Source organism: Coturnix japonica, chromosome 13, assembly GCF_054131305.1.
Source record: "Coturnix japonica strain WE chromosome 13, WE-NBRP24, whole genome shotgun sequence".
NCBI lineage: Eukaryota > Metazoa > Chordata > Aves > Galliformes > Phasianidae > Coturnix > Coturnix japonica.
Genome location: NC_140675.1, coordinates 931,817 through 1,072,988, shown reverse-complemented (window position 1 = coordinate 1,072,988; position 141,172 = coordinate 931,817). Strand labels below are relative to the sequence as shown.

Below are 141,172 nucleotides of genomic sequence, written 5' to 3'. Positions count from 1 at the left end.
TTGAGGCACTGAATGCACAGGGAAATGCCACTCATATGTGCAAGGAGTTATCATCACAGTGATGTGCTTCCTCACCACAAAACCAGTCCTGAAGCCTGACTCTGCTGTGACAGTGGTGGTGCATGGTGTGATCCTGGCATTGAGTGGGCAGAGCAGTGAGTGGGGATGGCACTGTGCAGGAGCGACCCAAGGAGCTGTGCCCTACAGCAGAGCTGTGCAGGCAGTGCTCTGCAGGTTGGGGAGAGGTCTGCCTTGGCCTTTTTGTCATCAGTCCCAAGCAGGTACTTCCTTTGCTGGGCTTGTTACAGCAGGTGAATTATTTCTGGGGGTAACTACTCATTGTCATGTTCTAGTACATCTTGTCAATTGACTTAATTGATTTATCAACTAACTTAGTTGATTCAGGTGAGGGTTGGCCTCTTCTCCCACATAACTAGCAATAGGACAAGAGGGGCTGGCCTCAAGTTGCACCAGGGCAGGTTCAGGTTGGATGTCAGGAAAAAAATATTCTCTGAATGAGTGGCACTGGAATTGACTGCCACGGTGATGGAGTTACCTTGCCTGGAGGCAACATGTAGTGCATCACTAATGGACATAGTTCGGTGGGGAAATATTGGTGGTGGTTGGATGTTTGGGCTGGATGATCTTGGAGGTCTTTTCCAGCCTTGGTGGTTCCATGATTCTATGATTTTAACTTTTTAATTTTTTTTTTCTCACAGTTGGATTTGTTTACCAGTTTTATCAGTGCAAGCTGTTTCCAGGGTGCTCATGGATCACACATGCAGCCATCCCACCCAATCCTCCCAAACTGTCCCAAATCCACCCTGCTCCAGAACCATAAAGCAGAACAGGATTCCCTTAAACTGTTCCATGTTTTGATCTGCAGAAGTCTTTCGGGCTGCTCATAACATCTTTCCACTGTTCTTCAAACAAAGAGAAGAAAATTTTCCTAAGATCAGGAAGTCCATAAGAGTTAAACAGCCTTGCAGAAGAGACACATCATCCCATCCTAACACAGAGACAAATGCTGTCAGAGCCTTCATTAGCACTCTGCTTTGTTTTTCACTAATCAAGTCAGTGTGAATGATGCTGCTCATGATTGTGCTTGATTGTATTAGTGTTACAGATTGAACAGTCCATTTTTTAATCTGCAGAAAGCAGCAGCATTATTGCTGAACTATATTTAGAGATTTTATAGATAGCATGCTCTGTTCTCTTACTGCTTCCTTGTAATAGGATATTACATGTAGAGCCCCAGGGAAAAGGAAACGTGCCCTACACAGGTGGCTGCGAGGTAATTTTGCATGATGAGCATGTACATTTCTGAGTCATCAGTCATTTCACATCTTCCTGTCTGACCAAAGACCGTGATGGTTCCATACAAAAACACTGTCACCTCGGATGTTGGTACAGATCCTGCACAGTGGTGGGGGTTGAGGCAGAGCCTGGCAGATGCTTAAAGCCCAGAACCCTCTTCTGGAGATTGGTAAAGCCAGGTCAATAACGCAAAGGAGAAGGGAAATTTTATGATTTCTGGTGTAACTTCTAATAGTTTTATTAAACTGGGGGCAGTTTCAATGTCAGAAGGACGGAAGATTCTATATGCTCTCAACTCCTACATCCCCCACAAAGGTGATGAGAAGATTCTCTTAGTCCCACCTTTGTCAGGTGTCAGCAAGAAATAAGGTCAGTAACTGTGAAGAGAATAACCCTACTCTCATTTTAAAACTACTGTTATTTCTAATGGTACTTTCAGTTTAGTATTTTTGGATTCCTAAAATAAAATTAGGTAAGGTTGATAAGGAATGCACTCATAGGCTGCACAATCGCTGATAGAGGAAAAGATAATGCTCACCTCCATCACACTCTGACTTCAGTGCTGCTAAATAAAACCCAGAGGTGACACTATAGTTTTAAACCTCATAGACAAAATCACATTTTGTAAATCACATCCGCCTTGCCTGCACTTATACTATATCAAAATTAATGGAGACATTTTCTGCTCCAGCAGTAAAAAGTAATTTATACGTCAGGCCTGAAGTTATAATTGCAGGCAAAAAATACGTGAGCACGGGAAGCAGATTTCTATGTAGCTTTAATCACCAGCCACGGTCCTTCGAGGCCACAGAGGCTTGAAGGTGATGGTGCAGCACCATTGCAGCCATAGCAGGATTTATGGGCAGCTCCACATGGTTTCCGAGAGTGGGGAGCAGAGCCCTGGCAGCCCCCTGGGGCACAACTGGAGCATCGGGGCCCCCACCCCATTCTGGCCCAGAGCTCTGGCCAGGGCTGCAGTGTCCCATGGGGAGGGCCTGGAGTGGAGGCACTTCTTTGTGGGAGGGATGGCTCTGACATCTCTCCTTCACTGATGGCCCTTTGGGGGGCTGCCAGGACAAGAACCCCACTGACATGGCTCTGTGGGACCCCCTGCACTGACCACCAAGCACCTGCACCACATCTGTATCACATCCTGCCCTAACACCAACAGTGTGTAGAGGTACAGGTGCCATGGGACGCAGAGCCATACCTAATGCAGCCATGAAGAGAGGGAAATGGAGCGTTTGCCTCACTTTTACAAGGCTCCAGCTGATCCCTTTACACTGAGTAAATTGGTATGTTTGATTCCTCCACAGGAAGGAGCAGATAAGGAGACAAACAAAATCAAAACAAATATGCACAGCCAGAGCAGTAGATTTGTTTGCTTTAAAGAATGGAGACCATGGTTAAGATTCTAGACTATGAAGCTACAGGATGCTTGCAATGACATTAGTTGAATGGTTCATACATTTGCTCCAGTGAGAGGTGGGTACTGACATGTGTGACTCCGGAAGGATGAAGGAAGATCTGGATCCTGCAGCTCAGCAGTGGAGGGGGGGGGGACAGACCCTCCTCAGCAGAACCTGCACACCCACCAACTGCCACTCTGCTCTGCTCAGGCTGTGGCACTTCTCAGCCAAAAAGGGCCATGCAACCATTCTCTAAACATCTTTGTACTCATTTACTAATCCATTTCTGTCAAATATTCTTGCCTGATGTCAAAAGCACAGTTTCTATTACTCTGCTCCTCACATTCACTTTACCTTAATGCTGTCTGTAAATACAGAATTTGCATAATGAATGGTATTTATGAAAACCAATTGCACTCTGTGCGGGTGACTCTGTGACTTCATCACCTCTGAACGCAGAGGTCTGCAGTTACACAACAGTGGAAGGGAGTAAGTGCTGCCAGCACACAGATGGGGCTGCGAGGTGGTGGGGAGGGTGTGACAGACACTAACGGGCTGTGGGAGCTGAATGCACAAAGCCAGTGCCGAAACAACACACAGCTGATGGGATGGGAAAGCACAGTCAGAGACCCACTTCTCAGCGACAGGCAGTTTGTTGCATTGCTACAGCAATTGAAAAGCCATTATTAGAGGATGATGCTTACAGACTTGTGTAACATTCAAGTATTAATGATGCCACACAGAGAAAAGTCATCCAATTTTGCCTCTTTTTCAGGAAAAATGAATTTAGTTGCAAACCGCATTCTGGGCCTAAGACTTTATTCATGCATTCTCTAATTATCTCAAAGTTTGTGAAATCAAGCTTTCTCCATTCACACGCTCCTATTTCCTATTACCCACATTTCTTTCTGTCTTTGTCATGCTACAAAAGCCTCAGTCCATCTTTATGAAGTCTCTGAAATAGGAAAAAAAAAATGAAAACACCAATGGAGAGTGACTGCACTGGAGTTGGGGATCAGCACTGAACCAGAGGGTCATTTGAGGGGTGGGAAATGGGAGCCAGGACCAGGCCAGGGGCTGAGGTCCCATTGCCTGAAGGCAGTTAATCACAGGGAAATCATCGTATTCTCAGCCCAGGCTCAGTCTTTCAGTGAGAAAGATGTGAGATAAAAATAAATTAAAAACAAAACAAAAAACTAACCAACCAAATAAAAAGACCCACCATAATGGCAGGTTTGGGTTCCTAGTAACTGCTTAGTGGTACCTGCCAAGAGCAATACGCATCTCCTTCATTAAGCTGATCACCTCTGGACTGCACCACAGAACGCTCACAGAGAAGCAGTGGGAGGTGGCAGGAAGGGCAGCCCCCAGCACTGCCCAGCCCCAACCCCCTACAAGGTCTAGGAGAAGGAACAAGGCAGCTCAGGGAAGGCAGAGGTCTACCCCCAGTCCCCCCGCTTGTGCCACAGGACCCCAACTCAACCTTCACCCCCTCCCCCCGTTGCCTCTGCAGAAAAGTTCCACAGGAGTCCTTGGGTTGCCCCGCCAGGTGTTTCGGATGAGTTTTGCAAGGCTGGGGGCTGCTGTCCTGGAGTGACATCGGGACATGCTCAGCCAACAGGCGTCTATGCGCTGTGCTGCTGCACAGCGTCCTTTCCATTTTAAATGCAATAAACATCTTGCTCTCCCAGTGAAGCAAGGGGAAGTACAAAGGAAACAGTAAATGTGCACTACTCGTGACACATAAATCACTGAACAATCCTGCAATTATTGTTCTTTCAGATAAGTCATAAATAATATAGCAGAAGGAACGAGGCCTAATGAGAGAAAAGGAATCCGCACTGAGATTGTTTATCAGCCCTGCCCAGAAGAGGAGCAATCTGTATTTCTAACAGTGAATTTCCAGGCAAGCAGCAGAGACTGCTTCAAGAAGTGCTGCTGCTGGTCTGCTTTGTTCATGTGCTGCAAGATGCAGTGCAGAATGTTTCTCAATTGTTTTCCTTCCCTCTTCCCATACCTTATCTTTTGCATAGACACCTCTTCCTTGTGCTGAAGAACTCCATTACATTTGGTTATGTCCTTTGTGAAGTTCACCATCACATTTTCCAGCTTGGCAGGATCATGGCTGCACAGAGCAGGGCAGAGGCCAAACCAGACAGCGCTGCCTCAAACTCTGAGTATTCAATTTGCCTCTTGCTGTCTCCAAGACCTGATTCAGTATCAAATATTTGCAGTGATGACATTTCATTTGCTTCTTGCAGAAATACCAGATACCTAGTTATGCACTGTGTACAGTTCACTATAAACCTCTGCCTTTTGTTTCAGCAGTATAAACTTCATCAGTGATTTTATACCTGATTATTTAAAGCCGACACCAAAGGCATGAAAGAAGGACCTCACACAACTAAGTATCAAGAGAGAAAGTGATGAAGTCCACTAGCAATGGAAGTTTTTCAGCATAGGCTGAATCATCTGCAGGCTTTGTGTTCCCACTATGTACTGAGTTTTCCAGGTTATCTATTGAAGGAGAAACAAGAATGAAGTGTCCTTGCAAAATAAAATTTGGGAAGGATATGGGGTCCCCTCAAAACAAGACATAGAAAAAGCTGAAAAGAAGAATTTCAGCCCCAAGGATCTGGTTAAGCAATCTTATCTTGTAAATATATGGCAGGAGATTCTAGCTTAGCACCTGCAAGTAAATCTTGTTTGCAAAAGCGAGACTTTACAGGATACAAACATGGTTCTAGTTGGGCAAAGCAACAAACTGGTGAATCAAGGAGAACGTGAACCCTGAGTAGCTCAGCCAATGGAGAAAGGGGAAGGGCTCATTAGTGTCGGGGCTCAGGGGACTGTGCTCCCCAGAATCTTGAGGCCCCACAGGGATACAAATACAGAAAGATGAAGGCTCTCTTCAGTCTCTTTCTGGGATTAAAAGACAACTGAGCAAAATGTTTGGAGCTGAAATTTTCCCAACATCTATGAACAATATATACTGAATATATTACGTAGAAACAAAAGACAACAAATGCTCTCTCCACACATCCCACAGCACTGTTACTTTGCAGAGAACATTTGGTGAGAACTTTATAAAAAACTTAAGGAAATCCAAATATGCTGCAGGAATTAGGCATCTCTGTGAACATTTTTTATTATTATTATTTTTTTAATCAGTAAAGGTAAGAGACAGCAGTGCTGCTTCCTGCAGCTCCCAACACACCTCACCCACAGCAAAACACTGACTGTGCTACAGGGCACAGCCTAGGGGAAGGAGTGATGCTAGGACACTGCTAGGACACAGCTGGGAGCAAGCAGCACCGTTTGCTACGAACAGACCGCAGGGAAGAACCCAGACCCAAAGCACAGGACAATGAAGAGTGGAGAGCAGAAAGTACACAGATCCCGAAGCACCAGCTAAGCAGAGAGGAGAGTAACAATTAAGGTAACATTATAATATAACATAATTAAGTAACAGCAACAATTAAGGGTTTTATAGCTGCAACTTGCAGGAGCAGGTGTTGTCCATGGGGTCAGGGGATGGCATTAGATTGGGTGGGATCCCAAGTAGCAAGGGTATCCCTGGGCAGCAGCAGCACAGGGTGGGGGAAGCACCACGTGGAAATGGGCAACATTTCTGTGGGGAACTGCATCACAACGATCAGAACTGTGTAAAGTCCATTAAGTGTTACACTTAAAAACTGAGTTTAATTGCCACCTTTCAAAATGAAGAACACTCCCCATGTGAGTACCAACTTTAGAGGAGAAAATCATGGTTTGTGTTACAACAGAAACACAATAGAAAGTGCAGTAATAACAGCACTGTAGGCTGTAACAGAGATATGCTCAAACAGAGCAGCTGTGTACACAGAAAAAAAAAAAAAAAGATAAGAATCTGCCTACTCTTTCAAAGCCTCAACTACACAGCGATCTCCAACAAGAAATACTCACCTCCACTGCCAGCCCGTTAATGAGGTCTGGGAAGGGGAGGATCCTGGTTCCACCTCTTTCAGTCAGAGCTCCCCTGGGTTGGCTCTGCCTTCCCACCATGTGCTCCATCATTGCTTCAGGCCACTACAGCATTTCCACTACAGCAACAAGTATTATTGAAGTAATACAACTTGTGTATGAGATAATGTTATTTGTTTGCTGTAGTCTTATGGTTCCCAGCAATGTTTTTGCACATGTAGCTGCAGTGGGCATCCTGCCTTTTCCCATGAGTAGTGGGAATGAGCAGGTGAGCGCCTGCTGCAGCCATGAGATCTGGATTATCATGAATCTGATTCCTAAGATTTCAATAATGCTCGGTAATGCCATGGTTTTGGTTATATATGAGGTGTGCCCATGTAAGTACAGCACACAGCTGGGCTCCAGTAACTTGTGTGACCCTAAGAGCCCTGGAAAGAGCAGCCTTGCCCCAGGGATGGCTCAGGCTACATACACTTACTGCACTTAGTACTCAGGAAACATCATATCTAAATCCCACAAAACTCAGGGGTGAAAACATCATGCCATCTTTGTGTCTTTCTGTTTCAGCAATGATGAACAGTTTCTCAGTTCAGTTAGTGCCTTAATTCTGACAGGACACAGAACTATAATGCTCTTTTGCTCTTTTACTAATGGAGGACAGCTCACTAGCAATTTCTGTCTGATTAGCTGTCTACCTTTACTGCTTTCATGACAGCTGTAAGAAAGTGCTCTTAAATGACAATCAACAGATGATGATTCCCACCTGACAATGCAGCATAATGAAAGGAAATAATTCTTTTCAGTTTTACTCAGGGCAGTTACACTGTAAAACAGACACCCATGCTATCTTTGGGCCAGACCCTTCTGTCCTAAAAAAGGCAGAAATGGAGAGATGGTGACACTCGGTGAAGCTAGTGTAACTTCTGTGAGGTCAGGGAGAGAGGAAATGGGTTATGGTCCAGGGGATTGGGTGATGATGGGAAGGGGCATCAGCACACAGGGGTTCATCCAGATGGACGGCAGTGGCAGAACCAGCTTGAGATAGCCATCATCAGGACATTATGTTGTATAAAAAATAGACGCACAGAATCATTAAGGTTGGAAAAGACCTTTAAGGTCATCAAGTCAACTGTCAACCCATCACACCATGCCCACTACACCACATTCCTATGATAAATACTAAGAAGAGAAGAGAAGAGAAAAAGAGAAGAGAAGAGAAGAGAAGAGAAGAGGAAGAGAAAGTTGGAGGAAGGGATTCCTCAGTGAGTTTCCACTTCTAGTAAAAGAAAGCTTAAATCAATCAATATTTTTGTTCTGTGTTCTGTTCCTTCCATTTTCTTTTCATCCCTTTTCCATTATGGAAAGATGGAAATGAACTGGGAGAAGCAGGCAATGGTGACCTGAAATTGCAGATGAGAAGGGGATTAGAACTGAAACATTTTCCAAAAAAAGAGAAAATTCTTCCCAAACTCTTGATTCTTATTTAAGCAAAATTTGAGGGGAAAAAAAAAAAATATGTTTATGCTTCATTTTGCTGAATTATTTATTTATCCTGGAGGAAAAAAAATAGTGTGTATTTCTGAGTGGCCGTGGTGGCTTAGGACTTTCAAGGCAATCATGAGACAAATGGGGCCTCCAGACTGCTCAGTGCTGCCAAGCAGAGTTCATGGCATGTGGAGCAGTGATAAATAGTAACTGCTATACAGTGCAGACTGAATAAATGCATACAAATTGGGAAAATAAATAAAGCACAAAGGGGACACCCGAATGGGAAAAACACACAACTTGGAGGCTCATAAAGTGGATTGTGAGCCTTGGGAAAATATGGAGGACAAGTTTTCAGTAATAGTTTATGCGATGTCTGTAATACATCAGATCTTCTTTGATGCATTATTAACTGTACCCACAACCGAAAGCTTGAATTAACACCTGTGCAGCAGTAAGTGTTGGTTCCTGGGCCATGATGCTCCCTGAGCTTCACCCACAGCCACTCTGCCATTCTGTGTGCAATGTGCTGCTGTTTTCATTTGGCACACCCTATGTTAGAGCACAGCAAAGCTCTGCTTATGGAGCTGTTCTGAAAATCACAGGAACATTTTGTATTTTTGGCCTTTTTACTTTTCATTCTGGCTTGCAATTAAAATGAAGCACGTAATTAGCCAGAGCAATCCCTTACATGTTTAAGGCTTAGATGCATTATCAGCAGCTCAGCTCAGGGTGAAAGGAACTTCTTCCTGGATGCATTGTTTTGCAATTCTAAAGCAAGAGAACACAAATGTTTCTGTCTTACAAAGGATTTTTATTATTATTATATTTTTTAATCAAATTGACACTTGCAGAAGAGTCAGCTTTGTGAGGCAGTTGTAGAAACCACTGACTGGGATTCCCCACTGGCTGTGCCCTTCCTCAGGACAGAAGCACCGCTGCCCATGTGAAGCACAGCACTGGGGCTGTGGTGCTATGAGGACAGAGGCGCTGAATGTTCACAGCAGAGGCAGGATCCTGTGCTTTGCTGCCTAATGCACTGGAAGAACACTGGCAATGTTTCAGAAAAAAAAGCTCTTCAGATCTGAAACTTCACCAACCGTATCAGTGGTTCTATTAAGAAATAAAATCTATCAACACATCCTTTACCATCTTTAGTGTTTAGATGAGGGCTGACATTGCTTTACCTCTGCAACATGGAAAACTAATCACATTTTATGTGTTGCGAAATGCAGCAGATGATGCAATTGGTTCTAATCAAAAGCCCACTAACATCTATCCACTGTGAGCTGAGTCTGAATCGTAGAATAACAAAGTCACAGAAAGGCCTGGGTTTGAAAGGACCATAATGATTATCTAGTTTCAATCTCCCCACCACATGCAGAGCCGCCAGCCTCTAAACCAGGCTGCCCAGAGCCACATCCAGGGATGGGGCATCCACGACCTCCATGGGCAACCTGTTCCAGTGCATCACCACCCTCTAGGTGAAAAACTTTCTCCTAATCTCTAATCTAAACCTCCCCTGTCTTAGTTTAAAAACATTCCCTCTTGCCCTATCCCTATTCATCCTCATAAACAGGCATTCCCCCTCCTAAGTGCTCCCTTCTAGTACTGGAAGACTGCAATGAGGTCTCCCTGGAGCCTTCTCTTCTCTAAGCTAAACAAGCCCAGTTCCCCCAGCCTTTTCTCATAGAAGAGGTGCTCCAGCCCTTTGACTATCTTAGTGGCCTCCTCTGGACCTGCTCCAAGAGCTCCATGTCCTTCCTGTATTGAGGGCCCCAGGCCTGGACTCAGCACTCCAGATGGGGCCTCACAAGTGCCAAGCAGAGGGGGGACAATCACCTCCCTCTCCCTGCTGGCCACCCCTTTTATAATGCATCCCAAAATACAGCTGGCCTTCTGGGCTGCAAGTGCACACTGATGGCTCATATCCAGCTTCTCATCCACCTCCTGGTGGGACCCCCAGGTCCCTCTCCGCAGGGCTGCTCTCAAGGAGATCTTACCTCAGTTTGTATGAATACCTGGGGCTGCCCTGACCCAAGTGCAGCACCCTGCACTTGGCCTTATTGAACTTCATTAATTTTACACAGGCCCACTTCCCCAGCCTGTCCAGGTCCTTCTGGATGGCCTCCTTTCCTTCCAATGTATCGATGGCACCACTCAGCTTGGTATCATCTGCAAACTTGCTGAGGTTGCACTTGATGCCACCGTCTGTCATTGAGGTGTTGAAGAGCACCAGTCCCAGGACTGACCCCTGAGGGATGCCACTTGTGACCGGCTTTTTCAACCTTGAAGATTTTTCAAACTGTATCTGAGAAAACAACCAGAAAATGACTTCAGGTGTTCTCACCACCTCCCAGAATGTGGGTGCCACACTCAGCAAGCAGTGCCAGCTCTGTCTGGGAATTGGGTGCTGGGGACTATGGAAAGGGGCACATTCCCCTCATATGAGTCAGATGGAGAGCAGGGAGGATAGGAAACTCCTGAGGCTGCTTGTTTTCTGCAGCATCTCCCCACATCCCTCCCCTACAGAAGGACATCCTATCCTCCTGGCCGTACTCAGGTACCAGAGACTCACACAGCTTCCCCTTTGCCCCCACTTTCACAGCTGCAGCTGGAGCTGCTGTTTCCTGGACTTTACCTGCTTGGCCCTTGGGCTGGGCAGAGGGACCAACGCTGTCCAAACAACCTGGTTGCTGATGGCAGGCTGGTGTGCAGCCTGTGCTTAGAGAGCAGACATGATCCTTCAAGGAGGAATCCAAGCACTTGAGAGCTATTGCACAAGCCTTAAATTCATTATTAACAATGTAGAATTGCTAATTGTAGAATTGTGATGTAGAATTTGGTAATTGCTTACTACACAAACACTTGAGCAATTTAAAGAACATATCTAATTACTGGCTTTCAACATAATGCAGGCTTGTAATAACACCAGAGCTGCGGAAGAGCACGGCTCAGCATCCCAGCGGACTCTGCAGGTGAAGTCAAGATGAAGTGGATCCGTGCTGAACTAAGAAGCCTTCCTCACCCTCCTCTTTCTCAGCCCACTCACACACAGTCTGTGCTGCACAGCAGGATGGGGCAGCCGCATGTCTCCCAGCAGGGCACCTGTACATGTTTTGTGTGAAATCCATGTTTGGTATGGAACTATATCAGAAATGAGACCAGGTGTTTTGTGTGGGTTCTCTTTTGTGTGTTTTGGTGCCCATCATGTTTGAAGATAAAACCAGGAATGTCAAAACTCTCCTCTGCTTTTCTGCTGGAAATATACACAGACTTACTGAGTTGCCATGGTAAATTTATTTTTTAAAAATGATTCTAAAATCAGATAGAGCTAATAAAATCTCTCGGAATGTGGTTAAAGATACTTCTTTCTTCTCTTGTTGTTGTTTGTTTTTGAGAAAGCAAACAGCTGTGTGGATCAGTCCCTGGGTGATGTGTGGCTCTGCAGCGGGGAGCAGGAAAGGCTTTGCCTGCAGTGAGTGGGGCCCACACGCACAGAGCCTTGGGGATGGGCTCTGAACCAACTACACAGGACACACATTTTTGGGTGTGCTGACTGAGAACATCTTGTCCATGAGTATCTGCACTTCTCCAGGAGGTGAAAAGCTTTTCTGGCAGCACACCCTTTTGCTATCCAGCCTGAAATCTGAGAGCGGAGTCATAAGAGAATGGACTAAATGGAGACAGTAGTACTTATTTCTTTACTGCACATAGACAGCCCCACTTTGATTTTAAAAAAATCCCTTCCTACTAACATGTAGCTGTGTGCAGCGCATTTAGGCTCCTCCACAAAAGGGAAAATTTGAGTGATGGTGCCTCAAATGGATGAATGTTTTAAAGAGGCCATAAGAAATGAGAAAACTTGCAAGAACTGGGGAAAAAAGCTTATTGACCATAGGGAAATGCATCCAGGATTCAATAAAAATCACAGAGGAAACAAAGGTTTCTAAAAGAAAAGTAAGAAGAGGTTTTGATGGAGCGTGTGAAGTACTATGAGAGAAGTGGAACAGCAAAGCAGGAGTGGAAGAGGGCTAGGGAACATGTTTCAGGTCAGCACCAAAGCGCTGGTGCTGCTACAGCAGAAAAAAGTGAATTTCTGATGTCCACTTTTAACAATAAAAATAATAAAGTCACCTGGGTTTTAGCAAGAGGGTGGGCTGAGGGAGCTTCACACGTCCCTTTCCACCCCTGTGGTTCTGATTTTGTGACATACGTATTCCCCATAGACTGCCCCATGGCACCATGAGTAGAAAATAGTTCCAAATGGGCTTTAAAATGTGCTTGCTGCCTGACTACGTGGGAGTGAATCCTCCATTGGAAACACTGCCACAGCTAAACTCAGTAATTCAAGAGTGTTCGGAAATTGCATAGTATCATCTTTATTAGATTTATCTCACAGCTCTTCCTTCCTCCTCTGTAGGGTCCTTTATTCAGAATTTGCTCAAATATTTTTCTTCAGAAGATTTAATATCTCAAAGTGCAAATATCCAAACCTTGTATCATTTTGTAATTTCATACTCCATGGTTCTTTCATATGCATATCACTCATTTGCTATCCCTTTGAAGAATGCAGCTTGAGTAATGGAAGTGAAAGAAAACCCACTCAGTGTTGATTTTAATTGAACAAGCTTGGAAGCTATGGGGATCCATGCCAGATTCCAGCTCCCTCTCTTTTGAAGAATTATTACAAGACTTCTTTTGCCCATGTGCCTCTGCATTATTTTTTTTTCCCCATTGGCAAATTCCTGACAATATTAGTTACCCCAGCATCTTTCCATTTCTACTTGTTTGGGATGTTTCTGCCTAAATCATTCTATCTAACTCCTTTTCCTGCCCAGTGGAATATTCCTTCTCTGGTCAGAAAATCATCAGACAGAATTAGACCCTGCCAGTACCTGTGAGTAAAATTTTGGAGTAACAATTGATTTGCTTTGATGCAACTTTGTCACTGAAGTGTGGTTATGCCAGTGATGAAATTCTCTAACGAAATTCTGCTTTAAGCTGTGACCACAAAGACTGTAAACCGAGTGATTATTATTTTTTTTTTTTAAACTTGTGTGCATAAATGGTTCTTCATCCTCCCACTCATCAGCTAATTGAGAGCCTTCAGCTGATTGGGTGGGTATAATAGATAGGACATGCAGAAGGAAGATGGAGCAAGCAGCTCAAATTACTCTTCTCCACTTAAGTCTTGGCCTAAGGTAAATGCTTGAATCAGCAGCTGGGAGACAAGCAAACCATTTTCAGTTCATGCTGTAAACCAGCCCTTCACCTGGCTGCTTCAGAAGCAGCAAGGATGCTCAGGCAATTCATGCAGGCTGATGATGCTGACTTTGCTACTTCCTATAGAGATGTCATCTCCACAAGGATAAGTCACATAAGGAATAATGTGAATAAGAAAGCATTAAAAAAATAAAAACAACCAAGCAAACAGCAACATGAAAAGAGTGCAAGTGTTAAGGGAGCTCATTAATAACTGCCAAGGGCACACCTAAGTACTGCCAGAAGAAGGGAAAAGGAGATGGGCAATGGAGCACATCCTTAACCCAGATGCTTGGTTTTATTTCATGAGCACAGGGGTGGCTGCAGTGTGTGGGACAGAGGCACTTCACTACAGCTGGGTGCAGCCCGTCCCATCCCATGCACTCCTCACCCAGCAGCTCTGCCTGCCTGAATGCAGTGGGAGTGCACTGACCCTGTGGTGAGCAGGCTGGAAAGGTGGACAGTGCTGACGGAGGCACTTGGAGTGGTGCTCTGTGTTCCTCCCCATCCTCCCCGTCCCCCATGCAGCCTGGTGCTGGGGCCACGCTGCTGTCCAACAGGCCTTGTGCTGGTACTGATCTGCTGGGTGGCATTTGTTAGATAAAAAGTGCTGAGAGATATAAACCACCATTTTGAAAGTCAGGTGCCAATTGGTAGAAATCTTCATTTTATCGCAGACGAGATTTAGAAATCAACCCAAAAGGTGTCAGTGCTTTGTTTTACTTCTTTCTCAGAAAGCGAGGCTGTTAGAGAACAAACAGTATAATACTGTAATCATGAATGTAAATCTAGGCTGAAAAGATTTGTAAAAGATTAAAAAACAAAACAAAACAACAACAAAAAGGCCCAAAACAAGCCACAATCAAACAAACCAACAAACCCATAAACTAAGAATCCCAAGGTGCACATCAGCAACCAAGCATCTATTTCACCTGGCTTAGTTTCAGCCAGGGAACCAAGCTGACCTGATGACCAGCCTGCTTCACCATCACCCAGCAGTGAAGCACATCCAGGGGCAATAAATGAGTCCGTGCTGCTGCTCGCGAACACGTGTACTGTGGGCTTCAATGCAACGCCAGTCCACTTTACATAGCGTTAGAGCTATTAAAGTAAGGAAGAGGCTTATCCAGCAATCCCTTCCGTGGGCCAGGCTCCCGCGGAGCCATCGCTGGTGATGGATCAGGTGAGCCCGGCCCGGGAGGCTCTCACCGCGTGGAACCGGGAGGAGCAGCCTGCGCGGTTCTTGTGCAATGCAACAGCTCCCCCATCTTACAGACCGCAGAACTGAAACTAGAATAATTTAAACCGTGGGAAACCAACAGCGATGAACCTGACGTACCGCGCTGCCGCCGCCGGACAGAGCGTCCCCTGTGCCCGATAACCGCAGTGCTCCCATTGCCCGGCCCTCAGGGGAGGACACACTGCATGCAGCGCTGCCCCGACATTTCCGTCACTGAGGCATTGAGCTTCTTGTAAAAATGAGTAAAAACCGCAGTTCCCAAACGCTTCTTGATTAGCCACAACAGACTACCATAAAAAGAAGCATTTACTCCCTCTTGCTTCAATGTTCCAACAGGGATGCTAAACCTTGCAGCCACCCATCCATTGCTGTTCTACCTCCCTGCACTGCTGTTGGTCTCCTTTAGGGTGTGTACATAGCACACTGCATTAGCACTCAGAGGTGGTTTTGGTTTGTTTTTAAGCATTTTGCTCAATCCAGTCTGTCTCCCTAATCTGTCACTTCCCCAGGCTTGCACACAACACCTTAGGAAAGTATTTCTCCTTCCTTTCCCCAAGAAAAACGCCTGCGTGCCCAGCTGCTGGGCAGCACTTCTAACTGATGGCATCTTCCCCAGCTGCAAGGCCAGCAAGGGGTTATGGTGTAAAGCAGGTGGGGACAAGCAGCCACTGTGCCTAGGGCTGAGTGGGGCACATGGCTCTGGGGGGCAGGAAGCACTTGGGCAGCATGACAGGTACAGCACGTAGCTGCAGCCTTCCATCTTTATTTCAGCCAAAAGAGACCAAAGTGATGTCTGTGAGCCAGTAATGTGCCCTCACAGCCCAGAAAGACAACTGTATCACAGAATCACAGAACTGTAGGGGTTGGAAGGGACCTCTAGAGATCATTGAGTCCAACTGTACCCTGGGCTGCACAAAAAACTGTGTGGTCAGAGACTGAGGGAGGTGATCCCACCCCTCTGCTCTGCTCTGTGAGACCTCACCTGGAGCACTGCTCCATATGTGGAGTCCTCAGTTCAGGGGAGACACAGACCTGATGGTGTGTTCATCCAGAGGAAAATGGTTAAATGGTTTCAAACTGAAAGACGGGATATTTAAATTGGACGTAAGTTTTTACAATAAGGGCGGTGTTGGCACTGCACAATTTGCCCAAAGAGGTGGTGGTGCCCCATCCCTGCAGGCCCTTAAGGTCAGGAAATGGGTTCTGAGCTCCTGACAGAGCTGTGGGTGTCTCTGTGCATTGTAGGGGAGGTGGATGGGATGACTTTCAATGGTTCCTTTCAACTCAAGCCACTCAGTGATTCTATCAAACAATTCTTGAATGATACCTACGAAAGGAGAATATAGGGTAACAAGTGGTCTTCTGTCAGAAATAAGGCATTTATCCTGTTCCTGAAGGCTGCAGTAAAACAAAGCTCCCTCAAGGGCTCGTGGGGAAGGGTGGAAGTGCAGGTACAGTGGCTGAGCTGTGGCACAGCGGGTGCTCCCCATGGCCACCTGCCTCTCAGCGCTCCCAGACCCTCTGGAAAAGAGCATTTTTCCCTGGGGATGTTACCAAAGCAGCAGGGCCATTTCAGGCCCATGCCCAGCATGAATTTTGAGCTGGCAGTAGCCCCTGCACAGCCCTGAGAGCAGAGGGTGCAGGATGTTCCTGAACCTGCCTGTGAGGAGGCAGCTGCTGGGAGGTGCTGTCACAGTACCTGTTCAGAGTGATTCTGACCCAGACCTGGTGTTTGTGTTGGATGGTAGCAAAGCAGTGCAGCCTCCACTATGAGCCTGACTTGGAACAAGCTTCTCCTGTCACCAAGAAAGTCATACCCAAACATTTGCTTCCTTTCCTCGCACCAGAACACAGCTGGCACCGCTGCTGTGCCCGCCCTGCTGCTCCTGGGCCAGAACGGAGTGCCAAGGCAGCAAATGCTGGGAATGAGAGGCCTGAGGAGGCTGCTCCATGTGGCAGAGGTCAGCCAAGACTGCAGATGCATTACCACAGAGCGCCTTCCTGTCTGTCTGCTCCCTCAAGGGAGCACACTGCTAATGCTAAGCAGGGCCAAGCATGGGACTGAGGAGCACCAAACACACTCCCTCCAGTTCTAAAAGACAGCAGTGATAGAACTGAAAATTAGGGATGCACAAGAAAACCCTGGCAAAGCCAACTTTCTGACATGGCTTTTCTCTTAGGGGAGCAGAGGAATCAGTCGCTCCCTTCCTTCATCACTTGGGCCTCTCTGCCCTTGTAACAGCCTGATCCTGATCCATGGAGCAGAGGGCTTGAAAATGGATAGAGGAGAGCTGCCCTCAGTGCCAATCCTCAGTTCCCAGCCCCAGGCAGCAGTTGCTGATAGGGCAGAGGTGGCCACTGCTCTGGGAAGGGCAGTTTTGATGGTCCACAGGCACAAGCTGTGGTGCTGATCTCAAAACAATGCTCCTTTTCCCCCTTAGAGGTTGCAAGAACTGTGTCCTCAGGCTGCACAGAGATGGGTCTGGGAGCAAAGCCGCATTCCCTTTCCTTGCTCACACTGACCCCAGGCGCTGGATCCCAGGGCAGGAAGGTTTCCAGGAGGAAGGTGTGAGGTGCAGCGCTGCAGCTTTCTTCTTCTTCTGGGGCTGTGCCCCCCCACGTGCGCACCCAGCACAACGCCCAGCACAAGGTATCCAGAAGCATTGCATCCACCCCGGCACAACGATGGGCTGTACCCACATGCTCCACAGTAACCCTGGCCCCACGCTCCTCCAGCTGCAGGCAGCATGAGAGTGGGGACAGCCCCAGCCAAGCGGCACCACTGCTGTCCCCACGGGAGGGTGGCCGAGGGGCCAGGGTTCATGGCCAGTGGTGGGGGCCTCTTTCCAGGCGCAGGGTTGCTGCATGTTGGCAAGGTACGGCGGCTCCTCTCCGGGCAGGCAGTGTTTGTCGCGGTGCTCTGCTCGCCGTGCTGTAACATCGCTGTCATTTTCTGAGAAAACCGGACCAAGGTTTCAAAATGTCAGAGCTGCACACTGCTAGGAGTCCTGGAGACAGGAAACAACCTCTAAAACCCTGACGCCTACAGAATTTATTGACCCCGGAGACAACGTAACCTCTCATTTCCGCGCCGGGCTCATCTCCTCCACCCAGCCGCGTGTCGGGGCCGGGGCCGGGCCGGCAGGAGACGGTTCCGCTCCGCGCAGCTCCGCGCTCGGCTTCCAACGCCGCCTCGAATCCGTGCGTGGCTCCTCCTGGCGCCGCAGCCGTTTCTGCCGGTTCCCTCAGCGGAAAAGCCGCTCGAAAGCCGAAAACGCTCCTGAGCGGTGGCAGCAGCATTCCTCTCCTCTCCTCTCCTCTCCTCTCCTCTCCTCTCCTCTCCTCTCCTCTCCTCTCCTCTCCTCTCCTCTCCTCTCCTCTCCTCTCCTCTCCTCTCCGCTCCTCTCCTCTCCTCTCCTCTCCTCTCCTCTCCTCTCCTCTCCTCTCCTCTCCTCTCCTCTCCTCTCCGCTCCTCTCCGCTCCTCTCCTCTCCTTTCCGCTCCGCTCCTCACGCACCCGCCTCCCCACGGGGCCCGGGGTCCCGCGTCCCTCCCGCATCCCGACCCGAGCGTTGGTCAGACTCGTGGCTCCGTGCTCCCTGTCGGCGCTGCCCCGCCCGGTGCGCGGCTGCCCGGCCCGCGACACGTCTGCGCGCGGTCGGGCGGCTGCGGCTCAGCCGTGCGTGCGGGGCGGGGAGCGCCCGCATCCCGTGCCCGCCCCGGCGCGGCGGCGCGGCGCGGGGGAGGCGGCGGCCGCCTCCGTGCTGCATCGCGCGGCGCCGCTGGCGGGGGCCGGGGCCGGGCGGCAGCGCTGGGTGCGGAGGATGGGCGCAGCGAAGGGCCGGGCCGAGCACCCCGCCCTGCCCCACCGCACCGCGCGGCGCCGCGGCTGCTCCGCCTGAGCGCGGAGCCGCATGGCCCTGCCGCCCGCCGCGCCGTAGGTGCCCCCGGGGAGGCTCCGCGGCCCCCCCCCCCCCCTCTCCAAGCTCCGTCGTTCCGCAGCGAAGCGCGGACACGCAGCGCTCGGCGAGGATTCACCCGGCTCGGCTCCACCGCGAGGTCGGCGGGCGCGGAGCGGAGCGGCGCGGGCTGCCCGCGGCGGGGCGATGCGAGCGGGCTCGGAGGGCTGCGCCGCTGCGTGCCCCGCGCCCGCGCCGTCCCCCCGCCTCCCGCCCGCCCGGCGCGGTGTGTGCGTGTGTGCATGTGCGCTGCCGCTGCCCGCGCCGGAGCCGGAGCCGGAGCCGGAGCCGAGCCGCCGCGCTCCATGGGGCCGTCCGTGCGGGCTGCCCTTCCCTCCGCGGCCGCCGGCAGCCGCCACCGCGGAGCCGGTCTAGGATGCGGCTGCTGAGCCATGGCACAGGGCAGAGAGGCGGCCAGCCTGCCTGCTGCGAGAGTCTGAAGCCCCGCCGGAGCCCGGCCGCGGCCGCCGCTGCAGGGGAAGCGCTCCGGACGCCGTCTTTCCCCGAGAGGCACCAGGTAATCGCGGAGCTGGCGGCCGTCGCCCGGCTCCCGCCGCATTGCAGCCGCCGTTACTTATTCATGGGGGAAGGGGCGCGGGAGGGCGCCAGCGGCGGGGTCCCGCCCGGCTCCGTGCAGGGCTCGCCCCGCATCGCACCGGGACGGGACGGGACGGGACGGGGTGTCCGCCGGCGCCTGGGACTCCCCTCCCGGGGGGGCGGCGGCCGCGGGGCCGCGCGGGGCGAGGGTGGGGTGGGCGCCACGAGCCGGGCCGGGCCGGGCCGCGCTCCCATCGCTGCCCGCGGGACGGCGCCGGCGGCCGCCCGCGGCTGGGGGTGCTGCAGGGCCGCGGATACCGCGGCGGCCGCCGCCCCCTCCGCTCCTTGGCGCGGTGCTGCCGCCGCCTGGGGAGCGCCGGCACCGCCGGGCCGGGCCGGGGCTGCGCGGTGCCGCCCGAGCCCTGCGCTGCCGGGGTCGCGGCCGTGCCCGCGGTCCTGCCGGGCGCTCGCTCGGGGGCACGGCTCGGCTCCTCCGGCTGCGGGGGGTTCCTGAGCTCCTCCGCAGGGAACGCACCGGGTGTGCGGAGATGCGGCTCCCGGCTCCCTCCTGCCGCCTGCCCTCACCGCGGGAGGCTCCCGTCAGCCGCGCCGTCCCGCTGCCCTCGCCCGGCACACGCCTCTCATTGCACCTCTGTCCTGGGAGGCTGTCGCTTGTCCCCGGGATCCCAGGATTTGTGTTAAGTGCCGTCCCTTCCCCTCCCCTCCTTTTTGTGTGTAGTGAGCGCTCCTCGTCTGCGGGAAAGCAAATGTAGGACACAATCAACCTTTTTTTTTTTTTTTTTTTTCTGATGGAAGGTTCCCGTTAGGGGAGACAGCACGGCAGTTGTTGAGGAGCCAGCCGAAACCTTGCAGCCATGTTGATGTCAGGAACAAACAAACCTCCCTGCAGGGATCGGCTGCAGCTGAGGAGGGGGCCACGGAGGGCGGCTACACGGAGGGGCAGTTCAGTGCTGCCACACCTGGGGAGCACGGGCAGAGGTGGGCGAGGAGCTGTCACAGCCCTTCGTGGTGTTGCTGCTTGCCAGGCGCTGGCTTGGCATCAGCATGGCATCTGCAGATCACGGCCACTGCCCTCTGTCATTTTCTTCTGTGATACAGGGCAGCAGTATTTCCTCTCCTGTGCTGTTGTCTTCTCTCTCTAGCCTGGTCTGTCATGTCTCCAGGGCAGGCAATTTTCATTGCATTGAGCAACTGGAACAGGAGGGTGTGTTGGCCTTAGCTGCTGGTGTGAACATCATCTGACCAGCCCCCAAACCAAGGAGGGGAAAGCTGGGAGCCTTTAGCTGGGGCTGTCCCTGCACGGTCTCTGGCTGTCTCCTACAGAGCTTGACAGCCCAGGATACCTATGCCTTTCTCGTCATGTTGCTGGTTACTGATCTTTCCCATTCACGTTTACATGTCCCCAGAGTAAGGTGGTGTCTGCTCATTCCTTCTGAGAATCCTTGTCTGAATGCTGCATGTCCAGCCCTTTTCAAGTGAAGGTCGACAGACAACAAAGCAGTGGGATGGATGGATCCTCCCTGGGTTGTTGGAGCCTTTTGGTGATAACTGTGTGTCAAAGGGTTTCTACTTCCTTGGGAGGGCTGGGCTGGTTCTGGCAGCACCCATCCTACCTGCAGCCATCGGCAGGAGCACAGTGCCCAGGGCTGTTGGGGCAGTGTGTGCCTCGTGTGTGGTGGGGCCTCTGCCTGGTTCCATTAGCTTGGAGTCATCCCCTGGAGCCGTGGGCTGTGTGTGGGTCTCCCCTTGGTGTCAGCCCACTGCTGTGTTTTACTGCTGGAATCTGTCCTGGTGGGGTGGAGCCGCTGTGCTCCAAAACGTGGAGCAGCGATTCCTCTCTGTTGGTCTGAGAGTCAGGTTCAATTCTGCAGGAAGAACCATACCAGAAACTGAATGCTCTCAGTGCCCAAACACCTTTCTGATCTACATTTCTAAATATAAGCTGTTCTCAAGGGATTATGCATTTGTTTAAATGCATAATAAATGCATTTTAATGCATTAAGGCTGTATCAAAATGCACACCCAAGCTTGCCAGCTAGGCCTCCAGTCACAAAGCTTACTAAGAAGCTTCCCATGGTATATTAGCTTGCATTTCTTCTTTCAGAAAAAGCAGTTACCAGTTTTCTCATGGCAATGCAGTCAGTGGAAATAAATCCTGGCTATTTGAAGAGTCTCGCATGAGTTAGAAGCTGAGCTGGTCTACCAGTTTTGTGGCTTACTAAAACCTACACAAGTCCAGGAATGGACTCCTTGCACTCATCAATCTCATCTTTGGTTTATGCTCAAGGAGGTGCAGTGTTATTCAGATGGTTTCTTGGGTGCTGTCTTTGAATTTGTTGTACAAATCTTTTGCCTGAAGAGATTTGTATTTGGCTGCATCATTATGAACATTGGTAGATGTTGACCATGAGGTAGAGGAAGAAGGTAAGGTGTTGTCCAACCTAAGAATGGGACTGATGAGGTATGTGGGGCAAAACAGGTGGGAACCCAAAACCAAATGTGTCAGAACAGCACAGAAAGAGGGAAACGGAGCTTCCCCAGGCCAATCTGTAACTGAGCTCCCCACGCAGCTGCCTTGGTGTACATTTTTTTCCAAAAATTTCAGAAGATGGGGATGGTGTTCCCGCTGGTGTGGTCTGGGCAAGCAAAGGTGCCTGCAAGCAGTGGGGAGATGGAGCGTCCGAAGGTACCTGGAGAGCTTGTCGGTCTGTTGGGGCACATGGGGATATGTTAAATGCTGAAAGGATAATGGCTTTCCATTGTTGATCAATATTTCCTATGCTTTCAGATGTGGTAACGGGTTTAGTTTATTAGAACAATCTTTGAATATTCTCTAAGCAAGCAACCCATCCAGAAAATCATGCTAATAGCTTTGTTATTAACAGGCCTGGCAGAATTTGAGCCAAGTAGAAAAGGCTTGTCTAAGTGCTGTTGCAGTGTTTGGGGCCAGGCAAATTCCATGCATTAGGAAAGATTTGTACTCCTTTGACCAGACATCACCGACTGTTGTCTATTTATATGCATCTAAATATATCCTCTGCAGACTTCAGACTCTTAGATAGTAGTAAAATTACTTTTCGATATTATGCTATTAAAATGTGCTTGCTGACACTACTTGATGAGTTTTATGCTAAGAGATGTGTGTGTATGTTTAAAATAAAAATTGTTCTTCAAGTTGTTACCTGAAATGCTTTGGAAGTGAAAGCGTGTTATGGTGCAGATGGAGAGCAAAAAGAAATACGGTTGAATTGAAGCAGTACTGGAGACATACTCAAGCCTCTAAGGCCAAATCCAAACAACTACAGGCTTTTGTTGCTTAAAAGTGAGCCATTCCCTCCATAAATATATATAAAATAATTGTTTACTTTGTGATACAATGGGAAGATTTGCTTCTGATTAGTCAGATATACCTTCTGACTACATGGTTCCTGCATGCTGAATACTGTGAAGTTTGAGACATCATTTTGGAAACAAATCCTGGAAGAAGCACCTTCTTGTCTGTTGTAGGTGTGCATGAGGCCCAGGCAGCCAGCCAATGTTCTTCAGTGGTGCTCCTGCTGGGGCCACCCCTCATCCACAACAGCGCTAATGTGGGTACCCACCTGTGCTTGGCAGCAGGGGAGCTGACAGAGAGGAGCATGAGGTTCTCCTGACCAGGTTAACTGATCTGTCAGCTCCTGAGCTCTGGGTGAGTGGGAGCTGTGCTGTATGCTGCCCCAAAGGGACACACCAGGAAGTAATTGCAGGTGGAGGGGCTGATCTCACTGCATGCTGTGGTGCAATAGTAATTGCTGTCCAGGTAGTGTTTTGGAACTGGCAGTACAGATCCAGGGGTAAAAGATGATACTCTAGTTCCAAGCTTTCATAAATGTTCCCAGTTAACCCTGCTGCAAAAGTGGTTGCGTTGGTGATTCTGTGTCTGACTGGCCTTCAGACTATGATGGAATGGTAATAATAGTAATTTTCTGTGGCATCTCTTGCTTATGGTTCTTGAAGTAAGAAAACCTGTAGAGGAATTGAGAGCAATTGGTATCTGTAGGATGTTGAGACGGGCCACAGAGAAGTTAAATGTATGGTTCTCAGAAAAGGTCTCAAGTCTGGTATTTGGTCCCCTGATGCTCAGGGACAGGTACTGTGCCATCTTCAGCTCCTTGGGTTGGATGGTATGGGTTGGAAAAGCTCTTAGTCATCATCTAGTTCTAATGCTTACATCTTTCTCTAGATCAGGTTACCCAAAGCCCCATCCAGCCTGGCCTTGAACAACTCCAGGGATGGGGCATCCATAGCTTCTCTGAACACCCTGTGCAGTGCCCTTACTACAATCATAGGTGGACAATCTGAGATCCAGACTGTTAGTCAGAGGAGTCCATTGCCCTGCCATGAACTGAGGTCATGGATTTCAGTGACAGCTGTCCTAGCTGCCAAATAGTCCTGTCATTTAGAAGGGTGTAGTGAAGTCTGTGATGCCTAAAGGGAGTAAGACCTAGGGGAAGGTCTGTGTCTGAGTGCACATTGACGTAGTGCCTGGTGCAGAGGAGGGTGGCAGCGCTGGCCACAGGGCTCCATTCCCCCGTGCCTGCCTTGCTGGCTGCCTGCTGCCTGTGGCTTGGGGCTGGAGCTGTTCTGCTGGCCTAAGCCAGTGTAGCAGTTCTCATGTTCTTGTGGGTTAAATCACTCTACAGATAATGTTTGTCCTGAGCAGGCTGAATAATGCAAAAGGTGATTTGTCAAATGGCTAATTCAGTGGCTAATGGGAAACCTCAGTAAAGGCCTCTTTAATTGCATAGCATGGGACTGGCAAACTGAGTGCTTGTATCTGGTTCCCAGTGCTGCAAAACCATGTCTCATGCTTTATTTTTGAGGTTGCTCTTCCTGCTGAGTTTCTCAACAAGAACTCCTATAAGATCATTTCCATGAGAACACACGATTAGCTGACTTGAAAGTTGAATGCCTGTTTTTTCCCTTGAAGTTTTTTGTTGTTGTTGTTCAAGTTTCTCTGTCAATGTCATGTTGGATTGTTGTTTTTGTTTTGGTTTGGTTTGGTTTATTACAGAGATGAATAAAGCTGTTTTCATTGCCAAAGCATTGTTACGTTGCCAGGTATCTGGTATTCCAGTTTATAATTCCTCATTGTCACGGAGTTCTCTCTAGAGCGCACTCCGGGACAGTGGGCACAACCCGGGGCAGCAGGAACAAAAGCCCCCCCCCCTTTTCTCTAGCGGCAATGCAGCGCGGCCCGGCCACGTGCGTTTAGGGAGACGGGGAAGGGAAGGGAGATTGCGATTAGGTCTAACAAAAAGTAAGGGAGAAAAAAAAGGTGATCTGAGAACGAATGGCAGTTTAATAACCTAATAATGCTAAACAGCAACAAGAGAGTTTCAACAAAGAGAATACCAAGTCCCAAATCTCACCTATGGAGCTGTGGAAGGCAGGAAGGTCTGACCACGTTGTCTCCTCGCAGGGAGCCGGTCCAGCAACGCCGTCCCCTTCCTCACTTCCCTTCCGGTGCCCCACCCCACATGCTCATTAAGGCAGTTCACAGAAAAAAAAACTTGTCCCCTTTACTCCCATTATTAGCATGGTGTTCTGATGTGGAATACCAACACCAACCAAATTGCAAAACCATAACATTCCACCCCTTATTACACATCATCACATCATGCCTAACTTTTATCAACATATAAACAGAACAGTAGTTAACATGCATTACATATGTACATACAGATATATATATATATATATACACACATGGAATCACAGGCTGCACTCCCCCAGCATCAGATTTCCCTGTGGCACACACTGAACATCCCCATCCTTCTGCATCACCCACCAGGTGCACCCAGGTCCCTGTGCAAAGACAGTTCCACGGAGGGGCCTCCCCTTTTCCAGAGGCTGGAAGGACCCAAACCGCTTTTCCCAGCATATTCTTTACATGCACCACAGGAACCTTGTCTCCCTCCACGGTACGCAGGGAGTTGGACTGTGTAGGGCTGTCTCAGTTGGCTGATCCTCGGGTGTTTACCAGCCAGGTGGCTTCTGCTAGATGTTTCTCCCAGTTCTTAAATGTTCCACCACCCATCGCTTTCAGCGTGGTTTTCAGCAAACCGTTGTGGCGCTCGATCTTACCAGCGGCTGGTGCGTGATAGGGGATGTGATAGATCCACTCGATGCCATGTTCTTTGGCCCAAGTGCTCACCAGTGAATTTTTGAAATGAGTCCCATTGTCTGATTCGATCCTCTCTGGGGTGCCATGTCGCCACAGGATTTGTGTCTCTAGGCCTAATATGGTGTTTCTGGCAGTGGCATGGGGTACCGCATATGTCTCAAGCCACCCAGTGGTTACCTCCACCATGGTGAGTACATAATGCTTACCATTACGAGTCTTTGGCAGGGTGATATAATCAATCTGCCATGCCTCCCCATATTTATACTTTTCCCATCGCCCTTCCCCCCAGAGAGGTCTCATCCTCTTGGCCTGTTTGATCATGGCACAGGTGTCACAATCATGGATGATCTGCGCAATAGCATCCATAGTTATGTCCACCCCTCGGTCTCTAGCCCACTTATGTGTTCCATCTCTGCCTTGATGGCCTGAGGTCTCATGGGCCCACCGAGCTAGGAATAACTCTCCCTTATTCTGCCAATCCAGGTCTATCTCAGCCACCTCAATTCTGGCAGCTCGATCTACCTGGTGGTTATTTTGTTGCTCCTCTGTTGCTCGACTCTTGGGCACGTGGGCATCTACGTGACGCACCTTTAGGACCATGTTCTTTATTCGGGCAGCAATGTTCTTCCATAGTTCAGCGGCCCAAATAGGTTTACCTTTCCGCTGCCAGTTGTTTTGTTCCCATTGCTGCAACCACCCCCATAAGGCATTGGCCACCATCCATGAGTCAGTATAGAGGTAAAGCACTGGCCATTTCTCCCACTCAGCAATGTCTAGGGCCAGCTGGACAGCCTTTACCTCCGCAAATTGACTCGATTCTCCTCTTCCTTCCGTGGCCTCTGCAACTTGTCGTGTGGGGCTCCACACTGCAGCCTTCCATCTGCGATGTTTCCCAACAATGCGGCACGATCCATCAGTGAACAGGGCGAACTTCTTTTCATTTTCCAGAAGTTCATTGTATGGGGGAGCCTCTTTGGCGTGTGACACCTCTTCTGCTGGTGGTGCTTCAAACTTTTTACCTTCGGGCCAGTCCATGATCACTTCTAGGATCCCTGGACGGCTGAGGTTCCCCATCCGGGCCCGCTGTGTGATTAGTGCAACCCACTTACTCCATGTGGCATCTGTGGCATGGTGAGTGGAGGGAACCTGCCCTTTAAACATCCAATTCAGCACTGGAAGTCGAGGTGCCAGGAGAAGCTGCGTTTCGGTGCCAATTACCTCAGAGGCAGCCCGGACCCCTTCATATGCGGCTAAGATCTCCTTCTCAGTTGGAGTGTAGCCCTCTTCCGACCCCCTATATGCTCTACTCCAGAATCCTAGGGGTCGGCCTCGGGTCTCATCTGAGGTTCTCTGCCACAAGCTCCAAGTGGGACCTTTCTCCCCAGCAGCCGTGTAAAGGATGTTCTTCACATCCTGTCCCATCCGTACTGGCCCCAGGGCCACAGCACGGGCTATCTCTTGCTTGATTTGCTCAAAGGCCTGCTGCTGTTCAGGGCCCCACGCGAAGCTATTCTTCTTTCGGGTCACCTGATAGAGGGGGCTCACAATGAGGCTATAATTTGGGATGTGCATCCTCCAGAAGCCTACCACACCCAGGAAGGACTGTGTCTCTTTTTTGTCAGTGGGCGCAGACATTGCAGTAATTTTGTTGATCACGTCTATTGGGATGTGGCGACGCCCATCTTGCCATTTCACCCCAAGAAACTGGATTTCTTGGGCAGGGCCCTTCACTTTGTCTCGCTTAATAGCGAAACCAGCAGACAGGAGGATCTGGATTATCCGTTCTCCTTTTTTAAAAACCTCCGTCGCTGTATCACCCCACACAACGATATCATCTATATACTGCAGGTGCTCTGGAGCACCGCCCTGTTCCAATGTGGCTTGGATCAGCCCATGGCAGATGGTCGGGCTGTGTTTCCACCCCTGGGGCAAACGATTCCAAGTGTACTGAACACCCCTCCAAGTAAAAGCAAACTATGGCCTTCACTCTGTGGCCAAAGGGACAGAGAAGAATGCATTGGCAATATCAATGGTGGCATACCATTTTGCCTCTTTTGATTCCAGTTCATACTGGAGTTCCAACATGTCTGGCACTGCAGCACTCAATGGGGGTGTGACCTCATTAAGGCCACGATAGTCTACTGTCAGCCTCCATTCTCCACTGGCTTTGCGCACTGGCCATATGGGGCTATTGAAGGGTGAATGGGTCTTACTAATTACTCCCCGACTTTCTAGTTGTTGAATGAGCTTATGGATAGGGAGCAAGGAATCCCTATTAGTACGGTACTGTCGTCTGTGTACTGTTCTCGTGGCAATTGGTACCCGTTGTTCTTCCACCCGTAGTAACCCCACAGCAGACGGGTCCCCTGATAGGCCAGGCAAATCAGACAGCTGCTTAATATTGTCTGTTTCTATAGCAGCTATTCCAAAAGCCCATCTGTATCCTTTGGGGTCCTTGAAATGTCCCCTTCTTAGGTAATCTATTCCAAGTATGCAAGGAGCCCCCTGGCCAGTCACTATGCGATGTTTCTGCCAGTCTCTACCAGTGAGGCTTATCTCGGCCTCCAATACAGACAGTTCCTGCGAACCCCCAGTCACCCCATGTATATGTATCCGTTCTGTCCCTTTGAAACCTGAGGGTATCAGAGTGCACTGTGCACCGGTATCCACTAGTGCTTTATATTTTTGTGGTTCTGATGTGCCAGGCCACCGAATCCACACAGTCCAATACACTCTATTATCCCTTTCCCCCCCCTGGCTGAGGGCAGGGCCCCTCTATTGGTTGTCTGCAGCGGTAGAGGCAACCTCAGTAGTGGCTGACCTCTTTTGTAATTTTCTTACCCGTGCTCGCAGTACAAAATTGGGTTCGTCATGCCACTTCTTCATATCCTCTCCATGGTCACGCAGGTAGTTCCACATGGCACCACGTGACATAGGCTCACTGCGGTCCTTCACTCGGACAGGTGTGCGTTTGCGTCTGACAGCTGAGACTGCCACAGGTTCACTGTGGTTCCTTGCCGCAGACCAGCTCTTCTGCATGTTGTCCTGTCTTTTCTCCATTTGGTCCATTCTATCCACCATTTTACAGATGGCTGCGATGGTGGTACGGTGTGGCAGTAGTGAGTATTCGATATTTTGCAGTGAAAGGATGAGCTCAAAAATTTCAGGTCTCCTATCCAGCTCATCATACCTGTTAGAGTTCGTTAATAGTATACTGGAATACTTCACTGGTGCTGACCGTATGAGTTTCTTGCATATTTCCGGAGTACCGCTCACCTTTTCTGGGTCATGGTAATCCTCTGGGTCCCCAGGGACAAACGTGGGATCGAACAGCATTTCTGCCACAGCCATTTCTCTCAGGTACTGGATACCTTCCTCAGCTGTACTCCATTTTTCCAGTACAGGCTCCAAATCACTTTTGAGAAGACAGGTTGCCTTTACAGCTGATAGAATCCTCTCCCAGAGATTGGCGACTCCATCGAGACATCTGCTGATCCCTCTATCAATAGATGAGTCTCGAGCAATGTTTCCTAATTGACGAGCCTCATCGCAGCTTAGAGACATGCAGGAGGCCCCATTGTCCCAACACCGGAGCAGCCAAGTGACAAGGCGTTCACCTGGGAGTCGGGCAAACTCCTTTCTCGCACTTTGGATTTCAGTAATTTTCAGAGGTTTACGAGTAGAGGAAGCAGTGACTTTTCCCTCATCATCACTATCTTCTCCGCGTCTGTTAGTCTTCTGGGTTGCCTTTCTCAGTGGTTTTGGGGAGGGTCCCTCACCAGGATCCTCCTCTACTTCCTCCATCCGTTCCAGACGTGAGGACACACGTTCCCATCTCTGGCCTTCCACTGGGGCGACTGACACTGATGCTGGTGCTTCCTGTGGTCGGCTGGGATTAACTTGTTGCCTTCCCCTTAGGATTTGGATCTCATTCTCGAGACTCTCTATCTTTTTCATAAGCCATTCGATCTGAGATCCCCCTGATCTCCCACACTCACTCAGGGGTTCTATTAATTTCCCAAGGTCCCTCTGGTGTTCAGGGGTGAGATTACCTGATACTGGGGGTCCCGATGCTTCTGGCCCTTTTCCTGAGTCTCTCTGCACTATTCTTTGCAAGTCTCTCTGCAATTTATAGTAAACTACTACAATCAGAGAGACTAACAACACAGTATTCCAATTGACACCCCAGTCATACTTAAGGAATTCAGAGCATTCGTGAGCCAGTTCAAGCACTGTGCCTGTGATGTTCGTTAGTCTGGAAGGGAGCCAGGCAGATATCTCTATCCCTGCCAGCCATCGGCTTAATAAATCTACCCCTACCCCCAACATCAGGAAGTCCTTAAGCCAGGACCACAGGAACCTACGGACTATCAGTCCTACATACAGGGCTGCTGAAAAAAAACACCTAATTACTGTCCAAAACATTGCCCTGAGCTCTGCCCGCATTCTCCACCAAAAATGTCACGGAGTTCTCTCTAGAGCTCACTCCGGGACAGTGGGCACAAACCCGGGGCGGCAGGAACAAAAGCCCCCCCCCCTTTTCTCTAGCGGCAATGCGGCGCGGCCCGGCGCGGCCCGGCCACGTGCGTTTAGGGAGACGGGGAAGGGAAGGGAGATTGCGATTAGGTCTAACAAAAAATAAGGGAGAAAAAAGGTGATCTGAGAACGAATGGCAGTTTAATAACCTAATAACACTAAACAACTACAAGAGAGTTTCAACAAAGAGAATACCAAGACCCCAATCTCACCTATGGAGCTGTGGAAGGCAGGAAGCTCTGACCATGTTGTCTCCTCGCAGGGAGCCGGCCAGCAACCCCGTCCCCTTCCTCACTTCCCTTCCGGTGCCCCACCCCACATGCCCATTAAGGCAGTCCACAGAAAAAAAAGAAAAAACTTGTCCCTTTACTCCCATTATGAAGCATGGTGTTCTGATGTGGAATACCAACACCAACCAAATTGCAAAACCATAACAGAGGTGCTCAAGAGCCACGGGTATGTGGCACTGGGGACGTGGTTAGTAAGTCCAGTGAGGGTGGGCTGGGGTTGGACTCAGCTATCTCAGTGGTCTTTTCCAGCCTTGGGTGCAACTTGTAAGAGGGAATGAAGCAGCAAACTGCCCAGCACTGAGCTGCATTCTTCTGACACGTGGTATCAGTGAACTGCTGTATTTCCCTATCTTCTCTGGAGCTATTCATCTAACCTAACTGAAAAAGTAAGCCTGAACCTAGATATAAATCAGGATCATAGTCACCAGTGGTTGCTTATATATTCAGAAAGATACTCTAGAGGGTAATTCAGTGCATCTAGAAATTAAAGTAGAAGTTCTTTAGTCAAAAATATTCCACAGCCAGGTTTTCAGCTCGCTACCACTACATTAAAAAGGAGAATCCAATTAGTGGTGTGGGTCATTGATATTGTTCCAGGGGGAACTGTGGCTGTTCCATGCCCACAGGGTAGAAGACAGCCAGTCTTCCTCTAAGCCACATAAACAGCTGCTTAGTGCTCCCAAAGCGAATGCTCACCAGTTGTTTCCAACTTGAAGGTCATCTTCTGGCCACCAGCCTCGCAGATGTATTCTCCAGCATCTTTCTTCTCCAGCTGCTCCACAACCAGAAGCCGTGTTTTGTCCACAGATTCCAGTTTGAACTGGTATATCAGCTATAGAGAATATCAGCTCTTCTGTTGAAACAAAGTGTCAAATCTAGGCAAGAAAGAACCTAGGAACTGAAGGAACCAAGAGGGTCCTTGAACACCAGTCCCATGGTTGCAAGTCACTATGCAAACATATTGAACCCAAAAGAACATCTGACCTGCAGGCAACCAAAACCTGAGTTCCTTTTACTTAAGACCCACTGTGAAACATCAAAACACATAAACATGTGATAGTCAAACCACTGGCTGCCTTTTCATGACCCAGAACAGTACTCCTGGCTTCCTGAACAGACTCCTCATGGCCTCTACCATTGCCACAACTGTGACTGTCAAAGGCACAAAGGAAATATGCTCACCAACGCAGTCCTTTGTTCTTTGTGTGTGATTTGCAGATATCTATCTTACTTTGAGCTCTGGGAATAGTCAGCTCTACCAGGTCTCTTACTGTGAGTAGCAGACTCACCTATCCAGATGCAGCCTCCAACATAAAGGCATAGTAAAAAGGCAGTGTACTACTAGGAGAAGTTCCTGCTTCTCCTGCCATGAAAGGCTGCACGTAGAACATGCACTCCAGCCTCACTGCACATACTTATCTTAGTCAAATGTTTCGGTGAACAAGAATTACAGTTTGGGATCTCAGGCACAGGAGAGATTTGAATAATATCTTGAATATTGCTTCCACTGTACATATATTACTAATTATTGTTCTACAGACAGACTGAAACAGGTCTTTGTGTCATACTGAAACCAAATACTTTCTACAAACCCAGGCAATCAAGCCTAGGGAAAAAACCTCAGCACAGACTACTGCACCTGGATCACTGTATAATGGAAACTAGATTTTACTTTACTGTTCTCTGCTGTATTTCATACAACACCTGTCTTACCTGTGACATCAGTCTTGAAGGTGAGTTTCTGGCCAGCAGCCTCGCAGCTGTACTCCCCTGCATCTTTCTTCTCCACCTGGCTCACCACCAGCCGACGCTGTTTGCCCTCTGACTCCACCTTGAACTTCTTGCTCGAGGTGATCAGTTTCCCCTCCTTGTACCACTTCACCTCCGTCTTCACCTGGGCCACCTCGCAGCTCAGCGTGGCATTTTCTGTTGGTGCAGCCTTCACCTCCTTCTGCACCTTCTCCTTGTTGATAAAAGCATCTTCTGCTTCTGGAATTGAAGGCAAATGGGCACATTTAAGACATGAATCTTTTCTACACAGCCTTCCCCAAATGCCCAAATTAGTCTTTGGACTGTACCGTTGAGGACAGCTTTCCCACTCACATTTCCTGACAGTGCTATGAACCGAATGCCAACATCTGAACTATATCAATTGCCAGTGAAGAACTTCCTCCCTGCCAGACTAAAACAGCTTAGATAGCCCTAAACTTGTTTTCATTTCCACCAGTATCATGTTCCAAAATCTTCAAAAATTAAAAAACACCCCTTTCCCCACTGTCCAGCAGCACACCAGCATACGCAGTCATTGAAAAGTCTGTTTCATACAAGGGGACAGGCATTAAATTGTCCAAACAAGCTGACAGTTGTAAGTTGCTTTGCCAGCAAAAGCCAGGTGAGGGGTCAAGGTTAAATTCTGTTTGTGATTAAGTCATAGTGAGGAAATGTATTTTTCTCACCTACTTATTTCTGAAAACAGTTCTAATATCTCCTGAGTTTTCAGAGGCAGTAATAAAATGGTTTCCCCTATGGAATCATAGAACGGTTTGGGTATAGAAGGAAGCTTTAAAGATCATCCAGTCCAACCTCTTGCCGTGGTCAGGGACATCATTCACTAAATGAGGCTGCCCAGGGTCCCCATCCAGCCTGCCCTTGGACACTCCAATGATGAGTCACCCACAACCTTCACTGGACAATCTGTTCCAGTGTATCACCACCCTCATCATAAAGAACTTTTCTCATGTCCAAACTGAGTCTACCCTCTTCACTTTTGAAACCATTGCCCCTTCTTATGTTGCTACAGACCCTGGTAAAAAGCCTTTTTCCACTTTCCTATCAGACTCTCCTAATAAATAGAACACCTGTCTTCCTCCATTTTGGAAAGAAAAGCACCAGCTTGAAGCCTTACTATTTTTAAGCATTTCTTTTGTACCTGCTATAGAGAAGAAAACAAAAGAAAATACGGGAAAACCTTTTTAGTTGCAGGTTTCTTTAATTTAATAGAAACCACCAATGCTGCCTTCTAGCATTGTGACCAAATGCTGTCTCTGAGACTATTTAGGAAGAAGCATTTGCAGGGGTGTGCTTGTGCCCTGAAGATATCTTTCATATTCTTTAATTTCCCCTGAAATTATTGACTTCTCATTTTGCTATCATTGCATCTACTTGAGATCCCCAGGGAAATTCCCAAATTATTTCCAGCCTGTCTTAAGCTGAGGCTACCCAAGTCCTAAGTGTTCATAGCTTCGGAAGGCAAACAGAAAAGCACATGAATGAAACAGAATTTAAGCACCGTCTACATCACTGAATGCTGGGGTTGAATGTGTCAAACCACTTAACTTTCCCCTCCTTCTTTGTTGGGGGGTTCAATACAGTCAAAACAATTTCTCTCATCTGTGACATGAATCTTGAAGGTGAGTTTCTGGCCAGCAGCCTCGCAGCTGTACTCCCCTGCATCTTTCTTCTCCACCTGGCTCACCACCAGCCGACGCTGTTTGCCCTCTGACTCCACCTTGAACTTCTTGCTCGAGGTGATCAGTTTCCCCTCCTTGTACCACTTCACCTCCGTCTTCTCCTGGGTCACCTCGCAGCTCAGCGTGGCATTTTCTGTTGGTGCAGCCTTCACCTCCTTCTGCACCTTCTGCTTGTTGATAAAGGCATCCTCTGCTTCTGGAATTGAACTGGAAAACATTGGGTAAAATATACATTAGATATGAACAACTTGTGACTGGAAGACATTAAAAGTTGCTTCTGTGTTGTATTGGACCATTTCCTGGAGCAACTCTGCTTCACAGTGTTTATCACACATTATAATGCATCTCAGCACAGTCCCTATGGTCATCCCATCCCTCTGGGTAGTCTTTACTATCAGCTTGGACTCCTAATTTTCAGATTTCTTCTAATGAAGACAATGACAGATCTTCATCTGTGTGTCTTTTTGATATTGCTCCACTCTGCACTGGATATCAGCCAAGTACAGCTCAATTATGAAGACCTCAAAATCAGGAAACCATAGAAATTTAAGAGCAGAAAAACATCTTTTGACTCTACCCTTTGGTAATGATATAGCCCTTAATATGGTGAATATTTGGCCTACATTAGATTTTGTAGCTCAGTTTTATGCATAAATCATGGTTTTGTACTCACAGCAACCCCTGATTCTTCAGAGAACTGGCTGAGGTCATCTCCTCTTAATACCTAACACATATAGAAGAAAGTGTTTAAAGCCCACCTTACCCTTTGTGTCAACAAATGGAGTTAGCATCAGAAAGATATCAAGTGTAATTAGTTAGGCATACACACTTCAGTTAAGGGGATTCAGTTAATCACTTTGCTAAGTGGGATCGATTGATACATTGAATCTTTTATTGATTACTTTAATGACTGTTTTATCTGATTCTCCTTTTACCAACAACTGGTTGCTGAGAGCGTTCATGCTAGTTCCTATTTGAGGCGTGGGAGAACAGATAAACCCTAAATAAATGGGCTTCCATTTCTATTCCATGGTTTGCCCTACAAAAGGCTGTAGAAGTGCAGAATATTTCTGACGCACTTACGTCATGGACTTTTCTAGTGCTAGCCAGCTTCTAACAGCAGAGCAATTTTGAATAAGCTTCCTATGCTTGTTTGGGTCCCAGGAAAGATCCCAGGGTCCTGATGCTGATACCAAGACAGAGGCTCCAAGCATGAATGCAGGACTAGCAGGTGTGAGGGGGATTGACATTGCCTTTTATTTGCAGTGGAGACATGGAAGACCACTCATTCAGATCATTCATGCAAGCATATTCAGGCATACCCAGCTCAGGTGACCGGGAAGGCTCCCGCTCCCCAGCAGTCATGGCAAACCCTTCCAGGACCTGTCCCCTATCTCCTTCCTCCCCGCTGTCACTCTGTGAAGCCTTCTGCTGCCATCCCTTTCCCTTCCTTCATGACTTTCTCCTCTGCATGCTGTCTGAATTCTGAGTGGCAGCAGCTGCCCAGGAGGGTAAGTTCAGCTCAAGTTGCTGTGCTGCTGACCGTTGCAGTACGTGCAATCCCAGGATTCACACCACAGCTCTACCACCAGCACTGCAGTCCACTGAAGGCGAGGGAGCAGGGCAGCAAGCCAATGCAAGAATGCAGTTGACACACACTACATTTGATCTCCCTGCTTGTATTGACTGCAGAAGCATCATTCTCTCCGCCCATCTTCAACAGCCCCTGTTTTGACTGATGATTTTCAGGGAAGGTTCAAGTTGGATGTTAAGAAAACTTCTTCTGAAGAGGAATGGTGATGTGGTGGCACAGCTTTGCAGGGAGGTGGTGGGGTCACCATCCCTGGGAGTGTTCAATAACCATGGAGATGTGGCACTGAGGGACGTGGGCAGTGTGCATGGTGGGATGGGGTGAGGCTGGATGTGGGGATCTTTGTGGTCTTTTCCAACCGCAATGATTTGATGAAGATCAGAAGGGTTGCTTATTAGCAAGACAACAAACATGGCCTAGACCAACCAGGTGATGCAAAACTTCTCACAAATGCAATGGAGTTTTGGCCCACTTCAAATAAGGATTTCAGCGTGCACCACAAATACTGAGATAATGAGATGGCAGAATCAGCCCTTTTTACTCTCGTTTTCTATAGGTTTCCAAGGTGTGCAGCACTTGTTTCTTTTAAGCAAGAAGGTCTAATCTGCATCCCGTAATGCTCAACACTGAGCACCTAACATTCAACATGTCCTTAAAATGGGATTGTTCTGTGCTACCAGTGGAACCCTGGGGTAGAGGAATTCTGAAAATCTTTCTGAGTGCAATGGTAAGAGGAGAAATTAAGACTCAGAAAGCCATTGCACTTTGGGAGAAGCTAGTAAGATGAGGATTTCTGTAGTGAAAGAGCCAACCACTCCAAGAGTACTCATAATCCCTCCTGACTTTCACACCACATCATTTTGCAGTGAGGGCTGGACTTGCACGTCATGTTACGGTGGTACACATGAGAAACGGTAGCTAGGCAAGCACTCTCCACGTATGGCAGTGGAGGAGGTATTACATTACCCTGTGCAGCCATGAGCTCATCCGGTCTGAAAGAGAACAGAAAACCTTTGGTTTCTGAGGCAAACAGCTAATAATAGCCCTCAGCTAGCAAAATTCAAGTGTAAAAGCACTACATTTCTGTGTTTTCTCCCTACACCTCTGCAATAAGACGTGGGCTGGCTTTGGCTGCTGAGGATTAACTTGGTTGATTCCAGCTGTTGCCATAGTCTTTCTGTCATCGTTCATATTTCATTTTCTCTGACAGATACCTCCCAAATCTACCCTTTCTGTAATCCACTCTTTGCTGAAACTGCCAATTTCCTGAGCCAAAAGCATGAGCTACACAACTCACGGAACAGATCCAAAGGCCCCAGAATCACATCCATGTGGTGTGGGAACAGTAAAAGCTGATGGTTTAGAGTCTACACCACAGGCAGCAGCAAAACTGTCTACTACAGGACCATTGCACACCAGGGACTGAAGGAGCAGAATGCCCCAAGATGGAGAGAGCAAAGACTGCAACCTTTACAAGGGAACAGAACGCAAGCTATGCCCTGCAAGGACACCAGGTCTGTGTGAGCAGAAAGGCAGTAGACTCCCAGTACAGTTGCTCCTCCACATAGCTGACCAAAAGCCAAACCTTGACCAGGATTAAGCTCCAATGTGTTCACTGCCATAAGAAAGAAGAGGAGAAAACAGATTCCCTGTCCTGATCAGCTCAGAATACAAGACGAGAACTATAAAGTTAACAGAGAACAAGTTGACTTATGAGCAAAAACCAGCAGAGTGCAGCTACAAATAAAACAGAAGACAAACCCTCGTCATCAGCCAGCTCACTAATGGTCACTCAGAATGCAGCTGATGTGCCCATGGCTATCTGGAGTCTAAGTTAAAATGTACCAGATCTTGTGCAAAATATACTGACACCAGAGCAATCTCTACTGCAGCTGGAGTGAGAGATCTGCCTCTGTGCTAAACTCTCAGACTAATGAGAAACGTACAATTAGAAAGGTATCAATGGATTCATGACTGGTCATTACATTTACAGAACATGGAACGAATGGTCGTCAACGTGGGATTCAACAAGCCAAAGGCAAGTGCAATGCCTCTGACTAAAAGTTCTTAGGACACCGACAACCAAACCTCAGTGCAGCCACAGTAGAGATCTGTAACTACTACTGTTGAAATATCAACTGGTAGAGCAGTGTTGCACATTGTACAAATCACAGTTGGACATCTATGGACAGCTCATTATAAAAGTAGTCGTAGGGGAAGAGCTGGATGAAACACTGTTAAAAACAAATAATCATTTTAGCTGCACGTTTGTAAGCATTTCTTTTCATCCTCCCCAAAACAGTTTCATGGCAGAATCAAGACACATTCACACAGACGTTTCCACAGCCAGACTATGGAATAATCAAAGAATATCAACCAAAATGTGTTTCCTACTTGTGACATTAATCTTGAAGGTGAGTTTCTGGCCAGCAGCCTCGCAGCTGTACTGCCCTGCATCTTTCTTCTCCACCTGGCTCACCACCAGCCGACGCTGTTTGCCCTCTGACTCCACCTTGAACTTCTTGCTCGAGGTGATCAGTTTCCCCTCCTTGTACCACTTCACCTCTGTCTTCTCCTGGGCCACCTCGCAGCTCAGCGTGGCATTTTGAGTCAGTACAGCCTTCACCTCCTTTTGTACCTTGTCCTTGTTTGTAAACACGTCTTCTTTCTCTGCAGGGACATCACAACAGTCACACCGTTTTGCTGTAGTCTGCTGCAGAGCTAACTCCAGTTCCCCATTTTCACTATACTTGCCCTTCACAGAGAGCATCGTGATGCCTCATTAAGACAGGAAAATGCATTCCCCTCTATTTTGCCTTGGGAAATGATAGGCATATCATTTCATTTCATTAATTTTCATATCATATCATATCATGTCATATCATATCATATCACAAAGCTAAATATTTCGCAGTCTGATAGCAGATATGGACATGAGATTTAGAACACCTGCATGCACAACTGAACCTCCTCCCTTATCTTTTTTTCTTCTGATGTCTCTCTACATTTCCAGTAAATCAGAAGGGAACGGCCCTCTAGAACAGGTTGCCCAAGGAGACTGTGGATGCTCCATCCCTGCAGGCATTCAAGGCCAGGCTGGATGTGGTTCTGGGCAGCCTGGGCTGCTGCTTGGCAACCCTGCACATAGGAAGAAGGGGGTTGGAACTGGATGAGCACTGTGGGCCTTTGCAACCCAGGCCATTTATGAGTCTGATTAGTGGCATTTTCCATCTAATTGTGTCATTCAAATTTTGTAACCAGTTCCCTTCAAACACCTCCCCTTTTCTCACTCCTTGCATGCCTGGTGTGCTCTTGCACTGTAACCCTGCAGACACCAGATGACTACAAGAGCTGCACAAGTTACCCTCCTTGCCTATGGTTTGTTGCAGTAATTCATTCCTGGATGGAAAAGCACATGTAGAAAAGTGTTGCTATGACACTAGATGACAAAGAAAGTCCTATAGCCAAAATGTTGTGCACCAGAGAGGCTGTAAGTTGATCCTCCAAATGCAAGACACGCAAAATGAAGCATTCCTTTATCTCTGGGATTCCAAGCATTTTCTCACCTCTGACTTTCACTTGGAATGTTGGTTTGTCATCTTTTGTTTCACAGCTGTAGCTCCCTTGGTCTTTCAGGGTCACATATTTGACCATGAGCTTGAGGTGCGTCCCCTGGGAAATGATGGTTGTCCTCTGGTCCTGCTTCACCTCTGTTTGATCTTTCTTCCATACGACAGCTCCGCTTGCAGCTGACACATCACACACCAGCTCCAGGTCTTCAGAAGGACTGACTGATATTTCTGGAGTCATTTTGGGCTTGTTGACAGAATTAATGGCTTCATCTGAAGAAAAAAAGAGAAAGTGGTTTACATCCTGACTCAGGCTTATTCAGCACAGCATTAAGATACAGTTAGAACTGATTGTAATGTCTCTGCTCATTACATTTGGGTGATCAAGTTTCACCTCTGGAGGTACTCACATACAAACATCTGCTTGATTCTCCTGTGTAAGGAAAGAGTAAGTTCTATGCAGACAGTTCTTATTTCTTTTAATCAGTTCTGTATTCTGCACATGTTCTTCTGAACCTAAAATGAAGGCAGATAAGTAACATGTTTGCAATACATGAACAAACCTATTTAACAACTTGTCTCTAAGCTAACAAGCAGCGTTTGATGAGCACATTAGTATTTCATGCCCTTCATTCCATCCACACAGAACCTGCCTGAGGAGCAAGCTGATGGCTGTCAGCTACAGGCAGACCTAGCTTAGTATTGCATTTCTTAGAGCAACAACTGTCGCTTTCAGTCACTGAATATACCAAGGCCAATTGCTATGCCAGGCACATTTATGGCATCAGTGAACAAATAATGCCTTAAAAATTGTAATAGACAGGAGACATCTATGCTTTTAAAACTAGGTGACCAAAGAAGAACAATCCCTCTAGAGTCAAGCTGTTAAGAATTAATAGCACCAACCAATATCACATACATAGATTACTTCCCTGCCCTAAGACCATCTTGTGACCATTTGGTGCTCCTAATTAAACCCTCTTGATGGCATTTTGTCTGAGCCATGTGACATTTTGTGATAGGAGTTACTGCTAGTGTTCCCTTAACCCAACACCAAAGTAGGAGGTATCCATTCTCAGGGAATCATGCAGGCTTCCTCTGTATTTGATGCTCAGAGACAGCCCCAGAACTTTTTAAATCTTAGCTTAGCTCTCATCCAATAATGTTCATCAAACAGTGCAACTTGTCCTTTGGGGATGCCTTTGTTCTGCATCAACCAGTTCCAACGGAGTCTTCTTGGCTTGTTTTAGATCAGTGTCACGGTTTGAACTAAAAATCCACCTGCGCCCGTGACAGGGGCCGTGGGCCCCGGAGGGGCCCTAGGCCGAATGGAAAAAGTTAATTAGGAAAAGAAAACAGCGGCAACGATCTAAGGAGGCACACTTATTTACTAAATACTATATCGAAATACAGGATAACACAATATAATAAAATATAATTGAAAATTGAGCTAACGAATCAAGCAAAATAGGAGAGAGAATGAGTCCCGTAACCGAGAGGCCTACTGTAAATCTAGGCGAACGGCTGAAGGCTCCCACACACTGCCCTGAACGCCAGAACTCGAAAGACATCAGTCTGTTCTGCGACAGAGTTAATATAGAGTCCAGGTCCCGTGACCCATCGTGTTGTTCCCTGGGAGATGTAGTCTTCTTCTGTAAGTTGCAGATTCAGTAAAATTATTCATGCTTTATATGATGTTATGATGTGTTGGAAGTAACCGCGGGAGACAAGTCTCATGCTATCATGGTCAACAAGCCTCGTTTATTAGGTGTTACAGCATCTCATTTATACAATCAGTAATAAGTTCATGCATATTGCAAAAGTTAAGCTCAGGATTGGTGAATTAGACATTACTTCATCTGACCTTTGTGGTTAGTCTTATAGATACTTTTTCTTTGCAGCTTTGTCTACACCTTGCTACACATCTTGCTTTTCCCTTAGGCCGTCCTTGCTTCTAGATACATATTTCATCTTTAGCTACATACCCTGTCTTTTCACATACTGATTTCCCCACAGCTGCTTAGCTCGTGACCGTCCCTAGGATAAACCGTCTTTGTCTTTAATCACATTCATTCTTTTACAATTTAACTAGAGGAATCTCTTCATGTCCTTTCTCATGAAGCCATTCTGCATAAACACTCTCCACATTTCCCCCGTTTTCTTTTTGGACGACCAAGGATACATTGTATTTTGAGTCAACCATTCTCATTAGTGCATTTTGCAAGCATTTAAAGAGGCAAGGAACTATTAATATGATAGCTATCAGTACCAGACCGATTGTAATCAAATGCTGTAGTAGAGAAGTAAGCCAGGGGCCTAAACCTAAACTTCTAAGCCAGTCATCAAGACCAAAACCAGATTGCACCTGCAAACGGTTAGTTAATGCGTGCAGCGTTTGTATCTGTTTATGTATAGACACGGAGTGGTCTGATAAGTTCATACAACACATGCCTTCGAACTCCTCACATCCGTGCCCCTGTGCTAGTAATAGAAAATCAATTGCTGCTCTATTCTGGAGTGTAGCATGCCTTACTGAATCCACATCCATCAGTAGTTGAGATAATGCCTCTGAAGTGGCATTCGTTTGTTTTGCTAGCCAGCAGCCTAAACCATTTAGCATGGCTAATGCTTTAGCAGCGGCAACATTAGCTGACAAAATAGAGGCAAATATTCTTCCTGTTGTAGACCAAAATTGTACCTTATCCTTACAGTCTGGGGTAAAGGCATGAGTCACCCTTTTCACTCTAGAATGCTGTCTGTGAATTTGGAGGATCATAGAAGTATTTGGAGTAAGCAGTGTTAAACGACCTAATGTGCATGGTCCTCCTATTATCTTAGAGGGGACTCCTGCCCAAGCCCGATCCCCACATATCAGAAACACTCCATAGGGCAATGTTATAGGGTTGTTAGATGAAACAGATATACTGGTGCTTGTATAGTTACACCATGCTGATTGATTTCTATATACAAGCAGGCTAGAATTTACACTTCTTGGTTTGATTTTTGATTTGTCAGGCCCAATTCGATAACTGCCGGTCCAATTAAAATATATGCACCAATCGGCTTTTACTGATCCCAAAATTTCTAATTCTTGTGGTTCTAGAGGGGCTACAGGAAAGTGTGGTATATATGCATCCCAATGGTCTGCGTAGCCCTTTGTACCTTTTGATTGGCAAGGCAGAACACCTTCTGGACATGGAGGAGTGTCCAAAGGTATGCCTACCAAGCAGGTAGAAAAAGGATTGCCAGGAGATGACAATGCTAAACATATGGCATCTTGACCCGTCTTGTTGGCTAACGTAACCCAGACATTTTCCTTAGGCTGCGGAGGGGCCCAAAATGCACCACAGCATTGCAGCCAGACCAGAACTCCTAGGGCTGTTAGGCCCCAAGAGCTCTGACTGTACCGCCGCATTGATAGCTTATGATGCGAGACCTCCTAGCAGCTCGAGCTCTCTGAGCGAATCTCTTAAGCACCCAGCAAAGACGGGTCACTGATAAAATATCCTCCGGTTCTGAATCTAGCGGTTGGTCTTCTGCACACCAGGTTTTATCACACTCTCTGCACCACAGATAGTGTTGGTTAATGTAAAAGACTGATTGGTGGTACCAACCCAATTTTCCACAACCACCACAAAGAAGCAACGCTTGAGCCTGATGCTCACGCACACCACATCCCCAACACCTGTAATATCTATTAGATGGAATCAGTCCTCGTATGTTAACCAACGCATGTATCAGTTCCATATATGGACCATAGAAATTTTGAGTCACTGTTGACTGAACATGCCGAATGAAGGTCTGGAGTGGCTCCTCAATCAGCTGGAGACACTCTTCCAACTTTTCTGCAGTCACCGATCTGTAGTCAGTCATCCAGGTTCACTGTGCTCTCCGGGATGCGATGGCGTCACCGGCTTGGTCCAACGAGCAGGAATCCACTCAGAACCTGTAGGGGTTGAAACACAAAGGTAGCCTCGCCCTAAATAAAGCACTCTTGCAGGGCCTTTCCATTCCCCAGTTTTCAAGCATCTATACCTAACCCACATTTCTTCTTCAAGATGCTTCTCTGATTCTGGGCTCTGTAACTTATGTTTTTCGGCTGCAGGACAATCTGAGGATCCTATTATGCATAAATGATTCAATACAAACAGTGCCTTAGCAAGCCTTTCCTGCATGTCCTGAATTTCTGAGAATTTCTTGAGATAAGTTTTCAAGGTGCTATTTGCTCGTTCAACTATTGCCTGCCCTTGTGGATTGTGTGGAATGCCAGTAATATGTTTAACACCCCATTGTTGTAGAAAACGTTGAACCTTTTGACCTATGTAGGCAGGACCATTATCTGTTTTTAACTGTTTGCATACTCCCATGACTGCAAAACATGCTGTGAGGTGTCGGGTTACATGGATGCCTCTTTCCCCAGCCTGAGCTGTTGCCCAGATAAAATTGCTGTAGGTGTCAATGGTGACATGCACATATTTTAACCTTCCCAGACTGGGTTCATGGGTAACATCCATTTGCCATATTTCATTGACTGATAAACCTCTAGGATTAACTCCAATTCCCAGACCCATTCCATTGTTGTGATTTGCACAGACTGGGCAGCTTCTGACAATGGCAGAAGCATCTGTTTGAGAGATCTGAAATTGCCTCTGCAGTCCTCTGGCATTCTGATGGAAGGTAGCATGAGCTTCCCTTGCCAGAGTAAATTGTGACATTGGTACTGCAACTGATACCAGCCGATCTGCCCTCTGATTGCCTTCTCCTAAACCCGTGCTTAATTTATGACTCCTGATATGGATAATGGAGTAAGGCTCTGTTCTGTTCCTGAGGGCTCGCTTGAGTTGTAAAAATAACTCATATAATCGCTTGTTCTGAACCTCCTTAACAATTGCATCCTCAATTCTTGAGGCCACCCCTACTACATAGAGAGAATCTGAAACCACATTCAAAGGCTCAGTGATATTAGAAACAGCCCACACTACAGCAAGAAGTTCTAGTGTTTGTAAACTGTCTTCAGGGACCGCCTCCAGTGTGTGTTGCTGCCAAATTCCCTTCTTTTGCCAAACAATAGCTGCTTTGCGTGTCTTTTTCCCAGCGTCAGTGTAAACAGTTACAGCTTCCGAGATGGGTTTGTCCCTTCGCAAAGGCACGCCAATCCAGCTCCATTCACCGATCCATTGCAATGCTCGTGGAACAAGTGGACCTGTTTCTATTTTAGCTCCCAAGGCTAAAAGCGCTTCAGCTAGATCTGGCGAATTCAGCAAATACCAGTCTAGCGTTGCTTTTTCCATGGGAAGATAAACTGTCTGTGGTTCCAGACCGCTAATTTCCAATATACGCATGCGGCCTTTTTTGACCACTGCTGCCAGATTTTCAATTTTTGTGGTTATTGTTTTCCGTTTTTGAAGAGGTGGCGAAATCCACTCCAGGACCCTTTCCCCCGTTTTCTTTTTATGCTGAGTAACTGCACCAAGGAGATGCATATCGCTGCTCCAAATGGTAAGAGTCAATGGTACTGTAGGGTCCATGCGGGAAACGAACCCTTTGGTAATACAGTCTGAAATTTTTTGTAGCACCTCCTTTTGTTCTGGTATAAGAGTCACTGGGGTGCAAGGGTCCGTGCCTTTCAGCAGGGGCAGCAGTTTTTCTAGCAGCACATTTGGGAGACCTACTATTGGTTTTAGCCATTGTAAGTCTCCAAGGAGTTTTTGTGCATCATTAAGGGTAGAAATGTCTGTAGCAATGGTTAATTTTTGCGGTTTCACCTGCTTATTGGTGATTTGCCATCCCAGATATTTCCAGGGCATGGATTTCTGTACCTTTTCAGGAGCTATAACTAAAGAGGAGGTTGCCAGCACTGCTTTGATATGTTCAATCTGAGAGTCTGTGAATGGATCCTTTTGAGCCAGAAGAATATCATCCATATAGTGATAGATAATAGTGTCCGGCATTTCTCGGCGTAACGGTTGCAGTGCTGCGTCGACATACAGCTGGCAAATGGTTGGGGAGTTACGCATTCCTTGTGGTAACACTGTCCATTCAAATCGCTTGTCGGGTTCTCCCCTATTTATCGCTGGCAGAGTAAAAGCAAAACGTTTTGTATCCTGGGGGTGTAAGGCAATTGTAAAGAAACAGTCTTTCAGGTCGATGATGAGGATGGGCCAATTCTCGGGAATCATAGAAGGGTTGGGTAATCCGGGTTGTAGCGCCCCCATGGGCTCCATCTGGTCGTTGACAGCCCTTAGGTCGTGCAATAGACGATATTTTCCAGATTTCTTTTTGATTACGAATATCGGAGTATTCCAAGGGCTAGTAGACAGTTTCAAATGCCCCTGGGCAAACTGCTCCTGCACAAGTTGATGTGCTTGCTGAAGACTTTCCCTTTTTAGTGGCCACTGCTTAACCATGACTGGAGTTTCTGTAGTCCATGTAAGTGGTAGTGGGAAAGTCCAAGCAATGGCCATTATACTAAAGGGTGTTCGTTGGTAAGAACAAGACCCAGTTGAGCCAGCACGTCCCTGCCGATAAGGCAGGATACCGTAGGTGGAAGTAGTGTAAGTGAAAAAATTGCTGTGGCTCTCCTGCCATCTATTTCCACTGTGAGCATGGGGGTTCGGCTTGCCAGTGTCATTCCTCCGACCCCTGACACTGTGGTAGTTGAAGATTGAAGCGGCCAGTCAGACGGCCACTCCCCTGGGGTGATAATTGATGTATCCGCTCCTGTATCCAAAAGTCCTGTCAGAGTAATACTCTGATCACGGTAGTGCAAAGTGCACGATTTTTTCGGGCGCGTTGATAAATCAAGAGTAAGCAAAGTTAATTTCCCAGTTGAGCCAAATGCTCCCTGTTTTCTTGGCTCTTGTTTAAGGGGAGTCAGTCCTTTTGCTAATTGCGGCAGCGGCACTAATTGAGCTAGACGCTGCCCTTTAAGTATTTTTACAGGCGGGTAAGGGGTGTGTACCATGATCATAATTTCCCCTTGATAGTCCGCATCTATTACTCCAGGTAAAACAAACAGTCCCATCATGCTGACAGACGATCTACCCAATAACAGTCCTCCTACTGCTTGTCCATTAATCATGACAGGGCCAAATAGTCCAGTAGGAATCCGATAGGGCTGATTAGTCAAAATAGTAACATTTACTGAGGCTGCCAAGTCCAAGCCGAGGCTCCCGCTGGTGGCAGGTTGGGGTTGTTGCTGTTGGGGGTTGCCGATACTGCAGCTGCTACTTGTGTCCGAGCGCGGCTGCTGCTCGCGCTGCTTTTCGAGTTTCCCGACCTGCAGGCAGCAGCGTTGTGAGTGTTGGATCGACATTTGCTGCACCAAATCCCAGTGGCTTGGCAATCGCGACGAAAATGTCCAGTTTTTCCACAACGGAAACATTTCATACGGAGGCTGTTCTGCGAGCGTGGGTTTGTAGCGACTGCAGCTTGGAGGGGTGCAAGGGCTGCTAGAACCTGAGTATGTGAGGATTTTGATTGCTCCTGAAATGCTTTTGCCTGCTCCTGCAACCCCTCACTAATTTTCTGCAAAGCACTCACTAAGAATGCCTGGGTTCCAGTTGGAACCGAAGCAGCCTTTTCTAACAACTCAGGGATCGACCAATCTCCGGGCAATGTATTGACCAGGGATCGGGTTGAGGAATTACCATTTTGAAGCACACATTGTTTAATCAAAGCCCCTTGCATATATTCCGGAACACTAGCCTTCTTAATGGCATCCACAACTTTATCTATGAAATTACCTAGCGGCTCCTCACGTCCCTGTTTTATTCCCATGTAAATGGGCGTTCCTCCCGGAGCTTTTATACTATCCATAGCTTTCCTGGCTAAATTCATAGTTTCTCGCAAAACTTCAGGGTCAGAAATCGCCTGAGCCTCTATTCGAGTCCATGCCCCAAGACCCAACAATTGTTCCATTGTTACACCTGCTAAGGGGTCTCCTGGTCCTCTCTGAACTGCTGCAGACGCCACAGCTAACTGATGCCAATGAGCATTAAACAATATTAACTGATGAGGAGTATAAATCAATTTCGTGATACTTCTAATATCTGCTGGGAGAAGGATATGTGCACTAAAAAGATAATCTAGCATTTGCCTGGCCGGTTCACTAGTCACTCCATATGACCCTACAGTAGCTCGCAACTGTGATAACATCTTCCAGTCTAGAGATTGAATCTCAGCCTGAACTCCTCCCTGCGGCAAGGGAGCATAAACAACAGGAAATGCAAGATTCTCAGTCGCTGCCTGTACTAATTCATTATCACCATCCTCTATTCCGCGCCTTGCCAGCATAGACCACAACTTGCGTCTTTCCCTTGCAACAGTCCCCACAAAATCAGACCCAGCTCCAGAGATCGGACCCGACCCGCGCAGAACTGACAGCTCCGGAGCTACCGAAAGCTCAGAGCAGCCGGACGGCTGCGGCTGCGGCACAGACGGTGCCGAGACAGGGAGCGGCGCCGAGTCGGCTCCGGACGGCGGAGCTCCGGACAGCGAAGAGGGGGGGCTAGAGGAGACCTCTGCGGGCTCCGTTGCTAGGTCAGCCTGCACTTCGCGAGGGGGTGCAGAGGGCACTGCGGCTGCAGACGGCAGAGTAACGGAAGAAAAAACAGGGGGGTTTGGAACGCTAGTGCCCCATGGCAGCCCATAATCTTGATTCTGTTTTTGCGCAGCTTGAGCTTCCTGAGCTGCCCTTTTTTCCGCCTGACTCATCAACAACTCATTATGCACTGCTTTCCACAACTTACTTATCTTTTTTGCCGACTTATCATCATCTAAAACTAACTCCCACAACTTATCCCCATACCGCCGCCACTCCTCTAATGTATGCACTAAGTGGGGGTTTGCAAAAAAGCCATATGAGACCGCGTGGCTCAATAAAGCAGGGAGATCCTTTTCTAAGTCTATACCCTTAAACTGTCTCCGCCTAAGAAAAGCGGAAAATAAATCATATGCTGCTTGCCTGTCCATTTTTACTCACGTCGGTACCGTTGCAGCCCTCCAGGCTTCGGCAGCACGTGTCGGTCGAGCCCACCTGTGTGGTCACTCGAGACGCGGAGCTCCAATTTTAGCTCTTTCGTCGTCCGTCGGGCTGTGAAATCCGGACCCGAACCCAACGCAGTTCTTCACCCGTGGCACCCTTTTTTCCTTATCACGTCGGGGTCACCATTTGTTGGAAGTAACCGCGGGAGACAAGTCTCATGCTATCATGGTCAACAAGCCTCGTTTATTAGGTGTTACAGCATCTCATTTATACAATCAGTAATAAGTTCATGCATATTGCAAAAGTTAAGCTCAGGATTGGTGAATTAGACATTACTTCATCTGACCTTTGTGGTTAGTCTTATAGATACTTTTTCTTTGCAGCTTTGTCTACACCTTGCTACACATCTTGCTTTTCCCTTAGGCCGTCCTTGCTTCTAGATACATATTTCATCTTTAGCTACATACCCTGTCTTTTCACATACTGATTTCCCCACAGCTGCTTAGCTCGTGACCGTCCCTAGGATAAACCGTCTTTGTCTTTAATCACATTCATTCTTTTACAATTTAACTAGAGGAATCTCTTCATGTCCTTTCTCATGAAGCCATTCTGCATAAACACTCTCCACAATGATGTGGAATACTGATAGCAAAAAATACAAAATTATTAAACCATGACATTCCACCCCTTATTCTACATCATTACATTATGTTTATACATACATACACACTCATATGTATAATTGTGAATAATCAGCAACCTTATTTTTCTCAACAATTTATATTTATTCCATACAAATCCCTAAGTTGAGAACAAAACTCTATAACCTAACCTACTATTTATTAATTTTGAGAAAATGGCAAAACTGCCAGAAAAAGGAAAACACGTCAGCGGTAGAGGGGAAAGGCAGCGCTAGTAGGGCGTCCCCCACATCAAGGTGCACTCATCCTTTCCCAGCCACCACAGCAGATTCCCTTTTGACTTATACTTCTTTCCATGTGTGCTCTACACATGCATGGCCAGTGCAGGATATAGAGTCCAGATGGAAAACTTGCTTACAGAATGCCTAATTAAGGTATATAGAGAAAAAGTGTTTCCTTAACATTAATCCACTCTATCTTAAGTCCTATACCTAATTGAACTATTCTGTATCTAATTGAAATATTTTCTGAGACTCTACCTATATATTTACAGGAAAATCATTGGCTGCACTCCCCCAAGATCAAATTCCCTTGTGGTACACATTGAACATTCCCATTTTTGTCCATCACCCACCATGTGCACCCAGGTCCCTGGGCAAAGACAGTACCCCGGAGAGGTTTGCCCTTTCCAGACGCTGGATCTGTAATGCAGGCTGCACGTGGGCGCTATAAAATTCTGCATTTCTGTAGTTGTAGTAATAAAAGCACTGTACAAGAATCACCATGGAATATATTGTTGTGGTGACCCAATCCCTAGTAAGTCTTGACTTATATTTATTTTAATACTTAAAGTATGCATATTATGGAATGGACGTAACTGGATTCTAAAGCAATGATGAAATACAGCAGAAGTCGCTTTTGATAGAAAGAAAATGCATGTGATTTTAGCTAATTGCTCACCAGTTAAAGAAAAAAACAGCCCCAAGCTAATGGAATATTTATGGAAACTTGAATCTGCAAATTTGTACAACTTTATGAGTGAACTTTATATGCAAAAGAGTAAGTATGGACAGAAGTAGGAATCCTCATATTTTGTTTAGAGATCAACTGAATAAGAGAGACAGATATCAACACTTAAGTGATCAACTTGTCCAGGGTTTTATCTTTCTTTTGAAAGTAAGAGGACTGTGAGTTGGAATGAAATTTCTTAGAGAACTGTTTATCTACCATTTAAATGTAGATGGAGTGATTCCTGGCTGCCTTATAGGGATTGCTGAAGCACGGAAGATAGAAAGAATATAGCTGTGAATTATCTATCTCGTTCCCATGTTTCTTAAATCAAATTAGATTTTCTACTGGTGTGGAGTGGAAGGTTTGAGTAGTGCCATGGTAAAAGTGTTCTTCCAGACTGAAAACCTTTTGCTGTTAATTCTGTATAGAAATCTGAGGCACCTGATTACGTGTTCAGAGGACTTGAATTCCTTCACTAGTATCAAATACTATGTGATGTGAGGGCATGGCTTGCATATTACGACAGTTTTTCACTTAGAAGTTGCTACTTGGTGTTGTGAACTGCTATGTAATAATGATTTTAATCAATCTGAGCTACATTCCTTTTCCCTTTTTTGTTTGTTTGTTTGTTTGTTTTACAGTAGTTGTAAATGAGAGAAAGAAAAAGAACACTGTAGAGCAAAAGAAAATTGAACACATGAAACAAAAGTGCTCCACGTACCGAAAGGAAGTACTAGCACTGAGGGAAAGAACTGAAATCTTGGAACGTCATTTAGCTCTGCTTGAAGAACAATGCAGCAGAGAACAAAATAAAAAAGAAGATTTCAGTAAGCAGGTAACAAGCCTGCGTATTCAGCTTTCTTTTTCTGAAGAAACAGCTGATGCCCTCCGTGAACAAATTCTGCAGGGTCAAGCTGACTATCGGGGAATTGCTTCTAAACTGGATGAACAGAAATCTATAAATATGACACTTGAAAACAAAAATGCCCAACTAACTAACAACATAGAAGTTGCCAAAGAATATATAATTGATAAAGTGTCACAAGTAAAGAAAATGCGGACCAAATTAGATGAATTATACAAATGTCACTTAGAGTTTCACGCCATCGGTACTGACTTTGTCAGTGTAAAGGATTCCTCAGACTCAGAAAAAGATGAGCCAGGGACATCTCAAATTAGTTCTGCATGCATTCAGTCACAGACTTCTTCCATCTCAGATCTTGTGCAGGACCTCTCCTTTAACTATAGTCTTGAAAGGATTTGGGAAGTATGCAGAAGTATTGTTGATGTTTCCTCACAAAAAAGTCAGCACATCAAAGCACTGCTTCAAGACAATGAAAACCTAAAGGCGGGACTGAATAATGCTGAAAATCATAATCGTCAACTTGTAATGAAGCTATGTGAGATTACAACTCACACTAGTCAGGAAGAAGATCTTGTGAATCAGTTACATGAGCAAATAGAAAAGAAAACTCAGGAGTTTGAAGAAAAGACTGCAGAAGATCAGAGAGTGATTGCACAATTTCAGGAGGAAGTTGCCAACTGTGAGGTAAAAATAAGAGAGCTTGAATATCTCCTGGAGGCTTCCAAGACAATGGAAGACAATGTGTCAAAACTCAATGAATTACTTAAAGAAAAAGAATCTATTATTGTTAATCTAGAGACAGTTACAGCAACTCTGCAGGAGAAGTCTGCTAATGCAGACAAAAAGGTTGAAGAGTTAAGTATCAATGAAGCAAATCTGATTCAAGAAGTTATGCAGCTGAAAAACAGCTTGGAGCAGATGAAACATTCTCTTCGGGAAAAGGAAAAGAGTGAAATGGAGAAAGTGCAACGTATAGAATCGTAAGTAACCACTGAGTTAACTTAGAGCCCTTTGAGAATGAACTAGAGTTAAAAATAGTTAATGGGAACATCCCTTCGACTTAATGCATTTGCATGCTTATCAATGGCCAAACTACTACTTTAGGATGCTTTGGTATGCTACTTGAGTTCCAAGGGAAAACAGGAGTGTGCAAGGAAATAAAGAATAATATGGGGATTTCTGGTGGTTTTGTTGTCCATCCCTCAGAATAGCATCTGAATAATTTATTGCTTCAGCATCTGATTATGAGAAGCAAGCTGAAATTCAAAAGTAATTGTTTAAATCTTGTCACTGGTCTAGATAGATTTAAGAGTCTATTTACAAATAGAAACCAACAGGCAGGGCATGGATTAAGCTGTAATTGCTGTTTCCATGAGATGTGTAACAGTAATGTTCTTTGTGTCTTTATTTTTAACATAAGGCTAGAAAATATTCTTTCTGAGAGTTCTGCCCTTGTACTGAATTTGAAAAAAGATTGGCAGAGGAAAGAAGAAGAGTATGCAGATCTAAAAGACAAACATTCTGATGCCGAGAAACAAATTCAGCAAGTACAAAGCGAGGTTTGTAGTCAACTGAGCTATTTTTTTCTGTAAGATTATGCTTGGTTTTCTGCTGTTAAAACTTCTCAAACTTTAACTATGAAGCTGGAAATTTCACACTAGTGTGACTAGCAGCAAATCTTAGGTAAAGTTGCCATTGAAGCTCTAGAGGGGACCACAAGTTAAAACATGGTTTCGCATAGATAATGAACAGAGGAAAGTAAAGTTGGTTGGTAGTCTGGAATAAGGTTTGTGAAGAGAATAGCTAATCTGCCTCTGGAGGGGACTTGTTATTATCTCTAAGTTACTGGTGACTTGCCATTGGTATCCGTGGTAACTCCAAAGCCTAAAACCTAAGTCTTGTGAAAAAACGCTGATGACTGGGAAGAAGAATGCTATTTACTTGAAGAGAAATAGACTAATTTCCAGAGGCTCTTTAATATAAGCATGTATATTTTTTTCTTCAATTTCAGCTTCAGTGATGCTAATAGTTAAAATTTAATTATTAAACAAGAAGATATCTTAAAACCCATTTTGCAGGATCTTAGTCTGAAAGTTTATTGGGTGTGCTTGGGGTGGAAAATTGAAGCTTAAAAATGAATTCATGTCTTCCTTGGTAACCTTGCACTTGCTGTCGTTTTCCTACTCAGCACTTGTTTGTGAATTCCTCTTTATTTAACAAAGAAGTATTTGGCCAGGTTGGATTACAGAAGTCTTTTAATGAACCGTGAGCTGTGCTTACATTACAGGTGTCCACGATGCGTTCTGTGGAGGAATCCCTCAGGAACAGGATGGATGAACTTGAAAGGATTAATAACCAGTTTAAGGATGAGCTGGATTATAAAGACTATACTATCCAACAACTTAAACAGGTATTTTTCTTGCTCTTATTTTTTATTAAATGAATGATGCAGGTTTTCCAAGCAACAGGAAAAAGGTGAAAAAAAAAATTGGAGCAAAATGAAAGTGGCCAACTGAAATTAGTGGTAGACCATGAAAGATATTCAAATAATTAGTCACTACAGAGCACTGGCAGATTGCTTTAAATACAATAATCTGCATAGTAAATACATATGTAATACATGCATGTAACCTGATCTTGTTGAGTGACATCACGATATGTTAATTGAAATGTCTTACCATAAACTCTTTTTATCAGCTTGAGTCCTTATTTATGCTATATGAAAAACTTATTAATTCTAGGCTGTCTTAAAAATTCTGCTTGTTTCTACTGTGTATGCTTTTCTATCATCATGAAATATAGGAGCTGGAGGAAAAGGACCATAATCTTCAAAAGTGGCGTGAGGAGAGAGATCAGTTTGTTGAAGCTTTGGAAGAACAGCTCAAAACTTTGGCTTCTAATGTCATACAAAAAGAGACAGAAATAGCAGAACTGAGACAATCTGCCTTAAAGGATTCAAGCAAGGTCAGCTCTCCTTTCCTCCTACCTGATTAGCTACCCATAAATTCTGTAAAACTCCTGTACCTGCTCTTTGTATTCTGGGTGTGCTTCTGTTCTTGAACACTGTCGTATTGACATCATGTGCAAGTAACCAAAAAAAGCACCAGCTTTTATTTTTGTTCTTCAGAAACAGAATTTCTGTTAATTACTAAAATTTCAAATTTTTCAGTAGTTCAGATAAGCAGATGTCAGTTTGATGCTTATGATCCTACAGTCAGACTGGACATCTGTAGCTTTTTCTGATAATTCACAGCATTTCCGGATCCCAGGCTAGGCTCAATACTCAGACAGTAGTTCTGTCTCAGGTTTCTTACTTTCTTTGCTTTCTCTGAGGTAGTATCTACAATGGCATGAAAAGACAGAAGGGGACGTGGAGAGAGATTAAGGGAAGCATCAAAAAGCAGAGGGGGGATGATCTCTGGAAGTTGCATTTCTTATTTCAACATCCAGCTTTTAATCAGGATAGCCAATCTAAGCCGTAGCATAGAATTTCAGAAGCTAAACAGAAGACTAAATGAGTTGTGCTCTTTTGAGAATGTTTGGATTCACTTTCTCTGAGAAGAAAGATGTTCTCATAGCAAAACTTCCCCTACAACTGCCGACTTTCTCACAGTACCGAGGATTTGGGAACAAATAAAAGCTCGGGTTATTATATCTTAAGAGAGATGAAGGCTGAAGCACATAAGTAAAATAGAAGAATCAAAATATATTGTATTACAACTTCCCAGGCAATTCTGTGACTACTGCACTTGTAACAGTGACCGTACAAATCCGTGAAATGTTACTGTTCTTGAATAGTTAAGTGTTCTAGCCTGCAATTCTAAAACTGATGCTACTAAGTAATTGCAATACTGCTTGTGTGTGTTAATTCCTTTTGCCAATCCCACAACTCAGCAGTTTTTACTGTTTATTAGGATAATGCAACTGTGATAGAAGAGTTAAGAAAAGAACTGGCTGACAAAGATGACTTTATAAAGGAATTAAAACAACGCATTAACCACAGTAGCCCTCAGTGTTTGCCAGAAATACCTTTACTTGAAGAAAGACAAAGTAGAAGGAATGACTCTGTAAATGAAAAGGTATGATTATATTTAGAGAAAGTCAGTACTTAACATCTTGTTAACCCCTTTTTGTTCTTCTGTTTTCCTAGGAGATACTGGAGCTGGAATCATTTTTCTTAGCATATAGTCCTTTAACTACATATTCAGTGATGAGTACTTGTTGGTTCTTTTTGTCTTCCACTCAAACATGAGCTCTCATCTTCTCAAAAATATTTTATTTACTAGAACACCATCTCTCTGTGTACATTATGGAACTTTTCCATGCAGTTTTCCATGTATTCATATGTGGATGCTGAAGATTAGGCAGAGGTTTAGCCTTTGGTGTTCTAACATAGCAGCTGTGAGCGTGCAGAGTATGGGGGGTATGGATGACAAAACGACCAGCGTTACAGATTTTGTCCCTAAATAATGTCTCGCTTTCTCTCTTTTGGAGGCAGAATACTGCCTGAGACTGTTAGTGAGACTCAGTAGGGTGTATCTGAAGATCACACAATGAATAGATGTTACTACCTTCCCACACTTGTGCTGTGTTTCAGCTTACGTGTTCATGTGGCGTCTGAGCTTGAGGTTTTACACTGTAACTTTAGAAAACTCGAGATATTTTGGAGGTCTAATGCATAGCCTAATCTTTACTCCTTTTAAATATTTACAGCCTAGGAAACAACAAAGCAAAACTAAAACTGGAGAAAGTATTCCATTAAGATGCAAAGCTGAAGACAATTATTTGTCACGTCGATGTACTAGGAGCCTCACTTCATTAAATGAATCTGAGGTTAGTATGAAACTTCAGATCTGAAAATGTTGTGATTGTATTGCTTTTGATAAGGAATGAGTAGGAAAAGATCTCATGTTCTCTAAACAATTCCCAAGTTTTAATTTATTTATCCCTTTCAAGGTGATCAGATCACCTGTTTTTATAGCCTTTGATAGGAATAAAAGCTGTTGAAACAATTGTGTGATGAATTTTTGTCAGGTGCTGTTGAAAACTCTCCTCATGTTAATGCTTATGAAGTGGCTCATGATTAGATAAGTTACTTGGAAAAAATTCATGGAGCCACTGAAACGGGCACAGCAAATTGAACTTATTTTCTTCCTCTGCAGGATTTCTGGATATTGTTTTGTTAGCAGATGATGTTAATCATTCCTATTTAAGTTTTTAATTGCTAACTTTCATAAAATAGCAGTTACATATATTTTAAAAACAAAGTATTTATTAACCAACTTAATTCTTGGAAATACAGTGGGTGGTGATACTCCATTCAGATTCTTAGCAGAGCCTGATAAAGTGGCTCTGACTACTTTTTGTCTTTCTACAATCTTTGGTAACTTTTTGAGAGGAAGAAGACTCCCCTCAGGGGGTCGGAACAGTGTAAGCAGTAAAAGCTGCTAGTCTGTGTTTGGGACACTGGAGTTTGCTAGTTACTAGCAGCAGTAGAAGCAGCCATCTACCATTTTCTGATGCCCTCAGCAGCCTGTCTTCCATGTGTTCAACCAGCATCTGAACTCATTTTTGATATGCTAGCTGAATTCCTGCCATAGAGAAGGAGGAGTCCAGGTGATCTCAGTTCTGACTTTGTTGTTCCTGTTGAGAAAAACAGGATTGGGTGGATTGTGGACAGTAAGTGCTGCTGGGGAAATGCATACTGACATTTCCCTGTCACTTAGCTGTGCATTTGCTGCCATTTGACCATGAGCAGGTACATGATAGCCTTCAGCTTAAGTACGGTGTCATTGCTTGAATGTCTGTATTCTCTCCAGGGAAAAGATAGCAATGGAGTTCTTTAATGACTTGTACTGGGCTTGCACCTTGCCAGCTGGACCTTACTTATGTAAATAACATCTCTAGTGTAGAAGAGGAAGGGCAAATTCCCTAAGATTAAGCTGGAAGTTAATCGAACACTTGAATCAAATGCTCCTGTTCCTGCCCAGTTCTGACGCAGCAGAGTTGAGATGAAGAAAATCGTGTCAGTTCTACCACCATTCTCTATTAAAAAAAAAGTGTAGTTGTCTGTGCCCTTGAGAAAAAATGACTTGTAAAGTATCAGGCTCAGTTTAACATGGAGAACTTTTTTTGTGATCATAGATTGGAAATAATTTTAAATGTAACAAGTTCTAGGAAAGAGGGGTAAAACTCTGCTGTAACTGAAATAGACTCCTTCTGTTACAAGTGTTCTTACAGCAGGAAAATTGAATGCTTACATATCCTTTTCCAGATGCTTTATAGCTTTTTAATCTCATGGCTACCTTAACACTTGCACTTAAAATTCTTCTGTGCTATCAGGAGCATTTGGAAACTGTCCTCGACTCTTCTGGAGTGTCCGCAGAAAATGGCAAAACTAGTCGGTTCCCAAAACCGGAGCTGGAAATCCCACTGACACCTCTGCAACCTGATAAGACGGAGATAAAGCAGCACGGCAGCATGATACCTTTAGGAGTGAAAATGCCTAAGGCAAAAAAGAAAAGAAGTGATGACATGGATGAGGTATGACCTAGACCCAACAGAAAACAAAATATCTGATGCCTTTTTACCATTCTCATTTAAGCATTAAAAAAATGCTATTTCTACCTCAGTAAAGTAGTTGAAGAATTTAATCAATGAACTGCTTTAATGAACAAAACTAATAGCCAAGCTCAGTGATAATGGTTTAAGAGAAGGGAATTTCTCTTAACTCCATTGTGTATTTTCTTTGAAACCTGTAGACATAAATCAGCTTTTTAGACATCATGAGATGTCTAATACTGATATCTTAATGTCCTGTTTTTATAATTGAATGCTTATTTATTATTTGATTTACAGTGGAATAGTTACCACTAGCAAATACTTCCCTACTATTAGCAAAGGTGTTTAAAGTGTTCACTTTTGTGACATCAATTGTTCTTTCCAAAAGAATCATGGCTGAAACTTGTCTTATTTTCCCAGGATTTTGTGAAAAGTGAGAACACGAAAAATACAAAATCTGTCATGGCTTTTAATTCACCCTCTGCAAGTGACGAGAAAATAGTTGGCTTTTGTTCTAGTTTTGAAGCTAGCTTGGGACTTCCTGTAATTGTGTGGTCACACGAAAGAAGCAGTGTCTTATCCTTATGTGTATACCTGAAAGGGAATCTTACACGCTTATGAGGTCTTCCTATTAAATTCCATAAGCTAACCAAAGGGCAAGTCAGTCTGTCCCCAGAGCGTGTAATGGCTGTACTGTGTAATGATTTGGAGGGAAGGATATAGCACACTGAATAGTTGGGAAGAGAAGCTTTAGTGTATTATCGTGTGCTTTTGTAAGTGAAGCCCTTGTATTAAACTAAGGTTCATATCATTAATATGCATGGCAGTTATTAAAAACAGATGTTCACATGTGATAGCAGTATCCTTGGCATGGTCAGAGTATGAGTAGTAGATTTTTCCCATCTGTTGTCTTCTGTTTTGTATGTTTGTTTATTTTATGTAATTAGAACAGCTTATGTAAGAAACAACTCCACAGCTTGGGAGCTACTTTTAAAGAAACTACTGCCTTATTAAGAAACTTTAAGAAACGTATGCCTTGAAATAGCTGAGATTTTGACAACTCCCTAAAGGGTATAAAATTGTCTACATTACTTGCCGTTGTGGTATCATCAGCATAATGAACAGAGGTGTCAGTAGTAAAGCTCAAAATGTCAACTTAAAATAACGTTGAACTAAAATGAAGTTTAAACAATGCTCTTGTTTCACATGTTCACATCTCTGTTGAACAGAAATCCGGAAAAGACTACTTCCTGAGAAAGCGAGTACATGCTTCAAGACTGACTAAAAAGAAGGATGAAACACTTCAAAAAGTTGGAGATTTTATTCAAAGCTCTCCTTCTATTATACACTCTAAAGGTTGGTGTAGAATAAGTTTTATTCCATGTTTTCTAGACATTGTGGAATGGCTTGTTTCTGCTGTAGGCTATTAATGTATGTGTTCTTAGAGAACTTGTCTGCCATGTTAAGTTGTCTTGTCCTTTGATTTATGAAGTAAATGCATTTATTCGTCTCTTCAGAGATTCATTATTACATTTGTGAAAACCTACAAGTATACAGAGAAAGTTGGTTCTGTCTTGTGCTTCTGTCAGCACGAAAGTTAGGCCTGTTGTTTAACTCCTGCTGAAGTTTCTGACTTCCAGCGACTTCTGAGCCATGATTGTCTTTCATACTCCATTTTAATGCGTGCTTTAAGCTGCCATACCTGAACCTATAAACTGTTTCAGCTATAGAAGCAATAAAGAACCTCGATGAACAAATACAATTTCTGAGTATTTTCACTTAAATTTTACGTGTCATTTATAAACCAAGTTTGTTACGAAGCTTTTTTTGCATTCAGTGATTTAAAGACTCACAAAACCAGTAAGTTGATTGGTTTACGTATCAAAACAAATTTCTTCTAGCCAAGAAGCTGATGTCAGCAGTAAGTTCTCCTAAATCAAACGAACCTGAAAGTCTCGAAGAAGGAGAGACCAAGCCAAAACGATCCAAAAGGAAGCTGTATTCCACTGTCGTTTCTGGCCCTCTAGATATACCTGCTTCTTCGGTAAGCGATTATAATGTAGTCTTGGCTTAAAATAAACTACTAAGGAGTCCAAACAGACTGGAGGTTTCATCTATTTGCAGGAGGAGGTTGAAAGTACTGAGGTATTTCTTTATTCTACCAAGTCATTCTTGTTGGTCTTCCTGCTGTTCTGTTTTAGTTTGTCCTCAAAGATCTCTGTGTTTGGCTGGCTTACAGTTTACTAAGTAGGTGATGTAGCAATCACGGAGATGTCTTCTAATTTGGAATCATAGATAATTTCAGTGTGTCGGAGTGGGATTATTCTACTACACGCTTTTCTAGAGCACAACTTAGACAGCTTTTTAGGTATGCTTAAACTATGATCTCCTGTCTAAGCCAACTTGCAAAGGATCTGATGTGCCAGTTTCATGACTCCGTCGGCAGCTATTGTGCTAAGAACATTCTTGCTCTGTTGGAACTGCATCTTTTAATTATATTAGAGTCCTTTTTCTGTTCAGCATAGTGATCATTTGCCCATACTGTAATATCCCTCTGAATTTTTTGATGATTTGATGAATGATAGGGGCAGAAACCAAAATGTTATTTTTTATGGTTAGAGGATGAAGAAGATGAGACAATTTCTTCTCTCACTGTAGTTGTGAGAACATGGAACTGAACCGAGAACTGAAATTCTGGGCAAGTCATAGCTACAGGGATTGAGGCTAAAAATGTTTTCTGAACGCTTCATGTTTCACAAAACAAGTATTATAATACTCTTTTGAAAACAAGTATTTCAAAATGAAAGCTGCCTTCAGGCTTTCCTCAGATGTGTGTGCTTTTTTAAGATAAACAGGATTTTGTACATTCTCCATATTTGTTCCTTGTGATTAAGCTGCATTAAAATGATCTCGGTATCCCATAGTTTTCTGAATAAAATATAATAAGCAAATGCCATTCTGAAATCCATTTAGGGGAAGAAATATGTTTGCGTGGGTCAAGAAGAGCTTGTCAGTCTTGTGTGAAAACATGAGTAACTTTTGAAATGTTTTCTTCAGGAATCTGAGGAACAAAAGAAGGAAAGTGATCATCTGATCATCAAGCGACGGCTGAGATCCAGAACAGCTAAAAAACCTTGAAGAAGCATGTTTGTTCCCCTTTCTCAGGACATACTTTTATCATATTATTAAAACTGGTTGTTAATAAACAGTAACAGTTACTCCGTTGTGTTCTTAAATTTGTATATAGGTGTTTGTTGCAGAACGGCGGGAGAAAAGCAGACGACCACACCTGTCATTGACATATGATCAGCGAATCTCATTTATTCCTTGCCTGCATGTACCTTTATAATACGGATAATTAGCTCATACATATTGCAAAAGTGGAGCTCATCATTGGTTCCCAATAACATACTATCCCCGAGTATCTTAACAGCTTGTTGTTATCAACTGAAAGCTACTCCCTTGCTGAGTTCCCAGAACCATGGCTAGTTTCTCACCATCCCAGGGCATCCTGTTGTTCTTGCTCTCCTTGCAGGTGTTATGGCTGCTTGCTTAGCTGCACCGTGTTTACGACCCTTCTCAGCTAACTAGCTGTAAAAAACACTCTCAGGAGAAAGGATAAAGCAACACTAAAAGAGAAAAGCAGCAGTGAAAGGGAAAAGCAAGACTAAAAGGGAAAAGCAGCAGTGAAAGGGAAAAGCGGCAGTGAAAGGGAAAAGCGGCAGTGAATGGGAAAAGCAGCAGTGAAAGGGAAAAGCAAGACTAAAAGACAACAGGGAAGTGAAGGTGACTCTTGTGCAGATGTCATGGTTTTGTAATTTTCATTAAAAACCAGTGAAGACTAATGTGGCCTCATAGCGCTCAATGGAGTCCCAGGGGAGATAGTGGGAATGAATAGGGGTTCACATCTGTATGCCCCGAGGCTGGTGCTCGCCTCTCTGACTGTGGCTTTAGGCTCCAGAGTTGATGTTGGCTTCCCTTACTGTGGCTTTATGGGCAGGGCCAGTGCCGGCCTCATGGGCTGGGGCTTCTGCCAGCTGGATACAGCTGCTGGCTGAACTGGCCAGGATGGAGCCTTCCCTGTGCAGCCTCCCATGTGCATATCCACCCCAAGAATGGAAGTCTTCCTTCTATGCGTACCCCATTCCACCACAATGAGGAAACCAAACCATTTAGGCACCTGAAATGCTTCTGCTCCTGCAGTCTGGCAGAAAGCAATGCACTCTGTCTCATGCCATCTCTGCACAAACTGGAAAGGAATGGGGAGACATATGTCAGATCCAATGGGACAGGACTTCACTGGCTGCAGTTTAATAGCAAATCACCCCACTCTTGTTGCCCTCTATTGCTGGGTACCCCTTGCCCCTGGCCACTGGATTTCCCCGCATGCATCCTTCCTTGGAGCTAAGTGTGCCTTTCCCAGCAGCAAGCAGCGAGCTGGAGTCAGCACCAAACCCAAAACCTCCTTGTGCCTTTTCCTGTCCTTCTTTCACACATCGTCTTTTAGTTTCAGAAAATATGGCCAGACCCCAACGAAACAAGAGCTCTAAAACAAAGCAGCTGCTTTATTTTCCTCCTCCCCTTTCCTCATCTACACCCCGCAGAAAGACCATTTGCCAAGTAAGGGATGCAGCGATCAGGTGTATTAGGGGCAAAGCGAATCAAGCTTAATTTCAAAGGCTTGTCTCTTCCACGTGACTTCCCTGAGGTCTGATACAATCGTACAGCCATAGAAAGTGCAGTGCTAAAGGTGTGAAGTTAAGGGATCATCACTGTCACGATAAAAGTCATAGCATGGAAGATTTAGCGATGGCGTGCTGACTAGAAGGAAAAAACAACACTTACCTTGGAGCTTGTTCATTTTCTCTCCTATCATCGGATATCTTATCATCATCTACGTAGCTCTGAGGTTGGCCAAAGCCTGTTGCCATGAGCTTTGGTAAACGCAACAGTGCTGTGGCTCAGAGGTATTACACCAGCACATAGCATAGGAGAACTCCATAACCCAAGTGTCAAGGGAAGAAGAAAGGGGAACTGTTACAATTAATTACGTTCACTAAATTGGTAATTGTAGGCTTCTTGTCACACACTACTGCCTACAGCAAAACAGCACAGATGTTGACAACTGTGATTTCTGCATACAAGCAACCACTCGAGGCTGAGCACACTCTCCTGTCTCTTTGCCATGCCTAGGAAGACCCAGAAGAGCTCAGTGTTCTCTTGCTGTTAGTTTACATCCTCCAAGCACTTCCAAAGGCACGCTGCTCTGTAGAAAAAGCTGAGCTGCCCAGAAAGTTTGTGCAGGAAGAAGGCAGCAGTGTCAGTGCACGTCATCCTGGGGGATCTGAAAGCATTTGTGAAGAGAACAGGGAAAGGAGAGGGAAGAGAGCAAAACCAACAGGCACTAGCACTGCTGCCCACAGGGGGCGGGGCTTGAGGCAGGGCCTGTGCCAGAGGGGGGCCTGGCACAGTTAGGGCCAGCTCAGGGCCCAGAGCAGAGGGGGAGCAGGCAGAGGCAGGGCCTTGGGGCCCAGGATGGAGGAGGACCAGGCACAGCTGGGGCCAGCTCAGGGCCCAGAGCAGAGGGGGACCAGGCACAGCTGAGGCCACTGCAGGGCCCAGGTGAGAGGGGAACCCAGCACAGTCGGGGCTGCTTTGGGGCTTGGGCCGGAAGGGGGCCGGGCACAGCCAGGGCCTATCCCCCTTTTTTGCACATATGAAATGCTCCCAGCTGTGCTGCACAGCAGAACATCTTTCAATGGAGATGAAAGCCTGTGAAATGAAAGAATCCTTTCTTATTTCTTTCACATTTGTGTTTGTTGACTGCAGTTCCAACCAGGTGGACTCTCAGTGTCTTGCAAGTGACACCTGGAAGCAGGTACAGACTGGAGACACAGCACCCTCAATGTCCAGGTGAGTAACAGCAGCCAAGGAGGCCTTTGGGCTCTGCAGGGTCCAAGTGTGGAGCATTACACACAGGAACAGCTGAGTATAAAGACAGTGGCAGAGCTGCAGAGCTTGCCATAGTAGAGAGCCACAGTGGCTCAGCTCATTTCCCACAGTAACGCAGGAAATAAGAGCCATGAGGGAAATGCAGATGCCTTCTGCCCCCATCAGAGGGGAGGAATGAGCTGCACTTCCACAGAGACATTCCTCTCACAGCCACTCACACCTCAGGTGTGGAGGGACAAGCTGGGGCTGCTGGTGGCAGCTGTGGAACACTGCCATCTGTGGTGCTCCATCCTACCTTGGAGGTGGGCATGTAGAGCTGAGGACCTTTGTCACTGCACAAATGACTGCAAGCAGAGATGTAGCAGAGGGAACATAAAGCATTTAATAACTTATACAAAGCAATGAGTAATAGAAATGACAGTATTTCCAACCAAATATCCCCCATCCTAGCAGTTGTATCTGATCTCTACAATCCCACCCAAACAATTTCCCAGCCCCCTCCAATTCCTCCTCACTATCCCACCCCTGAATTTCCTTCCCCCAATTCCCACACAGTAATTGCCCACACTAATTACCAGTATGCAGGGCATAGAGAACACCTGTTCCTTGTGTGCAGACACCTGGAAAAAAAAGAAGTGGCAGGGAACTGGAGGTCTGTAGCAGGTTGTGGAGGCTCTGCATAGAACGTAACCCCAGACCACAACCCCATCAGCTGCTGGAGCAGCATCATCCCTGTCATTGGGGGATGTTGCCAGTGGTGGATAGGGACACAGGGAGAAGCCACACCTTGGTGTAGCTCTGATCTGCTCATGTCCAGTCCAATCCTCTATAGCACTTTCCATCTTCTGTCCTTTGTTCTTAACCGTATCCTTCCTTCTCTTCTGCTCTTTTCCTTTCTTTTAGGTGTCTTACCTGTATCTGCTTTTCCCCTCTTCTGTTCTTTTACTGCTCTGGTCAGCCTCCAGTGTCTGCACCGCAACTCTAGGTTTTGGGATGGAGAAAGGTACACAGGGCATAGGTTTGTACAAGAAAAGCTCTCTAGCTGTGCCCAACAGATGACAAAAAGGAGTCCTCAGGACCACAAAGGCAGCTTGTTTCTCCAAAGGCCACAGCGTAAGCTCGTGTAACTGGGAAGGACTCTGTTATACATCTCCTAAAAGTGCCTTTGAATGAATAATTTTCTGGTCTTGTTTCCAATTGTTGCTCAGAGGAAATGAAGTTTTTATCCTTGTATCTTTGCAGGAAGACAGAGAGGATGGAACCTGTCTGGTGAAATGCTCAGGTGCTGTTTCCTTCCTTGCACCAACAGCCTGTTTGTGTCCACACGATGCCAGTTGTCCTCCTGACAGTTTCTACCGGTCCTTCTCCGAGTCCTTCTGCTAAGCACTGCTATTTCTGTATCCTCGGGGCCCTATTAGGACTAAAAAGAGGAGCGGATAACAGATGGAAGGATCTGGCCTTCTGCTGGGTGAAAGCCGCCTGCATGTCCTGTTCTTGCTTTCTCTTTTCCTCAGGTGGCATTGTGCTTCCCAAGGAGCATATGGACCTTTTAGATGGGAGTGCGCAGCAAGGAACACATGGGGTCTCATCTTCCTCCCTGCTCTACATCTGAGTGAGGGACACTGTGACCTGCTCAGGAGGCAAGATGTCATGTCAGGGAGGTGTGTTTGTGTGTTTTCCTTTTTTTTTTTTTTTTATATTTCTTTGTATTGCTCATTTGCAAGAGATTGTGAATTCTCCTGGTTCAAACTGCAGTTGGCTTAATCAAATGTGTAAGAAATATATAAGGGCTGCTGAGGCCAGGCTGGAGTTGCGTTTCTTTATGAACTGGGGTGTTGCTGCAGATGCACTTATCTCCTGTTTTGTCTCTTTTGTGGCTGTTCAAGAATATTAGATTGTGCTATGTCAGTGTTTGTTGCCATCCTTCTTTCTCTTCTCTGTCTTGCAGGTCAGCTCGTGCTGGAAGTTGATGGTATCACTGTATGAATGGAGGTCAGTTTAGGAGCAGCTGCTGATGGAAGGAATCAAAACCAAGCTAATAAATGGAAGCATCTCCTGGTAAGGTGTCAGAGGTGGCAGTAATGATGTCTGTCATCGTTAAAACCAGAGGGCAGGCTCATCCGAGTGCTTGCTGACTGATACTTCGGAGTATCTCGTTCTCCAGCTGAACGATAAAGCTAAACATGCTGAGCCGTTACAGCTTGTGCTGAAGTTGTGAATGTGCCCCCAGATGTTTCCTTTAGTGGTAAATCATGTTCTGGCACTGTGGTAGCCCTATCTCTGTCATGATCTGGAGCACCGTGTCTTGTTGCGAGCCTTGTGTGCCTGTTTCCATGAACTTTGCTTTCTTTCTCTCTTCAGAGTAAGGGCAGGGTGCTTCCTTGCTTTTGGTGGATTCATCCAGGAGGCTGTTAGAAGGCCAAATGCAATGTTCATTACATGGAGGGACAGGATGGGAATGGACTGTCGTTGCCACCAGGCAAAAGTGAGTTTCTTATGTCATGAATGATATAATTTTGATTGCTGTGCCTACCTGCCTGCTCCCTGTGCTTGTTCCTTTTACCTTTCAGTGCTTCTTTTCCCTTGCTTTGATGCTTTTCCCTTTCAGGGCTCCTTTTCTCTTTCAGTATTGCCTTTGCCCTTTATGTACTCCTTTTCCCTATCAGTGTTACTTTATGCTGTTCCTTTCCCTTTCGGGGCTCCTTTTCCCTTTCAAGGCTGCTTTTCCCTTTCAGGGCTGCTTTTCTTTATCAGTTCTCCTTTTCCCTCTCACGGCTCCTTTTCCATTTCAGGGCTCATTTTCTTTATCAGTTCTGCTTCTCACTTTCACGGCTCCTTCTCCCTTTCAGTGCTGCATTTTCTTGTTCCTTTTCCCTTTCAGTGCTGCTTTTCTGTGCTCCTTTTCCCTTTCACTGCCGCTTTTCCCTTTCACTGCTGCTTTTCCCTTTTAGTCTTGCTTTTCCCTTAGTCTTGCCTTTCCCTTTTAGTCTTGCCTTTCCCTTTTAGTCTTGCTTTTTCCTTCCATTGCTGCATTTCCCTTTCCCTGCTGCTTTTCCCTTTCCCTGCTGCTTTTCCCTTTCCCTGCTGCTTTTCCCTTTCCCTGCTCCTTTTCCCTTTCCCTGCTGCTTTTCCCTTTCCCTGCTGCTTTTCCCTTTCCCTGCTGCTTTTCCCTTTCCCTGCTGCTTTTCCCTTTCCCTGCTCCTTTTCCCTTTCCCTGCTGCTTTTCCCTTTCCCTGCTGCTTTTCCCTTTCCCTGCTGCTTTTCCCTTTCACTGCTGCTTTTCCCTTTCCCTGCTGCTTTTCCTTTTCCCTGCTGCTTTTCCTTTTCCCTTTCATGCTGCTTTTCCTTTTTCCTGCTGCTCTTCCCTTTCACTGCTGCTTTTCCCTTTCACTGCTGCTTTTCCCTTTTAGTCTCGCTTTCGCCTTTTAGTCTTGCTTTTCCCTTTCAATGCTGCTTTTCCCTTTTAGTCTTGCTTTTCCCTTTCACTGCTGCTTTTCGTTTTCACCGCTGCTTTTCCTTTTCACTGCTGCTTTTCCCTTTCACTGCTGCTTTTCCCTTTCCTTGCTGATTTTCCCTTTTAGTCTTCCTTTTCACTTTTAATCTTGCTTTAACCTTTTAGTCTTCCTTTTCCCTTTCATGCTGCTTTTCCCTGTAACTGCTGCTCTTCCCGTTCACTGCTGCTCTTCTCGTTCACTGCTGCTCTTCCCTTTCACTGCTGATTTTCCCTTTCACTGCTGATTTTCCCTTTCACCGCTGCTTTTCCCTTTCACTGCTGCTTTTCCCTTTCAGTCTTGCTTTTCCCTTTCACTGCTCTTTTTCCTTTTCACTGCTGCTTTTCCCTTTCCTTGCTGATTTTCCCTTTTGGTCTTCCTTTTCACTTTTAATCTTGTTTTTCCCTTTTAGTCTTCCTTTTCACTTTTAATCTTGCTTTTCCCTTTTAGTCTTCCTTTTCCCTTTCATGCTGCTTTTCCGTTTCCCTGCTGCTTTTCCGTTTCACTACTGCTTTTCCCTTTCAGGGCTGCTCTTCCCTTTCACTGCTGATTTTCCCTTCCATTGCTGCTTTTCCCTTTTAGTCTCGCCTTTCCCTTTTAGTCTTGCTTTTCCCTTTTAGTCTTGCTTTTTCCTTCCATTGCTGCTTTTCCCTTTCACTGCTGCTTTTCCCCTTCCCTGCTGCTTTTCCCCTTCCCTGCTGCTTTTCCCCTTCCCTGCTGCTTTTCCTTTTCCCTGCTGCTTTTCCTTTTCCCTGCTGCTTTTCCTTTTTCCTGCTGCTCTTCCCTTTCACTGCTGCTCTTCCCTTTCACTGCTGCTTTTCCCTTTCTCTGCTGCTTTTCCCTTTTAGTCTCGCTTTTCCCTTTCAATGCTGCTTTTCCCTTTTAGTCTTGCTTTTCCCTTTCACTGCTGCTTTCCCCTTTCACTCCTGCTTTTCCTTCTTAGTCTTGCTTTTCCCCTTTTAGTCTTGCTTTTCCCTTTTAGTGCTACTTTTCATTTTTAGTCTTCCTTTTCCCTTTCATGCTGCTTTTCCCTTTCCCTGCTGATTTTCCCTTTCACTGCTGCTTTTCCCTTTCAATCCTGCTTTCCCTTTCACTGCTGCTTTTCCCTTTCAGTCTTGCTTTTCCCTTTCACTGCTGCTTTTCCCTTTCAGTCTTGCTTTTCCCTTTCACTGCTGTTTTTCCTTTTCACTGCTGCTTTTCCCTTTCAAAGCTGCTTTTCCCTTTCCTTGCTGATTTTACCTTTTAGTCTTCCTTTTCACTTTTAATCTTGCTTTTCCCTTTTAGTCTTCCTTTTCCCTTTCACTGCTGCTCTTCCCTTTCACTGCTGCTCTTCCCTTTCACTGCTGATTTTCCCTTCCATTGCTGCTTTTCCCTTTTAGTCTTGCTTTTTCCTTTCCCTGCTGCTTTTCCCTTTCCCTGCTGCTCTTCCCTTTCCCTGCTGCTCTTCCCTTTCCCTGCTGCTCTTCCCTTTCCCTGCTGCTCTTCCCTTTCACTGCTGCCCTTCCCTTTCACTGCTGTTCTTCCCTTTCACTGCTGTTCTTCCCATTCACTGCTGCTCTTCCCTTTCACTGCTGCTTTTCCCTTTCACTGCTGCTTTTCCCTTTCATTGCTGCTTTTCCCTTTCACTGCCTCTTTTTTCTTTTAGTCTTGCTTGTCCCTTTCACTGTTGCTTTTTCCTTTCATTGCTGCTTTTCCCTTTCACTGCTTCTTTTCCTTTTCACTGCTGCTTTTCACTTTCACTGCTGCTTTTCTCTTTCACTGCTGCTTTTCCCTTTTATTCTTGCTTTTCCCTTTTAGTCTTGCTTTTCCCTTTTAGTCTTGCCTTTCCCTTTTACTCTTGCCTTTCCCTTTTAGTCTTGCCTTTCCCTTTTAGTCTTGCTTTTCCCATTCACTGCTGCTTTTCCATTTCCCTTCTGATGCTTTTCCCTTTCACTGCTGATTTTCCCTTTCACTGCTGCTTTTCCCTTTTAGTCTTGCTTTTCCCTTTTAATCTTGCTTTTCCCTTTTAGTCTTGATTTTCCCTTTCTGTGCTGGTTTTCCCTTTCACTGCTGCTTTTCCCTTTCACTGCTGCTTTTCCCTTTCACTGCTGCTTTTCCCTTTCACTGCTGCTTTTACCTTTACCTTCTGCTTTTCCCTTCCACTGCTTCTTTTCCTTTTCACTGCTGCTTTTCCCTTTCACTGCTGCTTTTCCCTTTTGTTCTTGCCTTTCCCTTTTAGTCTTGCCTTTCCCTTTTAGTCTTGCCTTTCCCTTTTAGTCTTGCCTTTCCCTTTTAATCTTGCCTTTCCCTTTTAGTCTAGCCTTTCCCTTTCAATGCTGCTTTTCCCTTTCCCTTCTGCTTTTCCCTTTCACTGCTGCATTTCCCTTTCACTGCTGCTTTTCCTTTTCAATTCTGTTTTTCCTTTCACTGCTTCTTTTCCGTTTCACTGCTGCTTTTCCCTTTTAGTCTTGATTTTCCCTTTTCGTCTTGCTTTTCCTTTTTAGTCTTGCTTTTCCCTTTCACTGCTGCTTTTCCCTTTCACTGCTGCTTTTTTCTTTTACTCTTGCATTTACCCTTCACTGCTGCTTTTCCCTTTCACTGCTGCTTTTCCTTTTCACTGCTTCTTTTACCTTTTAGTCTTGCTTTTCCCCTTTAGTTTTGGCTTTCCCTTTTAGTCTTGCCTTTCCCTTTTAGTCTTGCTTTTCCCTTTCACTGCTGCTTTTCCCTTTCACTGCTGCTTTTCCCTTTCCCTTCTACTTTTCCCTTTCACTGCTGCTTTTCCCTTTCACTGCTGCTTTTCCCTTTCACTGCTGCTTTTCCCTTTCACTGCTGCTTTTCCATTTCACTGCTGCTTTTCCATTTCACTGCTGCTTTTCCCTTTCACTGCTGCTTTTCCCTTTCACTGCTGCTTTTTCTTTTTAGTCTTGATTTTCCCTTTTATTCTTGCTTTTCCCTTTTAGTCTTGCTTTTCCCTTATAGTCTTGCCTTTTTCTTTTAGTTTTGCTTTTCCCTTTCACTGCTGCTTTTCCCTTTCACTGCTGCTTTTCCCTTTCACTGCTGCTTTTCCCTTTCACTGCTGCTTTTCCATTTCACTGCTGCTTTTCCCTTTTAATCTTGCTTTTCCCTTTCACTGCTGCTTTTCCCTTTCACTGCTGCTTTAACCTTTTAGTCTTGCTTTTCCCATTCACTGCTGATTTTCCCTTTTTGTCTTGCTTTTCCCTATCACTGCTGCTTTTCCCTTTCACTGCTGATTTTCCATTTCACTGCTGCTTTTCCCTTTCACTGCTGCTTTTCCCTTTCACTGTTGCTTTTTCCTTTTAGTCTTGCTTTTCCCTTTCACTGCTGCTTTTCCCTTTCACTGCTGCTTTTACCTTTTAGTCTTGCTTTTCCCTTTCACTGCTGCTTTTACCTTTTAGTCTTGCTTTTCCCTTTCACTGCTGCTTTTCCCTTTCACTGCTGCTTTTCACTTTTACTCTTGCTTTTCCCTTTTATTCTTGGTTTTCCCTAATAGTCTTGCCTTTCTCATTTAGTGTTGCTTTTCCCTTTTAGTGTCGCTTTTCCCTTTTACTCCTGCTTTTCCCTTTCACTGCTGATTTCCCTTTTAGTATTGCCTTTCTTTTTACTGCTGCTTTTACCTTTCACTGCTGCTTTTCCCTTTCACTGCTGCTTTTCCATTTTAGTCTTGCTTTTCCCTTTCACCGCTGCTTTTACCTTTTAGTCTTTTTTCCCTTTCACTGCTGCTTTTCTGTTTCACTGCTGCTTTTGCCTTTCACTGCTGCTTTTCCCTTTTAGTCTTGCTTTTCCCTTTTACTCCTGCTTTTCCCTTTCACTGCTGCTTTTCCCTTTCACTGCTGCTTTTCCCTTTTGGTATTGCTTTTCCCTTTTAGACTTGCTTTTCCCTTTGATTCTTGCTTTTCCCTAATAGTCTTGCTTTTCTCTTTTAGTCGTGCTTTTCCCTTTTAGTCTTGCTTTTCCCTTTAGTCTTGCTTTTCCCTTTTAGTCTTGCTTTTCCCTTTTAGTCCTGCTTTTCCCTTTCACTGCTGCTTTTCCATTTCACTGCTGCTTTTCCCTTTCACTGCTGCTTTTCCCTTTCACTGCTGCTTTTCCCTTTCACTGCTGCTTTTCCCTTTCACTGCTGCTTTTCCCTTTCACTGCTGCTTTTCCCTTTCACTGCTGCTTTTCCCTTTTAGTCTTGCTTTTCCCTTTTAGTCTTGCTTTTCCCTTTTAGTCTTGCTTTTCCCTTTTAGACTTGCTTTTTTCTTTTAGTCTTGCTTTTCCCTTTTATTCTTGCTTTTCACTTTTATACTTGCTTTTCCCTTTTAGTCTTGCCTTTCTCTTTTAGTCTTGCTTTTCCCTTTCACTGCTGCTCTTCCCTTTCGCTGCTGCTTTTCCCTTTCGCTGCTGCTTTTCCCTTTCGCTGCTGCTTTTCCCTTTCCTTGCTGATTTTACCTTTTAGTCTTCCTTTTCACTTTTAATCTTCCTTTTCCCTTTTAGTCTTCCTTTTCCCTTTCACTGCTGCTCTTCCCTTTCACTGCTGCTCTTCCGTTTCACTGCTGATTTTCCCTTCCATTGCTGCTTTTCCCTTTTAGTCTTGCTTTTTCCTTTCCCTGCTGCTTTTCCCTTTCCCTGCTGCTTTTCCCTTTCACTGCTGCTCTTCCCTTTCCCTGCTGCTCTTCCCTTTCCCTGCTGCTCTTCCCTTTCCCTGCTGCTCTTCCCTTTCCCTGCTGCTCTTCCCTTTCCCTGCTGCTCTTCCCTTTCCCTGCTGCTCTTCCCTTTCCCTGCTGCTCTTCCCTTTCACTGCTGCCCTTCCCTTTCACTGCTGTTCTTCCCATTCACTGATGCTCTTCCCTTTCACTGCTGCTTTTCCCTTTCACTGCTGCTTTTCCCTTTCACTGCTGCTTTTCCCTTTCATTGCTGCTTTTCCCTTTCACTGCTTCTTTTTTCTTTTAGTCTTGCTTGTCCCTTTCACTGTTGCTTTTTCCTTTCATTGCTGCTTTTCCCTTTCACTGCTTCTTTTCCTTTTCACTGCTGCTTTTCACTTTCACTGCTGCTTTTCTCTTTCACTGCTGCTTTTCCCTTTTATTCTTGCTTTTCCCTTTTAGTCTTGCTTTTCCCTTTTAGTCTTGCCTTTCCCTTTTACTCTTGCCTTTCCCTTTTAGTCTTGCTTTTCCCATTCACTGCTGCTTTTCCATTTCCCTTTCTGATGCTTTTCCCTTTCACTGCTGATTTTCCCTTTCACTGCTGCTTTTCCCTTTTAGTCTTGCTTTTCCTTTTTAGTCTTGCTTTTCCCTTTTAATCTTGCTTTTCCCTTTTAGTCTTGATTTTCCCTTTCTGTGCTGGTTTTCCCTTTCACTACTGCTTTACCCTTTCACTGCTGCTTTTCCCTTTCACTGCTGCTTTTCCCTTTCACTGCTGCTTTTCCCTTTCACTGCTGCTTTTACCTTTACCTTCTGCTTTTCCCTTCCACTGCTTCTTTTCCTTTTCACTGCTGCTTTTCCCTTTCACTGCTGCTTTTCCCTTTTGTTCTTGCCTTTCCCTTTTAGTCTTGCCTTTCCCTTTTAGTCTTGCCTTTCCCTTTTAGCCTTGCCTTTCCCTTTTAATCTTGCCTTTCCCTTTTAGTCTAGCCTTTCCCTTTCAATGCTGCTTTTCCCTTTCCCTTCTGCTTTTCCCTTTCACTGCTGCTTTTCCCTTTCACTGCTGCTTTTCCCTTTCACTGCTGCTTTTACCTTTACCTTCTGCTTTTCCCTTCCACTGCTTCTTTTCCTTTTCACTGCTGCTTTTCCCTTTCACTGCTGCTTTTCCCTTTCACTGCTGCTTTTCCCTTTTAGTCTTGCTTTTCCCTTTTAGTCTTGCTTTTCCCTTTTAGTCTTGCTTTTCCCTTTTAGACTTGCTTTTTTCTTTTAGTCTTGCTTTTCCCTTTTATTCTTGCTTTTCACTTTTATACTTGCTTTTCCCTTTTAGTCTTGCCTTTCTCTTTTAGTCTTGCTTTTCCCTTTCACTGCTGCTCTTCCCTTTCGCTGCTGCTTTTCCCTTTCGCTGCTGCTTTTCCCTTTCGCTGCTGCTTTTCCCTTTCGCTGCTGCTTTTCCTTTTCACTGCTGCTTTTCCCTTATAGTCTTGCCTTTCCCTTTTAATTTTTCCTTTCCCTTTTCGTCTTGCTTTTCCCTTTCACTGCTGCTTTTCACATTCACTGCTGCTTTTCCTTTTCACTGCTTCTTTTCCCTTTCACTGCTGCTTTTTCTTTTTAGTCTTGATTTTCCCTTTTATTCTTGCTTTCCCCTTTTAGTCTTGCCTTTCTCTTTTAGTCTTGCTTTTCCCTGTCACTGTTGCTTTTCCCTTTCAGTCTTGCTTTTTCCATTCAGTCTTGCTTTTCCGTATCAGTCTTGCTTTTCCCTTTCACTGCTGCTTTTCCCTTTCACTGCTGCTTTTCCCTTTTAGTCTTGCTTTTCCCTTTTAGTCTTTCTTTTTTCTCTTTGTCTTGCTTTTCCCTTTTATTTTTGCTTTTCACTTTTATTCTTGCTTTTCAGTTTTAGTCTTGCCTTTCCCTTTTAGTCTTGCCTTTCCCTTTTAATCTTGCTTTTCCCTTTCACTGCTGCTTTTCCCTTTCAGTCTTGCTTTTCCCTTACAGTCTTGCTTTTCCCTTTCACTGCTGCTTTTCCCTTTCACTGCTGCTTTTCCCTTAAATCTTGCTTTTCCCTTTCAGTCTTGCCTTTCCATTTCAGTCTTGCTTTTCCATTTCACTGCTACTTTTCGTTTTCACTGCCGCTTTTGTCTTGCTTTTCCCTTTTAGTCTTGCTTTTCCCATTCAGTCTGCTTTTCCATATCAGTCTTGCTTTTTCCCTTTCACTGCTGCTTTTCCCTTTCATTGCTGCTTTTCCCTTTCACTGCTTCTTTTTTCTTTTAGTCTTGCTTGTCCCTTTCACTGTTGCTTTTTCCTTTCATTGCTGCTTTTCCCTTTCACTGCTTCTTTTCCTTTTCACTGCTGCTTTTCACTTTCACTGCTGCTTTTCTCTTTCACTGCTGCTTTTCCCTTTTATTCTTGCTTTTCCCTTTTAGTCTTGCTTTTCCCTTTTAGTCTTGCCTTTCCCTTTTACTCTTGCCTTTCCCTTTTAGTCTTGCTTTTCCCATTCACTGCTGCTTTTCCATTTCCCTTTCTGATGCTTTTCCCTTTCACTGCTGATTTTCCCTTTCACTGCTGCTTTTCCCTTTTAGTCTTGCTTTTCCTTTTTAGTCTTGCTTTTCCCTTTTAATCTTGCTTTTCCCTTTTAGTCTTGATTTTCCCTTTCTGTCCTGGTTTTCCCTTTCACTACTGCTTTACACTTTCACTGCTGCTTTTCCCTTTCACTGCTGCTTTTCCCTTTCACTGCTGCTTTTCCCTTTCACTGCTGCTTTTACCTTTACCTTCTGCTTTTCCCTTCCACTGCTTCTTTTCCTTTTCACTGCTGCTTTTCCCTTTCACTGCTGCTTTTCCCTTTTGTTCTTGCCTTTCCCTTTTAGTCTTGCCTTTCCCTTTTAGTCTTGCCTTTCCCTTTTAGCCTTGCCTTTCCCTTTTAATCTTGCCTTTCCCTTTTAGTCTAGCCTTTCCCTTTCAATGCTGCTTTTCCCTTTCCCTTCTGCTTTTCCCTTTCACTGCTGCTTTTCCCTTTCACTGCTGCTTTTCCCTTTCACTGCTGCTTTTACCTTTACCTTCTGCTTTTCCCTTCCACTGCTTCTTTTCCTTTTCACTGCTGCTTTTCCCTTTCACTGCTGCTTTTCCCTTTCACTGCTGCTTTTCCCTTTTAGTCTTGCTTTTCCCTTTTAGTCTTGCTTTTCCCTTTTAGACTTGCTTTTTTCTTTTAGTCTTGCTTTTCCCTTTTATTCTTGCTTTTCACTTTTATACTTGCTTTTCCCTTTTTGTCTTGCCTTTCTCTTTTAGTCTTGCTTTTCCCTTTCACTGCTGCTCTTCCCTTTCGCTGCTGCTTTTCTCTTTCGCTGCTGCTTTTCTCTTTCGCTGCTGCTTTTCCCTTTCGCTGCTGCTTTTCCTTTTCACTGCTGCTTTTCCCTTATAGTCTTGCCTTTCCCTTTTAATTTTTCCTTTCCCTTTTCGTCTTGCTTTTCCCTTTCACTGCTGCTTTTCACATTCACTGCTGCTTTTCCTTTTCACTGCTTCTTTTCCCTTTCACTGCTGCTTTTTCTTTTTAGTCTTGATTTTCCCTTTTATTCTTGCTTTCCCCTTTTAGTCTTGCCTTTCTCTTTTAGTCTTGCTTTTCCCTGTCACTGTTGCTTTTCCCTTTCAGTCTTGCTTTTTCCATTCAGTCTTGCTTTTCCGTATCAGTCTTGCTTTTCCCTTTCACTGCTGCTTTTCCCTTTCACTGCTGATTTTCCCTTTTAGTCTTGCTTTTCCCTTTTAGTCTTTCTTTTTTCTCTTTGTCTTGCTTTTCCCTTTTATTTTTGCTTTTCACTTTTATTCTTGCTTTTCAGTTTTAGTCTTGCCTTTCCCTTTTAGTCTTGCCTTTCCCTTTTAATCTTGCTTTTCCCTTTCACTGCTGCTTTTCCCTTTCAGTCTTGCTTTTCCCTTACAGTCTTGCTTTTCCCTTTCACTGCTGCTTTTCCCTTTCACTGCTGCTTTTCCCATTCACTGCTGCTTTTCCCTTAAATCTTGCTTTTCCCTTTCAGTTTTGCCTTTCCATTTCAGTCTTGCTTTTCCATTTCACTGCTACTTTTCGTTTTCACTGCCGCTTTTGTCTTGCTTTTCCCTTTTAGTCTTGCTTTTCCCATTCAGTCTGCTTTTCCATATCAGTCTTGCTTTTTCCCTTTCACTGCTGCTTTTCCCTTTCAGTCTTGCTTTTCCCTTTCACGGCTGCTTTTCCCATTCACTGCTGCTTTTCCCTTTCACTGCTGCTTTTCCCTTTCACTGCTGCTTTTCCATTTCACTGCTGCTTTTCCATTTCAGTCTTGCTTTTCCCTTTCACTGCTGCTTTTCCCTTTCACTGCTGCTTTTCCCTTTCACTGCTGCTTTTCCCTTTCACTGCTGCTTTTCCATTTCACTGCTGCTTTTCCCTTTCACTGCTGCTTTTCCCTTTTGTTCTTGCTTTTCCCTTTTAGTCTTGCTTTTCCATTTCACTTCTGCTTTTCCTCTTTCATTGCTGCTTTTCCCTTTTAGTCTTGCTTTTCTCTTTTCACTGCTACTTTTCCCTTTCAGTCTTGCTTTTCCCTTTTACTCTTGCTTTTTCCTTTTAGTCTTTCTTTTCCCTTTCAGTCTTGCTTTTCCCTTTCAATCTTGCTTTTCCCTATCAGTCTTGCTTTTCCCTTTCACTGCTGCTTTTCCCTTTCACTGCTGTATTTCCCTTTCACTGCTGCCTTTCCCTTTTAGTCTTGCTTTTCCGTTTCACTGCTGCTTTTCCATTTCAGTCTTGCTTTTCCATTTCACTGATGCTTTTCCCTTTCTCTGCTGCTTTTCCCTTTCACTGCTGCTTTTCCCTTTCACTGCTGCTTTTTCCTTTTTGTCTTGCTTTTCCCTTTTAGTCTTGCCTTTCCCTTTTAGTCATGCTTTTCCCTTTCACTGCTGCTTTTCCCTTTCACTGCTGCTTTTTCCTTTTTGTCTTGCTTTTCCCTTTTAGTCTTGCCTTTCCCTTTTAGTCATGCTTTTCCCTTTCACTGCTGCTTTTCCCTTTCACTGCTGCTTTTCCCTTTCACTGCCGCTTTTCCCTTTTAGTCTTGCTTTTCCCTTTCACTTCTGCTTTTCCCTTTCACTGCTACTTTTCCCTTTCACTGCTGCTTTTCCATTTCACTGCTGATTTTCCCTTTCACTGCTGATTTTCCCTTTTAGTCTTGCTTTTCCCTTTCACTGCTTCTTGTCCGTTTCACTGCTGCTTTTCCCCTTCAGTCTTGCTTTTCCCTTTAGTCTTGCTTTTCCCTTTCACTGCTGCTTTTCCCTTTCTCTGCTGCTTTCCCCTTTTAGTCTTGCTTTTCCCTTTTAGTCTTGCTTTTTTCTTTTAGTCTTGCTTTTCCCTTTTATTCTTGCTTTTCCCTTTTATTCTTGCTTTTCACTTTTGGTCTTGCTTTTCCATTTTAGTCTTGCTTTTCCATTTTAGTCTTGCTTTTCCATTTTAGTCTTGCTTTTCCCTTTCAGTCTTTCTTTTCCCTGTAACTGCCGCTTTTCCCTTTCTCTGCTGCTTTTTTCTTTCACTGCTGCTTTTCCCTTTCACTGCTGCTTTTCCATTCACTGCTGGTTTTCCATTTCACTGCTGATTTTCTCTTTCACTACTTATTTTCCCTTTCACTGCTGATTTTCCCTTTTAGTCTTGCTTTTCCCTTTCACTGCTGCTTTTCCCTTTTAGTCTTGCTTTTCCCTTTCACTGCTCCTTTTACCATTTAGTCTTCCTTTCCTCTTTCACTGCTGATTTTCCCTTTCACTGCTGCTTTTCCCTTTTACTGCTGCTTTTCCCTTTTTATTCTTGCTTTTCCCTTTCACTGCTGCTTTTCCCTTTTTATTCTTGCTTTTCCCTGTCACTGCTGCTTTTCCATTTTAGTCTTTCTTTTCTTTTTCAATGCTGCTTTTCCCTTTTAGTCTTGCTTTTCCGTTTCACTGCTGCTTTTCCCCTTCAGTCTTGCTTTTCACTTTCAGTCTTGCTTTTCCCTTTTTGCACTTGCTCAGTGTAAGCACTGAGATGAGGCCAACCCCCAGCTCACTACATCCTCCCTTCAGGAAATTCTAGAGAATTGTGGCACAGGACATTCTGACTGTTAGACTGTTATAATCCCTGCAGTGAAACCACAGTTGAATGCTCTTTTTTTCTGAGCGCAGTGTACTGTGCAGGTGTATCTCAGCATCTGCTGAGCATGGTTACTGCTCTTTGTGTGACTCTTTGTCATGCTGAACATCAGCATGAATGTCTTCAGCTATTTCCATGCATTTTACTTACCTGTTGAATCCTGTCTTACAGTAAGGGCCTATCGCAGGATTCAGGAACTTCAGCAACTTCTGGAAATTTCCTACAGCAACTACAGACAGCTGGGAGGAATAACTGAGGAGGAGAGGAAGATGAAAAAAGAGGAAAAGGAGTTTAAGAAGTAAGGCCAACATTATAATGTGTTCCATTTTAGTGCATTTTTTAAGGGTACTTTACACTCAGATTGCTTTGGCCATTCTGCCTTTTTCACTTAGTGAATTTAGCCAGGCTTAAAAGAAAAGGACTTCAGGCCATTTGTGGGCTCCTGCCATGAGGATCAACACTGCAGTACAACACAAATGACTGATGGCTCCATTCTTCTTGTGCTTGTGCAGGATGACAGCCTGCACAAGAAGACATCCCTAACTCTACCTCTGCCTGTCAAACATTTGGCTATGTGCTGTTCTTAGTCACTGTAGATGAACATGTCCTTAACGTGCTTGGGCCTCCTCAAACCCATGTCACAAGTGATGTGCAATTAGTGGAGGCCAGAGAGCATCATCTCTAGGTCCATCCCTAGGACCTTCTGAAACTGAAGTAGTGGTTCTCAGGTGGTCAGTTGCTGTTATATATAGGTATAGATCAGAATTAGGTCTCAGCTAAGCAGTTTCGGGAATTTAATAGTTAATTTAATAGCCACTGTGAATGTGACTGATGTGACCTGTGCAACTGGCTCAGCCAGTGCTTCAGCTTCCTTTTAGAAGTGTCATGCAGTCTCTCATTTGATTGTTCCAAATCACTTCGGAAAGTGTGCACAGGAGCCAGCTGCTGCTGGGGGCGGAGCTGGGTTTCGTCCCATCCGGAGCCCGGCGCTGGTTCGCTGCGCAGGGAGACGTCTCCATCTCGCGGTCAGAAGAGTCGAGCACAGCTGACTCTATGGTAGTCAAAGCAGTCGACGCAGGAGCTTTTACAAAGGGTCCCGAGCCAGGAGTACGCTGCATTTGAGCTGTTTTCTGCTCTCACTAGCCTGCTCCTTAAAACACTCTTGGAGCGGACTGGGCACGGCTGGCTGTTCTTGATGCTGTTTGTCCCCTTTGTGTTTTGCAGGACCGTGAGGGAGCTGGAGGCTCAGCTGGAATCCGAGCGAGTCAGGAGGGAAAACCTGGAGAGCCAGCTGGATGGCTGCCGAGCCGAGATCGGCCGCCTCAGGGAGAGCCGGGATAGAGCCCGCAGCCCTGCTGCTCTGCCTCCGGTTAGTGGGATGGATGGCAGCCCTGCTGCTTTGCCTCTGGTTAGTGGGATGGATGGCAGCCCTGCTGCTCTGCCTCCGGTTAGTGGGATGGATGGCAGCCCTGCTGCTCTGCCTCCGGTTAGTGGGATGGATGGCAGCCCTGCTGCTCTGCCTCCGGTTAGTGGGATGGATGGCAGCCCTGCTGCTCTGCCTCCGGTTAGTGGGATAGATGGCAGCCCTGCTGCTCTGCCTCCGGTTAGTGGGATGGATGGCAGCCCTGCTGCTCTGCCTCCGGTTAGTGGGATGGATGGCAGCCCTGCTGCTCTGCCTCCGGTTAGTGGGATAGATGGCAGCCCTGCTGCTCTGCCTCCGGTTAGTGGGATGGATGGCAGCCCTGCTGCTTGATCTCGCTAAGATTGTGAGGTGTGGTGCAAGGAAATTCTGGAGTGAGTATGTTAACAGCTTTCAGCTTGGGACACTGAAGTGAGCTGCAGCCTTTGCTACATTCTGAACTGAGAGGTTATCAGTTTGTCCCGGACAGAGAATATGAATTCTCTGTATTTAGAAAAGGGAGTGAAATGGTCCTTGAATGCTTCCATGGTGACTGGCTGCTGGCTGTTCATCTTGCTGGGTAGCTGATGCCCAGTTCAGACTGGACTGGGGACTTTAGGAGTTGTCCCCCCATTCCCCAGCTGCCACAGGTCATAGTAGCTACCACGCATATTGCAGGATCACTCTTTTGCATCAGAACTCTCCTTCAGAATGGGTTTATTCTCCCCCCTTTTGTCCCAGGCTGGAAATAGAGTTAGTGGAGGCCTGTATTACAGCATTGCTGTGTGCAGTGGCTGAATTCAACAACTGGTCTCATGTCATCTTAATTATCAAACCCACTGACAGCAAAGCAGGTGCAGATAGGTTGACTTACTTAGAAAACAGAACTAATTCTTCTGCCTGTTGGAATAAGGAGTGAAGAAAGACAGTGCTTACTGCGTGCATTCTTTTTCTCTTCTTTATCCAGGATTAAGTCTTCTTTGCTATCTGTACTCCCTTCCACACCATGTCTTTCAAAAAATGCTATGTTGCTTGCATCCAGTTCTTCATCACTAGAGTTACCATCTCCAGTTCTTTGGGTCAAAAGTTCCACAGCTGCTAGCTGGGCAAATCTGCACAGAGAACAGTTAACCTACACTGATATAACCCTGTAACCTATAAGCACACAGCCATGCCCCCCACATGAGATAGAAACTCTAAAACACTTTGTGTTCCTGTCCAGAGGACAGTGTTTCAGGATCTGAGGAAGCATTAGTGCACAAACCATGAGCAGCAATCTCCTTTCCACAGCGCTCTGCCTCACTGAAATCTTATTACAGCGACTCCCACTTCAGAAACATGTTTTGCTTTGTAGGATTTCTTAACTGAATCTCATCAGCAACTACATTACTTTTATCAAATAAAAATCAACCAGCCTTCTCTAGCTCCCATTTGCTCTGTACAGCTGGAGCACACAGGCTCGCAATTTTCCTTTTGCAGATCCAATAGTTTTCATCTTTCATGCCTGACCTTGCTCAAAATAAATAAGTAAAAAATAAACGTTCAGACTTTTACAGCTACGATGTGGCTTTGCTTATCAGTGTAGTTCAAGGGCTTGATTAGTTCTTGCTTCATCACCAAAAATCAGGAGTAATTACAACAAAGCTGACTTGATATTTAAATAGTAAAATAAATGTTGAACAAAAGAGCTGTGGCATGTACTGCTACCTCTTGGCTACGTCCTTTGGAGTCTCTCCAGCATCATCTGTAATGTCACAGTCAGCCCCCATTTCAATCAACCACTGCAAGCAATGGATATGCCTTTGTCCTGCAGCTGGGGGAAGAAAGGTAAACACAAGTCAGCCATGTACAGCAGCGTTTTGAACTTCCTACTTCCCCTTTCTGTCATGGTTTAACATGACATAATTTGGGTTCATTAAGACCACAAAGGAGAGATGCTATTTCAGAGAATATGTGAGTATATTGATTTTTAGGGAATATCACACGGAGTGGGTTTGAACCTTTTTCTGGTCCCTGAAATGTACGTGCAACTCTTTCTGTACGTGAGCTTTCTGTACTAAATGTTCTCAGTCCCATGCATCAGCACGGCTACTGCCCACACTGCATGGTCCCCAGTAATGATGTCTCACATATGGAAGATTGTCCTTGGCATGTCTGTCTGAAACCAGCGAGCCTTTTTCTTAAGGTAAAACAGATCTGCCTCTGACAGCACCCCATTGGGAGATGTGTCAGACTAAAACAAGGAAATGTACTGATAATCAGCCATAAAAGTTCTCCGTAACGGAAACACTGGAGGTGAAGTTTGGGGGTGAAACAATTGTTGGCTAGAAACTATCCAAGAAAAGGTAGTGGGAAGAAATGTGAAGGAATGTAAAGTTTTTCTCTACATGTTTTAAAAAATTCTGCCATTTTTTCTCTGAGCAAAACGAATTATGGGAAATTGTGTTAAAAGCATATTACAGGAATACCTCTATCTTTTCTTTGCCATTTCTATTTGGATACAAATTGTTTTCTTTTTAAAACAAACTGTTAATAGCAGGACTAGGGGAAATGGTTTTAAGTTAAAAGAGGGAAGATTTAGGTTGGATGTTAGGGGGAAGTTCTTCACTAGGAGAGTGGTTAGGGCCTGGAACAGGCTGCCCAGTGAGGTTGTGGATGCCCCGTCCTTGGAGGTGTTCAAGACCAGGTTGGACAGGGCCCTGGGCAACCTGATCTAGTAAATGTGTATGTTTGGTGGCCCTGCCAGGCAGAGGGTTGGAACTACATGATCCTTGAGGTCCCTTCCAACCCGGGTCATTCTGTGATTCTGTGATTCTGTGATTCTGTGTTCTATCTTGACTTCAGCTTGGTTATTTTGTTGTTAAAGTGACCCCTGCATATGCATATGTCATTAAATGTTTTTCAAGGTTGCTCCTTCAGGCCTTCAGAAAATGAGATGCTGGTTTTCATTAAGTTTATCTAATGAGCAGCCAGTTGAAAATTTAAGTAAAGAAGCCAGCAATAAACAGTAAAAAGCTCAAACACTGATCATAATTACTTACCTTTGTGCATGAGAGTGGATCCCTTATCATCCCGCTCATTAATATTGATTGCTCCACAACTCACTAATCTTCTGAGTTCTAACAAGTCCCCTCTGAAAGCAGCGTCATGAGCTGGGAAATCTAAAACTGAAAATGAAATGCATGTTTCTGAGCAGATGCCAGTAATTCCACAAAACCTGCTCATATTTGTCTCAATTTGCATCTTTGATAACAACTCACTCACAGGCATTCCATAGCAAGGTTAATGCACCTTTAATTAGCTAAAATGCAGCTGCATATCTAGGATTGTTCATCACAGACTTGACTAAACTTCACTTGGTTACGTCTACAGGCATCTTATACAGCTGAGTGATTAATTTCACAAATCTGAACTAAGAAGTATACCTTTATTTTATAGCTAATGTTTATTACTGGCGGTAACAGTAGTCATCTACCTATTCAGATTTCCATAGTCTAAACAAATACATAAACTATACTACTTCTCCCCCTCTACTCAGCTCTTGTGAGGCCCCATCTGCAGTACTGCATCCAGACCTGGGGTCCCCAGTACAGGAAGGACATGGAGCTCTTGGTGCGGGTCCAGAGGAGGGCCACTAAGATGATCAGAGGGCTGGAGCATCTGTCCTATGAGGAAAGGTTGAGGGAACTGGGCTTGTTTAGATTGGAGAAGAGAAGGCTCAGGGGAGACCTTGTTGTGGCCTTCCAGTCCTTGAAAGGAGCATATAAACTGGAGGGGAAATGGCTGTTTATGAGGGTGGACAGTGATAGGACAAAGGGGAATGGTTTTAAACTGAGGCAGGGCAGATTTAGGTTAGATATTAGGAGGATATTTTTCACACAGAGGGTGGTGACGCACTGAACAGGTTGCCCAAGGAGGCTGTGGATGCCCCATCCCTGCAGGCATTCAAGGCCAGGCTGGATGTGGCTCTGGGCAGCCTGGTCCGGTGGCTGGTGACCCTGCACATAGCAGTGGGGTTGAAACTGGATGATCACTGCAGTCCTTTTCAATCCAGGCCATTCTATGATTCTACGATTCTTGTTTAAAAACTATTCATGCAGGCCATTTGATTTTTCTGGTTATTTTTTATAGGTGGAGCGTGTTAGTGTTTATACCTGTAAGCACAATGACAAAAGACTAGCAGATAGGGAAATCATGTGTCTGGGAATAGTAGAGAGGTGAAGGTGCAGTGCTCATATCCTTGTTCTGTTCAGCGTCCTCCTCTGAAACCTCACCACCCTCGTGTCCTTTGCTATGCTGACTGCAGTAGTATTCCTGGTTAGCAAGTAACCTTAATTTCAGTGGGATCTTTCCAGGCTAAGCAGTTATTGAGAATCATGAACAGGCAAATCTGCAAACTCATTGATTCTGGATCTCTGCTGGAGTCTAGGCAGAACATGGGCAACTTGGTACAACAACTCATATTGCAACACAATGTGAGAAGCTTTATTCTGATTATTGTAAATACTATTTATGAAGTTGAGCAGAGTATCCCAGTCTAGCTGTCAGTAAGAGCCACAAGCATCCTAAGCAACAGTCATACCTTACAATAGCAATATATAAAGGTTATAGTTCTGCTCATACAAGATTTCAGAATCGAGTGCTTCATAGAATTACTATGTCTATTTTAACAGTAAATTTTAATCAACTTTTAAGATTTGATACCTACTCACCTTCCTGTGTCTCTGGATGCTCCCCCTCTTTTTCCACACTGTCAATATATTGCAGAATATTGTCTTTATAGAACCTCTCAGCCAAGTCCCTTGGAGTCTCTCCATGGTCATTCCTTGCTTTTAAAGTGTGCATAACACTGGCCATTTTACTGACCAGGAACTTAAAGCAATGCAGGTGTCCTTCCACTGCTGCCAAATGAGCTATGGAACAAGGGGAAACCAAGTATGTTAGAGCAGGGTATTGCTGACCACCAGGAAGGCAGTGTTTCCACCAACTGTTAGATCTAGTGTCCAACACTGCACAGTGGGAGGGAGCAGGCAGCTGGATACGGAATGCTCAGCTCCTATCCAGGACAGAGTTCAGCTATAGGCAAAGGAGGTAAAAGAAAGCTGTCAAAAACAGGATCTGAAAAGAAAATGCCCTGTCAGAGCTGACTGCAGCCAACACATCATGACACTGCCAAGAGACCCCAGAGCAACAACTAGGGATGCACTGGTGGGGTCTTCTGTTTCCCATGGAATGTTTACTCCTTAGCAGCTGTGATCTGGCCTCTCTCTCCTAGATAAGACAACAGAGGGATTGAAAGAGGAGTCTTTGGTTAGGAGTTAGGGCACCTGTTTCAGTCCCACATCCATTGCACCACTCCCAACAAACTGCATCACACCTCTGCAGCTCCATTACTTCACCTTATAAAATGACAGTGACATTCACTTTATTGGGAAGAGCTTTGGAGGTACGTCCCCTGATATTCCCATTAATATGTAGATGTATTCAATGCACTTCTATTACAATTTTAACATTTACAGTTGTGGAGAGTTGTGTGAGCAGGAGCTGTTCTGACCCAGCGCAGCACTGACTGCTTCCCTATATGGCAGAAGTGCTCCCTCCCCTGTCCTTTAGGCTACTCTGAGCTTTAGTTATTCAACACCAGTAGAGTGCCGGGCCTGTAGCAAAGTAAGAGGTACAAAATATATGTTTGTTATTATGTAATAAATCATAGTCTCCAGTCCCATCAATGGGAAGAAGTTGCAAAATAAACACAGTTATTATGCAACGTATTATCACCCCATGTATTAACATAATGTAGATTATCACCCCACGTATTAACTCAGTATGCATTATCACTCCATCAAAATGCTCTGACTGACATTCTGTGGGCAAAAGAGTTATGTATTTCTGATTATCTTCATAGTTGCTAATGATGTATCCAGGACAAGTCCCCTAAGCTAACTTCTGGCACATCACAGAATCACAGAATCACAGAATTATCAAGGTTGGAAAAGACCTAGAAGATCATCTAGTCCAACCATTACCAATACTTCCTGGCTAAATCATATTCCTCAGCACAACATCCAAACATTCCTTGAACACTCCCATGGTTGGTGACTCCACCACCTCCCTGGGCAGTGCATTCCAATGCCTCATCACCCTTTCCGAGAAAGTAATACTTCCTAATGTCCAGCCTGAACCTCCCCTGGCGCAGCTTAAAACCATTCCCTCTAGTTCTATCACTGATTACACGAGAGAAGAGGCCAACCCCCAGCTCACTACAACCCCCCTTCAGGAAGTTAAAGAGAGCAATAAGGTCTCCCCTGAGCCTCCTCTTCTCCAGGCTGAACATGCAAAAGTTGCAGTGTTACAATTCTTGAGCTTTAGGAGCATAGATTTGCAACCTCAGTAAATTCCTGTCAGTACTTTCAGATTAAATTATAGCACTGGCCAGCTAATCTTGAAGCTGAATTATATAAAGATGATTTAAATTGACAGTGGTATGTAGAGCACAGCACTTCTGTTAATCTTTTATTAACAGTGTTACAATGCATTTTCTTTCTTCTGGATGATAACAGAAGCAAGTGCAAACTGAGCTACCTTCTATGTTGTCACCAGAGCACCTAGCATCATGATTCTTTATTGCCTGAGCCACTACACCAGATGTCCTGCTGGGATGTAAGAGCCCCAGGTCCTTTAACAAAGCCTGGGTTTGCAGAACAGAACATAGACATCAGTTTTCTGGGTAAATGGCACTCGGCAGAGGATAAAATATTTTAAAATGGATTTAAAGAATAAATCTAAACCTGCAAACAAGTTATAGAGGTAAGAAAATAGGCTATTTAGAACAAATAATATGACAAACCTTAAGAAGGCAAATGTTAAAGGGGAAACGATGTAACAAGAATAAAGGGTTGAAAGACAGCATTCACCTTACAGAGTAATTTGAGGCAGTAGCGTGGTAAGCAAAGGGACAGTGGAGAAACTATGAAGGGCAAGAAACAAAGAGTGCTCATTTTTTGTGCTAAAGTGGCTACACACAGGATTTTGAAGAGAGTACAGACTATAGATAACACAGAAATACTGGTATGCCATAAATCAAGATGGAGAAATCAGAGGTAAATGAGAACAAGGGTTTTACCAAGCCAGTTAAGAAGTAGTTGGATGCAAAAGCTTGCATATGAACATGCCAGAATCTGATCACACTGGCACAGCTGTTCAAGCTTGGCATACATTCAAAAAGGAGCAGATAGCAGCAGAACCTGCCTGCTGCCCCACCTGCCCTTCTCCTCCTATGATCTCCATTGGCACAGGCACAGGGAATGCCCACCTACACAGCACTCAGTCAGGCTGTGCCTGCTTCTGATGTGAGTTATGCCAGCTCCCAGGAGCTCTGAGCCTTGCCAGCAGCAGTGGGAGCTGAAAGGATACTGCTGCCAACCAACAAGTACTTTGGGATTTATGTATTCCCCCATCATTATAAAAATAGAATAACGAGGTTGATAGCATGGAACAAATCATACAGTCATCGGTTAGGTTTGGAAAGGACTTTAGAGACCATCCATGGGCAGGGAGGCAGTGATGCTTCCCACTAGACCAGGCTGCCCAAAATGCCACCTGACCTGGCCTTGAACAGCTCCAGAGACTTGGAATCACAGAATGACATGTTCAGTTGGAAGGGACCTCAAAGATCACCCAGTTCCTACCTCCTGCCATGGGCTGCCTGCCCCCCAACAACTCAGGCTGCCCAGGGTCCATCCAACCTGACCCTGAGAACCTCCAGGGATGGGGCACCCACAGCTCTCTGGGCAGCCATGCCAGGGCCTCAGCACCCTGTGAGTAAAGAATTTATTCCTACCATTTAATCTCCTTTTTTAGTTTTAAGTGGTTCCCTTCTGTCCTACCAAACCATTATCTATTGTCCTATCAGTGCTGCTGGTGTGTTTTATATATGATGTGCTAGAGTTATCACATCCACAACAAGGGCTGAAAAACCAAATGATTATTCCTGACATACCTGGAAGGTTTCCATCAGTATCCACATCACCTATGCATGCTCCCCATCTAACAAGAAGCTGCAAACAGCCCAAGCGACCATGAAAAGCAGCATAATGAACAGGCTTCCAGTCATTCCTGTCTGCTGCGTTTACATTCTAAAACAAAAGCTGCAGGTTAGTTTATGAAGCTTAGACATGAGACATTCTATAAATAAGTATCAACAGTTCATTGTGCTACTTTATTTAAACAAAATCAAATATTTCTCCAAATTCAAGCCACGAAAGCGGCATAAGACGTATTTCTCACAGGTTCGTGGCTTCATTGAAATAAAACACACATAAAAGTTGTGTTTTCAGACATCTACCACCGTGTTAGTCGTTATATAATACACAACTGGATTTTTTTAACATCTTACGATTAAAAAAATGCAAATTTACACTACAAATAAATTCACAGCGTCACCAATGAGAATGTACCAACAGAGGTTAATCTATAGTCCCAAACCTCAGTTAGTGAGGGGTTTGGTATGGAAAAGGATACCAGACTCTGGCTCTGCATTAGGGAATTGCAGGTAGAAGGCTCTCACCGCTCCACTTCGCAGTATGGTTTGCAATGTGTACGACTGCCCATGGGCTGCACCCGCGGTCATCTCGAGCTTCTAGGTTTGCTCCATTTATTAACAAAGCCTACAAGAAATGCAAAGCTCACAGGCTGAAAGAGCAAACACTGTCTCACAGGGTGACTTGAGATGGTCAGCTGGGTTCCTCTGATAAATCTGATAGCACAGAGGGAACAAACGAGTGCAGTCATTTTACCAGTGACTTGGTTTCAGCTGTAAAGACACAGAGCCAGCTCCAGTAGGAGCACTTTCAGCTGATCTTCATGAGGAAGTGTCCAAACCAAAGGCCTGCCTTCCTTTTGCTGGAGAGTGAATATCTCTACATACCTGCACGCAAGCATCCTGCCCACAGATTGCCGCAAGGTGAGCTGCTGTCCAGCCTCTGACTGTCACACGTGTCACATCAGCTCCATGCCAGAGCAACCAGTGAAGGCACTGCGCAACCAAAAACAAGCTCTTATTCATTTAATAAACTCTTATTCCATAACAATTCTTATAACTCATCTGAGGCAAATGCTAACTATAAATCAACAGTAGATGTTACATTTCAAACAGTGTTAGGAAATGACATGGTCTCAAGGCTTCATCCAAGGGCACAAAAAGCACAACCAACCTACTAATTGCAATGACTTGCAGTGTGCCTTCTTTATCTTACAATTCCATACTTAAAATGCAGACTGTGAGAGCGTTCATGTGGCATGAGGTAAAAACACTGGGGAAAAATGGTGCAAAGATGCTCATTTGAAGTCCAGCTAAAATGAACAGCAGGAAAGATGCCATGAATCAAATGTAAAGCCTCAGTTCATTTATTAGGCTTTCTTGAGTATATGTAATCCCATCTCTCCTCTCACCCATCACAGATTATTTTAACTTTATTCACCTTTTTTTCAGCAGGTGTTATTGCTTTCCATGGAAAGCTTAAAGAACAATTAAGAAAATAATAAACTACAAAACTAGTTAAAGCTTTTTGTTACACATCATTACTATTTACTGTCTTCTTTTAGGCTAGTCTCCAGCTCTCTTTCCTTTGGGACTTCATTTTTTATACGGTTATTTACAGCCTTGCTGTTTCAAAGTAAGATCGCTATAAACATTGCACAAGGAGGCTGTAACAGGGAGGTGAATGTTGTGCTGAATGCAGCAGCTCAGTCCTTCTGGAAATCAAATCATTTCTGCATCAACAGTCAGTGTTCTTGCTTATGAAAATGAACTGTATTTGAACTGTTTCTGTAGAGAATGAGGCATGGGACAGAACACTGGGAAATGAACAAACATTTCTGTGTCACTTCTTGCTTGGCTCAGTCACTTTCAGAATATTAAACATATCCTTATGGATTTTCCAAGTGTTCTGAGTGAAGGGGAAAACAAAAGGACAAAAGAAGGTAATGAGGCTAGAAGGGGAGACCAGAAGGCACACCTTGTTTGGTGTTAGAAAAGCTCTGATTTTGTAAAATCTGAGGACACTGATTACATAAACTGCCTGGGGCTTCAGAAAGGTAAAATGTAGTCCTAACAAACTGCACATCTTTCCTTAGTGAATACCTTAAATCAGAAAAAAAGAGCAGGCAGAGATTATAGATCTAGCTTGATCAAAGCTAGCAATGTTGTGTTCAGCCTCTCCCCAGAGGAAAACGTTAACCCATAAAACCTTGCTGTGTCCAAACACTAACATAAACAGGGGAGGAATGGCTGTTTTCAAGGGTAGATATTTTTAGGACAAGGGGGGATGAATTTAAACTGAGACAGGGGAGGTTTAGGTTAGAGATTAGAGGGAAGTTTTTCACACAGAGGGTGGTGACAGGTTGCCCAAGGAGGCTGTGGATGCCCCATCCCTGCAGGCATTCAGGGCCAGGCTGGATGTGACTCTGGGCAGCCTGGTCTGGTTGTTGCCAACCCTGCAGGTGGTTGAAACTGGATGATCATTGTGGTCCTTTTCAACCCAGGTTATTCTATGATTTTATGATTTTACCTCCAGGCTTCCAGAGTGTGCAGCACAGTGCAATGGTGTGAACTTGTGGACTAAATCCACCTCGTCGATAGAGGCTCCACGTTTTATCATTAATGCAAGCTGTTCTACATCACCAGCTTTCACTGCCTCATGTACACTGGTGTAAGTTTGCTTCTTCCTGACATCTAGTGAGGGATAATAAAAGCATTAGCCAGCTCAGTCACATTTCAGAGAGATGAAAGAAGTGATGAATCAAATAAGCATCAGGGTGACAGTTTATAAGAACCAGACAATAGTGTAACCTATGAGAGGGTAACTTGTATCAGCACAAGTCTTTAGCCCTTTGTGTTTCCCAGAAGCAAACCAATATTCAAGAACCTGAAAGAGCCACGTCCCCTGCAGCCACAGATAAAGAACAGGACAGCAGAGAAACTCCATCTATGTATACAGATGCTGGATCAAGTCCAACCCAATGCTGGCTCTCTTCCTAAACTGTTTCATCAATCACGCCTTCAGGTGTTCAGCCATTGCTCCTCAGGGGCTCTGCATGGCCACACTCCTTACTGCCACCCAAGGACACGGCACACCAAGGGCCCTTTGCTAAGTAGGCAAACCTTGCTAATAGGACATAAGGTCACGCAGATGCTCTTGACTGAGCTGAACCTATCAGTTAAAGCTGCTACATAAAAGCAATGCTTTATACAATGTGTTAGTCATCCTGCTCTGTTCTGCTGCTATACCCATAGCACTGCTCTGGCACAGGTTACTTTGTTAGAAACCTAGTATTTTTCTCCCACCAAAGTCAATAGTGTTTTCGTGGACTTCAGTGGCTCAGAATCAAACTCTGAATGTAGACACAGCGTGGTCCAAAAAAAAAAACAAAACCATCACCAGGCCATGGGATCAAATAGTCTGTATTTTCCTTCAGGCCTAGTTACTGTTTGACACTGTAACTGTAAACAATGGGAGCTGGATATCTAAATCCTCTTGCAACATTTTGGCATTTTGCCTATATTTGCCAATAAAAATAAGTGATGTAAGTAGTTTTAATGGCTGGGATGGCTAACTTGAGATAGCTAAGCATATGAGTAAGCCAAAACAATTGATAATCACCTTCTGGAGTAGTCATCATTCTGGAACCAAAACGCACCAACACTCTTTGATTAAATTTCAGGCTCTAAGAAGTCTTGAAGAGGCAGGTTGTTGTTCTGCAAGTCAAGCATACACAGAAATATTGGTCTTAAGTTATTAGAGCCTCAGTTTTCCTGCCCGTGGAGAAGAAATTGAGGCAACAGTTCAAATAGTTATAAATGTGAGATCAAAAATGTTAAAGCATATCAATGAGTTGCTGCTCAAAGGTGCCTGGCGTACATAAAAGCAGAAATTATGATGAAAACAGCTGACGTTGTTTACCAGTACTTATACCTGTTCCCATGTAGTCTGTAGCATGAAAGTAATGCTTGGCCAGATTCAGCACTGCCACAGAGAAGAAAAGAGGGGGTTAAACTGTTTCATTAAGCAAAGCTGAGTGTTGTATCACACCCTGGTGTACCATCACTTCACTCCCACTCCCCCCAGCGCCAGGCTGTACCACTGCCCTGCACAGAGGCAGCAAAACAGTGCATGAACCAACACCAGCTGCAACTCAGAACAGCTCATGTTGGAAGGGACCTCCTGGGGTCCATGTTTTTAAATAGAACTTAAGTACATGCAGCATTCTCGTGTTGTGTTTTCTAAACAAAGCATCACTAGGACCTGATTTTCCCCCAAGGGAGAGACTTCTCACGATGCCAGGTGAGGGTTACAGACTTCAGCACGGTGATGCAGGCTGACATCAGAAGCATATCTAGCCAACCAGACTGCTTGCCAGAGCACAAATGTGCTTAACACCACGTACCAGTGCAATGGGTTCAAGGTAATATTTACTGTTTTTTAATCCAGAACAATTTTGCCCTCTTTTTTCTTCCAGAAGGGGCAATGAACTACAGCTGTGTGCAGGTGGGTGCCAAGCTGCAGCCCCATGGCGCAGGCACCACGAGCACAGCTGGGACTGGAGTTTAATGAACAGCTGTTAACACAAACTCCCTACAAAACACAACCAGTTTTGAGAGCAAGTGATATTTTCCATAACTTCAGTGCACTTTGTTATCAAATGCTTGTTCCCTAGTTGCCCTGTAGAAAGAAGTAGATAAGAGAGTAAGTGTTACAATGGTACTTAGCCAGAATTCACCCAAGAAATTACTCAGCCTGAGGGAAGGAGACAGTGTTAGGTTTTCCCTACATCTCCATAACACACAAAAATAAGCCATTGTGGTGCTTTTTGGCAGCAGTTGAAGGGGATGAGGCACAAAACCACACAGTGGGCAAAGACCGAGGTCCTGAGCCCTGTGTGGGGTTATAACCCCATCCCGGCAGTGCCCGTGGGGGTTATGCCACCTTTCTCCACGTGTTTGGCAAATATCGATTAGTCTGGGGTATTTTAGGTGGGCCCAATACGAAATATGAAGTTAACTAACGGGCAAAGCAACTGAGGAGAGCCGGAAAGCGCGGGCACAGCCGCCCCGCGGGCGTCCCCCTCACGGCCGATGGGGGGAAGCGGGACAAGGAGCAGCACAGCCCGGCCCGGCCGTCAGGGGAGGACGTGGGGATAAGGCCGCGGGCGGAGCGGTCTCACTGGCCAGAATAGGGCTGGAGCCGCGTTCTCCTCTTCTTCCAGTCCTTCCCCCACACCGCAGCAGGGTTGCTATGGGCGCAGTCCTTGCAGGAGGAAAATGGCAGGCGGCCATGGCGGCTCAGGGGGACGGGCCCTGCCCCACAGTGATGCGGGAGGTTGCTGTGGCTCCTCTCAGAATCATGAAGGCCATGTCCCTCAGTGCCACAGCACTTCCCCAGCAGCCTGTGCCAATGCATCACTGCTTTTAGACCGGATTTTCCCTATATCAAACCTCTCACTGCAGCCTTACATAAAGGTGTGGGTTATTGCTTGAGGTCTGGTTGTCAAAGTTCACAGCTGATACTTACAACATGCACTGGGATGAATTTGGATTTTCTGAGTACCCGACCTTGCAAGAGCCATCTATCCTAAGACAGTGACATTTCCTCTGACTTTTAGATGAAATCCACCCCTGCCCCTGAAATCCACACCTGGCAAAATGCATTTTTATCCCAAGACAAATACCCTATGACTTATGCACACTTACACTTCCATGCATACATACCTATGCAGCTTACTGCCCATCCCACAAACACACCCAACCACACAAACCCACTACAGAAAGAAAGAGACTGACACAAACATATGCTTCAATTTTATTTATTACATTTAAGAAATATTAACATCTCAGGATATCTGGTTTATCACCTAAATTCAGTCATAAGCAACGAAAAAATTAAAAAAAAAAAATTAAAAAAAAAAAACTTCAAATGAGCATTCTTAGATTCATACCTCCCCTGTAAAGAAAAGTTTGTCCAGCTGTATTAAACTCTTATGTGTGACTAATGGGAAAATTTATCATTGAAGATGTCTCAGCTACCAGGCATCCTGGTTTGTTAATGGTCTGTTGGCACTTGTGTTCACAACTGAGCAACTCTGGTTGCTTTGTTAAATTCTGGCATTTCTACCCAAAACAGTCTTATGGTTACTTGTTTTAACATCTGGATATGTAAAAGATTGTTCAAGTTAAGGTTAAGAAGAAATCTAGGATTTTATCTTGAGAAGTCCCAGCATTGCTTCCCTTGATCACCCGCTTATGAAATAACTGAAGGAAGTTGCTTGCTTTCACTTTTCTGAATCTGATTCAGCAACAGGTTTAAAACTGAGGTCTTTTTATTTCCATTTAAACTGAAAAAAGTACAGAAACGCTGTCTTTGTTTGATGGTGTGCATAAACATTACACTCCCCGTATATAGCAAAAATAGGTTTTATTTATAATTTACATTTCCACAAGTAAAAATTGTACATTTTTTACATATACAATTTCATTCCATTAAATTTTCACGCATCTACAGAATTTTCACACAATGACACCTGAAACAGTGCAGGCAATAAGAAATTTAAATACAAAAATGTATTTATTAACCAAACAGTCGCTGAGGCCCTGCCTCAATTTGAATGCTTTTATTTCCTATAAAAAGTATCTGCTTTCCAGAATTAACACAGGAGCTCTTCTGTAAAAAAAAAAATCAAACCTCATTCTAAACAGACTCATCTGGTTCTGTTTTAACATCTATAGAGGCAGGTGTGCTCTCTTCTGCACAGGCAGCAGGGGTGTCATCAGGTTCTTCTTTCACTTGAGGTGAGTCACAGGACTCATCCGTTTCCTGTTTAACAATGTTCAACATAATATTTAGGGGATCTTCTACAGGGGTCTTGCTGGGAGAGGGTGTGCAATCAAATGATGATGTCTATAAAACAAACATTCACACAGCATTAACACATTGTTCAAACAACCATTTTTTTTTACCTTCTTTTCCTTTCTGTCTCTTTCAAAGCGCAAACACGTGGGCAAGCAGAGCACTCAAAATCCAAACTTCCACTTATTACTTTCTACTTTATCTAATAATACAAAGTTACTATATCATAGCATTACTTTTCCATAATTACTATCAAACGGTATTATCCTCACAGCGATGAAATGCTTAATATGTTACTGTAAAATATTCCCAACTATTCCCCCCACTGTTAGCTCCCAACTCATAACAAATTTAACATATACTAACACTCATTTTCTCCGTTTCTTAAAATTCTTAAGATTACACATGCTAACAATAAAATCATAATGGCTTCACTTTAGTCTCACCTATATAACACGAAAGCTGTCATGGATACATCATAGCTAACTCTAACTATACATTACAAACTTGCCATTCCCAAGGCATTCCCTCTGATTCTTTGCCTAGGCACATGCAAGAGGAACTGATTCTGCAGACCTGCTCTATATAAAGACAGTGATCAAGCAAACAAACTGAAAGCAAAATAGTTTTAAAAAATATATATATGAAAGTAAAGGTTTTCTTACGTTTTGGTAATCTTCATAGCAGGATGGATGGAAAATCTGGAAAATAATTGTTAACCATTTAAATACATTAGGGATACAGTAAAAGCACCAGTCATAAACAGAACAAATCCAAATCACACTATTCCTCCAGGACAACAATGTGTAGAACAAGTATGGTGTCAAATGTGACTGGGAAGATATCTGGTGTATGCTTAGTTAGGAAAAGCCATCATATAAAAACCTTGCTTAGCACAGGGAAATAACTGGACCAAAACCAACACCCACACTCACAGGACATTCACAGAACAGAATGGGTGGAAGGGACATCTGGAGCCAAGCTGCCCAGCACCACATCCTTTGGCTTTTGAAGGCCTCCAAAGAGAAACAGGCTCCACCACTGGGCTCTTTCCAGCACGGTCTCTCTTGTAATGAGGGGCCCAGAAGTGGACCCAGTAATCCAGGCAGACTCAACAATGCTAAGTAGAGAAGATCACCTTCATTCATCCTTTAGCAACATATTACAAGGGAAGCCTATTGTGCCTGTACTAATGATCCCAGGACTTCAAGCATGTCCAAAGGTTGAGATATTTATACAACTAGAAGCAGGAAAACTAACAAGGGAGTCCTTCAGAAAAGATGGGTCACTGTGGTCTATTTCTGTAATTCTTCTCTTATGCTTTTGTTTTGCTTTTTAATATAAATGAGTGCCACGTAACAAGATTGGATTACCTTCTCATGCATTCTGATAGCATTCTTTAGATGCCACTCTTCCTCTTCCTCATCCCAGTACTGCTCAAACTGCTCCCGGCAGATTTCACACCTCTGAAAGTTATTGAAGTAACATGATAGATACATGGTGTTATTAAAGCCATTACTGAACATCAACATCAAGAACTTGGCTAGTAACAGTCACATATATATATACATTAAGATAACACGAAAACTACATTTTACCTCCACGCTTCCAAAATATCTTTAAGAAAATGTTAATAGAAATTATTTGAGTACAGTTGGTAGAATGAGCAACAACATTTGTCAATTGAAAAAGTTAAGTCTTGTCCCTTTAACAAGGAAGTCTCAGCAAGACACTCTGTAACAATCTAATGCTGTTTTACTGTCAATTAAGACAATCTGGTGCAGGGATTTAGTTTATTTCATGGCATCTTCCAAAACTCAACTCTGAGTTAGAGTGAGAACTGCACAAAGCATTAACACCCTTCACACTTCTCTGCAAAATAAACAGCGACCTCTGAGAACAAGGCACAAGACTTGAATCTACTTACAGACCATATGGGTTACAGCAGGAAAACTGGAACTCACCTCAACTGCTCCAGCTGGTCCAGCAGGCACACTCTGAAACTGCTTTTCTTTTGCAGCTTTTTCAAAGAACTGGCTTTTTGCACGCTCCTCTAGGTCGGCTATTTCTTCAAACTCAATCCAATCCTAAGGACAAGAATTCAATCACAATCACAAACAGCCAGAAATCATTAAAAAATACGTTTGGAAAAAAAAAAAAAGAAGAAGAAAAATGGAATCCCTGAAGTAACAGATATAATCAGCCTTAGTTCGTTAAACTGAAACAGTCTGTGAAAGGCCATTATACTTCAACTTCCATTTCATTCTTAGTCCAACCAAAGCAGTACGGATAACTCCAAGCTGCTTATTGTTCACCACATAACAGCCTTTTCTTTTGGCAAGTATGTCTGATATATCAAGTAGTTTTCATACATCACTGATCACCAAACTCCAATGGTAATACAACTTCAATCTCAATCCCACTCCATGTATGTGAAACACCAAACCCAGCCCTAATTAACAAGGCCCAGGTCCTGCATTGCTCACCGTTACGCTGTAGTACCACCTTCTGTGTGTAATTTTTCGGCGAACGTCTTTTTTCGAACGGTTCTGGCGATAGTGCCAATCTAAATGGTCTGCATAAACGTCTGTCTTTGAAGTAGTAAATCTCATTCCACACGAGCAGCACTGAATTCCAGTGTATAGTCGATTTATAACACTATCATAACGCCTAGAAAAACAAAAAGAAGTTAACATTTCTTTGGAAAGAAATTGGAAGTTTCTCAGTAAGTTGTTTCAAGTGACCTCAGGAGTAGAAGAAAAGCATGATTGTCCTATAAGGTTAAAGCATTTGACAGTCAAAGCATTCATGTAAGTACATTAAAAAGCATTCAAATAAGCATGAACTACTCACAGTGAACACACTAGCATTGTTATATCACACCTACTCAATTGCCTTGGATTAACCGCCTAGATACCACCATGCCATTATTCCTAGTGCAGAGTAAGCTCATGCTGCAATACGCACTGACTGAGTTCTTCAACTTTAAAGTTCGTGAGGTCTGGGACATCGTGATCACCCTGGTCATCATCCTCCTCTTCAGCAGCTGGCTGCGCCGATGGTTCATTCGCTTCTTTAAAAGAAAGAATTTCATCAAAATTTCAGCTCATTTTCAGAACAAAATAAGGTGCACCTGGATATTATTTTTATTCAAATACTAATAAATATAATCTGACTACATTAACCTGAATGTGCATAAGAGCTGAGTCAGTCTCATAGCTTTAAAAAGCGTACAAAAAACAGTATACAACTCCAAATGGCAATTTAACATGACTCTACTTCATCTAAGCTTCTGGCACTAAAATTCAGTATTTAGAGAGAGACAAATATTTCAGAGACTGACAGGAATCTGATTAGAATCACTGACAAGTTATTGAGGTGGGGCACCAAAAAAAAAAAAAAAAAAGAAACGGAGGCTCTAAATAGCTTAAAAGATACATTTAGAAAGTTAATAATTCACTTTATCACACGCACCAAATGGTTTCCCACAAAGATCCATTTAAGAAAAAAGAATGCAATAGTTCACATAGTTCTTACATTTCACTTTACACTTTAGCTACGCGTAAACTGGTGAGTCAGAATGTAATGAAAGCTACATACGTGCTGAAGTGGAATCCGTTTTTGACAGTTTGAGGATTCCTGTTGACAACAGTTTAGCAAACAATTCGTTGACATCGAGCTGACCAACGTGGTTATCAGGATATGAATGTGGAACTGCTCCTCCTAGGAGAGGGGAAATAAGATCACAACACTCAAGGAAACCAAAGGTTAGCATAAAAAAAAAAAATCACCTCCATCAGCATTTCACAACACTCTTTTCCTTCTACCCCTTTTTACTTCCATTTTTAACTTCAATCTACTCATCCACTTCAGTTTGCCTCATACGCAGCCTTTGCCTCATTTCTGCCCCTACAACTTCCTTCCTAATGTGTTTTGAAATGCCATCTACCTGTTTTCTACTGAAATTCCCATGGAAAACGTAGTATTTTCTTGTTCTGTGCTTAAAGATCTCATGAGAATCTATCTACTTGTATCATTTACAACTTGATACAAGACTTTTATTACTAACAATTAATATAGTGGGAATGTGTATTCAGCCTGGCCAATTGAGGTGCCCTTCTGCTATGTGAAAAGCAATCCAAAAATTGGTTTCAGTGGTTCTGTTTTGTTTTAAAGTGTAACTACATACCAAAACCACGCAGTTAAAGCACTCACTGCTTGAGAGAAACCCCTGGAGAGATGACAGTACTCCTGAAACGCCACCTACTGCCATCTCACAGAGAAGGATGCCCTTTAGTGTACAAGGACCCACGGCACCATCACCGTACAGCACTAATTTTTGTGGTCATGAACAGAGAACAGTCCAAAGGACACAGAAGGAAGTTAACTATTACAGTACCTGCAGGGTTCTGAACAAAGCTTCCAGGATTTGGTAGATACTGTTGACCTTGGCCATAAGGTCCTGTCTGAGCAGACATGTGCGAAACCTGTAAAATTAAGCATTTAAGCAATCTTGGCAAGGCAATTTGTTTTTAATTATTCCATCATTAACCTCTACACACTTCTCAGTACAAACTTTTCTTCTACTTGCGCATCCTTCAAGCACATTTTCCACTTAAAGTATTTCAAAGCAATCCTTTTCACCAAAAAAAAGGGCTAATAGCAAAAGAAACTGGTAAACGTTCACCAAGATCACAATGAGGTTTTATCTAATAACTGAGATAGTACCCATGACATGAAATGCATCCTGAAAGATGGATTTTCAGCAAGCCAGCTGCAAGAAACTTCAGAAAGAAAATAAATTTTTACAGCACGCTTGTAGTATGTCCCCTACAACCTCCAATCTACTGGGAGAACAGACATTGTTTTCACTGATTTACAATTACTTTCTCCTTTAGAAGAGAGCGCTTCCAAGAAGCAACAGCAAGGACAACTGACACCATAAAGCCTGCCAGTGCCATGATCATTCTTCAGAAGCCATAGCTTAAAAGCCTGCATCTTTCTCAACTGCTCCCAAGTTATGGTTGTCTCCAAAAAGACTGCAATTATTTTGGTTCATTTTAATTCTAAACCTCTCAGAAAAAGTAATTACGTATATTCGCTTCAATAATCTCTCATGATTTGTAGGTAACATGCTTTGTGTAAGAGAAAACATCGCATTCTTCCTATTACTTAATTCATTTTCAAATAAAAGATACTGATGTCAGTGCAATATCCTCAGCTATAAAATGGTTGCAAAGAACTGGCTTTTAATTTCTAAAAACAAAGACTTAACAAATAGCAATGCCTGCCCCTTTTTCCTTGAATCATCCAGATACTACTTAAGGGTATTTTTAGTCTGCAAAAAAATGCTTTTAGAGGAAAAACTGCTAATTTTCTACACAAGAATACTTCTCTAAGTAAATTATTTACTAGAATCAGTTCTTACCTGATGACCTCCCATTGACATATTATTGAAGTTTCCGTATTGTGAACCTTGAAGTTTGTCATCAAAGTAATGTCCGGATGCTCTCAATGCAAAATTCTGTGCTCCTGGGCCAGCTGGCCCACTGAAATTTGGTCCTAGTGAACTGTCAAACATTTCAGGCCTTTGGAACTGCATTCCATGAGCTGGTCCGCTGTAGCCCTGTCTGGGATGGTCAACAAACGGACCACTTTGTCCATATGGCGACATCTCTAATCGTGAGGCAGGATGGCTAGCTATATTTTCAAAACGTGAACCATGAAGGCCAAGGGGCAGGTCAAATCTTGAGGCAGGCTGGTGAGGGCCATCAAATCTTTGAGGTATGGCTGCATCAAATCGTAGCTGTGCGGGCTGGCCAGGAGCCCTTTCAAATCTTGGGCCGGGCTGTCCATGAATTCCATAAAATCTTTGCAAAAGAGACAGTTGTCCAGGTTGACCATCAAAGCCAGCATGACAGCCATCAAATCTCGGACCGGTCCGTCCCATAGGACCATCAAATCTAAGTCCACCAACGCCCTGGTGCACTGGTCCATCAATCAACCTGGGCCCTACACCTGGCTGCCCATGTGGCCCCTCAAATCTGAGGCCGCTTCCAGGTTGACCATGGGGCCCCAATGGCTGTAAATGCGGACCCTCAAACCTGAGACCACCTTGACCATGAGGCCCCAAGGGCTGACCATGAGGTCCCTCAAACCTGAGACCACCTGAAGGCTGACCACGGGGTCCCTCAAACCTGAGACCAACTCCAGGTCCTTTGAATCTAGGACCACCAACAGGCTGGCCTGCAGGCCCCTCAAACCGCAATGGTCCAAGAGGTCCCTCAAGCCTCAAAGGACCTTCCCCACCAACCTGTCCGTGAGGTCCTTCAAACCTGAGAGCCCCTGCCAGCTGCCCTGGTGGCCCATCAAATCTTAGGGATCCAGCTCCCCCTGCTCCTGCCAGGGGCCCATCAAACTGAGAAGCACCTGCCCCCACCAAAGGGCCCTCAAATCTCAGAGCAGCTTGTCCAGTCGGTCCATCAATTCTAGAACTTGAACCAGCAGTAGGGCTATCGATAAAAGGACTTCCTTGTCCATCTGCCCCAACTCTTGCAGCAGATGGTCTAGATGAGCCATCAAATAAAGGTCTGTCTTCCATTAGTGCACTTATTCTCGGCTTTGCTTCTATGCCTCCAAATCTTGACCCTGGACTGTCAGGAAATGGTTCTTTATCTGGATCTTCGTATCTAGCTCTTTTGAAACGTTCATTGAATGGTGATCTTGGTTCATCTCGAACACCTGAAAGAGGAGAAAATAAAAGATAAGGCACTGTACAGAGAAGGACCTAGGTGTCCTGGTGGACAAAAGGTTGACCATGTATCAACAGTAGGCCCTTGTGGCCAACGAGACCAATGATAAACCTAGAGTGCGTTAAAAAGAGCACGGCCAGCAGGTCAAGGGAATAATAGATGAGGTCAGGCTCTTTTCAGCAGTGCTCAGCGACAAGATAAGGTGCAATGGGAACCAAACTGTAACATAGAAAGTTCCATAAAAACATAAAGAAAAAAGACAAAACACTTTACTCTGAGGGTTAAAGAGCACTGGAACGAACTGCCCAGAAAGGTTTTCCTTCTCCAGAGATAATCATAATCTGCCCAGACACTTTCCTACTCTAAGGTACTTGCTTTAGCACTGGGGCGTTGGACTATGTATCTCCTACAACTCAACAATAACTACTTGCAAAAAGATTGCAAATTATTTGACATCTGTAAAATAAGGCAAAAATACATACCAGATTTCCCAAGCAGCTGTCTTTCTTCACGGTTATCAAACCTACAGACTGCATCACCATCGATCTTCTGGAACTCTGTTGTACCTTTTCCCTGCTGTCTGAGAGCATCTCTGAATTCATCTGATTCTCCCCAGTTGTCGTAAGGGTCGAAGTTTTTTGAACCTCTTCCTCCTTTACTAGCATTTTGTTCCTCAAGCCTTTGTCGACCCTCCAGAGGTGAAAGGTTATCAGCAAAGGGTCTGCTGGTGCCACTTACAGGAGAGTGCCATCTTGATCTTTCTCCAAAGGGTTCTTTTCTTTCAAACTGCACTCCACACTTTGCTTTCCCTTGCTCACAGTTCACAGAGAGCAATGCATCAGGTACATGATAATCCAAAATATCATCAGGATCCAAGAGATCAAATCTTGACAATGAATGCTGAACTTGTGTCCTCTTCAGTTTAGTTTTATGCTCATAGTATGTTAACTCCGCATCCGACAGAAGAGGCTTCCTTTTCAAAGAGCCTTTTTCATCTGTAGGGCTATCCCACACATTACATCTGTGCTTTCCTTCCTGGTACTGGAACAGCTGTCGAATCTGATGAGCTACCACAAGGAACTCGTCTTGTGTTATTTCACCAGATGCTAAGCGGTCATTGGCCTGTAACATAAAGTTTGGATTTCTAAGAAGAAAAGCAAAGCACAACTATATCCAAGACACCTCTACAAATCAATCAATCAGTATTACCTTTTTAAGTAATTCTCTCTTGCTTGCAGACGTCAGTTCTTTGGGAATTTGCAAATTGGCATCCACACTTAACCGGTGTTGCTGTTTCGGTGCTCGGGGTGACAGAATTCCTTTAGCAGCAGGCCAGTTTTCTCGGTGTTGTTGGTGAGGGGATTTACCAACTGCTTGGTGTTCTTCAGTCTGCTGAGAGCTGTGAATAGGAACACGTTTAAAACACAAGTTAGTTATTTATTCAGGATGTATTACATCTCTATCAGAACCGATCATGGTAAAACATCACTATCGATTTAGAAAGTATGCATAATTGCCATTTTTTACTACAAGCAAATTATGAATCTCAATCAAGAACTTCTGTCAGCATGGGCTGTCTGAATGTTTCCTCCCAAACCTAACTGTACTTCAGCCAAGAGCAGAATTTCCACTTACTTCAGAGAGAATTTGTTTGAAATATGGTAACTTACTATTTATTTTCCTCCCAACCGGGTTTCCACCTCTTGCCTGCTTTGGATCCCTGCCAATTCTCTGCATTCTCCTTTGGATCAGGAGAACCTTTTGTAGAATGCTGGCTTGCTGTTTCTTGGGGCCTGTCTTCTTGGCTTTTTTTCACCCTCCTTGGATCTCGCACCTCTTGTTTAACATTTCGCTTATTAGAATTTCTTTCATCTCTTGCCCCTTGTGAGGCTTCTTCAGCAGGAGACTGTTCAGCGCCAATCTGGCATATCTTTCCAATTTTAGGAGTTGAAGAAGTGGGAGATAAACTCCTGAGTCTTCTTTTGGGTGATCTCCTCTCTCTTCGTTTTGGAGAATGTGTAGATGGTGACCGTGACTTAGGAGAACGGGATCGTGACCGTTTTCTATTACTGGATCTCCCTTGTTTTCCACCCTGTTTTTCTGATTCTTCTGTAGTCACATCTTGTTTCTGGACAACACCATTAATTGTTTTATTCCTGCTGCCTACTGGTCTATGCTCAGATGTCTTATGCTCATCTTTTTCTTTTTTCTCTGTATTTCTCCTCTTTTCTTTCACCTCATCCCCTTTGCTCTCTGGCTTTTCTTGAAGATGTTTTTTCAGTCTTGGATCCCGTTTACTCATTTCAGATACTTTTGTGCTTTCAGATTCTTGGGTTTTAGTATCTTTAGTATTGGGAAGCTTGTTTTTCAAAGGAGATGGAGATTTAGACTTCGTTTCCAACTGATCAGGTTCTTTCTTTTGTGGTTTTTCACCTGCTTTCATTTTCTCTGGCTTTGTTGAGCTTTGTTTTTCAGACTGGGATGTTTTGCTCGCCTTGGTATCAGACTGACCAGATGCGCTTGGTGGAAATTCTTTCCTATGGGACTGATCTTTAGCATGAGAAGAATGTTGTGACATTCTATTAAGTCGAGGATCTCTATTTACTATTTTGACATCGTGAAGTGGAGGACTTGGGGATGGTTTGATCTTCTCAGACTGTAACGAAGCCTGAGTAGGCGTCTTAACGGCCATGTGAGGTGTCTGGGACACATGTGGCTTGGAAGGTGCTGGAACTGAAGGTATAGAAGATGATCCTTGCTGAACACTAAGAGAAACAGCCTGAAATAAGGTGACAAGAAAAAAAAATAGCATTAATCTGTGTGATACAACACCTGCACAGAGATGATCATGTTCTGTTTTGAAAACAAAGATGAAAATAGAAATGTTTTGAAGTAGTTATCAGACTAATCCATTTAACTGAAAATGACCCATTCATTCCTCATCGCAGCAATTAAAATAACATAGTACCAACACAAAAGGCGAAGATCAAGTACAAAGTCAATACTACAAGGTCAACGCAGCAAAAAAAATCAACGAAAGCACACCTCAATACAGCTTTAGTTTTTCTATACATTCCTCATTTCCAAGACAACTAAACGGCCAAGCATGTTTATATATTTTCATTTCTACACTTCTACGATATTTCACTTTAGTATCATCAACTTTCAACACAAGATGACTTTCAATTATGAATGTAAAAACAAAACAGGTTTAACTGCCACCGCCTTCAGATTGTGACAGCCACCACCCTCAATGTCACCCTCAGATTGTGACAGCAAACCAACCTGACGTAATGAAGACAGAAACTGCCTTGACATTTCCAACAATCAGGATTCCCCGTTCCTTATGGAAATACTCAATTTTCTAAGCACAAATGTATTCAAAAAAAGCCTTGTTTATGGTGAGCCACAAAAAGAGGTGGAAGACACATCACAGGTAGACATAATTTTCAAGATGAGAACAAAAGACCACAAACATTTTTAATCTGTTCTGAATGTAATCCTTAAGATTTTTATGTAACAATTACTGGTCTAGAGGACCAGATCAACTTGCACTACTCTAGTCCTAAAACAGCTCCTCTTGTCTAAACTTAACTGCAGTTACCAGTATAGACGCTAAGGTACGACCAAACAAAGTGAGACCAAACTATGGACCATTCACCAACTATCCTACTCACCAACTGTGCTTTAGTCTGTTCCAACTCCAGCTCTAACTTTTTTTGCTGAAGTTCTAACAACTGTTTTTGCTTCACAAGCAATTGCTGCCTTATCAGTTGCTCCTGTGTCAAATTCTTTTGTATTTCTGGAACAGCTGGAGGAGTAGAGGCACCAGAAGTGACAGCAGAGGTAGATGCAGTAGATTCCTCTGGCTAAAAAATAGAACATAAGGTTACATTCAACATCTTAATGGATCCAGCTAACTCCATCTCTCTTAACTGCTAGTGTGATACAAAACTGGGACTTAGCTTGCACAAGTTAATGACTGCATTTTTTATGCAAAATACAAACAAAACAATTTCTGCTCCTCTAGGAATTGCCTACTGTCATAGGATTAACTGTGCCACCATGACAGAATATGGCATTTAACATAAATGTTTGGAAATCTAGAATTCAAGTTATAAATACTTACAATAAGCCCCTTAAATACTGAGTCCATAAATTCCTCTTGCCTGTCTCCAGAGATCAGATGCTTTATTCTTATCACACTACGTTTGTCAAAAGCAGCATACAAACAACAAAAACAACACGTACTGCCATCTGTTCATACAGTAGGTATAGAGACTTACCGATTTATTTAAAAACTTAGGATTCACATGGATGCTAGAAGTATTCACATTTAGGGGCAGAGGTTTAATTGGCCAAGCAGGATCTAATGAGTTGACTCTGACGTCAAGTGCATACAGTTTCTTCAAAGGAAAAATATCGTCCCATGTGGAGCGTAATTTAAATAAACTTTTCCTAGTATTTGCATCCACCTAAAACAATAAAACAATTCTATGGCTTGTTAAGTTAATATAAAACAACCTATACTTTTCTGTAGAACTTAAGATCTCATATGCTTTATATTCTTACCAAAGTTATCATTTTAACACAACGAACTGGCTACAAAGAACTTGTAAGTGGTGTAGATTGATACATCTACACCAACAGAATCGGTAACAGAAGTTCAAATGCGGACATGTGAAGGTTTAATTGTGTATTACCGTTCTCTGAGAATTTTCTTTCAGCTTTTCCATTACCAAAATTCTCATTTTACTTGGCCAATTTCTGTCAAAAAAAAATACAGCGACAAAAATATCCAAAGAAAATGCCTCTGAAACAATACAGTAACTCAAATGTTCGTGCTGAGCGGCACACAGCAACAACAACCAAATCAGAGAACAACAAACTTTCTGAACAGAGAAAGTGTTTTGTTGAGCTGTTTAATCACTGAAGGTTTTTTTCCCCCTAATAAATCCCCCTAATTAATCCAACAAAAGGTGTATGAGTCAAAACGAACTCAAGTACATTTCAGTTCAACTGCAAAATCAGACCCATAAATCAAGCACTAATAGTGCTACAACCCATTTTCTCTTTGCAATCAGATGTAGCAATTAAGCTCAAAACTCACATTAAAGAAAAAATTCAATTAATCTCATAACTCAAGTAGTTAATTTAAACAAATGGAAAACATCTGCTGACAAAACACATGCTGCTGCTAACTCAACCATTACACATTGACCCTTTTTTTTTGGCTTTTCAACCTTTTTCAGGCTACAGTTTTATTTTAGTTGTCACATTAAGACACGTTGTCCAGAAAGTTCAGAAGTTCTTTGAAAAAGAGGGCAGGAACTTCAATAAAAGTAACTCATACTTAGCTAGTATGGGTGGGAGGTGCCTCTACACAACTTTCAGTGTGAGGGTATCAAGTTCACCGCTGCCATGACTGAGCCAGTTTCTGACATCGCTAAGTGTTTAAAGATACCTTCAGTGATCATTTACTGATAAAACAGAATCTCTAGCAATGTCAGGGTGAGAATTTCATCTTGCGATATCATGAGTTATCTAAAGTGACTGACACTTTACATATTGAATATCAATTTAATAGTTCTAGTTAGCTTATTGGACAGTTAACTACAAAACTCAGCAAATGAATTACCCAGAGCTTCAGCTGCAAGTTTAAATGCAACTATGTGAAAGAACACAAACCAATATTGGAAAAATAAGTAAATGCCTGCCTATCTACTCTATACAAAGGAGTTCAATATCTCTGAGCTCACTATTACAATCTACCCCTTATTTAGTCACTCATTGTACACCTGAAAAACAGATATAAAACATTCTGGGATCACAGATCCTCGCTGCTATGCAATAACAAATACACCAAAGCTCCACTTATCTCATTCAGATGCAGTGCCACTTTGTTATGTTAGGGCATACAGGAAACCACAGAAATTAACCATTAATTCAACTTAAACCCATTCAAGTCCAGTCTTTCAAAAGCCGGACTTGGATTTGCCATTCTCATTGAGGAATAAGCACAATTACTTCACTGGGTTTAAAGACTTAGGAAAAAAAAAAAGTGAATACATTTGGCGGCAATTTTCAACACTAAATGAAATTAAAATGGGTATCTTTAATGTAACAAAGCAATAATATACTCTCACAACCTCCCCCCCTCGCCCATCATGTTTTTTAATCACAGACCACTTGAAGAATATCAGCTGCTAGTGGTATTTGTTGCAATTTAAGCACCCATTTTTCACATCAAAAATTAAGTGAATCAGACAAATCTAACTCAGAGAGCTCAGAAAACCTCTAAGAAACTGATTTTCAATATATTCCTGACACAAAGACTAGGTACTTCCTTAAAAAATAAATCAGCAATTCATAATTAACTGTTCTACTAACTTAACTTACAGGCTTGACAACAGCAGGAATGCCCTTCCACATTATAGATACAGTATTTGCCATTCATAAAAAGCAATTAGTTCTTCTGGTTCGGTACCCAAGAAAACCCAAAGCTGAGAGCATGTATTTATTTTACCAGGAACAACTTTGCTTAAATACAGAACTTTTCTGAAAGTGTAAATATACCTTTTCAAATACACAAATAAATGTTGCAACTAGGTTTTTAGTAAATGCAGTAAGATACTCTCTTCCAACTTTCTTGACAATGGAATCCATAAGGTACATAACAGGAAGCTTCTCTGACGCAGGAGCCTGGAGTAAGAAGAAGAAACTGAGAAGTTTAGTACAACAAAGACATACATTAAACTATATATAAAGGGATTACCAATCCCAGAAATACAGACCTCTCTTTTGGGTTGCCACTATCAACACCAAGGGATTTGCTTGGGATTTTGGTTTTGGTTTATACAAAAACTTAAAAACTTAAATCTGGAAAATCAATACTCAGTTCAAAGTATAACGCGGTGGGTCTACCACAGAGAAAAGGAACAACTTGGGTTAATCCTGTTTGTCTCAAAGCTTTGGGGTGAAAAAGGGGGGGAAAAAAAAAAGAAAAAAGAAGCCCACAAGACAGTATTACTGCTAGTGTACTGAGTGCAGCCTTTCAAAACCCACTGGAGAAAGTAACTTGAAATGAGCAGGAAGCCATCGCTAGCACTTCAAGGAACTTCTAAAAAATAGTTTATCACTTGGACCTCCCAAATGCTGCTTTTCTCCATCTCACAGAACACAAATCAGACTTCCTGTGAACAGCCCGAGTTAGAGAACTTCGGTAGTAGCAGATTATACGTTGAACATCACAGTCCTTTCACAAGCCACACGCAGAAAAGGTCACAACTATATCACTGTAATCCAAGGGAACGGAGCAAGCAGTCCCAGTCTCTGATGGCACTTCATGTGTTTGGGAGTAGTTAGAAGTAATCACACAGAAATTAAGGAAGCCTACTTCAAAACGTGACAGCATTAGTTTAGCAGTGCCCTCCTTCCAACATCAGCTACTCAGGTGGCACAGTCTAAGAACCGTGACTTCAAAAGAGTTGGGTTATTTAAATCTTCATTTTTTGGTAATGTTTATTATGTTCTCTAGCCCACGTTCCAATAACCACACAAATGGAATCCCAGATTTGAACCTCTTGTTTTCAGGTGATCTAGACAGTACCCCCTAAGCAAAGAAAGAGACCCACACAGAGCTAAACCAACAGCAGGGAGGCTCCGCATACCACCAGAACACACAGAATGCTAACGCTGAGCTCATCACCACAGAATTCCCACTCTTCTTTCAAATAACGTATGAAAGCTATTGTTGGAAATGTGTGGCTTTGGTTTTTTTTTATTAGTTTCCTAAAAGATAACTTAAAAAAAAAAAAAAACAACTGAAAATCAAACCATAATCAAACCCCGAGTCACAAACTTGCAAAGAAAAAAAAGATTTTAAAAACCAACTTTGTACACAAAATGGGTCTCAGAAACAAACTCTGCACTATACAATGATAAATAAAAAGACAAATACATATTTCACACTTTTTATTTACATATTTTTTTATCATAGCAGTCACACATTTCAGAGCCATTTATTCAGTCGTAAAGCAGAGCACTCCAGTTTTACACTAAACAAAACTGTCTCCAGGCAACACTTTTTAAAAGTGGCTTAAGCAAAGGAGAGCACTTTCCCCCAAAAAAAACAACTAAGAAAACTTGCCTTGAATAAACCACAGTCACAAATAGTAACTAAGGCAAAACTAACCATTGATACAAGATTAAAGACAGCTTTCAAAAGAAGGAGGAAAAAAAAATTAAAAACACACTTCAGGGCAGGCTCTAAAACACCCAGAAATGAAGAAATTTGACAGCATTGATATTTATCACATGTTATATACATCCACCACTGCCCTTTAGGAGATATAATGGTGAGATCTATTCGATTATGACGTCACCTCCCCAAGGAATGGCAAAACTTGGTCACTGGTACCATTTAAAACTAGACTGGAAGAGGTCTGTGGAACGCTAAAGAGCCATCCTGCATTGGTAGAAAGACAGATTAAATAATGTAAGAGATCTTTCCCTCCCCAGCATTAAGACAATACAATTCTCACCATTATAAACAGCGATTTAAAGCCAAAGGGGGGAAAAAAAGGCCTATATTAGAGGGAGCCTGGTATTAGAGGGAGCAAGGGAGACAATGGGGAAGGGGTGACTGGCAAGAACACACGGTGGATTGAAGAAATAACCCTTTTCTTACAGAAAGCTGCAATAGAAAGGTACAGTAACCCCCTACCCCACCCCCATCCGTGTTCTGAGGCTGACTGATGTCAGCAACTGCCTGGGTTGGGCTCAGAGGGAGCCTCCTCTTTCCCTTCCTTTTCTATCACAAGGCTTTCAGACGCCATGTTAGGATCCTACAGGCTTTTCTACACAGTCGGGGAGAATTTCTTCTTCCCATCCTCACCAAATCAACCTCGCTAACCAAGACAGGTGAAGATAACACAGCACTCGCTTTACTTAGGGCAAACAGCCACCTGCAAGCCAAACGGGTTACCCCAAGCCCACATCGCTTTCTCTAAGCAGAAAACACAAGAATCACCCGACCAGCAACACACACACTTCCCTACTAAGAGCAGATGATCGCCTTTCACCTCAAAACTTCCCTGCAAGATCAGCCCCCCACCCTTACTCCTCCAGTTAATATCTCACTGGGAAAATAACCTTATCTTTCAAACTACAAACGATACTTTAAAATAAATCATTATACTTAGCCTTTCTAAAGCGGACGATTTCCGTGCTATAAACTCAACCTTATTTATATTCCTTCACGCTACCTGGATATAAATTGGGGGGGGGGGGTGAACGACAAGAAACCTGCACAAGGTCAGGCTCTCACTAACGAGACTTATAAAATCGTTATCTACGTTAGAAATCGCTAAATTCAACGGTTTTGACACCAGTTTAAAGGGGAAAACTCAGTTCCAAGGGCGAGGCTCTGCCCAGTCACGGCCAGGCCGCCATGTTGCATCTGCTACCGAACCCAAGGGACCCCAACCCGTCCGGGTGCCCTCGGGTCCCCTGTTCCCTACGGGGTGTGGGAATAAGGGGCAGCCCTCAGCCTGGCCAGGAAGGGAGGGGTAAAAGGCCGCTTAGGGGAGGGCCATGCTCCCTGCCGAGCCACGCTGTCCTCCGCTTGCTCCCAACAGCGACCCCCAGGCCTGCTGCCCCCACCCCCCCTCCCTCAGCTCTCCCTGCTCCCCCCATTGCCATCTCTGACCCTGGGAGCACCTCACTTGAGGCCCCGAGCCCTGCTCCCCTTCCCTCCCCCTCCCAGCCTCGGCCCCGCTGCCTCCCTCTCTCGGGCCCTCCTTCTCTCCCTGCCTCCTCCGTCCCTCAGCCCTTTCTCCTGACCCCGGCCGGTCCCCCCAGCAGTATAGGTAGGAGTAGTAGGCAGTTGAATATAAAAACCTTGGCGATTTGCGCCTCGATCAGGGAGACGATGTCCTTGGCGAAGGGCACGTTCTCCTTGGCCAGGATGGTCAGCATGTTGATGTGAGGTTTGCTGTTGAACGTCAGGTCCTCCAACGATGACTGGTAATCGCGGCACACATCCTCCCGGGCCTCGCTGCTACCAGTGCTGCTCTCCGGGGCCGACATGTTCCTCCAACCGGGGCCCGCACCAGGACCCGACCCACCGACCGACGGCCCCCTCTCTGCGATTCCCCTGCCGCCTCCGCCACCAAGCGACGCTTCCCCCCCTCCGCTGCCGCTGGGTTCCTCTACCGCATCCTCCGAGCTGCGTCTCCGCTGCTTAATGACGCTGCTAATGCTGTCCGGATCGCCAATGCGCTTCCGACCGCCGCCGGCTCAAGTCTCAACGCTCACAAAATGGCGGCGGCGACTACGGCTCGCGAACCGCTTCCTCCAACCGTTGCGTCATGTGAAATTGGGCTGAGGGAAAAAAGGGGCCGGCAGCTTGGAATGCCCCTTTTGTTCGCTCAGCGCGTCCCCATTGGGTGATGCTCAACCGCTCCGCATGCGATTGGCTCGACCTGAAGAACATGAATGTGATTCGCTGGACCATCTCAATCTACAGATGATTGGTTGCTATGGCCAAAAACCCGCCCTCACCTCTGCGTTCAGACTTACGATTGGTTGTTTTTCCCCACTCCCCTCCTCTAACTTCCCGGGCCAATCCCTCCCGCCTTCCCCTTCAGCCCTCAGTTCTGATTGGTGCTCCGCTGCGATCCTGCCTTTCCTCCTCACCCTCCACAGAGTCACACAGAATCAGTCACAGAATGACCCGGGTTGGAAGGGACCTCAAGGATCATGTAGTTCCAACCCCCTGCCTAGCAGGGCCACCAAACATAAACCTTTACTAGATCAAACATACACATTTACTAGATCAAACATAGATCTTTACTAGAACAGGTTCGCTATTGGCCAGCCGTTGTTGTGGTAACGCGGCTTTCCGTAGTCGTAGTAACAAAGCCTGCTCGTGATATTCTCCCAAAGATAATAATAAAGCTTGTGGAAATAAACTCGGTGGCGAAGTGTTTTCTCCACAGCCCTTCCAAAATGCTGCTCCTTTATGAGGAAACGAAACTGAACTTGATGCCTCTATGAGACAGGCAGGGCAGCCAGGTCTGATAGATAGATAGAAATACTATCATAGAATCACCAAGGTTGGAAAAGACCTAAAGCATCATCCAGTCCATCCACCTACCACCAGTATTTGCCCACTAAACCGTGGTAAGAAGCCATTCAAGAATTAAGTACTTTCCCAAACATCTAAGGTTGCAGATACTACCAGAGTCAAACACCGTAGGTTTTCAAACATCAGTTTAATTACATGTAGATTACCTCACTGTACTGTAGGTTTTCGAACATCAGTTTAATTACATGTAGATCACCTCACTGTACATGAGCTCAAGTCCTTTGTTCTCCAGCCCAGATTCACTTAAGGAAGCAGATGGTGTTTCTCTGTGGTTCACAGAATCACAGAATTATCAAGGCTGGAAAGGACATGGAAGATCATCCAGTCCAACCATCACCGATACTTCCTGGCTAAATCATATTCCTCAACACCACATCCAAGCATTTCTTGAACACTCCCATGGTCGGTGACTCTACCACCTCCCTGGGCAGTGAATTCCAATGCCTGACTACCCTTTCCGAGTAGTAAAATTTCCTCCCAAAGGAGGAAATACTGTTTTCCCCAAAGGGGAAAAGGAGCCCTGCAAGGGGAAAAGGAGCCCTGCAAGGGGAAAAGAGCAAGGAAAAGCAGCCCTGAAAGAGAAAAGCATTACAGAATTGGAAAAGGAGCCCTGCAAGGGGAAAAGGAGCCCTGCAATGGGAAAAGAGCAAGGAAAAGCAGCCCTGAAAGAGAAAAGCATTACAGAATTGGAAAAGGAGCCCTGCAAGGGGGAAAGGAGCCCTGCAAGGGGAAAAGGAGCCCTGCAAGGGGAAAAGAGCAAGGAAAAGCAGCCCTGAAAGAGAAAAGCATTACAGAATTGGAAAAGGAGCCCTGTGTAGAGAGTGTTTTTTACAGCTAGCTGAGAAGTGTCGTAAACACGGTGCAGTTAATCAAGCAGCCATGCCACCTGCAAGGACAGTGAGATCAACAGGATGCCCTGGGATGGTGAGAAACTAACCATGGTTTTGTGAACTTGGCAAGGGAGTAACTTTCAGGATGATAACAACAAGCTGCAAAGATACTCGGGGATGGTATGTAATTGGGAACCAATGAAGAGCTCCACTTTTGCAATATGTATGAGCTAATTATCCGTATTATAAAGGTACACGCAGCCAAGGAATAAACGAGAACAGCTGATCATATGTCAATGACAGGTGTGGTCGTCTGCTTTTCTCCCGCCATTCTGCAACAATTGGTGACCCCCGACGTGGCCTACCAGGAAGGATCGCAGCAGCGAAGGTGTTCGGATTCTTAAGCAGCGGGGATAGCATACACCAGGAAAAGAAGGTGCAGGTGCTCTACATGACCTTATAGAAGGGCCTAGCTGATACGGGCCGACGACGTCCTTTAAGGCTGCAACAGCGCGCTGACAAATAGGTATGGGAAGGCAAGTGGTTTATGAATTATTTTCTTGCTTTTTTAAAAAAAGGTGTCAGGTATTTTCTTGTTTTTTGAAAAGAAAGCGTCAGGTTAAGGGGACAGACTTGCAAAAGGAACTCCCCGAGTTATTAGCGTATGGGTATGCTAAATGGTTATTTCAGAATCCGCATTTAGTGCATGATCTTTTTGAGTGGCGTAAATTTGGAAATGCAATTTTTCAGGGAATATTAGATGGGGATAAAACAGCTAAAAAATGCGGGAAGTGGTGGCGTATGGTTTATAATGATTTGTTGCTACATCAGGCAGAAAAGAAAGCGGCAGAGCAAGCTAGTGCTGTGCAGGGGAGGAATAAGAATTATAATGAGTGGTTGGATTGCCCGGTGCCCCCTGCTGTGTCCACTGTACAGTTGCCGCTGGCCGCCGAGCCTGCATTGCCGGTGGCTGCGGAGCCGAGTGCCCCGTCTCCGTCTCCCGGCACGTCTGTATCAGACGAGCCGCCTGCATCGACCATGGCGCTACAGCCGGCCCCCTCGACCCCCCTTTGCAATGAGCCGCTCCCTGGGGCACGGAGTGCCCTGGTGGAGGCCGTCGCGCAGGAGTGGGAGGGGGCTTGGGCTGCGCTGGCGCGGGCTTGTTTAAAGGCGGGAGACGGTGAGGCGTTGGAAGCGGTGCAACAGATGGTGCTGCCGGGGGGGTATTCGCCTAATGTTGCAGGCGGGACAAAGGCTACTATCAGTGCTTTAGATTGGAAGTTGTTGTCACAATTGCAGTCTACGGTCAGTCAGTTTGGAGTAAAAAGTGAGCCAGCGAGACAGATACTGGATTATACCTGGAGTACTCAGGTTTTGTTGCCATCTGATTGTCGTTTGATTTTTTCGCAGCACCAACAACTGCTATTTAATGCTTATTGGGAAGAGATGTGCCAACAGAGTGCTGCAATACTTAGGCAGCCCGGAGATCCCTTGTATAATGTCGCCGTTGAAGAACTTTTAGGGGTGGGTCCTTTCATCCGGACGGAGGCCCAGGCTTTATTAGGACCAGTTAAATGTAGGGAGTCAATGTATCTGGCCAGGCAGGCTATGGATAAGATCAAGGCACCAGGTGGGCTGCCGTCTTATATGGGAATCCAGCAGGGAAGAAATGAGGATTTTGGAGCGTTTCTAGATAAGGTAGCTGGAGCCATAGAGAAGGCTGGAGTACCAGAGTACATGAGGGAAATAATGCTAAAACATTGTGCACTTCAGAATTGTAATGCTACAGCTCGTGGCATTCTAAGTACTTTGAGGAGTAACTGGACAATAGAGGAGGCGTTAGACAGATTATCGAGTGTGCCCACAGGGGCTCAGGCTTTCATAGTTGAGGCTATTAAAGAGCTAGGGGCAGGATTAAAGGCACAGGCTGAGGCTTCTCAGAATCAAGTGTCAGCAGCTCTTGCACCCTTACAAGCATCTGTGGTAACCAGTGCAGCCCAAGCACCTCTTTTAAATGTTTCCGGTGCGGCACTAAGGGACATTTGCAACGGAATTGCCAAGCTGTCGGTGTGTGGTGCCAGAACTGCCGCTCGGACAACCACACCACCGTCACCTGCCGTCACCGGTCAAGAAACCTCCAGCCCAGCGCACGAAAGAACAGCGGCCGCGCTCCGACACAACCAGCCATTCCCAGCCAGCGGCCGCCTGCCGCCCCCCCCACGTCGCTCACCGCGTTGTCGGTCTCTACGGCCCCCCCGCCCTTCAGTCTGCCTACGTCACTCGTCGCGCCCCCGCCCTCTGCTCCGCCCACGTCGTTCTCTGCGTCTCGCCATGCCACCCCCCCCATCGTCGTGCACGGCTGCGTCTGTGCAGCCCATGTGTAACGTAGTTAAAGACACGGACGGACCGAAACCAGAGGATCATTGTGATCCCGGTCCAGTAGATCCAGAAAGAGAATCGGACGCATTTCCTCCTGATGATACTTTGAAGGGAGCAGGAATGACAAATTTCCCTACAGCGTACTGTGATGTCTTAGAGCAGTGCAGAAAAGAAACTATATTAAGGGGTGATGCTGACACGTTGCAAACCTTTCCTAATCAGGTCCCCCATTTGGAATCCCTGCTTTGTGAGGCAGTGAAGGAGCTAAGAGAGTCAGTGAGAACATACGGAGTTCAGTCAGCCTTTAAATACAATCTTTTGGTTGCAAACAGTGACAGTTACTCTATGACCCCTCACGATTGGAAAACTGTGTTAAGAATGATCCTCTCTCTTATGCAATACACCATGTTTATGACTGAATACCAGCTACATAATTTGACTGATATCTTTTTGCCTCAAATTGGGACAAATCCATGTGGCACAGCACCTCTTCAACTGTGTCAGACAGATGTCACTCACGTTCCTGAATTTGGCTGTCTAAAATATGCACATGTAATAATAGATACTAATTTTTCTTACTGTCATGGTTTTGTAATTTTGTAATTTTGCTATCAGTATTCCACATCATAACATCATGTCAAGTATGGATACTTCTGTTGAATGTGCAGTCCACAGAAGAAGACTACATATCCCAGAGAACAACAGGAGTAACAATAAGTCACGGGACCAGGACTCTATATAATCTTGTTCCCAGGCTGGAGTGCCCTCCTTCTTCTCTCGAACTTCTCAGAGAGTGGGAAGCGTTCCAGCCGTGTCGCCTAGAGTTCACAGTAGGCCTCTCGGTTTTCGGAGACTCTCTCTCTCTGTTTCGTTCGATTTTGTTAGCCTTAATTATATTATATTGTGTTATCTTGTATTTCGATATCATATTTAGTAAAATAAGTTTTTCCTCCTTAGATTGTCGCTGTTTTATCCCACTCCCCTTTTCCCCCTCCTTTCCGGGCCCTGGGGGGGGGGCGTGGGGTGGCTTCCCCTGTCACGGGCATAGGTAAATCTAAGTAACCCGTGACAGATTTTTTGGTGGAGAATGCGGGCATAGAGCTTTTTAGCTTTTAGAACAACTCTCTCTTTGCTCTTAAAGAGCTTCGTTACGGGAGTGTTGGGAGTGTTATCTTTCCGTAGCTGCTCACAGAGAACGTGACCTTGAAATACCAGACAAATTGTCAACATTAAGGGCTGCTGCACATTCTCAGCACTGCTATCTAACTTTTGTGTAGAAAACAAAGGGATTTCTTTCTCCCTTAGAGCAAAGCTAGCTAGCTCTGACTTTTACAGAGCCTGCCAGCTATGAATCCACTCTTCATCCCAGTTGCTCTGTTTAAGGGATTGAAAGCAATTATGATCTTCTTAAAGTATTGGTCAACTATTAACACCATAATTTGGTGTTGTGGAATTGTGCAGATATATAGCCTAATAAGGTGGATACTGATGGAGACACCTGCCTGGTACTTTTACGAGATGTGGTATGGTCAGAATTTTGGCATCTACACCCCAGATGGAATTGTGAATCTTACAAACACTTGCATCCCAGATGGAACAGGCAATTTTACAAATACTTGCATCCCAGATGGAACAGGCAATTTTACAAACACCACCATGTTTAATTCATTGTACAGGCTAAAAAAACCCTTTTTATTTAGGTTGTACTCTCAGATTTCCACACGCTTTTCAATAACTGAGATAGGGTTCATACTTGCATTCATGTTATCACTATCAATGCATGCATATATGTTCCTATGCATTTGTTCTATGCGGAAGTCTCCTCCAGAACCAGAGAATGATGACTGGCAGGGAATATGGAAAGGTTTAGGAAAAGTCTTAGAAGCATGGGGACCCGCAGTGTCATGGGATTTCACTCTTGAACACCTAAGGGACCCTAAGAAATTAAGTGAGTATTTGGGTCAGAGATCTAAGGAGGTAAACCTTATGTGGGGTTTGGCTTATGCATACCGTGCTTTGTATCATACTATTCTGGAGAGAGAGAGTTTCCGATCTGAGATTCAAGCCCAAGTTAATTCTGATCAGTCACAGGAGGCATCAGTAGCAATATCAGTTGCCCCTGTGGAAGGCAAGAAATGGAAACGGGTGTCCATGCGTCTAGAACGAAAAGAAGGAGAAGCACAGGGGGGGGCAGCAGAAGACCCAGGTGCCGGGCATGGAGCAGTACCGAAAAAAGCAAAGGCAAAAACCAAGAGGCATGAAGAAGAGACTGATGATGAGGAGGAAATCACCTATTGTCGACCTCTGAAGCTGACTGAAATCCAAGGCTCAAGAAAGGAGTTCACACGGCGTCAAGATGAAGGTATCCTTGCTTGGTTGCTTCGCTGCTGGGACAACGGGGCCAACAGCTTGTCTCTAGATGGTAATGAAGCTCGCCAACTAGGAAGCATTGCCCAAGATGCAGGTATCGACAGAGGGATTAGCAGATGTTCGGATGGAGCTGCTACTCTCTGGTTGCGGCTGTTAGAAGCCGTGAGAGAAAGGTACCCCTATAAGGATGCTTTGAAGCCTAAATTTGATAGTTGGAATACCGTCCAAAAAGGTATTCAGCGCCTGAGGGAATTGGCCATGGCGAAAATGTTGTACAGCCCTGATCCAAGCGAACTTGACCCAGAGAGAGTGAGGGCCGATCCTGACATGTGGCAGAAAATCACAAGTACAGCACCAGAGAGAATTGCACAGTCATTGGTATCAGGATCTAAAGGATTCGTGGACAGATGGCCCCGAGTTGTTGAGCTGATTATAATGCTTCAAACCACCGATCAGCAGCTCCCCCAACTGCATGCCGCAGTTTCTGCCATCTCACGGCTAGAAAACCGAGTAGATGAAATGTGCAAGAAATTGTTTCCATCAACTAATTGTAATGATCCCGTAACAGTATCAGAAACAACTGATGAAGGTCAATCCTCGTACGGGCCACCAGGTCTAATGAAGGATCTGATCAAACTAGTCCAGTCCTACTCCCCACCTGCATCATCAAAAGTCTCAGCTGTTAGACGCACACGCTTCCCAGCTCGAGCAAAGAACAACAGTACGATTGCACCGCGTGTTTCCATGTGGCGCTACCTACGTGACCGTGGAGAAGACATGAGGAAGTGGCATGATCAGCCCACGTCTGCACTACGAGCACGGGTGAAAGAACTACTAGACATACCAACCACCAGTGGAGTTGCTCCAGTCATCACAGGTAACCAATAGAGGGGCCCTGCCCTCAGTCAGGGGAGGGAAAGGGATAATAGAGTTTATTGGACTGTGTGGATTCGATGGCCTGGCACATCAGAACCACAGGAATATAAGGCGCTGGTGGATACCGGTGCACAGTGCACCCTAATGCCCTCCAGTCATGAAGGGACAGAATCAATCCATATTTCTGGAGTGACTGGGGGCTCTCAAGAATTGACTGTGCTGGAGGCTGAAATAAGCCTCACTGGCAAAGACTGGCAAAAACATCCTATTGTGACTGGCCCAGGGGCTCCATGTATACTGGGTATTGATTACCTCAGAAAGGGGCATTTCAAGGATCCTAAGGGGTATCGATGGGCCTTTGGGATAGCTGCTGTAGACATGGACAACATTAAGCAGCTGTCTGTTTTGCCTGGCCTGTCAGAGGACCCGTCTGTTGTGGGGCTGCTACGAGTAAAAGAGCAGCAGGTACCGATTGCTACAAAGACAGTGCACAGACGGCAGTATCGCACCAACAGGGATTCCTTGCTCCCCATTCATGATTTGATTCGCCAGTTGGAGAATCAGGGAGTGATCAGTAAAACTCACTCACCTTTTAACAGTCCCATATGGCCAGTGCGTAAAGCCAGTGGAGAATGGAGGCTGACAGTAGACTACCGTGGCCTGAATGAGGTCACACCCCCATTGAGCGCTGCTGTGCCGGACATGTTGGAACTCCAGTACGAGCTGGAGTCAAAAGCAGCCAAATGGTATGCCACCATTGACATTGCCAATGCCTTCTTCTCTATTCCTTTGGCTGCGAATGTAAGCCACAGTTTGCCTTCACCTGGAGGGGCATTCAGTATACTTGGAACCGTTTGCCCCAGGGGTGGAAACACAGCCCAACCATTTGCCATGGGTTGGTCCAAACTGTACTGGAACAGGGTGGTGCTCCTGAACACCTGCAGTACATTGATGACATTGTTGTGTGGGGCGATACAGCACAAGAAGTTTTCACAAAAGGAGAGCAGATAATCCGGATTCTTCTACAAGCTGGCTTTGCTATTAAGCGAAGCAAAGTAAAAGGACCTGCCCAGGAAATTCAGTTCTTAGGTATAAAGTGGCAGGATGGACGTCGTCACATCCCAGCAGATGTGATCGACAAAATCACTGCCATGTCTCCACCAACTAGCAAGAAAGAGACACAATCTTTCCTGGGTGCAGTGGGCTTTTGGAGGATGCACATTCCAAACTACAGCCTCATTGTAAGCCCCCTTTATCAGGTAACGCGGAAGAAGAATGATTTTGCATGGGGCCCTGAGCAGCAGCAGGCTTTTGAACAGATTAAACAAGAGATAGCCCGTGCTGTAGCCCTGGGGCCAGTACGGACTGGACAGGATGTAAAGAACATCCTCTATACTGCTGCTGGAGAGAAAGGCCCCACTTGGAGTTTGTGGCAAAGAGCCTCAGGAGAGACCCGAGGCCGACCCCTGGGATTCTGGAGTCGATCATATAAGGGGTCTGAAGAGTGCTACACTCCAACTGAGAAGGAGATCTTAGCCGCGTATGAGGGGGTTCGGGCTGCTTCCGAAGTAGTCGGGACTGAAACACAGCTCCTTTTGGCACCTCGACTGCCAGTGCTGAACTGGATGTTCAAAGGACAGGTTCCCTCCACCCATCATGCTACCGATGTCACCTGGAGCAAGTGGATTACGCTGATTACACAGCGAGCGCGAATGGGAAACCTCAATCGTCCAGGAATCCTAGAGGTAATCATGGACTGGCCTGAAGATAAAAAGTTTGGAACATCACCAGCAGAAGAGGTATCACGTGCTAAAGAGGCCCCACCATACAACGAATTACCAGAAAATGAAAAGAAATATGCCCTATTCACTGACGGATCATGTCGCATTGTAGGGAAGCATCGCAAATGGAAAGCTGCTGTGTGGAGCCCCACACGACAGGTTGCAGAGGCCACTGAAGGTAAGGGAGAATCAGGTCAGTTTGCAGAGGTAAAAGCTGTCCAGCTGGCCTTAGATGTTGCTGAACGGGAGAGGTGGCCAATGCTGTATCTTTATACTGACTCATGGATGGTGGCAAATGCCTTATGGGGGTGGTTACAGCGGTGGGAACAAAATAACTGGCAACGGAGGGGAAAATCTGTTTGGGCCGCTGAACTATGGAAGGACATTGCTTCCCGAACAAAGAATATGGTTGTAAAGGTGCGTCATGTGGATGCACATGTGCCCAAAATTCGGGCTACTGAAGAACAACAAAACAACCATCAGGTAGATAAAGCTGCCAAAATTGAGGTGGCTCAAATTGACTTGGACTGGCAGAATAAGGGTGAATTATTTCTAGCTCGATGGGCTCATGAGACCTCAGGTCATCAAGGAAGAGACGCGACATATAAGTGGGCCAGAGACCGAGGGGTGGACTTAACCATGGACGCTATTGCGCAGATTATTCATGATTGTGAAACATGTGCCATAATTAAACAAGCCAGAAGGATGAAACCTCTCTGGGAGGAAGGGCGATGGCAAAAGTATAAATATGGGGAGGCGTGGCAGGTTGATTATATCACCTTGCCACGATCTCGCAGTGGTAAGTGTTATGTACTCACTATGGTAGAGGCAACCACTGGGTGGCTTGAAACATACGCAGTACCCCATGCTACTGCTCGAAACACCATATTAGGTCTTGAGAAACAAGTCCTGTGGCGACATGGCACCCCAGAAAGAATTGAATCTGATAATGGGACACATTTCAAAAATTCTCTTATAAATACTTGGGCCAAAGATCATGGCATTGAGTGGATTTATCATATTCCCTACCATGCACCAGCTTCTGGTAAAATTGAACGATATAATGGGTTGTTGAAAACTATGTTGAAAGCAATGGGTGGTGGAACATTTAAGCACTGGGAGAAGAATCTGGCAGAAGCCACTTGGTTGGTCAATACTAGAGGATCTGTCAATCGTGATGGTCCTAGTCAATCTAGCCCCCTACACACTGTAGAAGGAGATAAGGTCCCTGTTATACATGTAAAGAACATGTTGGGAAAAGCTGTTTGGGTCCTTCCAGCTTCTGGAAAGGGCAAACCTATCCGTGGAACTGTCTTTGCCCAGGGACCTGGGTGCACTTGGTGGGTAATGCAGAAGGATGGGGATGTTCAATGTGTGCCACAAGGGAATTTGATGCTGGGGGAATGCAGTCAATAATTTTATGTATCTATATATATATATATATGTTTGCATGTGTAGTGTATTTTAGTTATTATAGTTGTACATTTAGTTATGTTACATGCAATTCTACTATTTAGCTATCACAATTTTACATACGTGTATATATATGTATATATATGTATATATTAACCATGATGTAATAATGTAGAATAAGGGGTGGAATGTCATGGTTTTGTAATTTTGTAATTTTGCTATCAGTATTCCACATCATAACATCATGTCAAGTATGGATACTTCTGTTGAATGTGCAGTCCACAGAAGAAGACTACATATCCCAGAGAACAACAGGAGTAACAATAAGTCACGGGACCAGGACTCTATATAATCTTGTTCCCAGGCTGGAGTGCCCTCCTTCTTCTCTCGAACTTCTCAGAGAGTGGGAAGCGTTCCAGCCGTGTCGCCTAGAGTTCACAGTAGGCCTCTCGGTTTTCGGAGACTCTCTCTCTCTGTTTCGTTCGATTTTGTTAGCCTTAATTATATTATATTGTGTTATCTTGTATTTCGATATCATATTTAGTAAAATAAGTTTTTCCTCCTTAGATTGTCGCTGTTTTATCCCACTCCCCTTTTCCCCCTCCTTTCCGGGCCCTGGGGGGGGGGCGTGGGGTGGCTTCCCCTGTCACGGGCATAGGTAAATCTAAGTAACCCGTGACACTTACGTATTTACCACAGCACATACAGGTGAACACAGTCATGACACCCGTAAACACTGGTTATCTGCTTATGCTGCTATGGGAATCCCACATACTACAAAAACAGATAATGGGCCTGCGTATACCTCTAAGGCCACTCAAACTTTCCTCCAAGAAGGGGGTGTTAAACATACTACGGCCATTGCTCATTCTCCCACTGGACAAGCTATCACTGATCACATTTATCAAACATTGAAATCCATTCTTATTATTATTAAACAAAAAAGGGGGAATATGGGAGACACGCTACAAGAAATATTATGCAAGGTTTTGCTTGTTTTGCTTGTGCTGAATTTTTTGAAAATATTATGTAAGGTTTTGCTTGTTTTGTTTGTGCTGAATTTTTTGAATCGTGATCATAGAGATACAGCTTATGTGGATTGTCATTTTGAGGCTTCCCCAGTGCTAAAGGAACAGCCTATGGTTAATGTTTGGAATATGGCCACAGGACTTTGGGGCTGTCCCCTACCACTGACAACTTGGGGTCATGAATATGCTCGTATTTCCACAGGGACTGGCCCTATGTGGGTTCCAGCATGATATCTTCGGTCTCATCTGAAGTCAGAAAATAGCATCCAGCCTTCATAGTAATTGTAATTGTGTGTTTCTTACTTAGTGATATTGCTTTGTAACTTGCTGTGTTATAGATAATATTAGTAATAGTTTGACATAGTGTGTGATTTTCTGTTTTACCAATGCAGTCTCAAGATTTAGAGTTTAAGGCATTAGCTAGGATGTTGTGTGCTTCTTCTATTTTAGTAATAGATCAGATGTGTATTAAACAGGATTTGATCTAATCAATGCTAGAATCTACAGGAATAGCTCTTTTAATGTTTTAGTACTGTTTGGTTATGATATTATTAGCCTATTAATTAGCTTTTCTTAATTTGCAAAGACAAAACCTGGAAAGGAATCCCAGGCAAAGAGATGACCCTGTATCATAGAATAGATACCTCTCTTACATCTAACTAACTGGGATTTTTGAAATATAACCATGCATCATTTTAGACAAAAGTGCACGCTAATAGAACTAAATTTGATAGTTTATTCTGTTTTCCAAGCAGGTGTTCCACTTGGGCTCTATATCACGCACTGGCCATGCGGATATGGTGTACAACTGGAAGAAATCCTTCAGACCCTGAATGCAGGAGAGAATCTGTGATGGGTGAGAGAGGAAATGTGCACCTTGAAGCAGGGGACGCCCTGCTGGCACTACCTGTCGCATCCTCCACCAACATGGCTTGCTGTTTCTCAAGGGTCAATAAGTAATAATGCCCCTAGTGATACTCTAGTACGTTTGTCCTCTAAAATTGGTTCTATTTGACATGTTACTTCATAAAATTGCACGATCATTAATCAATTATTAGCCCAGATAACTCAGTCGGTAGAGCATGGTTATGAGCATCTTAAAAGCATTTATTGCACAAATTTTAGTGGTCATTAAAATCAATATATCAGAGTATATGAAAATTGAAGACTTTTCCTGATCAGTTACAGATTAACACAATTGGACCCTCATGGATTTATTTTCAGTTTACAGAAACTTAGGTTGCAGTACAAACATGTTTGTTCTTTTTAGTGGGTTTAACAGTAATGTTGTTATGTTGTATTTGACTTGTCTCTTTTTTCACTTTTAGAGTATTGTCAATCGAGGCCTTGATTGAGTTATAATAGTTATGTTATTAATTTAAGTAGTGTTGCTATTCTATAGGCAGTATTGTAAGAAGAATTCTATGGAGCGTCCGTCATGGATCCAGATGAGAAGTTCACAGAACAGCAGCTACGAAGCAGGATAAAACTACATGAGAACTGATTGAACAAATGAACTGAACTGCTTGTTAAATATGATTAATCGGTCGTTAAATCAAACCCCTTTTCAGCCTAAAAGAAAACGGGGGAAATGTAGAGAGTGTTTTTTACAGCTAGTTAGCTGAGAAGGGTCGTAAACATGGTGCAGCTAAGCAAGCAGCCATAACACCTGCAAGGACAGCAAGAACAACAGGATGCCCTGGGATGGTGAGAAACTAGCCATGGTTCTGGGAACTCAGCAAGGGAGTAGCTTTCAGTTGATAACAACAAGCTGTTAAGATACTCGGGGATAGTATGTAATTGGGAACCAATGATGAGCTCCACTTTTGGAATATGTATGAGCTAATTATCCGTATTATAAAGGTACACGCAGCCAAGGAATAAACGAGAATAGCTGATCATATGTCAATGACAGGTGTGGTCGTCTGCTTTTCTCCCGCCGTTCTGCAACAAACATCTATATACAAATTTAAGAACACAAAGGAGTAACTGTTACTATTTATTAACAACCAGTTTTAATAATACGATAAAAGTATGTCCTGAGAAAGGGGAACAAACATGCTTCTTCAAGGTTTTTTAGCTGTTCTGGATCTCAGCCGTCGCTTGATGATCAGATGATCACTTTCCTTCTTTTGTTCCTCAGATTCCTGAAGAAAACATTTCAAAAGTTACTCATCTTTTCACACAAGACTGACAAGCTCTTCTTGACCCACGCAAACATATTTCTTCCCCTAAATGGATTTCAGAATAGCATTTGCTTATTATATTTTATTCAGAAAACTATGGGATACCGAGATCATTTTAATGCAGCTTAATCACAAGGAACAAATATGGAGAATGTACAAAATCCTGTTTATCTTAAAAAAGCACACACATCTGAGGAAAGCCTGAAGGCAGCTTTCATTTTGAAATACTTGTTTTCAAAAGAGTATTATAATACTTGTTTTGTGAAACATGAAGCGTTCAGAAAACATTTTTAGCCTCAATCCCTGTAGCTATGACTTGCCCAGAATTTCAGTTCTCGGTTCAGTTCCATGTTCTCAGAACTACAGTGAGAAAAGAAATTCTCATCTTCTTCATCCTCTAACAAAAAAAAAACAAAAACATTTTGGTTTCTGCCCCTATCATTCGTCAAATCATCAAAAAATTCAGAGGGATATTACAGTATGGGCAAATGATCACTATGCTGAACAGAAAAAGGACTCTAATATAATTAAAAGATGCAGTTCCAACAGAGCAAGAATGTTCTTAGCACAATAGCTGCCGACAGAGTCATGAAACTGGCACATCAGATCCTTTGCAAGTTGGCTTAGACAGGAGATCATAGTTTAAGCATACCTAAAAAGCTGTCTAAGTTGTGCTCTAGAAAAGCGTGTAGTAGAAAAATCCCACTCCGACACACTGAAATTATCTATGACTCCAAATTAGAAGACATCTCCGTGATTGCTACATCACCTACTTAGTAAACTGTAAGCCAGCCAAACACAGAGATCTTTGAGGACAAAATAAAACAGAACAGCAGGAAGACCAACAAGAATGACTTGGTAGAATAAAGAAATACCTCAGTACTTTCAACCTCCCCCTGCAAATAGATGAAACCTCCAGTCTGTTTGGACTCCTTAGTAGTTTATTTTAAGCCAAGACTACAGTATAATCGCTTACCGAAGAAGCAGGTATATTTAGAGGGCCAGAAACGACAGTGGAATACAGCTTCCTTTTGGATCGTTTTGGCTTGGTCTCTCCTTCTTCGAGACTTTCAGGTTCGTTTGATTTAGGAGAACTTACTGCTGACATCAGCTTCTTGGCTAGAAGAAATTTGTTTTGATACATAAACCAATCAACTTACTGGTTTTGTGAGTCTTTAAATCAATGAATGCAAAAAAAGCTTTGTAACAAACTTGGTTTATAAATGACACGTAAAATTTAAGTGAAAATACTCAGAAATTGTATGTGTTCATCGAGGTTCTTTATTGCTTCTATAGCTGAAACTGTTTATAGGTTCAGGTACGGCAGCTTAAAGCACGCATTAAAATGGAGTATGAAAGACAATCATGGCTCAGAAGTCGCTGGAAGTCAGAAACTTCAGCAGGAGTTAAACAACAGGCCTAACTTTGGTGCTGACAGAAGCACAAGACAGAACCAACTTTCTCTGTATACTTGTAGGTTTTCACAAATGTAATAATGAATCTCTGAAGAGACGAATAAATGCATTTACTTCATAAATCAAAGGACAACTTAACATGGCAGACAAGTCTAAGAACACATACATTAATAGCCTACAGCAGAAACAAGCCATTCTACAATTTCTAGAAAACATGGAATAAAACTTATTCTACACCAACCTTTAGAGTGTATAATAGAAGAAGAGCTTTGAATAAAATCTCCAACTTTTTGCAGTGTTTCATCCTTCTTTTTAGTCAGTCTTGAAGCATGTACTCGCTTTCTCAGGAAGTAGTCTTTTCCGGATTTCTGTTCAACAGAGATGTGAACATGTGAAACAAGAGCATTGTTTAAACTTCATTTTAGTTCAACGTTATTTTAAGTTGACATTTTGAGCTTTACTACTGACACCTCTGTTCATTATGCTGATGATACCACAACGGCAAGTAATGTAGACAATTTTATACCCTTTAGGGAGTTGTCAAAATCTCAGCTATTTCAAGGCATACGTTTCTTAAAGTTTCTTAATAAGGCAGTAGTTTCTTTAAAAGTAGCTCCCAAGCTGTGGAGTTGTTTCTTACATAAGCTGTTCTAATTACATAAAATAAACAAACATACAAAACAGAAGACAACAAATGGGAAAAATCTACTACTCATACTCTGACCATGCCAAGGATACTGCTATGACATGTGAACATCTGTTTTTAATAACTGCCATGCATATTAATGATATGAACCTTAGTTTAATACAAGGGCTTCACTTACAAAAGCACACGATAATACACTAAAGCTTCTCTTCCCAACTATTCAGTGTGCAATATCCTTCCCTCCAAATCATTACACAGTACAGCCATTACACGCTCTGGGGACAGACTGACTTGCCCTTTGGTTAGCTTATGGAATTTAATAGGAAGAGCTCATAAGCATGTAAGATTCCCATTCAGGTATACACATAAGGATAAGACACTGCTTCTTTCGTGTGACCACACAATTACAGGAAGTCCCAAGCTAGCTTCAAAACTAGAACAAAAACCAACCATTTTCTCGTCACTTGCAGAGGGTGAATTAAAAGCCATGACAGATTTTGTATTTTTCGTGTTCTCACTTTTCACAAAATCCTGGGAAAATAAGACAAGTTTCAGCCATGATTCTTTTGGAAAGAACAATTGATGTCACAAAAGTGAACACTTTAAACACTTTTGCTAATAGTAGGGAAGTATTTGCTAGTGGTAACTATTCCACTGTAAATCAAATAATAAATAAGCATTCAATTATAAAAACAGGACATTAAGATATCGGTATTAGACATCTCATGATGTCTAAAAAGCTGATTTATGTCTACAGGTTTCAAAGAAAATACACAATGGAGTTAAGAGAAATTAAAAAACCATGGAATTGCTGAACCTGAATATACACAAGGAACAAACTATCACTTATCTACAGGCTATGGTTCCAAAGGTAGAACATCTCCTCTAATTCCTACTCAAACTGGTTATTTCTCTTTTAGATTAATGAACTATTTCTGTCTTCTACCTTTCACATCGCATAACTCACCTTTGTTCTTCTGCATCAGCTCTTCTTCAGTTTTAAGTAGTTTGGTGTTTTTCTCTGTTAGCTCTTCTTTGGTCTCCATCAGTTCAAAGTTAGTTTTCTCCAGCTGCTTTTCAAACCAGCCAATATCTTCCTTCGGGTCCTCCAGGGATACAATGGAACTATGTGCTGCCTCAGCTTGCTCTTTAATATCCATGACATCATAATGCACAGAATCAAGAATGCCCTCAGGATCAACACAGGTGTCAGGCACTATGCTATGTTCTCCACCCTGAAACATAATTTATAATCAGTTAAAACTGGTGAATAGCTGACTACATAATAGCTGTTATTTCTACAGATAGTCTGGATAGCCACTATGAAGACAGCCATACAAGAAGTTTTTAATTTCAGCTTCAAAACCCACCTCACAAATTCACATACAACATGACAGTGATTCGTATGGGGGGAAGATAAGTGGCATTCTAGTAACAGCTAATATATTTTATAGTATTTGATGACCACACTCCCCCTTTTCTTTTTTTTTTTTTGTTTTTTTAAATATTACCCCAGATTGATCTCCTTCAAATTTAACGTACAAGTTCGGACTCCCCTTTTCTTTGTATACAGCGTAAATTTTCATTTTGTGTTGCAGAAACAAGGAAAACGCCCAAATTCCCAAAGCTTTCTGAAACTGTTCTTAAGGCTCAGCAACTATTCCTGCTAGATGAAGAATAGATGTATCTTGCTCATCATACAGCAACACAGCATGCACTTCTTTGTAAACAGCCTTGTGTTTCTATAAGATGTGCCCATAACATTTAAATAGTAAAAAGGAAAATATTTAAGGAAAAAAAAAAAGGAAAATATTTAATAAAAAAAATATACCAGGGTGTCATGGTTTAATAATTTTGTAATTTTGCTATCAGTATCACTCCTGTTAAGGAGCTATCTTAGGTTTGCGATTCTGCACCTGTGAGCTTGACCTTGAAAGTCCAGGCGGACTGCCAATACTCCGGTTTATTTTATAAACACTGCTGAGCTTTGGTTTTTTTTTTTCACTTTTTTTCCCTCTCTATTGAAAAAAAAAAAATAAATAAATGTTCCCTCTACTAAGTGTGCATTATAAGGTACTGCATTTCATTAGTTCCTCTTTTACGATGCTCCAAACATATTGGACCATGTTTAAGCTAGCCTATTTTTCCTATGAAGTTATAGGAATGTATAATAGATTGAAAGCATGGTTAGCAACACTTATTTGGTATTTGCATGCAGCTCCAGAGGGAGCAACTAATGCAACCAATAGTATGGATATGGTGGTTTTTGAGCGTGCTTTTCCTTTTTTCTTTGCATCTTTTAAGCAGTCTTCGACTGACCAATTGTCCCAGTGGACCACACTGTCAATCGTATTAATCTCCCTCAATTTGCTGTTGGTTGTTGTAGTGATCTCACTCGGTATCTGGATTTATAACATCAGGAGGAAGTCTTCCTTAGAGTCAGAGAATACTGAGTGGCAGGGAGTGTGGAGAAACTTTGGAGAGACTTTTAGAGGACAGACATCTTTAGTGTCATGGAGCTTTACTCCTGAACACTTAAAGAATCCTGAGAGTTTGACTGCATATTTGAGACAGGAATGTTGTGGCTCAGGCAGATCTAAGGAGGCACAAATGACTTGGGGCCTAGCTAATGCTTATCAGGCCTTATTCAATACCATTCCTGAGAGGGAAGATTTTGAGGTTGAGAGAGAGAGTCTCAGGGCTGAGAATGAGAGTATCCAATCCAAACTCGACACTCTCCAGTCCGAGCATAACGTCCTCCGGTTCGGGTACAACACTCTTCAGTCCAACTACGACAGCCTCCAGACTGAGTTTGGTGCTGTCCAGAAATATAAAGCCTTGGTGGACATTGGTGCACAATGCACCCTAATGCCCTCAAGTCACCAAGGGACACAACCAATATATATCCATGGAGTAACTGGGGGTTTACAAGAACTATGACTATGTTGGAGGCCGAAATAAGCCTCACTGGTAAAAACTGGCAAAAACAACCTATTGTGACTGGTCCAGAGGCTCCATGTATACTGGGAATCGATTACCTTAGGATGGGATATTTTAAGGATCCCAAGGGGTATCGATGGGCCTTTGGGATAGCTGCTGTTAACACAAACGGTGTTAAGCAGCTGTCAGCTTTACCTGGTCTGTCAGATCCTTCTGCTGTGGGGTTGCTCCAGGTAAAAGACCAAGAGGTACCAATTGCCACCAAAGTGGTTCACAGACGGCAGTACCGCACCAACAGGGACTCATTGCTCCCCACTCACAAGCTAATTCGCCAATTAGAGAATCAGGGAGTGATTAGCAAAACTCACTCGCCTTTTAACAGCCCCATATGGCCAGTGCATAAAGCCAGTGAAGAATGGAGGCTGACGGTGGATTACCGTGGCCTAAATGAAATCAAACCTCCATTGAGTTCTGCTGTACCAGACATGCTAGAACTCCAGTATGAACTGGAGTCAAAAGAAGCTAGGTGGTATGCCACCATTGACATTGCTAATGCCTTCTTTTCCATCCCATTGGCTGCAAAATGAAGGCCACAGTTTACTTTTTCCTGTAGAGCTGTTCAGTATACCTGGAACCGTTTAACTCAAGGGTAGAAGCACAGCCCAACAATTTGCCATGGGTTGATCCAAGCTGTCTTGGAACAGGGTAATGCTCCCGAACACTTGCAGTATATTGATGATATTGTCGTGTGGGGCCATACAGCAGCAGAGATTTTCAAGAAAAGAAAACAGATAATCCAAATTCTTTTGCAAGCTGGTTTTGCCATTAAGCGCAGCAAGGTGAAGGGGTCTGCCCAGGAAATCCAGTTCTTAGGTGTAAAATGGCAAGATGGGCATCAACACATCCCAGCAGATGTGATTGACAAAATCACTGCTATGTCTCCTCCCACCAACAAGACAGAGACCCAATCTTTTCTGGGAGTAGTGGGCTTTTGGAGAATGCATGTCCCAAACTACAGCCACATAGTGAGCCCCCTCTATCAGGTAACATGGAAGAAGAATAATTTCTCGTGGGGTCCTGAGCAGCAGCAGGCTTTTGAGCAGAGAAAACAAGAGATAGCCCGTGCCGTGGCCTTGGGGCCAGTACGGACAGGACAGGATGTAAAGAACATCCTCTACACTGCTGCTGGAGAGAAAGGTCCCACTTGGAGTTTGTGGCAAAGAGCTTTAGGAGAAACCCAAGGCCAACCCCCGGGACTTTGGAGTCGAGCATATAAAGGGTCTGAGGAGTGCTACACTCCAACTGAGAAGGAGATCTTAGCTGTGTACGAGGGGGTTCAGGCTGCTTCTGAAGTAGTTGGGACAGAGGTTCAGCTCCTTCTAGCACCTCGCTTGCCTGTGGCCCCCCTGTCACGGACACGGGTAGATTTTTGTTTAAACCGTGACAACTACCCAGAATGCAGCATAAGGGAATTTTTGCCTAGAACTCTGGAGGACTATTTGTAACTCAGAAAGGTCAGAGATAGAAAGTTCACACTGATTTCTGGGTCACCAGCCTCACCGTACATCAGCATTTTTGGTTTTTAAATGATACATAAAGTTCTCAATGGCACTGCTCTAGTTGGTAGTTCTTTTTCTTTCCGTGCAGCTTGCTCTGTTCATGGCTTGTGAACCGCTATTCAGGCCAGACAGCTGCAGCCCCAAAGACCTGCCATAAATGTACAAATTCTACCAGGATAATGTCTTGGTAGTGGAGAAACAGGATGCGCAGTCATATGGCTCTCACACATATCTTGTACAACCAGCTTGGCTCTGGACCGGGCATCACCAATGTCACAGGTGTACACGTCACTGTCACTTTTCTCCAGATTTTTTATGCACAGCTGCAGGTCTCGTCCTTTCTGTGCCCTCTTGTATTTCCTGCCAGGCCTGAGCTCAGCAATGCCTTTCCTCCATATGACGAAGGATGCGGCTTTCTCGCTCTGACATGTAAAAAGTGCACTTCCACTTTCTTCAATTTTCACATCTGAAAGTTCCTTGATAAAGTAATTAGGTTTTTCTGGAAGGAAAAAGAGAAGGATGAGGGTGTAGGACAAAGGGATTTGTTACCCCAACAAGTCCCAAGCATACAGAGGTGTCCTGAATCTCCTTTGCCCTCATTTCAGAATATCACATAGAGATGCAAAGAGTCTAAGAAGACCACAGAGTCCACCCATTTACATAGGTTTGATAATTCCAGTAGATATCTGCAAAGTTCAATACCATTATACATGCGCTGGTAGGATCTCATCTGATAAACTGCATATAGTTTTGATTACACATATTCAATATAGACTAATTCAGATTGCCATCTTTTCCTGGCTCACTAACACCCAAGATCATAGAATCATAGAATGATCACAGAATCATAGAGTGGCCTGAGTAGAAAAGGACCTCAAAGATCATCTAGTTTCAAACCCCCTCCAAGGGGTCACCAACCACCAGACCAGGCTGCCCAGATCCACATCACACTGGAGAATCATTCAGTTTCCAGATTATTTTAAGGAAAAGATTTTAATCCATCATATTTTCTGAAAACTAAGAATTGATCCTGCTCAAGGAAACAGAAGAGAAAAACATCACCCACAGGCTGCAGATATTTACCTCGACTTCTCTACATGCCATCCCCAGTGTGCTTTTCAACTCACCTTGCACAGTGACCCTGGCTTTTGTTATGGAGTCCTCTGTCTCACAGGGGTACTCCCCACTGTCCTTGGCAGTAGAGTCATGGATAATCAGAATGGCCCCAGTTCCCTCCTGCTGCAAGTCGTACTTCTGGCTTTTTCTGATTGCTTTGCCATCCTTGCACCACCTGATGTTCAAATCCGGTTTTGACAGCTCACAGCTCAGGCTGATTTCCTGCCCTGCTGCTGCTGTCTTATCCTCCAGCTGTTTTGAAACCTCAGTAGGTTTTCCTGGAAGAAAACATTGCTTTTTGAGTAACATACACTTAGGGTAGGAGGCCTCTCTCAAAATACATGCATCTACCTGCTGGAGATAAGTTAGAGAGGCACTTGCAACAGACGCCATCCTACAGCCAGCAGTAATCTGCAAAGTACAGACAATAGAATTCCAGGCAGCATTTATTCTCTCTTAAATCTACCCAATTGAGGATGATGAACCATGTCTGAAAACTGCCTCTTTCTTCTCTCCACTCATCACACTGGGAGCCTCGGATGATGCTCTCAGATGCACATGTTCTAGATAGGAATTTGTTGTACAGCTAGATGATGTGAAGGCCATCCCTTCAGCTTATACTTAGAGGATATTTGCTCCCACAGTTCCCTCAACAGATCATTCCTGACTTACTGTTAATGGAACAAGCTGTAGTGAGGTGACCATTGCCAACACTACCCCAGTGCTTTGGGTAGTTCTCACATTTGTGTAAAATGTTTTGTCCTTTTACTTATTTTTAAGAGAAATTCTCAGTGCTTCGAGGTTCAAGTAGAAGGTTGCTATTCACTTTAACCATATTATGAGTTAGCTCTCACGACAATCTTATCAGAAGACAGTTGAAGGAATCAGACCCCAGAATCTCTCCCATCTCATTACCTTTCACAGACAGAGAGGCTTTGGAGGTTAGACCACGGGCAGTAAAAACGACTTCCCCAGCGTCAGTAGGAGTCACACTTTTGATAATGAGAGTATATTTCCGACCCACGTTAGAAGCTTTAAATCGCCCACCACTTTCCACTCTGCTTCCATTCAGTGTCCAGTTGAACTCATCAATGCTTTCATGGGACGGAATGCATTCAAAAGTACAATCTTCTCCCTCCTGGATATCAGTGTTTTTCAGCCGTTTGGTAATGCCACTATTCAGCTCTGGAAGGTAAGAGATAGGTTAGAATGAGGTTTATATGGAGAAAAGGCATTTGTGACTGACATGAGTAGCAGTACTGGTGTTTTAACTCAGGATTTGCAAAACATGGCTGTGTTCCTTACTGATGTATTCTCTAAGACATTCTCCACTCAGAATTACCAGAAAGCTATAAAAAAAAAGAGACGTGAATCTCTTGGCTTTGCTCTGGAAGAACTACAATTAGAGCAGCTCAGTCCATGGAGCAGAATGAAGATTCAATGAGCTAGAGAGGGAAAAACCTAACAGAGAGGACAACTCTAGGATGCTGCGTGAGAAAAAGGGTTTTGCCTATGACAAGAAATTAAATGTTTCTATTAGCTAATTTGTTACCAATCTACCCCTACTGGTGTTCAAACCATTTCTCCATTTTAGGGATGGTTTGAAAGGAAACATTTCCAGGACATTCTTGATGTGTTTAGTGATTTTCATGGCAAAATGCGATACATTTACATCAAAAGCAATGGGAATTTTCCAGACATCACTGTGCTAAATTGCAGTAATACACTTCTATTGTAGAAACTATTAAGGCTCGTGGGGGAACAGGTGTAAGACATAGTGACCACACTGAATGTGCTTTCAGCACTCCTTTACTTTCCACAGTACTTACCCTGAATGCCGACCTTTGATTTGGCAACATCACTGCCAATATCACAGGTATAGAAACCTGCATCTGACTTCTCGAGGTCATGGATAAGGGGACATAGGGTCTTCCCAGACTGTACCAGCTCATACTTGTTGCCAGAAGTGAGCACAACACCGTCCTTTTTCCACACTGGTTTGACCTTCTCTTTAGAGACTTCGCATTCCAATTTAATCACACCCCGCTCCTCACCAAAAACATCATCCAAGGACTTCATGAAGACAGCAGGCTTCTCTGCAATTAAAAAGGCAAAACAGAACAATGTGATACAGAAGTTGATACATTTCCAGTTGCTTTCAGATTTTTAAAGAGGGATAAATAAATCTTTACCAGCACTGACGACACCAATATAGAACCTAAAGCGGTTTCATGTGTGTTGACTGAATGCACTTTATGGAATTCTGAACTAATCAGTAGGAGAATACAGGGAACAGGAGGGACAGCCTGCATTGCCTTGGATGGGACTGATATCATATGAAGTAATTGGGATGCGGCTCTTCTAAAGCTGGAGAGCTGGCATTGCCCTCACATGGAGCAGAGCTCATACAGCAGGCCACAGGATTAAGAGGATAAGCTGCTGAACATATTTGATTTTCCTGTTTTATTGACTCCTTTTATCAATCTTCTATTTCACACATCAGATGTTTATACTGAGGAATAAACTTCCACCAAATGCAAAAGAAAGGAGAAAGAGGAAATCCTTCAAACTCTGAGCGCATAGAGTAAAAGAGCTTAATTGCTGGGGAGAGCAGATTAGAATCACAGTACCCTTAGAATTGGAAGAGACCCTTAAAGGCCATCTAGCCCAGCTCCCCTGCAATAAAAAGGGACATTCACAGCTAGATCAGGTTGCTCACAGCCTGGTCACTAGTCATCCCAGAGGCAAAACACACACTGAATGATCTCTCCCTGCAGTCATAAATCCTTGGAGACAACAGCATTGACAGTGCATGTTACTGAAGCAGTAAAAGAAACTGCTCTTGTAACTCTCCTTGTGCTAAATAAAATGATGATAAAAAGCAATGGAATGCTTTGGCAGGACACCAAAACCATCCTCCTTCCTTGATATCTGCTGCAATGGAACCTTCCACTGGAAGAAAGCCCCTGATGACTTGTCACCCCAGAGAGGTGAGCTTTAGAAGCAGGACTGCTGCACAATAGAAAGAACTGGAGCTCCTTAGCATCTCTTACATCCAGGAGGGCTGTGATCAGACCCACCTATCACCTTCAGGTGCGCTTTCTGACACCTTGTCTGACTTCACTGTCACTGTGCCAGCATCCTCAGGCTTAACCTGCTTCATTGTCAGTGTGCAGCAATTGCCAACGTTCTTGATGTCATTGTAATTGTTGGTGTAAAGGAGGTTGCCATTCAGGAACCATTCCACGTCCTCGTCATTATGGGACAGCTCGCAGGAGAAGACAGCAGAGCTCTCTTCTTCAATTTCTACATCCTGCAGGTGCTTCTTCACTTCTACATTGCGGGCTGTGGGGAAACAAGGTGAACTGTTACCACTGTTACTATAAATCATACTGGGATGTGGTAGAATGGTTGGACTAGATGATCTTTGTGTAATCTTCTCAGTGAACATTATACATTTATAAAGTTAGCAGGAGAGAACAGCAGAAATCAACCCCAAGAAGAGAAATCTGAGGTGAAATAGGTTCAGCTTCAGAATCTTGAGCTCTGCTGAATGCTTATCCCTCTTGATCTTGTACTTCTCAGAGGGCTTGATGAGTGTGTGGCCCTTGAACCATTTCACAACCTTTGGAGAAGGCCTGAAGTCACAGGACAGGATGACAGAATGATGTTCCAAAGCTGTCTTGTCCTTCAACTTCCTGGTGATTTATATATGGTAATCTGCAAAGCAGGGGTGGAAGAGAAGAAAGGATGAGGACAATTGGAAGAAGAGGATAGTCTCTTGCGTGTATTCCATTCCAATTAATGTCATGTTCACAATGGTTCTTTGAACAACTCTAAAGATAAAACAAACGATTGTCTATAGGGAATGCCACTGACTACATTTCTATAAAGTAATACTGTATGTTATCTACCAAATGCAAGGTCCAGCTCTTGTTCTGTGCTTATTAAATTGCTCCCAATTGTTGAGGCTTTTATTCAAATAAGAGTGAGTTGAAAATATAACAAGTACTTTAGGGTGTGAATGGAGACTCTTACGCTGGGGACAACAGCAGATAAAAAGCCTGCAAGTTTCTTTCAGATGAAATCAATGACAAACTGCATCAAATTTAGGTGCTACCAAACTCAAACTTGTCTACTTCAGAAATACAATTAATTTCACCTGATTTGACTTCTTTGCTATAGCCAAGGACAAAACCTCAGCTCTGTAGATCTGAATAGTAAGCACATCACAACTATTCAAACAGATCTTTTACTGAGATGCAGCTGTCTCATTTAGTGTCCAACGACTTTGAACTGGAAATGGAGCAGACCCTCCAGACACACACACAATATTTCAAAGACCCCAGAGAAGGAAGGCTGTACGTTAATTAATTCTTCATCTTCATGATGTAAACCAAGCCAGGATATGTTACCTCTGACAAGCAGATTGGCTGTGGGTTTTGATTTGCCAATTGAGAACTGAATGGTGCTTGTCATATCAGTGGTGGTTTTCAGTATGGTCAGCTGGTGGATGGAGCCTTCTTGCTGCATAATCAAGTATCTGCCAGCCTGTAAGACTTCCCCACGTAGATACCACTTGGGAGGTTTCACAGAAGGAATGGATATCTCGCATTCAAATTTGGCTTCTTCAGGCTCAGTCACATAGTCATCACACAGCTCCTTTACTAGATTAATGGATTGCTCTTTAAGAAGGATGGAACAAGAGAAAGCAGAGATTTAGAAGGAATGTAAAAAACCCTTACATTATCACCCTACTTACTCACGTCAGCATTACTGCACATGAACACTACACCTATCAGCTCAGAATGCCTTGAAACATCATTAAAAAATAATAGAAAGAAAAGAATGTTGTTAAGAAGTCAGACAATAAGATTGACAATCTGAAAAGAGCCCAGATCTTCTGATTCCCAGTCCAACATCTAAATCAAACCATGACCTTCCCATCCCAATATCAAACTCCTCGCATTACGAAATGGAAAAGAGGTTCAATGAAACACGGACATTGATAATTACTTTGGTTAAATACAGCAACTTAGCTCTGAACAACAAGTTTTCTCCTAGTAAAGGTCTCTGTAGCTCAAATGTAATGACTCAGGAGAAATTCATTTTCCAGGAAGTTCTTGCCCTTATAATGGTAACAGTGGCAAAGCTGGGGACTGAACTCTTGAGTAGTGTGCTAACTCAAATGTCTCCCTTTTCTTTATCACACTTAACATCATATATATACTTTAACATTGTATATATTAAAAAAAAAAACAAAAACCCTGTGTTCTTTTCAAACAGCAAGAGAAAATGAAGAAAAAGTCAAGCTATGTTTTTTATCCCTCAACGTTCAAACACAAATCTGAAGTCGAAAGGTAGAAAATAAACCTCCTAAGAAAATAATCTGTTTTACTTAGCAAAAGTAAATTCCAAAAGACAAGCTGGATATTTTGTGGGCAGAAAGGTAGGTAGGTAGGAGTTTTTATTTCTGTGAAAGGTCCTGGTGGTGTTTAACTTCCTTGACATTAAAGCAAAGGATGTTAGCTCGTTTATAACATAAGATAATTTAATCAAAATCGTCATCAGAAGCATAATTACCTTTAACTGTAAGATGGGCAGAAGATTCACGAGATTCTGCCTTTTCTGCTACAGATTTGATTTCTGCTGCATCCTTGACTTGGACACGTGTGTAAGTCAGCGAGTAGCTCTTTCCTGAAGCAGAGAACCACAGAGTCACTAAGGCTGGAAAAGACCACTAAGGTCATCTAGTCCAACCGCCAGCTCATCCCTACCAAACTGTGCTCTTGAGAGCAAACCCACAACTACACTTCGCTTCCTTGAGCAAAGAGCTCTGAGGCACATGGCCAGGCTGAGCATCATCCATCTGGTTTCACAGCATCACTGCCTGTTCTCTCATGTCAATGAAACCACCCATTCCCCCACGTCCACATCCCCACCAAAGTGTAATCTAAACATGACTTCTACAAGGACTGACCAAATGTGGCCGTCGTCACCTTCAAAGTACCTGATACAGAAGGATCACACTCACTGTCAGACAAAACCTCTTTGGAGAGGTGAACTGACTGCCCTGTTCACCCCCACGTTGGAAATAACTGCACTCATTTCCTACCTGCTCCTGGCAGTGTGGGATGGTGGGATAGCATCACACTTCCCACACTAAGCATCCCACCATGTCACTTGTTCCACCTAAACCTCAGTCCCAAAACAAAAGGGGAACTCGCTTCTGAACCCTCTTCACTTCATTTCAGATGTCTTATATGCTTGATCTCCAACCCACCCCCCACTCAGGAGAAAGATCCCCCTCTTACACCCTACCATCTTGCCGCATTCTGATGTTGTCATCAGCCTTCAGCTTGTTGTCATCTTTGTACCACTGGCTCTGAACCTCATCGTGTGAAATCTCACAGACAAAAGATGCACTCCCATATTCATTCACTTCTACATCTTCCAGTGCTTTAACAATCTTGATATCTCCAGCTGTGAAACACTAGAAATATATTTGTCAGGGTATTTCCAGAACTGAGTGCAGCATCTTTTCCTTACACATATTCGCATAGAAAATAAGTAGGATTATGTTTTATTCTAAACCATCATCCATTCCTGAGTCATTTCCCTTTTCAACACAGTCAATGCATTATTGCCCTTGAACTTAAAGATAGACTTACTAGCTACAATGGAGCTCCCTGCAAACAGTTTTCATGGAATCTCATTTATTCTAAAACCTTTCAAGCAAAATTAAGGGTAGAAAAACAATAGAACTGACTGAATCTTTAAGGTCATTTAGTTCCAGTCCCCCTGCTATAGGCAGGGACATCTCCCTCCACACCAACTCTTCTCCTCAGGGTCAAGGCTTCTCTCAAATCATTCTCCTCTAAGCCTGTGCCTGTGCTTGGGATTGCCCTGACCCAGGTGCAGGGCCTTGTACTTGGCCACAATCAAGTTCATGAGGCTGCCAAGGGCCCACCCAGGTCCCTCTGGGTAGCATCCCTTCCCTCTAGCACATCAACAACACCGCTCAGCTTGGTGTCATCTGCAAACTTGCTGAGGGTTCATTTGATTCCACTCTCCATGTTGCCTACAAAAATGTTAAATAACACTGGTCCCAACACCACCCTCCACCTGGACACTGAGCTATTGACTGCTGCTCTCTGAGTGTGACCATCCAGACAGTTCCCTATCTTGCAACTGGTCCATCCATCAAAACCATTTTTCTCCAGTTCGGTGACCAGGATGTCATGCAGGACGGGATCAAATGCTCTGCACAGGTCCATGTAGATGATGTCAGTTGCTCTCCCATTATCCACTGATGCTGTTACTCCATCATGAAAGGCCACCAAGTTTGTCAGACATGGCTTGACCTTGATGAAGCCATATTGGTTACCACCAATCTCCTCATCTTCATTTTTCAAACTATGCCAAGGAGAACTAGACAGAACTCTACAATGTTGTGTCACTACAAACCTGTCTGAACCATTGGCTTCTCTGCATGCTCATCACTAGTCTCTCCTTAGCTTGTGTGCCCACAAACAATGTATGGGGAATGTCAGCCACAAATCTTACCTAGGGGACATCTTTGCTTCAAAGTCCCTTGAACATCACACAATCCCTTTTAACTCTCCAGGTCTGCATTTATTTATGTCAGAATCAGACCATATTTCTGTGCTGCTATTTCCCTTTCCTTCTGAAGGGCCTGGATACAACTTAGATTAACCTCAGGAGCAGAGTTCCTGTATAAAACAGCCAGTACTGAAACAGCAACCCAACCTGGTTGCAGAATGAGAGAGAAAATGAGAGTTCACCAAAGTCATGGGACAGGACAGATGTTCATGTTCATGCTAACACTGAACTCAAGTGGCCACATGAGGACAGCAGCTAGTAGGAAATCAGAAAAAAAGCATCCTTTCAGACGTCCCTTGGGAAGATGGAATCTACCAGGGCACAGCAGACCTGTGTGTTTAGTAACCATTCTGATGCTTCAGAGCCCGCCGATGAGCTACAAACTGGGGCTTAACCAATGCAACACATGGAGGGAAAATATGTCTTGAGCATAAAGAAGAAAGAGAAAGGTATCCAAAAGGACTAACCAAGAAATGCCCAAACTGCCCATGAAGCATTTCTTCCTGTGGTGCAAAATACCACAATAGGATTTATTTGCTCTTTCAGTTAAACATACCATGAACCTTTAGGGTAGCTGATGTCTTCTCTTAGGCTGCTTGGCACGTGTATGTTCCCTGATCTTCAAATTCACACTAGTGAATAATAAGACTTCCCTTATTTCCCTGGGAAGTAATGCCCACTTCTTTTACTTTGATGGAGCTCCTTCCCATCCTAGAAAGGAAAATATCAAGTCAGATCTCCATGAGTCCTTCCATCTCTGCACTGAGCAAAGGGAGCTTTCAGATCTATGCTTAATTCACCCACTCCCCTAGAATTAATGGAACTGTGCTTACTGGAACATATGCTGAAGCTTAAGCACAGTGCAGTGTTTTCAACATGTAGGAATGGCTATAGAACTTGCATAAATTCTGGCTGACCTATGACAGCTTAAAGCACTGCGGAGAACTGTTAACAAGCCTGTTTGGACATCACCTTGAATAAATGACGTTATCCTCAAGTAAGGGAAGGAACATCTAAGCACCGGGGAGGCACACAAAGTGCCAGAGCAAATTCTCACACTGTCAGGTGCAAAGAAAACTCAGATTTCACCCTAAAACCCAGTTCACAACAAGGCTACAAAATCCTGGCTGAGAATTTCTGTGTTAGAGTTGAAGCTCAAGACTGTGCTCCAACCAACAATATTTTGTGCAGCAAGACCTCAGGAGTTCACAATAAACCCAAAACAAACTTCAATTTAAACTTGATAAATGAACTCAGGACATAATAACAAAGAGTGCTGATCTGGGCAAGTAAAAGAGCACAAAGAAAAGAGAGCAATGCAAAAGCTATCAAGCAAAATCTCAGACTCGCATCCCTTGGAAGTGAAATTAAAGGCTCTCATTCATTTCCAGAGAAGTCAGAAAGGAAAATACCATTACATGCCATACCTTGAACCACTTGACGTCTACCTTGGGCCTGCACAGCTCACACTCAAATGTGACCTTGTCCTTCTGAGTGACGCTAATGTCTGCCAATGGTTTGCTGATTTTCACAGGCAATTCTGAGAAGGAGAAAGAAGGATGTGGATTTAGTTGGGAATGAGGTCTCTAGGAGCATCTGGCATAAGGAATAATGAAAGGCAGTGCCTACTCTCCAAGCGTACTAGAACTTGTAATTAACAACAAAAAAACCTATTGTTTTGAGCACATTATCATTACTTGTGCTAGGGACAATAACGTTCCAACAATCCTCTTGATATCTGAGGGATACTCTGGT

General features: G+C 44.3%; 8 protein-coding genes and 1 long non-coding RNA gene across 15 annotated transcripts; 3 read left to right on the top strand and 6 right to left on the bottom strand.

Annotated features, from left to right (window-relative positions):
* Positions 1 to 33,297: 33,297 nt before the first annotated feature.
* On the bottom strand, positions 33,298 to 34,663 carry LOC146758544 (obscurin-like protein 1). The gene is made up of 2 exons (XM_085514499.1): positions 34,331 to 34,663; positions 33,298 to 33,864 (listed from the first exon to the last, which is right to left on the bottom strand). The coding sequence occupies exons 1-2, from the start codon at positions 34,366 to 34,368 to the stop codon at positions 33,519 to 33,521; spliced, it is 384 nt and encodes a 127-aa protein (XP_085370625.1). The 5' UTR covers positions 34,369 to 34,663; the 3' UTR covers positions 33,298 to 33,518.
* Positions 34,664 to 45,957: 11,294 nt separating this feature from the next.
* Positions 45,958 to 48,428, bottom strand: LOC146758543 (uncharacterized). Its single transcript, XM_085514524.1, has one exon. It carries the CDS (start codon positions 47,788 to 47,790, stop codon positions 45,958 to 45,960), a length of 1,833 nt encoding a protein of 610 aa, XP_085370650.1. The 5' UTR covers positions 47,791 to 48,428.
* Positions 48,429 to 50,068: 1,640 nt separating this feature from the next.
* LOC146758542 (kinesin-like protein KIF20B) lies at positions 50,069 to 51,912 on the top strand. The gene is made up of 2 exons (XM_085514497.1): positions 50,069 to 51,300; positions 51,741 to 51,912. Exons 1-2 carry the CDS (start codon positions 50,153 to 50,155, stop codon positions 51,910 to 51,912), a joined length of 1,320 nt encoding a protein of 439 aa, XP_085370623.1. The 5' UTR covers positions 50,069 to 50,152.
* A 5,220-nt stretch (positions 51,913 to 57,132) lies between these two features.
* Positions 57,133 to 58,967, top strand: LOC146758541 (uncharacterized). Its single transcript, XR_014933980.1, has 3 exons — positions 57,133 to 57,382; positions 58,111 to 58,237; positions 58,783 to 58,967. It is a non-coding gene; the product is annotated as an uncharacterized LOC146758541 (long non-coding RNA).
* A 2,596-nt stretch (positions 58,968 to 61,563) lies between these two features.
* Positions 61,564 to 120,206, top strand: LOC146758538 (ankyrin repeat domain-containing protein 42-like). Of its 7 annotated transcripts, XR_014934013.1 has the most exons (9): positions 62,723 to 62,794; positions 64,076 to 64,115; positions 64,348 to 64,494; positions 64,782 to 64,891; positions 65,195 to 65,318; positions 77,227 to 77,353; positions 78,280 to 78,424; positions 89,029 to 89,163; positions 90,176 to 90,717. XR_014934013.1 is itself a non-coding variant. In XM_085514555.1 (8 exons), exons 5-8 carry the CDS (start codon positions 65,273 to 65,275, stop codon positions 89,074 to 89,076), a joined length of 366 nt encoding a protein of 121 aa, XP_085370681.1. In that variant the 5' UTR covers positions 62,724 to 62,794; positions 64,076 to 64,115; positions 64,348 to 64,494; positions 64,782 to 64,891; positions 65,195 to 65,272; the 3' UTR covers positions 89,077 to 90,051. The 7 variants fall into 7 exon arrangements, 6 of the variants coding, with proteins under 6 accessions (XP_085370680.1, XP_085370676.1, XP_085370681.1 ...); XM_085514555.1 differs by lacking the exon at positions 90,176 to 90,717 and having other exon boundaries at positions 62,724 to 62,794; positions 89,029 to 90,051; XM_085514550.1 differs by lacking the exons at positions 89,029 to 89,163; positions 90,176 to 90,717 and having other exon boundaries at positions 62,718 to 62,794; positions 78,280 to 80,155.
* On the bottom strand, positions 81,280 to 88,162 carry LOC146758540 (ankyrin repeat domain-containing protein 42-like). Its single transcript, XM_085514556.1, has 4 exons — positions 87,021 to 88,162; positions 86,454 to 86,589; positions 83,167 to 83,367; positions 81,280 to 81,621 (listed from the first exon to the last, which is right to left on the bottom strand). Exons 1-4 carry the CDS (start codon positions 87,081 to 87,083, stop codon positions 81,488 to 81,490), a joined length of 534 nt encoding a protein of 177 aa, XP_085370682.1. The 5' UTR covers positions 87,084 to 88,162; the 3' UTR covers positions 81,280 to 81,487.
* On the bottom strand, positions 92,413 to 110,274 carry LOC146758539 (pre-mRNA cleavage complex 2 protein Pcf11-like). Its single transcript, XM_085514523.1, has 16 exons — positions 110,007 to 110,274; positions 106,683 to 106,808; positions 104,393 to 104,581; positions 103,784 to 103,975; positions 101,777 to 102,885; positions 101,316 to 101,505; positions 100,589 to 101,228; positions 98,783 to 100,095; positions 97,754 to 97,841; positions 96,955 to 97,077; positions 96,322 to 96,427; positions 95,841 to 96,024; positions 95,319 to 95,441; positions 94,728 to 94,820; positions 94,020 to 94,055; positions 92,413 to 93,405 (listed from the first exon to the last, which is right to left on the bottom strand). Exons 1-16 carry the CDS (start codon positions 110,193 to 110,195, stop codon positions 93,196 to 93,198), a joined length of 4,911 nt encoding a protein of 1,636 aa, XP_085370649.1. The 5' UTR covers positions 110,196 to 110,274; the 3' UTR covers positions 92,413 to 93,195.
* Positions 120,207 to 123,219: 3,013 nt separating the features above from the next.
* Positions 123,220 to 126,706, bottom strand: LOC146758537 (kinesin-like protein KIF20B). Its single transcript, XM_085514548.1, has 4 exons — positions 126,630 to 126,706; positions 125,775 to 125,901; positions 125,095 to 125,237; positions 123,220 to 124,079 (listed from the first exon to the last, which is right to left on the bottom strand). The coding sequence occupies exons 1-4, from the start codon at positions 126,666 to 126,668 to the stop codon at positions 123,999 to 124,001; spliced, it is 390 nt and encodes a 129-aa protein (XP_085370674.1). The 5' UTR covers positions 126,669 to 126,706; the 3' UTR covers positions 123,220 to 123,998.
* Positions 126,707 to 128,570: 1,864 nt separating this feature from the next.
* On the bottom strand, positions 128,571 to 133,879 carry LOC146758536 (obscurin-like). Its single transcript, XM_085514872.1, has 4 exons — positions 133,624 to 133,879; positions 132,710 to 132,979; positions 131,806 to 132,072; positions 128,571 to 128,581 (listed from the first exon to the last, which is right to left on the bottom strand). The coding sequence occupies exons 1-4, from the start codon at positions 133,871 to 133,873 to the stop codon at positions 128,571 to 128,573; spliced, it is 798 nt and encodes a 265-aa protein (XP_085370998.1). The 5' UTR covers positions 133,874 to 133,879.
* Positions 133,880 to 141,172: the final 7,293 nt, after the last annotated feature.

Coding starts and splice junctions, on each gene's coding strand:
- LOC146758537 (XM_085514548.1), bottom strand. CDS start 126,668: ATGGCTTTTAATTCACCCTCTGCAAGTGACGAGAAAATG. Junction 125,902..126,629: donor CTGCAAGTGACGAGAAAATG/GTTGGTTTTTGT, acceptor TCTGTTGAACAG/AAATCCGGAAAAGACTACTT. Junction 124,080..125,094: donor TAAATATACCTGCTTCTTCG/GTAAGCGATTAT, acceptor TGTTTTCTTCAG/GAATCTGAGGAACAAAAGAA.
- LOC146758538 (XM_085514549.1), top strand. CDS start 115,812: ATGAATCCACTCTTCATCCCAGTTGCTCTGTTTAAGGGATTGAAAGCA.
- LOC146758540 (XM_085514556.1), bottom strand. CDS start 87,083: ATGACCGCGGGTGCAGCCCATGGGCAGTCGTACACATTGCAAACCATA. Junction 83,368..86,453: donor TACTGATGGAAACCTTCCAG/GTATGTCAGGAA, acceptor CTTGTTCCATAG/CTCATTTGGCAGCAGTGGAA. Junction 81,622..83,166: donor GCATCCAGAGACACAGGAAG/GTGAGTAGGTAT, acceptor TTTCATTTTCAG/TTTTAGATTTCCCAGCTCAT.
- LOC146758536 (XM_085514872.1), bottom strand. CDS start 133,873: ATGAAGTCCTTGGATGATGTTTTTGGTGAGGAGCGGGGTGTGATTAAA. Junction 132,980..133,623: donor ATCAAAGGTCGGCATTCAGG/GTAAGTACTGTG, acceptor CTTACCTTCCAG/AGCTGAATAGTGGCATTACC. Junction 132,073..132,709: donor AGCCTCTCTGTCTGTGAAAG/GTAATGAGATGG, acceptor GTTTTCTTCCAG/GAAAACCTACTGAGGTTTCA.
- LOC146758542 (XM_085514497.1), top strand. CDS start 50,153: ATGAAACAAAAGTGCTCCACGTACCGAAAGGAAGTACTAGCACTGAGG. Junction 51,301..51,740: donor AAAGTGCAACGTATAGAATC/GTAAGTAACCAC, acceptor TTTTAACATAAG/GCTAGAAAATATTCTTTCTG.
- LOC146758539 (XM_085514523.1), bottom strand. CDS start 110,195: ATGTCGGCCCCGGAGAGCAGCACTGGTAGCAGCGAGGCCCGGGAGGAT. Junction 101,229..101,315: donor AGAGAGAATTACTTAAAAAG/GTAATACTGATT, acceptor TTTATGTTACAG/GCCAATGACCGCTTAGCATC. Junction 97,078..97,753: donor CTTTGTTCAGAACCCTGCAG/GTACTGTAATAG, acceptor CCCCTCTCCTAG/GAGGAGCAGTTCCACATTCA.
- LOC146758544 (XM_085514499.1), bottom strand. CDS start 34,368: ATGACCTCAGCCAGTTCTCTGAAGAATCAGGGGTTGCT. Junction 33,865..34,330: donor CTGAAGAATCAGGGGTTGCT/GTGAGTACAAAA, acceptor AATGTTTTCCAG/TTCAATTCCAGAAGCAGAGG.
- LOC146758543 (XM_085514524.1), bottom strand. CDS start 47,790: ATGGACAGGCAAGCAGCATATGATTTATTTTCCGCTTTTCTTAGGCGG.